The 119,093-nt window shown below is 34.2% G+C and overlaps 1 protein-coding gene across 1 annotated transcript; it reads right to left on the minus strand.

Annotated features, from left to right (window-relative positions):
* Positions 1 to 38,954: 38,954 nt before the first annotated feature.
* On the minus strand, positions 38,955 to 78,204 carry LOC138711846 (uncharacterized). The gene is made up of 4 exons (XM_069843108.1): positions 78,071 to 78,204; positions 64,743 to 64,834; positions 58,720 to 58,837; positions 38,955 to 44,941 (listed from the first exon to the last, which is right to left on the minus strand). The coding sequence occupies exons 1-4, from the start codon at positions 78,126 to 78,128 to the stop codon at positions 43,464 to 43,466; spliced, it is 1,746 nt and encodes a 581-aa protein (XP_069699209.1). The 5' UTR covers positions 78,129 to 78,204; the 3' UTR covers positions 38,955 to 43,463.
* Positions 78,205 to 119,093: the final 40,889 nt, after the last annotated feature.

A 119,093-nucleotide genomic window follows, 5' to 3' on the forward strand; every position in this document is an offset into this window, starting at 1 on the left:
GGAACTGACACGCTACTGTACTCAGAAATGACACTGCTGTCAACCTATATTTTACATCCAATACCATCATTGTCATGGGTAATACCACTATAGGTTCTGGGATTACTGAGTAGCTCCAAAATTTATGTAGGAAGCTCTGATCTTGCAGTGGCATTAGGTAGGAATATTTCCCTAATGGGACGGGAGCACTAAAATGTAAATAAAATTCATAACATGAGCTTGATAAAATTTACTTACAATTTTTAAATAGAATTAAAATTTCAATGACGTACGAACACACTCATTGAAAAATTAAAAAAAAAAGAAATGCGCTTGATAAAAATGTACTTACATTATTTTGTATAGAATTAAACTTGTAATGGTGTGTGAACAGTCTCACTGCATAGTGGATAATAGCAGTGATGATAAATTGCCTGGAAATAGTTTCGGAAACTTCTGAAAACTTGAAAAGTTAACTTTTGGATAAGGCAGTGATCTATTTGATCGTCACATAAAGTTACATAACCTGTTCGCGATCATATATTGAAAACCTAGTTTTTATAGTTCATTACATACACAATTAATTTAATGGTACAGCACTGAAACTTTATTTTGTCTAGTACAATCTCTATTTCGTTCTTTTTTTGGTGTCGATTGCATTCCTAGCACATTTAAGTTCATCTACAAAACGGAATTGAAATTTCGTTGATATTTCCTAGAATATACCAATTACGTGACATTTTCCGTCACATTCCACAGAACACTCTATTCTTCATCATCCTTTGCTCATATTAATATCCCAATTATTTAAAATGTTTGTAATCTGTTGAGTTGGTGTTTCTATTTTGACTTTATAACCACGCATTTCATAAAGCTGATGAAATTGACTCTACACAGGCACACATGTTCTTTGTCTTTTTTCTGTGTTTTGGTTTTACATTTTAAAACACTGAATCAATTTCATAATTTAACGCATGGCCGAAAGGCTTTGTAATGTCCGCCATTGTCGCTATGTTGCAGTGCATGCTGAATTAATTACACGTGTTCAATGAACAGAAAAATTAGGAGCAGATAAAGCCCAAAACGATAAAGGTTAAACAAAGGTTGAGATAATTTTCTGAAAAGTTACGGTTGTAATTTTTTCCTGAGACATTGTTTACAGTTACTGGTAGAAAGAAGGATGACGTAAGTGTAACAGTCATCATATCGTGAATTTCATTGTCACACATTTATAGAAAACTCTGAAACCGCATGTAGGAAACCGTTCACTTTATTTTCATTTTGCCAATAATTTATAGCATTAAACTGGAGTTTTTATACTATATTTTATGATGTGATCGTTATTGTTATTGCATTGTTAACGTGGTGGCAGGTAACTGTTAAAGAGAAAAGGTAAAAATCCTTTTGCTCTATGAATGAAATTTCAGTGCTACAATAATACCCAGCAAATCGCGATGAACGAAAAAAAAAAAAATTAAATGTCACTAAATTGTAGTTGGATGGAATCAACAGTTTAGTAAACTAGACCATACAGTGAAATTTTAAATTTTCAGAAGAAGGCTTGATTGACTGATGTTCGTTAATAACAAATATAGAAGCAAATTTCTGTTCATTAGCACTTATCCCTCGTCTGAAATTTGTGTATTTCTAAGAAACATTCACTATGCAGGGTTGGTTAAAAGTCCCGCACCACCTAAATAACTTTTGAAGCATGTGGTTCAGTGACATGAAACTTGGTATGTGGGGATAATCATATACTGAGAACTCAATAATGGTATTACCGAGTTTTTTCAACTTCCGGTTTAACCGGAAGTAACTCCAACTGTCTTATTTTAAATAGAACACCCAATATATATTTTTTTATTTTTGAATAAAGCTCATTAAGAACTTTTCAAAAAGTACCCACACTTGATACTTCTGTACAAATTCAGTGTTGTTAAATAAAAATGGAAGTGGTGCAAGATATTCCTAAAGCCTGGTTAAATCATTCCTTAAATGGTTTCTATAATCGAGTGACACATTGTAAAGCAGCTGAGGGCTACCAATTTGAACACATAATTTAGAAGTGAGCTAGCTTTGTTTTGTTTTTGTTAAGGAAGGACTGTTTCTGTTTCCTTGACTTAGTAACACTGAATTTGTACAGAAGTATCAAGTGTGGGTAAGTTTTGAAAAGCTCTTAATGAGTACTATTCAAAAATAAAATAATATATTGGGTGTTCCATTTAAAATAAGAGAGTTGGAGTTACTTCCGGTTAAACCGGAAGTAGAAAAAACTCGGTAATACCATTATTAAGTTCTTAGTATGTGGTTATCCTCACATACCAAGTTTCATGTCACTGAACCGTATGCTTCAAAAGTTATTTAGGTGGTGCTGTACTTTTAACTAACTCTGTATAGTAACATACATAAGTATCTTATACATTTGGACCATAATAACATAAGATTTTTGGCTATGGGTTACATTTAAATTTTATAAACATGATTTGTTTTGTTATTAATCTTGAGCCGATGAGATAATAATACTCTTGGACACGGGTATACGTAAGGAAGGGGGTTCGGGGATTGAAACCCCCCCCCTTGAACTATATAAGCTTATATATTTCATTGTTTCCATCCCAGATCACATAGATTGCTATTCCTATGTTAAAATCGGTTGCACTTTGAAGAGAACAACCGCCAGGATCGCCATCCGTCCGCCGTAAACGAACACGAGATGGCAGGACAGTCGCTAATGCAATTCAAATGGAAGTTATGACGTGACTCGTTATGTAACAACTAGATGGCAGCATAGAATAGTAAGCCTGGCAAAAGTTGTTACTTTCAAAGCCTATAACGCCGAGCAATCTGGGTATATATTATGATCTAGGTTTCCATGCAACTTTGTAAAATTCTTTTACAGAACGAAAGGTTACATTTCTTCGGATCAAATTTCTGCACATTTAAAGAACAAAACTAAAATTCTTACATTTCACTCTGTATGTAATTATTGTGTAAGTGTAATAATGACAAAAGTTTATTTTATTATACAAAATTAAACACAAATTAACATTTGTAAAAAATTGGATGACTGTAAAAAATTCCACTTAAAATATTTTATAAGAATATTCATGAATATGTTCTATTACAACATAGTAATAATAATAATAATAATAATAATAATAATGAACAAAATTTAAAATACCGATAATGTAAACTGTAAACAATTTTAATAATGACCTCCCCCTGACAAAATTCTGCGTACGTCACTGCTCTTGGATATCACATCTTGTGAAGTTTTAATGCCCTTGTTCACATATTTAAACAGTCCTATCTAGTGGTTTTAATATAACTGTAGTTTCCTACGAAGTATGTAGAGTTACTTTCATTTAGGGCTCTATGTTACGTAGATCTACGATATGAAATATTATGAGTTTAAGTATATCATTAATGGATATTGCGTAAGCTGTTGTCACTTCCACATGAGTGACTTCAAAATTTGAATTCTCTTTTATTTTGCACATTTGTTCAATATTGAGAAACTTGACGTATGACGTGCTGATGGTATTTGTTATCTTAGAGTGGGAAGTTGTTTGTGGTTTCTACTACTTGTAGGTGTTAATCATATAGCCTACATATTTGTATAATGAAAATGCGACATTAGAAAACCTTTCTAAGAACGTATAAATAACTTGTTATAAAGGTCAGTTAATGCTTACATTAAATATGTAACAAAGGATTATCTCTCCTCTGGCCAATTGCTGCGCACATAGGACAGGAAATACCATAACAACTACCGTTGTAGATCCTGGTTAAATAATTGAAATAGTGCGACTGGAAAAGATACGGAGGATAGGAGAGAATAAATTATAAGCACAATCTAGTATATACAGTCACGAAGCGCAATACGTAGTAAATATGCATCCATAGATAGTGTGCTAACCACTAGGATCGCTAATATTGCCTCATTACAGACAATGCGAAATAGTATCGGCACAGTCTATGTTCCTAGCAGCCTCACAACTCAATCTTCGGGACTGTATATACTAGACTATTTACAAGAATAAAGAGAGAAGGAGAGCGGAGCATTGGTGGGGACAAGAAGAGAGAGCGTGAGAGGAAAGAGATTGTATGAATCGATTTTTTTAAAGGGCGTAAGTCAGGAAAAGTAAATTTATGGAAATAGAAAAAAAAATATGGTAGAGGAAAACTATTTGGAAATATATAATTCCGGACAAGTGGGCTGATAGTCTAGGTCATCGTTTCCTAACCTGTAGCTCGCGAACTTCCAGGAGGTTCGCAAAATATTTCAAGGGGTTCGCCAAACTTTTCCGTAATGGCGGGTTTCGAGGTTAGGCCTATTATTGTTTGCTTCATTTCTACGGCATTGTAATAATAATAATAATAATATTATTATTATTATTATTATTATTATTATTATTATTATTATTATTATTATTATTATTATTATTATTATTATTATTATTATTATTATTGAAATTAATGAACCCTATAATGCCTCTGGTTACATATGTGTAACATCGGGAATTTATCACATTATTTCCACAGTAAATTAATATTTACCGGGAATGCCTGATTTACAGTTATGTAACAACGTTAGGAATGCATTTGATTTCGCTACAATGGAAATTTAGTCTGCCAGGTTCTTTGTGTTCTAACAATACTAACAACAGTACCGCGATCCGACTACGGTCAGGCCTTTGATTTTAGATGTTAATGTGGAATTTCAACAAACTTATATTTAATTTTGTATTTTCAACAATAGCTTACTTCTTCTTTCCTTGTGGCGAATGCAGTAAGTTGTCAGTTGTCTATCAGAATCGTTTCCGTTCACATGAAAATGGATAACTGGTTGAAGAGTGGAAGTTTGAAAGGGAAACAGGGTTTTAAAAAAATCGCAAGTTAGTGTTGTGTCAATAGGTCATTCAGCTTCTAGTCATGTGTGTCAATCCGACAAAAGTGAACCGTGTGTAAGAAGAGAAAGTACGATGATAATTACATTAGGTTTGGATTTTCATATATAGGTGACAAGGATTGTCCAAGACTACAGTGTGTTGTTTGTGGCGTCATTCTTGCTAACAGTAGTCTGAAACATTCTCTACTTAAACGCCATTTATAAACTAAACACCCCACCCTCGTAAACAAATCTGCTGATTTTTTACACGAAAAGCTAACGAGTGGAAAAATGATTTAACTACTTTTGTATCCGCTGCAGTGACAATGAGAATGCTCTTGAAGCGTCTTATCGTGTTAGCTACAGAACTGGAAAACCTCATTCAATAGCTGAGGATTTAGTGCAGCCATGCATAGATGATGTAGTACAGTATATGCTTGGAGAATCTTTCACAAAAGAAGACAATATGGTACTATTGTCCGACAATACGATCAACCGCCGGATTAAAGAAGTGGCAAATTATGTCGAAAATGAAATTTTGGAAAGAGTTCGTGCCAACCAGTCCTTCTTTTGCGATTCAACTTGAGGAATCGGCTGGTGTTGCCAATTTTGCCATTTTGTTATTTTTCGTCCGTTATATTAATGGGGAGTCTTTAGAAGAGGAGCTACTATTCTGCAAACCTTAAAAGAGAGAACTACGAGAGGAGATATATTTAAGTTAACCGACGAATGCTTTCGCAAAAATTCTATAGACTGGACTCGCTGTGTAGGCATTTGTTCAGATGGTGCGAAATCTATGGCAGGATGTTATGCTGGGTTTGTTGCCAAAGTGAAATCGGTAGCGCCGAACGCTTCTTGGACACATTGTTGCATTCATAGACAGGCTCTTGTTTCTAAACGCATGCCCGATGGACTTAAATGTGTGCTGGACGATGCCCTACAAATTCCCGCATCTTTGTAGTGCTTTGTGAAAAAGTGGGAAGCATTTATAAGTGTTTATTGCCTCACACTGAAGTTAGGTGGCTATCTCGAAATAGAACTATTTCCAGACTGTATGAGCTTAAAGACGAAGTTTACGCATTTCTCACCAACCATGCCTTTTCGCAAGCAAAGTGCATGGAAGATGAAATCTGGCTTTAGACTTTAGCTTATTTGGCAGACATTTTCTAAAAAATTAACAGTTTAAACTTATCTCTCCAAGGCTAAATATAAACGTTTATATTGTGCAAGACCGTATCGAATCATTCATTAAGAAACTTAATTTTTGGGAAACGTGTTTCAATAGCAATCAAACCGAGTTCTTTGATATCCTTCACGACTTCCTGGTGGAAAATCATCTTTCTTTGGACAAAAATGTCAAGAACATAGTTAAAGAACATTTGAAGGGACTTGGGGAAAACCTTCAGAGGATATTTCCCTGATATGTCCAATAATAACAATTGGATTCGCAATCCCTTCGAAGAGTCAACAATTTTAGAATCCACATTAAGCATAGATGAAAAAGAGCAGCTTCTTGAAATTTCCACTGATTTTCAGTTACAGAAAAGTTATAAATCTTTGTCATTAATTGGTTTTTGGTTGAGTTTAAAGGAGTTCCCAGTATTAGCGAATAAAGCCATAACGAATTTATTACCTTTTTCATCTACATATTTGTGCGAAAAGTCGTTTTCTTCATATGCCTATTTAAACATTAAATACAGAAACAGACTTTGTGCTGAAAGTGATTTGAGACTTTATTTAACTTCTGTTTCCTGACTTCAAAAGCCCTACACGTTGTGTAACTTTTAAGCAGTAACTAGAGTAACTATATATTTTAATCGTTAAGGGTGAAGTTAATTAAAGGTTATTAAATCTTTTGCTTGGAATTAAATTTTATGCTTGTCTACTGTATGTATATTTAAAAGTCAGTGGTTCACCCAACTCACATCGTTGTGGAAGGGGTTCACGTGTCGAAAAAGGTTGGAACCGCTGATCTAGGTCAACCATGGGGAAAAATGGCTCCGAAGGGCCACTGCACTCAAAGCCTCCTTACCACACTCCACCGACCATCTCCTCCACTTGTTGCTTCGTGAAGACACGCTTCGTTCAGTGGTGGGTATGGCTTCGATCTCGGGACGTCAGTTTCAGGAAGAATGGCAGAAAGAATTTTTTGTTACTTACAAAAAGAAGAAAGTCTGCTGCTTAATGTGCGGGTTTAAAATTGCGCATAGAGAACGCTTCAGTATTAAACGTCACTTTGATCGAAGCATAAAGCGGACTTTGATGATCTTACAGGCATTTATTTACAATTTTAAAAGCTATTTTCGTAATATTTGTGAAAAGATACAAACAAGATATATTCATGGTATTTTAGAAGTTTAGCTATTTAATAAAATAATACGTATCTGGAACTGAACTAGCTTATTTAAAACTTTGAGTGCATATTAGGCCTACTTGATGCGATTACATCAGTTCTGTATTATATTTTTAAATCTATTTCTCTTATGCTGGGTTGCAAGAAACCTATTTCATAAATTGCTATTGTCTCGTTAAGTAACGGACCTGTAAACTATTCCAGTCTTTAAAGTATAGGTCGTTGCAAATGTGATATTTAACGATCTGTTAGCTATTCCATCTTTAAACGACAGAGCCATCGTAGCCGGCGCAAATAATAAATAATTCCCTTATTATACATGTGTGTCGCTATGGTAATATTGTGTTTTGGAATAGTCATTGTTTTCAAACTTTGCACGTAGAACACAGGCATGAAATACTGACCCAGGTCAACATGCAACGATTCTTGCTACAGATTGATAGAGAAGTAACCCTTCCTGTTTCGGTTCATCTCATTCAAGTGTCCACTAGGGCTTTGAATTTTCATATGGCTACAGTCTGTGCACCAATAACGTTGGGAAAATTGGAAATTGAGAAGGAATCCTGTTTTACAGTTTGTACAAAATTTTCTTGAGGCATAGTAATGTATTGTGGTCTCATTCTTGCAATGCAGTCAAACATCTTATTATTCTACAAACTGTAGATTTATAAACATGAATATGATCCACTATCACATTCTGAAACGCTCCTATTGCATAATATCGCGTATTGTCTTACTGCGTGTGATTTGTTTTCCAATATGATGGTCTATGTCATGCAAGAGAGCCATGAATGTGTCTTTCGATAATCTGAATCTAACCTTAAAAATCAATATTATCATATTATTCTAGAGGATTCGATCTGTCTCTCTGTATTCTTGGTCGGGATTCTTTTACTATAGGATATCGCTTAATTTTCGTCAAGTTCGACAAACGGTGACGTCACAACATGGCGGCAATGACGTCACAACGCAGTGACGTCACAACATGGCCGACGTAAACCAAAACAAGCAATAAATAAAACTATCTAAAAACAATAAAAAAAAACAAATTGACGATATCCCATTCTGGGATATAACCCATCCGCTCCTATCCAAAATACGATATCACCAAATCAATTTCACAACATCCCATTCTGGAATATAACCCACCCGCTCTTATCCAAAATAGAATATCAGCAAAACAATTTCAAAACATATGTTCATCTCAGGTCTCTCAAATATCACCTCAACTAACCCACTAACCTTTTCACATACCTCGGCTTTCACACAAATAATACAAATACAACACAATAACATAATAAAAACATCGAATTTAAATAAACTGACCTTCAAATCATTTACAAAATACCAGTTCCTACCGCAGTGCTCTCACAATTTTGAACCCCAAATTAAATAAAATAGAAAGAAACAACGAACAGATCCACACACACTCATATATACAAAACCAACAAAAATAAAAACCTATTTCTTCAATAAATAAAATAAAAACTATCCTTAATGCTTAATTACTACCCTAGCAAATGAATACCCATCATTAGAAAACACAAATAAACGCTCTTCTTCGCGAAAAAAAATGTAACCTCTACAGAAACAATAAGGATAATAACAACAAATAATTACAACAAAAACAAAATAAAAATCACTCCAAAATAAAAAACACTCACACATCCTTATTCTCTGGAACATACAAAACACTCACATCTCTCAAAAATGCACTCACAACACAATCACCCACATTTACATTCTTCCTCCAAACATACTCATCTAAATGATCCTGTAAAGTAGAACCCAACCTGAAGTTTTACAGCAGACCACATCCCCTCTATGCTATTGGTCTATTGGTACAACATCCATTCTCATAATTCTTAAACTCAACTTTATGATTCACGGTGAAATGTCTAAAACCTTCATCATTCAAACCCCCATATCCCGCCCACTTATCAGAAAAAATAACACTACCCTCCCGAATAAGATTCTTTATTTCCTTCAGTAAAGTTACTTTATCCCTTCTACCAACTATAGTAAAAAAACAATCCCGCCCCCCAGAACTCTACCCCACCAAGCACCCATGTATTCTTCACTGGTTTCCCTCTATGATACTTAACATTCCCAAAACACGACTCATCAACCTCCACTATTCTACCTGGCCCCCCAATCTTTCCCCTCCTATCAACAAACTTACTGCATACCTCCCTACAAAAACTAAACCAATCTACAACAGTTTTCGCATTCACACGTAACTCATTCACAACAAAATCTATCCGTTGGTTCCAGGCCCACATAAATGTCAAACACATAATATTTAAAAGAGACAACTTACTCTTGCTGAACCAAGAACACTTTCTTATGGACCGCCAAACATTATCCTTTCGGCAGTACCATAAGAAACGATCCTTGATTCGGCTATCAGAAACAGAACGCTCGACCATTCTCCTGTTACACTTCGGACAAAAATATTCACTCGAAATTAAACCCCTCTCCCTCAAAAACGCAATACCCTTCCCCAAATCCTGAAATAATAAAACTAAAAATGAATACCTCAAAACATCCCCCAAATCCTCAACCTGAGGCACTACGGCAGGTGCTTCATCATACAATGATTATGAAGTATCCGATGGTGAATCAGAATTACAATGTTCGATCCTTCGCTTCACACCACTTGGCCCAGCAACACACTCCATTCCCAAACAAATCACCAGTAGCACAACTACTCACAAATTAAACAAATAATACAATGATTTACTAACAACGACTCACGAATTAAACAAATAATATGATTTACTCACCATCCAAACACATCCTTTACCGGTACGCCATTCAAACCTCATCAATACCAACCACCAACAAAATTTACATATGTACCAACCTAACCACCGCCATCCATGATGTGACGTCATGATATGACATCACTCCATTCTCCAATCTAGCCAGCATATATTCTCATAAAAACAATAACGATATCCTATAGTCATATAGACCCTCTTGGTCTTGGTAGATGTTGTACCATATCAAACATAACCTCTACGTCAGATGATTCTATAATAGTAATAAAATTTTTCTATTCACAAAACTTTTCCTATACACACATGAATCTCGGGTTCATTGTGATATGTACATTACATTTTACTTACCTGTTTCTGATGATAACATATCCACGAAATTACTTAATACTATCAGATATAAAAACAAGAAATATACGTACAATATGTCGGCTAACGATTCGTTAACAGTGTACAGCTCCGATTTTCGACCCATAGTTTACAGAGTGCTTTAACGAACCAATAGCTTTACTGCAATGCTTACTGACGCTAAATTAATAGTTATAGGACCAATAGCATTTTACGAACCTACAAATGCTTTCTTGCAACCCAGCATTAGGGTTGGAGAGAGAACGTAGACTTAATGAACTAAAATAGAAGTCAAATTCACCCCAGAATGAAACCTCCAGACAGAAAATATTACGCGCAAGTTAGCGCATATCCTGGCTTATAGCTAAAAGGAACCGCTGTTTTTCACATGAGGAATTCGTTAAAGATTGCTTAGTGACTGCTGCCGAGGAAGTTTCTCCAAATTCAATGACTACTATAAACTCAGTTGCATTGTCTCGTCTGACTGTCACCAACAGGATTACAGAAATGGCAAATGACTTACAGAAACAGTTAGAAGAAAACTGGAGCACCAATTCTTTTCTATTCTTTCGCCCTAGATGAGTGCACAGATAGAAAAGATACATAACAGCTAGCTATATTTATAAGGGGTGTGGACCAGAACTTCAATACTTTAGAAGAGCTACTGGATCTGGTTCCTTGCGTGACAGTGCTCGTGGTGAAGACATTTTTGAAGCTGTGCTGAATGTTGTTTCTAAATTTAATTTAGATTGGAGAAATTAAAATGCCTTGTTTCTAATTGATAGAGTTCTAACATCCGAAATATTTATTTCTAATTGTGCCTATAGTGTTCATCCTGTTTCTGCTCCTCGTTCTGTCACATTTATTTCCTACAATACAATAGAACAAATGACAGTGCCCATCATATCCGAATTCTTTGAAAACAAATACCTCGCCGGTTAATATTGCGATTGAGAATGCACGTGCTCCATATTCGTGCACAGTGCAAGTACATGTTATTGTAGCGGGAGATATCTGTCCGAACTCTGTTATAACTCAGCCGTAAGAGGGGATAAGTTGGACAGGTTTTCATTGTTTTCTGCTCTTCAGGAGAGGCCAACAAATCTATGATGTCATCTGGTTCTTCATAAATCCCGGAGCTATTTCGAATGTTTCTTTTATTATAACGACACTACTTGGTCTTCGATAAAATTGGATTCAACCATAAACATATAAAGGATGTTTAAAAAAGTAGCATATTTTTACAGTAGGTAGCATTGGTCGAAACTAGAAGAAAATCCTATAAACATGTGTCCGAAAACAAATATATGTTGAGATATGGACCATTCTGTATTGTGGCCTACGATACCACGTCTGTTACGTAGACACTACAGAAGGTGCTCTATGTGGTTACCACGCATTATTACACATGGTTAGCCCTTCTTCTCAGTGAATCACGAACTCTTGCGACCACACATGGCTGTTGTACTGTATTTGCTCACATTCATTGGATACACGCTCCTATAACGTTTGTACGATGTCGATGGGTGTGGAATTCACCAATGTTTTTAAATGTTCCCATAGTCAGAAATCCAAAGAATTTAGGTCGGGTAATCGGGAAGGCCATGCTAATGAAACTCCTCTACCAATCCATCGCCCATTAAATCTCCGGGTCCACACCTGTGGAGTAACGGTCAGCGCGTCTGGCCGGGAAACCAGGTGGCCCGGGTTCGAACCCCGGTCGGGGCAAGTTACCTCGTTGAGGTTTTTTCCGGGGTTTTCCCTCAACCAAATGCGAGCAAATGCTGGGTAACTTTCGGTGCTGGACCCTGGACTCATTTCACCGGCATGGCCACCTTCATTTCATTCAGACGCCAAATAACCTCAGATGTTGATACAGCGTCGTAAAATAACCCAATAAAATAAATAAATAAAAAATCTCCGGGTTAGATATTGTCACACAAGGCGTAGGGATGGTGCCCCGTCGTGCATAAACAGAAAGACAGCCTACACCAGTGAATACTATACGTACTTACTAACATAAGTAAAGTGATAACTCGTATTATCTGGACTTTTGTTTACCATTACATTCCTTGTTTACTTCTGTTAAGGGATGCTATCCACTTCGAAACATGCACCATTGTTTTGTGTTTTTAAACTAATGACGATCATAGACAACAATACAGTATGGCTCATATCTCAACAGATATTTGTTTCAGGACACATGTTTATTGGAACTTTTTTCTAATTTCGAACTATGCTATCTCCTGTAAAAATATGTGACACTTTTTTTAAACACACTTTATGTGTATACTAATGGAAATGAAGAGAAGGCGTAACTAAAAGTAAAATGTGAGGAAACCAAAATAAAAACACGTTTTCACTATCTACAAGTAAACGACTATTCAGTCATAATGAGATTGAGTAAAGCATGGTGGGTGTCTGATTATCTGCATAATTTGCATCCCTTTTAGTTCCAATTTATCAGTCCAGTATATGTTAGCGCTTTTGTTGTAACGGTCACTTCTTATCTGTGGTTCTGTTTTACTTCCTTAAACTCTGGCAGCTCAAGGTCTTGTAAGATTGTAGAAATACGTTTTTTCCTAACAGTTAACTCCAATAAATATGCAAATTTCTTTCATTTGAAACATTTTAAACCATGATAAAACAGTGTCGTCCATTTTGATTATGTCAAGATAGCTATATTAATAAGCACTAATTTCTCGTACATGTACTTAAAAGAAAGTTGCTTTCTACCAAGGACGTAGGACGTAGCAACGATTGTATATAGCGATTAATTATAATTTATATTTAATTGAAATAAGTCTTTTCTCTCATAAAGGAAGAAATGGGTTGCAAATTAAACAATAAGAAATAATTATGTTAACGAAAGTTGACACTTGAAAACTGAAATACAATAATTTGAAAGTAATTATTAATAATGGAATAATTGCCATACTATTACATAGTGTAATTTCAGAATTTTGTCATATCCTTCACAGAAACTCATACATACATCAGGGCTACATATAATTTTTTGTAAATGTATTGCATGAATTAATTTTACAATTGGAAGAATATGGAGATACTAAGGAAGAACGTATGAAATGAAAACATTAGCAAATATTATTAAATACTGCCAGATAAGTTGATTTGGTTTTCAAGAAGAAAACTCTTACATACACTACAGATATCATCATCATCATCATCATCATCATCATCATCATCATCATCATCATCATCATCATCATCATCATCATCATCATCATCATCATCATTTCTTCTTCTTGGTGAACTCAAAGATCCGTTCCGCTCACATTGGAATATAGTCATCCTCCCATCTTGTACGTGAGCGTCCTACGTCTCTGTGACCAGAAAGTCTATAGTCTTTAATTTGTCGCGTTATTCTATTTGGCTTCATTCTTTGTGTATGTGCGCACCAGTTTTGTTTCATTTCTATTATTTTATCTCCTATGTTAAATATTTCGAGTTATTCTCTAATTGCTTCATTACGTTTTTCATCTCATAGTGCATATCCAGCTGTTCTTAAAATTTAATTTCGGCTGTTTCTAGTTTTCGTTTTCTACTTCTATTCAGGACTCAATTCTCACACCCATACATCAACACAGGAACAGTCATAACAGTCTTAAATACACTATAAACATCATTATATTCATTGTGGACTCAAAAATTCGTTCCGCTGACTATAAACATGCAATTTGATATGTGTTAATAGTTACTGGTTAAAAACCATAAATTATGAAATTATCAAATAAAGAAAACGTTGAATAACAATTAACATAAGTAAAATTGAGTGTTACATAGATTAGTGATATTCATTTTTTTTTCTAGCGTACCGGTGTCCCCAAAATATATATTTTTTTTTACCTTCGTACTCCCAAATTGCATTGTAGTTATATAAGGATAATGAAGGACTATGATTAATGCATGCAAAATAAACAATAATAATAATGATAATAATAATTACTATTATTATTATTATTATTATTGTTACTGTATACTAGTTATTGATGCAATACTACTAATGAATCGTATAAAATGTCACTGAAGCAAGAAAAGACAAGAGTTGATATTGTAAAAGAAAATGTATAAATTGAAATAATTATTAACAAAAATTATAAAATAAACATGTCATCATTTTTACATAAGTAATGGGATGTGTATCACTTGAGACAACTCCAACTATCCACAGGGATACGCGTAGTATAAATTGAATACCACTGAAATTGATGATAATACTTTTTCACACGTTTTATGTGTTTCGCTACAAATTATCTATTTCATATTATGATTAACATTACTGGTAGATTATTTAATGTAACACTTATTTAAAATACATACATATACGAAATGATTGAGTAAGAATTCAAGTGGGACTATATACATTTCCAATTTCTGGGTTAAACAATAAACAATTAATTACACAGGCCAACGAAAGAAAAAAGAACTTTTTTCTGGGTGCCTTGATTTTAGACCTGTTCTTGGGGTTATTTGATGTGCTGATTCAGAAAATGGCATTGGATAGGTCGTATCAGCTCTAGTTTCTTAGATATTGTTGAATGTATATAATTATACAGGGTGTTTAAAAAATACGGGGCATAATTTCAGGTATGTATTTCCCACATGTAGACAATCAAAATAGTTCATTACAACATGTGTCCGGAAATGCTTTATTTCCGAGTTATGGCCTTCACAACATTGAAATTCACCGGAACGTTTTTCTTTTCGCAGGTCGTTGCCGTCAAAGGAGACATTAAGAGGGCACTCTGACAGTTCATTCCGAGGCGAAGGTTAAATTCAGTGTTGTGTAGGCGTTAGACTGTGCGACAAGTATTCAAATCAAGAGCTGGCAGAGATACACTTCATGTACGGTAAGGCGGACGGCAATGCTGCGCTGGCTCGTCGTTTGTACCAGGAGAGGTACCCACAGCGACAATGTCCAGATCGGAAGGCATTTGTTGTACGTCTCCATTACCGTCTGTGCGAGTATGGAAAATTTAACTCTCCTGGTTTGGGAGGGGGACGACCAAGATCTAAAACTCCAGAAGTACAGGAGGAGATTCTGGAGGCTGTGAACATGACTCTTTCTATCGGCACACGAAGGGTAGCGTTGCAAGTCAATGTTCCTCATACGACTGTCTGGAGACAGTTGAAAGAGTATCAATTCTATCCTTATTTGCAACGTGTACGGGTCCTGTCACCAGCAGATTACCCTGCACGAGTTAGGTTCTGTCAGTGGTTCTTGTAGCATTGTCGTGTAATTCCGAACTTTCCTATTATTTACAGATGAAGCACAGTTCACACGAGATGGCGGCATAACAAATTTCCACAATCAGCATGTATGGGCGTATGAAAACCCACGTGCAACTGTTCCATCTCATCACCAGGTGCGGTTCTCCCTCAATATGTGGGCCGGTATCATTGGTGATCGATTAGGTGGACCCCATGTACTTGTAAACAGACTTACGGGGCAGGCGTACACAAACTTCCTGGAAAACACCATACCTCATGTTTTAGAAGACACTTCACTGATCAATCGTCAACACATTCACTTCTTGCATGATGGCGCTCCTTCACACTTCAGTGGTACGGCTCGCCGGTACTTGGATCGAAGGTTTCCTGATCGATGGATAGGTAGAGGTGGCCCAATTGTTTGGCCTCCACGCTCACCTGATCTGAACCCTCTCGATTTCCACTTGTGGGGCCATTTAAAATCATTGGTTTATTCGTCTCCGGTGCCTGATTTGGAATCCCTTTGGAATCGAATTGTGGCATGTTCTGAGGACATGCGCAATACTCCTGGAGTTTGGGATCGTGTTCGTAGGTCAATGAGACATCGATGTGAGGTCTGTATTCAAGCAGGAGGTGGAAATTTTGAACATCTTCTGTAATGACAACGACCTGCGGAAAGAAAAACGTTCCGGTGAATTTCAATGTTGTGAAGGCCATAACTCGGAAATGAAGCATTTCCGGACACATGTTGTAATGAACTATTTTGATTGTCTACATGTGGGAAATACATACCTGAAATTATGCCCCGTATTTTAGAAACATCCTGTATAGTGTACAGAGTGTTAAGGAAAAAGTATCCAATATTTTAAGAGGGGATAGTATACATGAAAACAAGAAAATAATGTCTAATAAACATGGATCCTACAACATATTCTTTCTGAGATTTGAACATTTGTGCTCAATGTGACGTCCATTAGGCTAATGGGAATGCATTCCTCTACCCTCCAGTGTAAGGAATCACGCACTCTTTGAAATATGTTTAATACGTTAATAAGAAAATCCTGATAACAATCCCCAATTAATCTCGTGGTAGCACGTATGGCCCTATTAATCTTTCACCAAGCACGCCTGCCCAAAAGTTGATTGAGAATCGGTGCTGATGCCTTGTTTCTTCAACTGCATGGGGATTTTCATCAGCCTACACATGCTGATTACGAAAATTCACAACACCATCTCTGCTGAACCCCGCTCATATCCGCAACCAGACTTTGTTTTCAGTATTGGTTGCGACGTATCACTATTCCATGCGAGGGGCGTCAACTACGGTATGATTATCTGGTAGTCTGCTGTATTGTAGTGCAGAAAAATGCATTGCGATGAATGGACGTCACATTGATCAGCATCTATGAACAAGTGTTCAGATGTGATAAAGTATGTGTCATAGGACCCATGTTTATTACAATTTTTTTTTGTTTTGATGTATACTATCAGATCCTAAAATATTGAATACTTTTTTTTAGCACTCTGTATATCATAATTATCTTGTGTTACAAAATTATCTGTAACCTAATAACGTCTAGGCGGTTCTCATGGAACAAAAAAATCATTTTGATGGCTTATTTTTTATTGATAATATCACAGAAATCAATTGAAATAATGCCATCCTGATCTACCTTTAGCTATGAGATCTGTACCGTATTCGTATCTTAACTATTCCACACTTCCATGAGTTAGCACACTCCCAGAGGATGAATCTTATACTTGTGATATAGCACAAGGTAAAGAAAGTGGCGACAGCAACAGTGATTTTCAAACAGCTTTACATATAAACGCTATGACTAGAACGAGTTGAGTGACCTGATTAGGGACTGAATCTTTCTGAGCAGTCTTCTGAATTGCTAGCCTCCAGACTAAAGGAAAAGAATGTACTTCAACCAGGAATGAAAATTATATTTTATCGAAGGAGAGAAAGAGATTTTCTGCCTCTTTTTCTTTCTTACTGAAAACAGAAACATAATATTCTATAGCTACATCAGGGGCCCTCTGAAGAAAATGGGTGTATTAGAATATACCCCAAGTGAATGGCTCCTTTTAATCGAGAGTTAAAAACGTACTTTGAAATGTGTTCTTCTAAACAATGGCTCCATTCCAATCGGTAACTCCACCACGAAGAAAGAAGAGTACAACGCTTCTCTTTGGTGTTGGAAAAGATAAATTACCACGAGCATCTGTGCAGACTTGACGATGGCTCATTTTCTTCTTAGTCAAGAAAGTAGGCTAGTCAGAATATCCTTACTTTCTATGCCTTTAGGATAGTAGGGATAAACATGTGCATTGGACAAAAAAGGATTGGCCTCCAAGGAATTATATTGTGGTTGGAGAGTACATTATTATAAATGCACCCTTGATAGCGCGAGACAGAATCATTCTATTACAGGTAGAAAAAAGTTTTGTCGCACTAATACTTTATATCCCAGAAACGAGGGAGTGTGCATGATCAAAGGGCGAGCGACCTGCTTCATAAGAGGACGACTAGATGAGGTAGACCTAATAAAATTAGTTTTGTTTCATAAAATTACATAAAATATAAATTGAAGACTGTGAATAAAAATGATTCGTGTTTTGAATATATAGCGCATAAATTGTGTGGACTTCCCAGGGAAAAACGGAAACAGAAATTTTCTATGGTCCACGATCAGGCAGTGACCCACATTTCATACAATTCATTAATGGAATATAATTTTGTGCCTCATCTTGATTAGTTCTTCTTGTGAAAACTTCATTGGCAATAAGAAAGCATGCAATTATACTAAATTACTGGAGGATATGCTCTTTTATTTCAACAGACTTGAATGTAAAATGAATATTAAAGTCCATATTCTGCACATTCACTTAGATCGTTTTCCAGAGAACCTTGGTGACTTAAGCGTAGAACCAGGTGAAAGCTTTCACCAATACATAAAAACAATAGAAGGTAGATACCAAGGAAGACGAGATGCACGAATGATGGCAGATTACTGTTGGAATATTATGCGGGATTGTCCTGGCAGATTCAACTCTCGGAAGTCATACTACATAAAGAGCTTCTTCTGTGTCGAATGACTGGAATGTTTGTATCATAAATTCTTGCTTTTCTTTTTTAAGAAGTAGATTTAGTGTATTTCATGTTTCTTGTAATTTTTATGTGTTTTTTTTCTTGCTACAAAGAGATTAATTAAATCAGTACCATAAAATATCTTGAATTTTGACGACCAACCAGAGTGAATAGAGGTATATGCTGTATCTCAAGAACTAGAGCTGATAAGGAAACTCTGGTGCCATTTTTCGAATCAGCGAGTCGAATATATAGTCAGGAACGGGTCTAACATTGGAAGCACCAAAATGTGTGTTGGCCAGTGTTATCATTTAAAGAATAAATGTAATTATTATCGTTATTACTAAATGTAATTACAATATTTCGTTAATTTTATATAAAGATATTATTATTATTTTTTTTACTTTCCTATAATTCCTAGTATAATATTTTCATGCAATATGATATATATATATATATATATATAGTCGATAGATGAAGAAAATTGGAGGAGAAACAAATGAATGTAAAGCTAAAGAATACTTTCAAGAAAATAATCTTCAGATACAAAGCGATATTTTAAGATAAATAGATCGTAAAATAGAGATTATGATCAACTATTGGAGCTACAGGTATCATTGTATGAAATAATGGTATAAAGAAGAAGAAAACTTAAGAAATATTGGAAAACTTGAGAAGCTCAGAAGAATCATGTTTTAAATTTTAATAATTTTGGTGCAGACGGAACCGATGCAATGATATAAGACGTGAACTGTTGTTTAGTCAACTGCCCAAAGACACGTTTCAACCTCATAAGTGACACCAATAAGAAATCATTCATGAGGTAACTAAGCCGGGATACAATGAGGTAGATGGCCAGTTCCTTTCACCCTATATTGCATACATCGCTGACTAGTAACGTATTACACTAATAAAACTTCAGATGTATACAAACAAATTGTTCTTCCTCTAACACATATCGTCAAGTGAAATGTATTACATGAAAATCGTTATGCATATCAGCCTGAACCGCAATCAGAGGTAAAATTTTTAATAAAAGTAAGAATAGATTTAATCATAAATAAGCTACTATAAAGAAAATACAAGTAATATTATTTGAAGTGGATTGTAATGGAAGTCATATAATTATAAGATTTTTAGTAACATAGGAAACGTAATATGAAAATTGTAGTCTAAACAAGATTTTAAAATCTCAGTCGGTATTTGAAAGGAATAAAAAATGCTTCCAATTGTTATTAAAAAGTGTTTATTATGTGAAGAAATTGATATAAAAATTAGATTATTAAAATTAAAAAATAAAATACAGAACACAAATACATCAGCTCTAGTGCAAAATGCTATAAATAGTCTTCCGTACAAGAAAACTCCTGGTGACGATATCATAGGTAAACGTGTGTTAAAAGTTTTTCTTCCAAAGACTATTGTGCTTTTAACAGAAATATATAATGACATTCTTTGCTTAAGTTATTTTCCTTCATAATAGCAGCACACCATAGTAACTACTCGTATGATTTGAAAATCACAAAGGCCTAAATATGATCCAAAAAAAATATCGTCCTTTACCGCTTTCCTCCAAAATGCTTTAACTCTTATTCTTACCACATCTAGTTGCACATTTTAAGGATGCCTTACCAGCAACATAATTAGGTATACGCTTTTAAACAGTCTTTAGATAAAGCGTCTCCTAGACAATGAGAAAATCAAATTTTATTTCACAATTTAGTAGAGACATGACACATCTCATGTTGCAGACATGTTGTCGAAAATGGAAGACATTCACTTACCAGCTATGACTAATATTCAAGAACGCAATACCGAGCAAGAAAATGACAAAGAACTTCAAAATATCCTTTATTACTAATACATTCCTTCAGATCGGCAACTCCGAGGTGATAATTCTTTATTCTTAGTCTATTGCGATATATCATTTGAGATAGTTCCATCTTTTCCACCGCTATATTTGCGGGGACAAATTTAATATGGTTAATGGATTATCTCATCCTAATTGGAGAGGAATAAGTGTTTCTGTTAAAGAAAAATTTGTGTGACCATACATGAAAGAGACATCATAAAGTGAGCGTTGCCATCTCAGCAAGAGTAACCACCATATAAAGTATCAATATATTCATATTCAAGTACCAAGACGTTTCCAACACATTCATCTGGACCTAGTAAGATAATTATAACCATGAAGTGCTTTTCATTACTGTCTAACCATTAGACCTAATGGTCGGTGTACACGCTGGCGAAAGGCTGCTCTACTTACTGATGCTGCCCCAGCACAGGGTCTGCCGATTCGGTTGTCCAGAGACTGTCACTGACAGACTGATGAATTGTATAAGCTGTAAATTGTATAGTAGTCTATGTAGCTCAACTGATGAATTGTTTATGATTATAGATTGAATTAATCTACTTGATATTAATTGTATAAATTGTATAGCTTAATGAAAATATGCTTGTAAATTAAATTATTCTGCTTACTTTGTATTGTATATATTTGTATAGTTTTGGCCGATGAATTGTATATGCTTTAAATTGAATAGTAATCTGTATAGCTCTGTTGATAAATTGTTTGTGTTTGTAATTGCATGATATGTGTTATCAATTTCTGCATATATCAATTGGTTGAATTGTTTATGCCTTAAATTTAATTAACTTACTTGTTTTGTATTATACATATAGCTCAACTGATAAATGATCGTTTGCGTTTGTAAATTTAATAATCTGATTGGCTATGTATTGTATACTTTTAGTAGAGTCATCGATGTAGCTCAGTCGACAGACTCGCTGGGCTACTGATCCGGAGCTGTGTTCGGGTTTGGGTTGGATCCCCCTTTGGTCTTTGGTTCCTTTCGAGGTTTTCCACAGCCGTGGGACTGAAGCCGGATGGTCTATGGCGAGTCCTCGGCATCAACCCCTTTGATTTGATTACCCCCCTTTGATTTGATTACCTGGTTGGATTTTTCCGAGGTTTTCCCCAACCAAAAGGCAAATGCCGGGTAATATTTTGGCGAATACTCGGACCTCACCTCATCTCACTACATCTCGCCAAAATATTGTAAAAAATTGCACAAAATTGTAAAAATTGTAGAAAATTACTAAATTGTAAAACTGTAAAAATTGTAATTGTAATATTGTAAAGCTTCGACTTGTTCCACATCTTAAAGCTTCATTGCTCATGTAAGATCTATGGAATGAAATGAATGAATGAATGAATGAATGAATGAATGAATGAATGAATGAATGAATGAATGAATGAATGAATGAATGAATGAATGAATGAATGAATGGATCATGGTCTCCAATTTCAATCATAGATTTTGAACGCTCTCACACCCCTCATTGATCTTCATTATACATCACAAACTGCTTACCATTCTGAGAGAAAAGCCATACTCATCTATCTTTGAACTCTGCTTTAATGTGCCGTGGAAATAACTGGTCTGACATAATATCATACACTATTGTTCTTCTAGATTTGCAGAACATAGCAAAGATAGATTAAACTGCTCTACAGCTAAATTGGTCTATTGAAAAGCCCTTCATATTTCCAAGGAGTTTATGTTACAGCAATGCGGACCAACCACAAATATCTGTTGAAAAATTGAAGTTCACATTATGTCGAAACTGAGGTCCACACGAACTGGTTGTCACGAAGAGGACATAATATTCTTTTTATACAAGCATCTCTATACATGCTCTTAAATGTTCGTCACAAGTGGAAATGTGCGACGACCCCTTAAACAACCCTGTACACGTCCCTAAAAAATATATATCTCGCATTAGCGATATGATTTCCTTTGTCCAGATTGGAAATTACATTGTTGATGTATCCATTGAGAGACATAAGCCGTTCTGCATTCTTTTTGATACCGTTTCGAAAGCACAGTCAGATTCAAGTCGTCCAAGTTCGTTGAGAAAAGAACTTAATAGACAATTGGAATTATGTGCTTAACAGAAGGAAGACGAGAATATACGAAATGGGGAATTCAGTCTCTCTCGGAAGGAAGCAATGTAGCAGTAAAGATTGAGATGGCCATGATTATGTTGCCGCCCTGGTTAGGTACTTCGTTATGAATGTTTTGGAAAAAATAAATACATCTCAAATTTGGATGGAGATATGCAACAATAAACCGACCGACAATTCTAAAAAATGTAGTTATTTGCACAAATCTGTAATTTGGCTGGATTATTTAACTCAGAGAAAATCAAGATTGCGATATCTGCTCTCGCTGCCATTTATAAGCAAAATTCGTTTATTGAATAACATTTATTTATTCAATTTTCTTTGCAGTATTAACTCAACTGCTGGTCTGTTACTATAAATCGGTTAGTATTTTTAGTATTATTTGTGCTGATAAGTATTTCCATATAAAATTGACAGAACTTTGACAAGAAACCTTGCCAGAACACAAGAAGTTGATCATATTGTAACTTTTATACAAAACAAGAATGTAACTTTTATTGTTACGACAACAATCATTTTTTATAATTGAATGTAAACACTCCCATCAACAATGGGATTTCCACTCCACACAGCAACACAGTATTCGTTATTGCACTCCATAGACGACAATGACAATTTACTTGGATTATTGAGAACAACAATGTACTGCTAATCTTAACTAATGTTCACAAAGCACTATTTACAAATCAGAACTGTCAGTTCACAGTTCGTTTGCCTTGGATAGTTCTTCTAGCTCAGTCACTCGAGTTCACAGTATATCGAACCCAAGACCTTCAGAGACAGTCCACTGAACTTCGAACTCAGGTCCCCCAACTGCGGTCCACTGCACTCAAACTCAGGACTTCGGCGACAGTCCACTGGACGCTCACACAGCTGCGGACACACTCAAGTCGAACTCCGGTCTCGAAGCTGGCTTCACTGCTGACCAAAAACTGAACTGAACTTGCTGTCCAAAACTAGCAACGACGACTACTTCAACTTGCGTCTCTTATTTATTAGTTAAACCACAGTTTCGAGAAGGTACGATGCTCGAAATTTCTACTTTTACAGACTTCTGTTCTCGCTACTTCTTTCTGGACGATTCTGTTCGGGAGGTTTCGTCTCCCCTTCACCTCGCACAGCGAAGCACCGCCAGCTTTGCGTCCCTCTTTGCCTCGCGCCGCAGTGCACCTCCCCTTGCCCTCTCGGCATGCAGACGTTCCCCTTACGTCCGCCACACCGCAGCGACCAAAGTTTCGTCTCCCGCGCGCCCTGTCGGACACGCGTTCGAATCCCGACGCAGCTATCACAATATGAAATTAAGTATTCAGACTGAAGACCTTGGAGAGTCCGTGGAGGTAGGCAGTTTGCTGCCATATGGGGTAATCTTTTGATGATAACGGGAGAGAAAGTGATGTATATTTGAGAAGTTTTTATTTTCTTTCCCAAATTTTTTATGGAGTAGTTTGACATTTCAGTACAATTATCTTGGTAGTCGGACGTATTGAGGTTGATGTCCGTAGGCGGAATTTTGAAGTTAGAATATGTTATTCAATTATAAAGCGGGTGGTGTTCAGCGGCAGATATTTTGAAATTTAGAGGTTTGGATTCTTTAAGGATGAATGCGATAATTTTTCTGTATTCAGGTGCTAGCGAAAAGAAAATTTTCCAGGTTGGAGACAACTGCATAAGCTATGTCCAGATTGGAGAGCGTGAAAATGGTTTGATAAGAGTAATATTCCAACTCGTCGTCAAACAAAACAATTGGCTTCAGAAAATTGTGGCCAGAGAGGCCAATAATGGAATTTATCGGATTAATCAGAGGTTAGAACCGCTTTAAAATAAAGGCGAACCTGGCATGCGTTGAATGCCTGATTCACTAAGGGGGACGTTCAATTATTATTATTGTTATTATTATTATTATTATTATTATTATTATTATTATAACAATAATCATTATTGAAAGGAAACCGTAAAAACTTCAAATAAAATAAATAAGTAGGATTTTTTTTTTAAATGTCGATACACTTCTCGTTCTATCATAGTTGGAATGCTGCAAAAGTATACTCCTTGTGCGGGATATTTTTTTTAAGACAGTACTTGTAACGATTGTCGCACAGTATAACTAATTGCGATTACTGGCATACTGGTTTAGTAATCAGGTTTAGAATTTAATCTAGTACATTAGTTCTATTTTTCTTGGTCCGGTTTTGAGTTAAAAGTTGTAGGTAATTGAAAGGGATAATTAGTCAAATCGGCTTCTCCTCTTTACAGTAAAACCAAATGGAGTAGTAAAATAAAACGTTACGAAAGTGCTTGCATCAAAGGGAACAAAGCGAAATAAAATGCAAAGCTCTTCTAGAGTTAAAAAAATTGTCTACTTTTTCTTAAAAGAGCAGTGAAATTGAAGTTAGTGGAGAACTGAAACGCAGAGGAAAAATATTGAACCAGTACCTGGATACCAACCACATAGCTACTTCAAATTCTATTTTAAGTAAATCTCTATGGAGTAAGAGTATACGTACTTCTTTTATACTCTTACTCCAAATAGATATAGTTTAAGTGAAAGAATTTTGCTTAATGCTACAATAAACGTAAGTACAAATACTGAAAATTTAGATCCCGGACTAGCATCTGTGAGAGATAGCACCTTACAGGACTAATGTGTTGAAAATGTGATCACTCCGTATGCCAAAACTATCAGTGCAGTTCTAGACAATCTGCCCGAGCATACATAGCTAAATATGACTATATGAAAACTAGGTACTTCATAACAGTTGCATATGGGCGGCGGTTGTCAAATGAAAAAACTCAACTTCGAGTATGGCTTAGGTTCTATATTTTCTTATTTGAAAGCAACGTATCTAGTTTAGTTTGGATATTATTTTCAACTTTTCATTCGCCATGTATAACGGGGGGATTCTATCTCTAGAAATACGGAAGAAAAGCCAATTCTCATTATGAAAATGGAGTGGAACATAGGAAATATGTGTCCACACCTGTGGAGTAACGGCTAGCGCGTCTGGCCGCAAAACCAGATGGTCCAGGTTCGAATCCCGGTCCGGGCAAGTTACTTGGTTGAGGTTTTTACCGGGGTTTTCCCTCAACCCATTATGAGCAAATGCTGGTAACTATCACCTTCACTTCATTCAGACGCTAAATAACCTGAGATGTTGATACAGCGTCTAAAAGTAACCCACTAAAAAATAGGAAATGTGAGCAAACGCTGGGTGACTATCGGTGCTGGACTTATTTCACCGGCATTATAACCTTCACTTCATTCATACACTAAAGAGATATTGATACACTGCCGTAAAATAACCCACAAAAATAATTGCATGGGCAAATAGACTCACAATTTGTAATTGAATTCAGTATTGCTGTTTTACGATTTCTACCATTTAGATTCCTTTCGCTAAGAGAAAACAGACCATTGGCTGAACGTTATTTAACTATTTTGGAACTGATGCGTGAATTTGATCAACTTTCTTCCAACACATAAAGACGTGTGGTAATGGAAAAAATGGGGCCCCATCATGCCTATCAGCTCGGTTTGAGAAGAATTCATGGGACTAATAGGAGTTAAATTGTTGGAAACTGTTAGAGAAGGGAAAATTCAGTGTTGGGCAGGAAAAACCGGCCCGCATCATCCCATTGAGACACGCACAGAAGTGTTCGGATGCTGGTAGAGGACATTTACAGCATTTATTGTATAGGTTTACTGACACTTCGTTACTTTCATGAGTATATATATATATATATATATATATATATATATATATATATATCCCATAAATTAATTTAGGAAATTTTTATTGAGATCAATGTTTGATGGGACGCGCCCAACCTTGTACTATTTCATATCGGTAGATTGAACACTAGGTGTCACATGTCGACCAGCTGACATAAAATTATGTTTCTTTTGGCATTTAAAAATATATTTAGAGGAGATATTGTCGCTGTCGTAATATCTAATATTTTATAATACACCTATAATCAACTGTACATAAAGTGACTAAACTACATTATTGCTGACATAAATCTATTTTGGATCAAAATAATACACCTGTCATTAATTATAGAGTTCAGTCTTACGATAATGAAGCAAACATGTCAGGGCATTACTCAGAATTATATAATAATAATAATAATAATAATAATAATAATAATAATAATAATAATAATCGACTTAGGTATTTTCATACGTTCAATGTCCGAACTTCCATCCCTATTTATAATGTAACAAGTGTAATCCGAAGTACTGTATGGCATACAATTAAATAGAAGGAATGGTCTCAGGTAGTGATAATAGTTGAATGGGACCCGGAACATTTTTAACTCGTGTCGAAGATGTATGGGCTGGGAATACGTTGTAGTCATTCTGCAGTCGAAATGGACTACGACATGCGAATGGCTCGGTTCATTCCGACTTCTTTCCTACTGCAATTTGCAGTCCATCTTGACTTCATTTGCAGTTATGCGGCACATTGTGTTGTCCATTTCGACTGTAAATTCGTTATCGTAAATGGAGTGTGGAGAAGAAGTAGTATTGTTCCTTTCACGGAGGAGATGGCGTAGGGAAGTTATAAAATTCTGTGTCCATCCAGTTTTATAACACAGAACTCTTTATATACCTAGTAATTTCTATCGTTCATTTTCAGACCTTAAGCAACATGAAGACAGATTTCTTAATATTATGTTAGGACGTCGAGTTTTTTCCTTCGATGCATTGACAAATAAATAAAAATCAATGTCAAAACACAGTTGTGTATTCACACTAAGAAATTTATTTGTTATTTCATTATAAAAAAAATGAAATAAAAATAGTCTACCATACAACTCTTGCAATAAATATTTCTTAATTGTCATTAAAATATTGTAAGTTAATTAGGCCTGCAACTTTGTTACTAATGAAAATCAAGTTTTTGCGTGTATTGTAAATTAATTTGAGTTTATAATAATTTTGAAGTGAAAAATAAATAGCCTATACTAGTATGTAAATAATATAGAATACTTATAACAGTTTCTTACCTTATTCTAAGTTATGGAATTCAGCAAAATACGCATCATATGAAAGGGTTTCTCGAAATTATACAATGTGAGAACTGCTGGTTTAAAGGAATGTGTTTTTCTCTATGCATACTGTACCTTACACTGTTTCTGATATTAATATCACATTTAATGATATTAATATCGTGACTTTAAGGATTTTCTTCGATAGTAACTCATAAAATTCACGTTTCAGGTCCAAAATGTTATGCCGTGTTGCCGTGGATTTCAAGCGCTATTTGGCTTCCAGTTTGTCGAGTGTGACAAAGATCGAAGTCTGTTTGAAAGAAGCGGATCTGTCCAGCTCGTTCGAACTTGCCCCTTGAAGTTTGCTGTCCTTTTCCACTCTCCCCTCCCAGCCTTTAATGCTTTTAATTTCGTAAAGATTAAAAAAAAAATTGTAATATTTTTTATTTAGATGTAAGGACAGGTAATTTTTATTAAACGGGCCTACTGTATATGCAACACTCAAAGCATATTAGATCTCAGATACATTGTGCCCAACGGAAGGTTAAAAAATATGTTTAAACATCCGCAGAAATACACTTACATATAGGTGAATCACAGTATTTTAAAAAATAGATGACAGTTGTTACTATACCAAACCAACAGAAAGTAGCTATAATTCATATTTCACATAATATTACAATAAATCGCAGTTCCTCGGTAACAATATTTATGTGATTATACGGATGATAAAAGTATTATCGTCATGTAATACTGGTACTCTGTTCGATTGAATTTAGTCTAGTATGACGATGTTCGATATTCGCCGATGTTCGATCTGCAGAAGGAGAATTGTCATGTCAGTTCCACCTTGTTACAAGAATATTCGCTGTTCCCCACTCTCACCCCTTCATGCCTTAATCGCTTAAGAATTTTATCACAGGTCTTTCGATTAGTTTTTAAAACGAAATAAGACGAAGTTTGTAATGTCTCGGTTTCCTATCTCGTGTTCGAATATTGCAGGACACTATTTTAAACCGCATAAGGATTTGAACACACATCGTGCGATGAGTTTTTATATGTAATAAGACGAAATTTACAATGTCTTGGTTTCCTTTCTCATGTTCGAACATTGCAGAACACTATTTTAAACTGCTTACGGATTTGAACACATATATTGAGACTAGTTTTTCGTGTGGAATAAGACGAAGTTTGTGATGTCTTGATAACCGCATATAATTATAATAATGTTTAATGTACTCATTCATACTATATGATTAGAAATAAGTAATACGCACTATTATTTACGATATTTTACTGTTTTACTTAGTCGAAATAGTAATGATCGTATTATAGTTACACATCAATCGGTTAAGCACTAAGATAGGGCGCTTACATTGTTGATGCAAGTTACTGTGACACATTTTGATGCGTACCGTTATCAATCATTTAAGCGTCAAATAGGAAGTGTATGTGGTTGATTAATGTTATGGAGTAATATACACACTACATTGACTAATGCTCTATTACACTTTAATATTGCAATAAACGTCATACAAAGTAACTGGAACTACAATTTAGGACCATACTATAAAGAATTTTATAGGGACAATGTTTTGATATGTGAAATATTAATACGATATATTTCCACAACTTCCACACCAAATTCTAATGAAGTGTAGTCCTACACTCTATATATTTTTTTCTTTCTACTAAACAAAACAACAACATCGAAAAAGACGGTATTACTTTTAGTTTTAAATAACGCGAAATCCTACACCAATGACATTTTCAGTGACTACCAATTGGGTTATTTTATGGAGGGCGGGTGGAATTCAATCCTTTGTATGGGCATAAAATTTGTAGTTTTTCATTTTTAAATTTTTCCATGTAGGCTAATTGAATCTGAACCAATTGTTTCTTTCAGGAGAAATGTTTCGGGATTAATTTGGCGGATTTAGTATAAAATCTAAATATGCTTCTATTACCTGAAAATGTAATTCGTACACTTTGAGAGGTATGTCCTCCCAGGACACCACCTCAAATACAGGGTGTTTCAAAAATACGGGGCACAATTACAGGTATGTATTTCCCACATGTAGACAATCAAAATAGTTCATTACAACATGTGTCCGGAAATGCTTTATTTCCGAGTTATGGCCTTCACAACATTGAAATTCACCGGAACGTTTTTCTTTTCGCAGGTCGTTGCCGTCAAAGGAGACATTAAGAGGGCACTCTGACAGTTCATTCCGAGGCGAAGGTTACATTCGGTGTTGTGTAGGCGTTAGACTGTGCGACATGTATTCAAATCAAGAGCTGGCAGAGATACACTTCATGTACGGTAAGGCGGACGGCAATGCTGCGCTGGCTCGTCGTTTGTACCAGGAGAGGTACCCACAGCGACAATGTCCAGATCGGAAGGCATTTGTTGTACGTCTCCATTACCGTCTGTGCGAGTATGGAAAATTTAACTCTCCTGGTTTGGGAGGGGGACGACCAAGATCTACAACTCCAAAAGTACAGGAGGAGATTCTGGAAGCTGTGAACATGACTCCTTCTATCAGCACACGAAGGGTAGCGTTGCAAGTCAATGTTCCTCATACGACTGTCTGGAGACAGTTGAAAGAGTATCAATTCTACCCTTATCATTTGCAACGTGTACAGGCCCTGTCACCAGCAGATTACCCTGCACGAGTTAGGTTCTGTCAGTGGTTCTTGCAGCAGTGTGGTGTAAATCCGAACTTTCCTGCCTTAGTATTATTTACAGATAAAGCACAGTTCACACTAGATGGCATAACAAATTTCCACAATCAGCATGTATGGGCGTATGAAAACCCACGTGCAACTGTTCCATCTCATCACCAGGTGCGGTTCTCCCTCTACATGTGAGCCGGTATCATTGGTGATGAATTAGTTGGACCCCATGTACTTGTAAACAGACTTACGGGGCAGGCGTACATAAACTTCCTGGAAATCACCATACCTCATGTTTTAGAAGACACTTCACTGATCAATCGTCAACACATTCACTTCTTGCATGATGGCGCTCCTGCACACTTCAGTCGTACGGCTCGCCGTTACTTGGATCGAAGGTTTCCTGATCGATGGATAGATAGATGTGGTCCAATTGCTTGGCCTCCACGCTCACCTTATCTGAACCCTCTCGATTTCTACTTGTGGGGCCATTTAAAATCATTGGTTTATTCGTCTCCGGTGCCTGATTTGGAATCCCTTCGGAATCGAATTGTGGCATGTTCTGAGGACATACGCAATACTCCTGGAGTTTGGGATCGTGTTCGTAGGTCAATGAGACATCGATGTGAGGTCTGTATTCAAGCAGGAGATGGACATTTTGAACATCTTCTGTAATGACAACGACCTGCGGAAAGAAAAACGTTCCGGTGAATTTCAATGTTGTGAAGGCCATAACTCGGAAATGAAGGATTACCGGACACATGTTGTAATGAACTATTTTGATTGTCTACATGTGGGAAATACATACCTGAAATTATGTCCCGTATTTTTGAAACACCCTGTTTAAAATGACCTGATTTCTGAACTGAGAAACATATGGTTTATTAAGTTTCTAACCAAGGAATATTATGTGGGCCTATTGGTCGACAGAATCTAATAAATTCATTCATCCAGCCATGGAAATTGGTTAGTCATTTGAGAAATGGTCTCACACTGAACTAGATAGCGCTTACTACAATATGCTACATCAACTTCTTATTCCTATTTCCTTCCTAACTTTATCTTCTTACCAACTCGTATAAAAAAAAACAAAACAAGTGGACGGGTTATAACGTTGGGTGATGCCATCTTCGCTTGTCGAAGCACTGTGTACGTACGAGCTAAAACGATTATATTCGTACCATATGGAATGAGAGGAATAGTTCTTTTGCTATTTAGAATGGGAAGCATACAGTGTATGTTATGCTCGAAAGTCCTTTCGGGCAGTAATAAATTTAATAATATATATCTACATTGCGGTACTCCTTATGGCATAGAGAACATGCTGAATTAAAAGGTATGAGAAATTAAATGTTGTTTATATGTACTATTTTCGAAGAAAATGAATAAATAATACATTTGTGTGGGATACTAAACATAAATTTTGAAATTTTTTTGGAACACATATATTTATTAAGTAATATTAAGAAACGCCAGACTATTCAAGGGAATGTAGACAACATGATGAACTATTATTGTCTAGTTATGAAATTTCTTAGAAACTCGTACGTGATCCAAAACAATTCAGTGACGAGAAACAATAAAGAGATGCATGACTAAAGCTGCCAAAATTAATCTGTCGAAGTCAAATAAACAATTCTAATGTATTGCGTTATACTGGTGCGTTCCTAACAATCTATCAGTGATCGCAATAACGATTACGAAAAGGTGGCGCAAATCACAGTTCATATTTCTCATCCCACTCGGCCCTCTTAGTAAACAAAGGAGGGCCTGTTGCATAATCTGTGCCTCACGCAACAGAAAATTCTCAATTTATATGTAATAATTGCACTATTACATACTTGTAATGCGCTGAAAATTTCCTCTTCAGTTTCAGGACGATTCTTAATTGACATGTCTATAAGGTTTTGTTCTCTGTTTGTTATTAGTTTAGAAATTTGTAATTGAGTGACTAAACTTCAATAGTTTAAAAATAACAGCAGATTCACGATATTTTAGACGTCTCATCAAAGTGACAAACTCCACAATGGTAGATAATGGAAGTATGTCAGATATGCATCACAATGTAAGCGACAGGAACATTAGACGTAGCTGCTTGATGCAGATTTGCTTTTAGCATTTATGAGGATTTCGGTGCGTAGCCGTTTGATACTAAACTTAGAATCTGTGATTCGAGCAATGGCGCGTACATTTTTCTTTAATAATGAGATTACATTTAAAGGAAAGGCTCCAAAATTGTGCGTAAACTTAGTTTATTTTCTTGTATGATAGTTTTTTTGATACCAAAATCTCAATTTTTTAAAATTTGGTGTTTAGCCGGTTGTTGTAAAACGCCCTTCCGTTGCTCTCTGCCTGTTATTCATTAACATTCCTATCTTTCATTGGAGATGTAGAAAAGCTTAAACGTCATACATTGCACATTTTCGTTGTATATTGAAGTATAGATTAATATTGTGGTACGGCCACTCATCTGAAGCTAAATACATTTTGTCCTACAAAACGAAACTATATTGGTAATAACAGGTATGAATAAAAGGACACTTGTAAATATATATATATATATGTGTGTGTGTGTGTATGTGTATATATATATATATATATATATATATATATATATATATACTCGTACTTACTGGCTTTTAAGCAACCAGGAGGTTCATTGCCGTCCTCACATAAGCCTGCCATTGGTCCCTATCCTGAGCAAGATTAATCCAGTCTCTATCATCATATCCCACCTCCCTCAAATACATTTTAATATTATCTTCCCATCTACGTCTCGGCCTCCCTAAAGGTGTTTTTCCATCCGGCTTCCCAACTAACACTCTATATGCATTTCTGGATTCGCCCATACGTAGTACATGTCCTGCCCATCTCAAACGTCTGGATTTAATGTTCCTAATTATGTCAGGTGAAGAATACAATGCGTGCAGTTCTGTGTTGTTTAACTTTCTCCATTCTCCTGTAACTTCATCCCTCTTAGCCCCAAATATTTTCCTAAGCACCTTATTCTCAAACACCCTTAATCTATGTTCCTCTGTCAAAGTGAGAGCCCAAGTTTCACAACCATAAAGAACAACCGGTAATATAACTGTTTTATAAATTCTAACTTTCAGATTTTTTGACAGCAGACTGGATGATAAAAGTTTCTCAACCGAATAATAACAGGCATTTCCCACATTTATTCTGTGTTTAATTTCCTCCCGAGTTTCATTTCTATTTGTTACTGTTGCTCCCAGATATTTGAACTTCTCCACCTCTTCAAAAGATAAATTTCCAATTTTTATATATCCATTTCGTAGAATATTCTGGTCACGAGACATAATCATATACTTTGTCTTTTCGGGATTTACTTCCAAACCTATCTCTATATTTGCTTCCAGTAAAATTCCCGTGTTTTTCCTAATCGTTTGTGGATTTTCTCCTAATATATTCACGTCATCCGCATAGACAAGCAGCTGATGTAACCCGTTCAATTCCAAACCCTCTCTGTTATCCTGGACTTTCCTAATGGCATACTCTAGAGCAAAGTTAAAAAGTAAAGGTGATAGTGCATCTCCTTGCTTTAGCCCACAGTGAATTGGAAACGCACCTGTCAGAAACGGAACGTTACATACACTACTAATCAAATTACTCGTTATTTCAAGAAAACATGCAAATTGATTTCCTTCTGCATTCTGTTAGTTTCACTGGTCTTGTGCTGCGGTCTTTAATTCACTGTCTGTTGCCCAAAAAATTCGAATGACAAAGAGTAGAATTATCCCGGTTTCTGTATACTCATATCTTCTACTCAACTGATGAATAATACTATTATTGTGTAATCAAGATAAATAATATTTTGCTTGTAAGTTTATTAATCTGCTTGATATGTATTCTTCATTTTGTATCATTTTTCACTTGTTCCACGTCTTAAAACTACAATTTTTATGTATGATCTATTGAATGTAACAAATGAAATTGAAATGCATACTACACATTATTTGATATCTAAACCTACCTCACTTTCAGGGCCATAAACATGAAACAAAACCCTATAGAGAGACACACACACTTATTGAGTATCTTTTAGGTACATAATTCTTCTGCACTTTCGTATTCTTGGTTATAACTCTAACTTATAGCCAGTGCACATTTGAAGTACTTATTTCCACAGTGACGCAAATGCATAAAATATAAAACCTCAGATATTAACATTCTATTATTTCCTTATAACTAAATTCACGTGCGATTATGACTATAATGTAGTTTTATAATGTAGTTTCATTTATTACTTCTATACATACAATGACATTGTGTTAAAAAAAAACTCGTTAGAAATGGTGATATTACATCGTTTAACCTGGAGTTACAAAGTTTTGGAACTTTTATCACATTTATTATTTTTAAATGTTTAAACATAACAATTTATAGCCTCATTTGAAATATTCATTATAAATGAAGTCCACCAGTTATTACAGCACTTACATGAGCGATATACATTTTAAAATAAATCTTCAAAACATGAATTATATTACATTTTCTTCAATTAACGCCACTACTGTCATTTTCGTTAAGAATATTACCAGTTGTTAATAAAATTACAGTTTCTCAGTTATTTAAAGTTAATCCATAAGAATCATTATCTCTTTCATCTTGTCCAGTTTCACTTGATGACCTAATTGTTCATGTCGTGGCTAGAGAGATTGTTATTTTTTACTCCCTGAATATGTGCAGTTGCAGAACATATTGTTTGCACATAATCCCATTCGATTTAAACTCTGAGATATCAAAATTCATAAACACAAAATATGCCCTCAACACTAGTCCGCTACCAGCTGTAAGCAGCCAGTGTACCTGCGCCATATAACGTGACGTCTTGAGAACCAGTGAGTTGGTAGAAATGGATATAAAACACATTGAAAATTAATTCACATTTGAGTTAATCCATTTACCAAATAAACGCAGTATTCAGATATCTATTAACATGGGATATAAGATGTGTTGAAACTGAAACGACATTTTATACATATCTATTTTTTAATAAAAGCAAAAAATTAGAAATCGTTAATTTTGGGTTTGCGTTACTTTAAACATAAGCTCTTGACGGAATTATGCAATTTTCATATAGGAAAATAGTATAATTTAATAAGATCTCAAACAAATGGTAAATCTAATTTAACAAAAATACAGATACAATAACATTAATAATAATAGTATGTTCAAAATTAAGACTAAGTCACAATAACATGTGTTTACAATCAGTGCTGTGGTTAGGCCGGTACGCCGTACCGTCTAGAATGAAAACTCGCTGTAGCCGTATCGGAAAAAAAATATAAACTCGAAAATATATTAATTACGTTTAAATAAATTTTAATAGGCTTTAAAATGAAGAATGTTAGCTATTTGAAAAACATTTTGATTTTGATATATGGCATAAAAGTAGCGGCTGACATGTCATATCCTTTGCTTAAAGCTTAAACGCTTGTCCATTCGTTGTTTTAACGAAAAGCATGGTCTGTCACTTCAGGGGTAGTTGTGATTTGTTGATTTCAAGCTTGCATAATGCCGTCGTATTTCTATAAGTAATTAACTAACTTTATGGCATGGCACCTGAAGAAATCTGCTACACCGATTCACTAATTTCAAAACTTGCGTAGATGCCTTCGCATAACACTAATTTTATGATGTGGCGCCTTAAGAATTCTGCTGCACTAATTCACTAATTTTAAAACTCGTCCAGGCGTAATGTTAGCAGTTTGCAAGAGTAGAGAAATATTGTTACTTTTCGTGCGATCATGAATCTTGAGTCAGTTACATATTATAGATTCTCTTCCAATTTCAACTAAAGAATGTCGATGAGGATTACCGTAATGAACGATATCTGCACAAGAGCGCACGCGGGATCCAATCTCAGTTGTAGAAAGATGGTAAAAAAATTAGAGGAAATGGATAGACAAGGAGAGAGAAAAACGAACATTAAAAATGGCCAGTTTTCAAATATAAATTACAGTACCTTGCGCACGCATTCATTGTTTAAAGCACTCGTTTTTGTTGATTTGTTTACCGAGAGTTTGAGAAAACCTGTAGGTCTATCGAACACAAAGAGAAAAATAAAAAGACGCATAAAAAATAAAAATCCCTGTTGCGCCCTTGTATCTGCACTAATAAAAGGAATATTCTTCTAAGAAAAGAGTTCTTCGGCTTTTGTTCCTAAAAAGTGTTGGGCCACTAGTGTCAACGTTTAATTTCTGGCCTTATATGCAATTGTGGCTGCTATCTGGAAGGAGGCCTGCAAAGGAGATTGCATGACGAAGAAGTAATCTTCCAAAAGAAGTGCAGTACCAGTTCTTATGGAGTCTAGTCTGACCAAGGAGATTTCAACAGTACCCCCTAAAATTTCTTTCCAATTGCAGCACTGTTTACAATTTTATTCTCAACATTGTCTTTATGCGCACTGTTCTCATACTTAGTTAATTTGGAACATAAAGCGAACACAGTCTGGTCTCAAGAATCTTAATTTCTTTTAAGTAATTATCTGTACCTTTTTCATTATAAATATCTAGGTATATATTTGGGAGAAACAAGGCACTAATACCATAAGGAAAGCCTGGAAAGCACTACATTTCTCTGTGCGTACTCTTAAGCAATCTAACCGAAGGTCAAATGAATTAGCGTACAAAACCTTTGTTCGCCCAATTATGGAATATGGAGCAGTAGGTTGAGATCCGTACAGATAAAACTAAACGGATTCAATAAAAAAGGTCCAACGCAGGGCAGGAAAATATGTCAAAGTGGGAAAGGGATATGGCGAAGAGATAGTAAAAGACTTTGGTTGGGAATTTCTCAAATCAAGGCGACGAAAAACCAGACTGACCGCATTGTTTAAGGCACAAATGGGACACAAAGCACGGACCGACGTCAATACTGGATTAGTGATACCATCATACTTAGCAAGGGCTGATCATATTATAAAGTTTAAATGCAGAAAACAAAGAACGGACGTGGTAAAATTTTCCTTTGTTAATCGCACAATAATTGAATGGAACAGCTTACTTGCGGCAATCTTTCAGGGTGATCCTCTCAAAATCAATGCATTTAAGAAAAGGTTGCGAAGATTAGACTGAAAATTTAATTGTAGGTATAGTGTAATTATCTAAGCTATGTCATGTAATTCAGTTTGTATGTAATTAATTAAGGTGATATGTAATTAAGTTGATATGTAATTAATTAATGTGATATGTGATTACTTCAGTCTCTAATGGTTGGATTTAATAGAAGTACTTATAAGTTAGGTTTACTCTTGTTTATAGTAGGCGTTATAGCATAGTTTTTATTTACTTGTATAACTTTAGATTTATGGCATTTATTTTTTTATAGTTAGAATTAAATTTACGTTTATTTTTTATTTTATTGTTGTAATTATTGTAGATTATATTAATATAATTATTTTAATATTATTGTATATTATATATCACTGCCACCGGGCGTATACCCAATCGTAGTGTTACAGCTGGCGCCAGCGTTTTTGGCACGTGTCCTAGATATATAGTGTTCAGTTTGTGAGAATATTACTAGTGTAGCTGAGAATGGTACTACTTCGTATACACGTCACATGAGCCATTTGCCAAGCACAGTTGTCAAACTGACTGCGGCAAATGTAAAACACTCGCACTTAACGTTTCCATTACTTATTTCACACCGCAAAAACGTTGACGCGCACTGTAATACATACATACGTACATACATACATACATACATAATACACACATACATACATACATACAACCATACATACATGCATACATACATACATACATACATACATACATACATACATACATACATACATACATACATACATACATACATACATACATACATACATACATACATACATACATACATACATACATACATACATTATGTGTGTACATGTTAAAGCTTACTTATTTTAATTTATGGAAACCAAGAGATAATTTACAAAGAAAATGCTAAAATCCGTTTGAGAAATTTTGTGTATTGAAGATACTATTACAAAGATACTGCAGCTGTTATAGTGGTTGGAAATATTAATGAAAAATTCTATTATAATGTAAAATTCTAAGACGAAATTTCGGAAGACCTAGGGAACGAAGGAGTATAGGAGATAATGTTGGTATAATTCTGGAGTTCATGAATAAGTTAAAAACAATTTATTCTCCCTATTATAACAAGTAAAGCAATAAAGTTGATACATTAATACAAAATAATTATTAACTTCTCTTATCTCTAAGTTTTAAAATTATAAATATTTGTTATATCCACAAGGAACAACACTGCATAAAATATTTTCCCTTTGGAAAAAAATATTTAGAAACATTACACTTCATTAATATCTTTTGTGGTTTCTTTCTATTGTGTCTGTTAGAAATTTTACCAATTTCTGAAAACAGTTAAAGTTTCAATAAATTGCCTGTTGTTTTTATACATATATAGCCTACTTCACACATTTATTTCAATTAGTTTGTAGTATTTATTTATAAATAGTCATAATAATTTATATCAAGTAATTGTTAAAGATAAAAATCTAAGTAATTGTATGCCAGAGGAAATTAAAGCGCAGGAAAAAAGACAACTGCATAGATACAAAGCTATAAATACCAAAATATTTCAGAGACCTACATAAACATAAACCACTTTTTAATTTTTATCATCAGTACAGACTTTTATTTAAAAACAACACATCTATTACAGAAATTTAGGAAAGAAATTTATATTTTATCCTAACAATGACAAATACCGATAGGGGAAGTTAGGCAAATATGGGCACCATAAAGCATTTTATTCTATATCTTGACTTGAGTAATGATAACCACTTGAAAACCTAAAGAAGAATTAGAGTATATCTATTTTAAAAGATATAACTCATTCAAATTTTAAATTATTCTTTTATGTTACATATATATGCTTTTTACTAGAACCTTACAAGTACCCATATTATGTATATTGTAATGGTAATATGGGCATATATGTTGGTAATGTAGGCACCAAAGAAATTAAATGCATTTTAAATATTCAAGCATATCTTCAATACAAAAATATATGTATTTAATGCTTCCTACATTAAACATTCATAGAATAAAGTTATTGGTGAAGTAACAGAACAGTGAGCAAATAAATAAAAATAATATTTAAGTATTTACTGAGACTACATTAATTTTCAGTGAAGAAGAAAGACTTTGAAAATTACTCAAGTAGTGACAAACGTTATTGAAAATGCTATAAATCTCTAAGGGTGCTATGCATAGACATTTCGCTAGCCCGCTCTACGAGCGTGCTAAACTAGCCCCGGCTATCGACTGATTACTTGTACAGGATTCATATTACATCATATCGCTAATACTGGCTTATGAATACGGTCGCTGATCATCCACCGGAAGCTCACGCTAAGAATGTTTATGAATATAGCCCTTAAAGACTAAGAACAAGAGCAAAAGAAGTCAAAATAATGTTCTAAGTTTATTTCGTGAAGTCATCAGAGAAAAATGAATCACTGTCCATCTCAACATATTCTTCTTCGTACCAAAAAGCGCATAATCCTTCATACTGTACTAATTTTTCTCTAGTTTGCTAATTATAAAAATTTCCTCAACATGCAGGACAAATGCAAGAACCATTATTTTGTTGAAAAAATATGCGTTAGTATTCAAGTCCTTTCAAGTTGCTGATTTTCTAAATTTATTGACTCTTATTGTCACTCTTTTGAAAAAATTCAGACAGACAAATGAAAACAAAGAAAAATATTCTAGCTTTTGTGTAAAATAACTTTCCATTTCTATAAACTAAATTTTGTATTAGGGTATAATCAATAAAATAATAGCAATGAACATAAACAATTATTATACGACTGTCCTGGTATTGAGAGGAACTTACAAAATCATCTAATGTTATTCTCTTTAAATTGGAATGAAAAGTTAGAATAAGTAGGACTTAGTATTTGACAATAATTTAGATAATTAAGATCTTGAAAAAATTTCAATTATATAAATGACATTTACCTCTTAAAATTCCATTCTATAGAAAAATATGAATGAACGATTTATAAAATTGCATTCAATGCTTGTGCCCATAATATTCTGAATGACAGTGCCCATATTTGCCTTAGTGTATTACTTCAACAAATGACCAGTTTTTCCAGCTAGTACATGCTTCAGAACTCCTACCATATGGATTTTTGTTATGTTTAAATCTACCATTCTGGCCTGTAAAATTTTTCGGTACCACTCACACATTTGTGGCTGTCATTCCTTCAGTAAATCATGTAAAACTCAACAACAGCACTATTTTTGTTATTTCCAAAGTGTACTCACATATATAATTGTATTTGTAGCGTTCACATGTTCAGCAGCATCATCATTCGCACTATGGTTCACCACCTTAGTTCAGGTTTACCAATATACTGTCTGATGCTTCGTAGCTCATGAAAAATTAGGGTAACATGGACATTACCTTAACAGTGCCCATATTTGCCTGATTTCCCCTATTCATTAATACTCGCAAACGTTAAGAATTTATAAGATACACAATGGAAAATAAGTCCTATGAACTTTGAAGTAAATGAGGGCTGTACTCCTGTAAGTGATGATTTCCCTCTTACCCAGTAAATCTACATGTACACTAGGCCCAAATTTATAAACTGAATCACTCAAAATTTTGCCCGTAAGTTCTGCACTACTTTTCAATTGAGACTACAGGCGTTTTCCAATGCTGCTCACCATGAGTTTATTAATGTTGCTTAACTGCCCTCTGATGAGAAATAATTAGAGGCTTAAAAATTTTCTGTTGTCACTCATTGCTAGAAAATTTTCATATTTTATTTTTTATATTACGTTCCTCCATAGTTTGGAAATTTAAATGTTGTTAAGAAAAGTATTGTTGATTGTTGTTTATTCAATAAATGCAGTATTTTAGTAGGAAGGCACTAACTATACCAGGTTTTTTCTGTGTGTATGAAAAAGGTATCTAATATTGCCAGAAAACGTTTACTTGTAAAACATAAAAATGTGGCTTATTTAATAGTTCGTATGATTCTTATTGGCTTAGGAAAACATGGTAACCCATTGTTCAATAGTAGCAAAACTTAAAATATCTTCCACTTTTATAGTTTTAAAAATATGCTGTACTGGTTTATATCTGAAAGGGAAAAATGATATTATACATATTTAATTTTGGGACGCGTGAATTACGATGAGACAAATTTCTTCATGAAACTGAATCCGACTCATAATAAAGGATTTGAAGATATTGTCACTATAAAATATCCGTGCATATGTGTAAAAATGGAAAACATCAAGCGAGTGGAGAAAACTGGAAGAAAGTGGAAATTGTGCTTAATGTTCTTCGTGACAGAAACACGAGCATTTGAGAAATTTTGTTGCAGAAGACGATGATTATTCCTCTCTAGTTCCTAGCGCATAAGAAGCAGCAAAACATCAAGAATTAACAAAAATAGACATCTTTCGATCATTAATATTCTATAGAACCATGACAGAATGGTAAATAAAAATATTGACTCTTTACTAATCACTAACGAAACATGCTTCACCTCCGAGGGGAGCAAATGTATAAGAAATTCAGAACCAAAGCGATTTTTATTTTACTGTTATTACGAAAAGTCATTACCGACATAGAGTTAATATATGGACTAAAATTTTGTGGAACGAAATTATAGACTCTGCCTTCATTAGCTGATTAAACTTCAAAAATAAATTTTAACTCCCCTAATGAGCTGTACTGTGGATATGGAGAAGAATGGAACTATGGAGTGGACAGCAGAATAAGAAATGAAGTTGTATGAAAAGAGCGGGTGAAGAAATAACGATGCTGAAACTGATCAGGAAGAGGAAAAGGAATTGGCTGGGTCGCTGGCTGAGAATAAACTGCCTCCTGAAGGATGCAATGGAAGAAATGGTGAACGGAAGAAGAGTTGGGGGCAGAAGAAGATATCAGATGATAGACGGCATTAAGATGTATGGATCATATGAGAAGACAAAGAGGAGGGCAGAAAATAGAAAATACTGGAGAAAGCTGAATTTCCAGTGAAAGACATGGCCTTCAGCAGAACACTAAACGAAAATGAAATGAGTTGTAGGATTTGCTGTAATAGTTGTTAAATATTGACTCAACGAAATGTACTCGGAACATAATAGTCACATCATTTGATACCTATACGTTTTTACTTTTTACTGGACAGAATGAGGTGGCAGCATTTACTGGCCGACATGTGCTCCCGACCTGGCTTCGAATATAATTTTCTGTGCGCACATTAAAAACTGGAAGGAATTTGTTAATAAAAATGACGTCATGCAAATATTGAAGCTCTGGAAGAAAGCCAAATTGTAATTTTCCGTGAGATAAGTTGAAATCATTTCGACAATATAAAAAGAGAATTCTACGAAATGTTTCTGCCTGACTACTGAATGTGGTTTGTTTGATTACATTTTAAGTTGTTCCTTTTGCCTGTAGAAAGTTCTTTTATTTACTAATTACCCACAAGAATTACTACTTCGGTTTAGCTATTAATATTATGTTTATTATAGGCTAGCGGGGATTAAGATAAAGGAGGGAATATGGAAGTTTGAAGGGTGCTGGGTCTGCATTCAAGTACCTGCCCTTGGGCAGAAAACCATGAATGAATGAGAGTTGTTTTTTATAAAACATAAATGATGATAAAAAACTAAGCATTAAATTGATTGCATAATTTCATATAGAAAGTAGAGAAATTAAAATTAACGGAAGTGATTAAAATTTGGTGTTTTGAGAGATGATTTAGCTTACTGAATTTCTAAACGTGGCCCGTAATGTATTATTCTTTGATTTTAAATGATAATGCTGAATCTCTGCATCCTATACATTGACAGTCATCTGATGTACGATTATTTTTCTATGAGATAGAAAACAAATTAAAAAGCAAAGAAATGAATCACTTAAGGATTCGTGTTGCTAACACAGTTAGTGTCGAGTAACAGATTTTTAAATTTGTAGTGATTTTAGTTGCAAGTAACAATTGCCATGGGCGAATGAATGGCAATATCGTATTTCATGATAATGTTAATGTGGTTCCGCAGAGTGTGTCATAAGATTTTTAATAGCCCATAATTGAATATACAAGTATGCAAGCAGTTCATTATATTTTATACGCTAATACGTGTACCTGCATTTGCTAAGGGTTCAAAAACATATATGAGGTCTCTAACGATTCTAGAAGGAATGCTGAATAGACCTCCTCCTCCATTTGCTTTCTGATTAATTTTAGAAGTCAGGAAATCAATTGCACCCGTCAGAAGACCTGGTCTGGATTTTCTATTACTCGAATTAAACCTGTTAAATATACTTAGTATAAAATTGGCTGCAATTCCAAATACTCCTCCGAGATTAGCGAATAATGTCAATAGAATTTGAATGAAACCTCTCAAGATTTGTCTTAAATCGTCGCGTATTGTGATTACTAATTTATTCCGTCGTGCACGGATGTTACTAATGATGCTGGCAATGCTGAGAAGGTTTGTAGGAAGATTTCGTAGTACATTTGTGAACCACGACACGAAGGTTCTCAGAAGGTTTCCAGGCGTTGGGATAATTCTCAACAAGTTTCTTAAAGCTCCAAAAAGCATCATTATTGCACGGCGAACAATTCCAAACGGTCCACCTCTGAGGAGGTTCACAATCCCTGTCAAAAGTTTACCAAGAGAATTCTTAATTCCGTTGAAGGCATTTGATAACGCTTTAAGAGGTCTCGGTCTTATGTTATTCAAAGTTGTGACAATTGCAGATGAGATGATACTCCTTATGAAGTTTATTATTTCAGATAATATTGATTTAAAGATATCTCCTATACCTTTTCCTATGTTTCTTACCGGAGCAGTAAGGGCGGAGCCTAGATTTCTTATGTTATCTAAGATTTTTCCAAATAATCTGAAAGGTCCAAGGAAGGATAATCTAGGTATTATAATTAGCGAAAGGAATCTGACGATATTCCTCAAGATATTTCCGATTACACCCAGTGTATTACGTACTGCATTTATAGGCCCACCTACAAACAAGTTAAATAAAGCCTTCGCAATTCCCGATAAGGTTTTACCGACAGTGTTAGCTGCGTTCAGAACTCCCTCGCCTATGTTCCTTGAGTTCGCCACTGCATTACCGGTCGTTCTGAAAACTAGACTAGGCAAGCGGAGTAGATTTTGTATCAGAGCAATAAGAGGTCTGACAATGATATTCTTTAAAATAGTATAAGCTATGCTCAAGAGGCCGCCCCCGCCTCGAACGACGTTTCCAATGGCATTGCCGGTAGATTTTCCTGCATTTGTTAGTCCTTTAATAATATTGGTCACAATACTAAGAGGACCAGGAATCTTAGGTAGAAACAGTGCAAGCAAGGCAATTATTCTGGTGATAGCATTTTGCGCCGTATTTCTCCCTCTGAAAAATAGTCTTGGAATCCGTGCAATCACTTCATTGATTAATCTCAGTGCTGTGAGAAAAAGAAAACGAATATTGTCTGTTGCACTTGACAAAATTTCGGCGATTCGTCGAAGAAAATTTATAATGGAATCGTAAATCACTTCTCCGCCAGTTCTTGAGCCACTGCCAAGTCCATTAGAATTTCTAGCTGTAAAAAATGAATATGATTAAATATATAACTTAAATATAAAGGAATTATACATGTTTATATATGTGTGTTCCTTTGCAGAACGAAAAGTTAGTCTATATTTGTTAGGATCATATTTTTGTACATTTGAAGTACAAAACTAAAATTCTTCCAATAATTTATTATCATAATACACTGCTTTCTTAAATTGACTGAGCATATTCGGAATTCAATTAATGGTTTTCCCAAAATAAGCTATGAAATATTTCTTATAAAACAATTTTTATCTGAAAAAGGAAGCAAAATGTTATTACACTTTTATGTTTGAAATATCTAAAAAAAATAGCACTGAAATTAATGATATTACTTACGGTTCATACTGTATACTTTATTAAATTAAATACATGCATTATTTATAATTCCCTTTATGTGTTCGGACTTGAGAATGATTGTTTACAGGTCTATGTGAACGCTGTTGTAGCTGCCGAATGATAAATTGTTGTGTTCGCTATATTATCAATAATTTTCCCGCGGAAAGGTGTATATAAAAATGTGGTTATTATGCGTCAAAAGGGCAATAATGTTTATAACTGATAATAACAATGTAAGGAAAACCAGATACACAAACATAATACAATGTAACTTCCTAAACTCTGTGAGAACTGAAGACAATTGTAATTAGATTTGGCGAAATAAAATGAATGTCTAGTAATTCTGAAATTTAACATTCAAGCGCTGGATACTCTATAAGCTTGACGTTAGCTTGTAAATACAGAAAAAAAATTTGACAAGTTATGTGTGAGATCCATAATTCGCGGGTGCTCGTGTAAAGGGGGTTAGTTTCAAACTTTGTTTTTGCTCTCCTGAAAAGTGAGTAATATTGACTTATCTCATAAATCAGGATATAAATATTTATTTCTACACGAAAACTGTCTGTAAATGTCCAAATATATATTTACTTGGCTTATGTTACATTCATTCATCGTATTCATCAAAAGGTGCGAAGTAATTAATTAATATTATTGTGTAATCACTGACATAACCCCTTTAGCACAAAAAAAGCGTAACTTAACCCATTTGATTCAACCATTTTTTTTTAAATTATCAATAATTAATAACAAGAGATCAATGTTTGAATTATTTAAACTGACTGAATGCTACAACAATAAAATATTATGTAAAAGTGCCAATAATAACTTTAATTTGACAATCACTGAAAATATTTCAATAATTTATTTTGATGTTTTCACGAAAAATGAGTTCTTTTTCTTTGATGGAATGAATAACGATTAAGAATAATACAATAATTTAATTATAAAGTTGAACATGTCAACAATACTAACATGACAACATTTAAAACTCTTCTGTCTCATCTTCATCTGGAAGAACATCTGGTAAATCTTCTGTTTTGAGATTTTGATAAAATCCCCAAAATGTCTTGAGGATGTAACGAATATCTTGGAAATCCTCTTTCTTCTCTTTACTTATGCTCGGAGGCCCATCATGTATGGGAAATCGTATGGGTTCAGTGAATTCACGGCCTCTAAGGCAGTAGCTCACTTCTTTAAAAGGAGTCTCTTCTTTCAAATCTGTTTTTACTTCACCAGGTAGTTCCTGCCTTGTTAATAAAGAAAGCAACGTACCTCTTTCCACACAAATTTTTCACCTTCAGAATTCTTCTTTCCTGCCTGCAGCACTGTATCACGGAAGGCTGCAAAATCACAGAAATCTGATTGTTGCATCTCTGTCACTTTGAATGGTATGTTCTTTCATCACATTCTAACTAGCTGATACCAGCCATGAAGGTGGTATATTTTGAATATACTTGTCTTCTTTTTTTGCCCTCAATAACTGAGTGGCCTGAGTCACATTCCAAATGGGTGTGACCCAGAACCAGAACTTTGTGGTCAATCTGTTTTATTTTAATGTTTTCCATTGTCATGAATGCAAGAAACATAGCCACCATAACTGTTGTTATTTTGACCTCCTGCTATATCGGAATAGAGAGCGGCCTGTTCTAATCTGTTGTTTTCATTTGAAGACATATTTGTATAAACATGAGACAATTTGATTTGAACCTCCTTCTGGCTATAGCTTCGTGCCACATAAAATAGTGAGGCTGACCTATGTTACAATCATGAATAATTGTCAAATTATATGTCCATAATTGCCTTTTACTTGACGTCTCAAGATTTGGTGTTGGGAGGCATTGCTGCAGGTTGAAAACTACAGTTTCCTTGTTTTGACTCTCTCTTCTTGACTTTTCTTTGTCAGCTGCTTTGGATAGGTACGTTTTGATAGTATCTTCTTGATGTACTCTCAGAGCATCTTTGATTATGAGCTTTTTATCTTCTGAAGCTACCGCCTGCTGCATTTGAAATTTGCCATACTTGGCATGTGTATCTTTATTTGGTATTTTTATTGCGATATTCTGTGGGTGAAATATTTCTTCATACTTGGGACGACCAACACGATTGATGATTTTTGGTTGTACTTGATATTCCTCGCACAGATTCTTCAATGTACAGTAGGGAGGTTGGTATTTCTTCTCTGAATCCCTCCTTGTGTAATGGCGCTCGTATTTTGGAACAGAGTAAATATGCTGATGAACTCTCTCAATAGCGTCCTCAGACCACTTATTTGAAGGAGGGTGTAGTACTCCGTAGTTAGGAGAAGTTATTCCAGATGTTGAGGCTCCCATTTTATGAAACACGTTTTGCAGATATGCTCTAATTTACTATCTATTTGCCTAATCATAAGTCACATACATAAACTTTTGTTTATTTGGAGACAGATAGATCTTCTCTTTGCAGTGATTGGTTCTTTGAATCGTACAAGTCCACATATATATTCGACCCTTTTATCAGAGAACTGCAATCCCTGTACTCTCGGAACATTTTCTTCCTTATGTCGTCCTTAAAACGAGACGAACACTTCATTCTACATTCACCCAAAGATTTGCATTCCCTTGAAGGAACACTTTTCCATTTCTCAGTAACATATTCTACACCCGTGTTCCCTTTTCTCTTACTATCTCCTCTTGCTTTTCTAATAATTCTTTAGGAGCTTTTCGTTTCATCCGTGCAAGCTGGACTACAGTTTCCTCACTCAAATCGTCAGATTGTTTATTTCCATCCATGCTTTCATCATTACAAACTACTGGCACATGTGAAATTTTACCACGTACTGATGAAGCTTCTTCTGAGTCACAAGAAGACATGTCCATATCAGTCTTTTGGTATAAAATCAGGATCGATATTCGAATCATTACTACTAAATATATCTAGAAATTACTCGGGCACATCAGGTTGAGGGCTGCCACCTGAGTTTGGAAAGGTTAACAAATGGGAGTTGTTACTTCAAAGAGAACAATATTCATTACTTTTTAATTGGTTATTTAAAGACCGGTATCAATTACGAGATTATTTAACTTTGATGTAATTTTTTATTACGCGATGATGTTTAGCATAAAGTCCGATGAATCGCTATGGATTGTCCGATATTCACTTTACAGTAGGGGAAAACCTCTGTAATACCTAATCACATTGCACAAATATTATAGCATCTACTACAGTTTTAATTTTCTCCTGTCGCCAATCATATCTCTGTTCATTATGTGGACATGTCAATCAGTTAAAGAGGATAAGTCAACATAACATCCCAAACAAATGAATTTCCACGGTACAAACAGAGTCAAGTGAACTTAACCCATTTCACACATTAACGTCTGAGTTGCAAAAAGAGATATGTAAAGTTGTCTCATTTAGCACTGAACATAATCCCTTTGCCACAAAATATGGAGCACTGCAAATCCGTCATCGATGGAAAAATCACATAACCCCTTTAACACAAGGTAGAAGTAATCGTGGGAAGTTGAAATCTGTACTTATCTCATTTTAGCCAATTTCAGACTTAACCCCTCTACACGAGCACCCGCGAATTGTAAAACCATGATTTAAATGTTTAATATACGTTCTAAAAGCATTATACAAAGCTTCTCACTTGGCTTCCCGCGAGCACAAGGTATGCATGCATGCAGGCTTAAGTTGCACATTTATCTATCTACAGAGTACTTCAAGGTTCATGTTTAACCCTTTTTTCTAGAAAACTACATGACTTTGGGTGTTTTTTTTATCAACATCTTATCTACATCTTAGCTTATTTAGCGTCTGAATGAGATGAAAGTGATAATGCCGGTTAAATAAATCAGGGGTCCAGCACCGAAAGTTACCCAGCATTTGCTCATATTGGCTTAAGGGAAAACCCCAGAAAAAACCTCAACCAGGTAACTTGCCCCGCCCGAAAATCGAAACTGGGTCACCTGGTTTCGCTGCCAGACGCACTAACCGTTACTCCACAAGTGTGGACACTTTGAATGTTCACAAAAAGAAGCTTATTACCAAAATGTAATATGTAAACTCTATTAATAGTAAATCCATTTACCTCGACAAACCGGCAGTAGGAGTAACCTGGGACAATTTGAAATTTCAAATGAATACCAAGGTGTTGTAAGATGTCTATAGTTAGGACTTCGAAAAGGAATAACTTTTACTACAATCTTTTTTTTCTAACTTTCTTATTCATGATCAAAGAAAACAGATAAATTAACGGTAATTTTGGGAACACTAATTCTCACACATCATTCTTCAGAAGTGCTCAAAATGTCCACAATACTATACTAAACAACGATGCGATCTCTTTTTTATATCCTGGCTTTCTCGGATGACTTCAGCACTACTGATAGACCCACAGGTTGCTCTAATATTTCATTTCTTGTCCTTGTTGTTGGATACACCTGATAGACGATTTCTTTAATTTGTCTTCGCAAAATAAGTCATTTGGAGAAAAGTCAGGAGACCAGGACGGCCAAGCTAACGGTCCTTCTCTTCCACTCCACCTTGAGCAAGGTGTCCAGCTATGAGTAAAACCACATTCTTATTGCTATCCTACCAGCAAGAAGAACATCACCGAGGAGTTGGTAGAGCTTGTCGAGAATGTCTGCGAAGGTTGAACTATTCAATGTATCTCATGTGTTGAGACTCCACACATGTTGGTTATCTGCTTGACGTAACCAGCCAGTGTAGATTAATCGCAGACCAGTATTGGTCGTTACTAATGTTTACCTGCCCATTACTTTTGAAAGTGACCTCGTCATTTCACAGAATACTGAGCTGCAAAGAACCGTTTTTGTGCACGAACCAGTTGTGGAAATAACTCGATTCTTGAAGTATTTTCTCCTAAGATCTTGATGACCAAGGACAGGGTACGGGTGGAAGTGATTATCATTGAGAATTCTCTGCTCTCATTGAACGTTGGTGTAAATCTTGAGACGCAGGCAATCCTCTTTGTGGAGTCATCGGAATTATCTCTCACAGATCGTCTGATACAATCACTTCTGTTATGCTTCGTGTGAACCAGACCGGTTGTGCGCACAAGATTTAGAATTCGTTGAAAAACATTGTAAGAATGATGGATGCGCATTGGATATCTCTCAGCGCAAACATGCGCGGCATTCTCCAAGTATCATCATCTCATGCTTCTTCATTTGTAAAACCGGCCTCAGTAGTGTTGTTGGTATAGGTCTGGCCTTCTATGCTCGATCCTGGCCCAAGTCGATGGCATTTAAGTGTGTTTAAATGCGACAGGCTCATGTCAGTAGATTTACTAGCAAGTGAAAGAACTCCAGCAGGACAAAATTCCAGTACACCGGTGACGCTGATATAATCTCTGCAGTTGCAAGTGTCGTTAAATAAGCCATAATTAAAAATAATAATTTCATTTGTAAAAGGAATTTTATAAAAATGCAAAACCATAGATAGAAGGCCATTGCTGTTGAAAAAGGAACAACATTGACTCTTTCAGTGCAAGATAAAGTACTGTAGAAATTGACTTCTCGATTGGTAATCGACTTGCTTTCAAGGCCTGGATTATCTGTATTGTACTAGTTTAGAGTAGTGTATTAAAGAAATTCAGTGATGCTAAGTATTTTTTGTTGTTGTCGTAATTTTAGGCTAGGATGTTGGTAAACTCCTTCTTTCAAAAGAGAAATGTCTTGGGAATAAACTGTACACATCAAAATTGAAATAACAACGTTTTCTTCTGAGACACATAACAAAGAATTTGGGTAATGAAAAAAAGATAATTTCGGCTATTCTAGTTACTCCTTGTCATTTGTACCAAAGGAACCTGAAGGCATTGAGCATGACTGTTGCCAATATCACAATATTCTGTTTTTCTTTATTACAATATCTCTCATAAGAAAATGGAGATAACCGTTTCACAAATTATTTTTTCTATTTTCTTTGAATGTGTATAAAAATGAAAGTTAGAAAACAAAGTTGTAATAAAACATTGTTTCTTTTTAAACGTCTTATACAAAGATGCATCACACACCTAGTCTCTCATTTGAAAATTCACAGTTAACTCGTGTTACTCTTACTACCAGTTTACTCCTGAAAATGGAAATACCATCAGTTGATTCTTATACAGGTTTTGGTACCGACATTTTCTTCATGAACATCCAATCCCATGTAATTTTCGAGAAAAAATGATAATATAGATCCTTTGAAGTACTTTGTATATCTTCCAATATTTATAGCCATGTAAGAATGTTTAATAATAATAACAATAATAATAATAATACACACAGAATTATATTCTTATTGCACATTGAATAATAAGCTACGTTACGTAACACATTCAAAGTTGTGTCATTCGGCACTGACACAACCCCGATGCCTTTCGAAAATAAATTTAATTACTATAAGTAAAAGTTGTGCTCCTGAAATTCTTGTAATTATTTCTATTGTTATATTGCTTCTTTAGGTTCGTCTATAGTAGGAAGGGAGTTATTCCTGTAGACTGTAATGATTTTAGGTTCCCTCATAAATTATAATCACTCATTGTAAAGTCTGGGGATAATGCGGGCCACATATATTTAGAGAATATAGTGTCGTCAATAATATTCCTGATTAATTCCAAAGATTCCATGGCATGGTAAGTGCCTTGTTATTCTACTTGCAGTTACAGTACAGCGTAGGTCATTTTTTTCACAATGCAACGGAATTTCATGTATTAATCGATAATCATTTCCTGTGGCTCAGTATTTATTGTTCTTTGCAGCAAAATGACTACGTAAATAATAATAATAATAATAATAATAATAATAATAATAATAATAATAATAATAATAATATGATATGATATGATATGATATGATATGATATGATATGATATGATATGATATGATATGATATGATATGATATGATATGATATGATATGATATGATATGATATGATATGATATGATATGATATGATATGATATGATATGATATGATATGATATGATATGATATGATATGATATGATATGATATGATATGATATGATATGATATGATATGATATGATATTTATTGTCATTCAACTTTACAATTCACAGTTATGGTGGACCTTCACATATCTGTTTTTCGATCCACCATCCCTTTAATACATATAACTCTTTTCTATTAATGTATTCTTTGCCGAGAATTTCTTGATTACTTTCTAATGCTCTGGTGCTATATGTCCTTTCCCCTCTATCCTCTTCTATTCTCTCCCCCCTACCTAGACTGTCTCCCTTCCATTTCTCGCTCACCTATTAAATATTGCATATTCCTTCCTTAATAATTTGCGTTATTTATTTATTTTCTTCTCTACCCTCAAATCCTACCTACTCTTAATCATTGTTTTCCCGCTATTTTCTCCTACATTACTTGCTGACTTTTCCGTTTACTCTATTTTACAACACTTACATCACTTATTTTTTTTTTATCCTCTGTTTATTTACATATTTATCTCTTTCTTTTCGCTTCGCTCCTAAATTTCCTATTTTATTACCTCTTTCCATATATTTATTTCTATAATACTCCTACAGTTATAGTACTCCTGATACTACTCCCAACCCATAACATTGAAAAACATGACATATCTAAATAATAATAATAATAATAATAATAATAATAATAATAATAATTTATTACAAGAATAGAAATAAACATTGCTTTTTACATACAAAAATGACTCTAGCACACCCAGAAAGATACATACTCGTGCTCAGGGGACATTTCACAACATTTTAAGACATGTATTTATTTAATTTGGAGAATAAAAAGTAAAAACAAATTATGTTTCACTCGGCAAAATTATTATTAGTATTATGAAAAGAATGAGAATAATTTCAAAAGGAGAACTTCTACACGTATATCTGAATGAAAGTGTTATGGAACGATTTTTGGACTGTGTGAATGCAGGTGGATTGCACTTCCAACAACTCCAGTAAAAATTATGAAATAAAAATTTCATCGTTTAGACGTCATTATCAAATAGCGCAAAATAGCTGGAAAACATGCATGGTCCATGAACACGTTCCGGAACCGAAGGAATTCTGCAGTGCACTAATTTTAGAATTTTAAAATGTGGACATAAGTTTGCTTAAAGGGTTACTCTTTAATGGGTTTAACAATTTCAGTTATTGTCTTACATTTATCAAGTATTTTTGTTCGCAGACGAGAATATATTCAGCTAATGATATGAAGAGATTTATCCCTGTTGTTATTTCTTCTGTTTTATCAAATTTCATTGCGGTTGAGCTTTTACTTTTGTATACCAGGGGCGCTCGGTATCGTCATGATTAAGGCACTACACTGCAATCCCGGAAGGTCGTGAGTTCGATTTCTAATAATTCATGGACTTTCTCCCTTCATCCAATTCTTTCGGCTACGCAGTGGTCAGGGACTTACTCTGTCTCTGACAAAATTGTGTACTAGAAATGTTTCCTTAGAGGTAAAAGCGTTTAAACATCTCTACCGCCATTAATGTGGATTGTCTGTAAACGTATGATCCATAACCTCCGCCACCTTCTCGGCCTATTTGGCCTGTAATAGTGTTGGCTTTGCGTTCCTATTTTTTTTTTTTTTTTAAGTTTAGGTATATTCTATGAATGATGAATGAAGATAGTGAAAATGAAGTTCCTATTTCAATAAGCTCAATTTTATTTCTTTTAACAGATACCGAATGAAAATGCGGCTGTGCAAGTGCATTATTGATGCAATATAGTATATCTGCTAACGTGGTATGTTTTTAAGTATTCGAAGAAAACTGGCACTATCAGCCTGAGCGTGACAACCGGTTGCAACGGCCGCGTCCGTGAGAAAATATCGGACATTATGCAATAACTTTTTTTAGAAATGAATGAATGCTCGAGGATTGTCTGGTTTAGCCAGCGAATAGGGATTGTAAAGAATGGACACTGAGCGAATTTTCCTGTGTTTTGTTTCTCTGTGCGCAAGCGTATAGTTCCACTTTCAAGCGCTAGAGGTTAGTGCAGACGTCTCAATAGGGCCTTCTCAGAGCACTTCCTCCTCTTTCTCTTTTTTCAATGTAAGAGTGGAACAAGATGCAGGAGAAGTTCGTGTATCTCCGGATGACGTCATTGACCGCGACGTTTGAATAGACATCTGCAACCGCTACGATGTAACAGTCAGTCATTGTGTCCATCTCCGAGGAAAGAATGTTCTTATTACCGCAAATGTATGAAGAAATAAAAGCTTTCATAGGGAAAGCGAAATTGTGGGAGACGCAAGTTTCATTGGGTAACTGTTACCACTTTATTAATCTAAAATTGTTACCTGATTTGAATCAAGACCAGTGTAACAAATATAATGAAATACTGAAGGACTTGAGAAAAGAATTTCAGATCAGATTTAAGATTTGAATAGTTCTAATTTAAAATAATTGCTTGTGAATTTCTAAGGTGTTTAGGTTATTTTTAATTATTGAAAACATTACGAAATATATTATTTAACTATTATTGTAATTAATATATTAATATTAGCGTAACGTAAGAATACTTACTTTAACAACCAACAAGTTTTTATTGTAATTTTATTATTATTATTTAATTGAATTTTATTTTATTAAATATAGTATAAACTTAAAAAAAGAGCGATACCAAAAACCTTTATTAGAAATGAAATATTGTTATTGTTTGGTCAACTGTTCGAAGACAGGTCTGAACCTCACAAGTGATACCAACAAGGCACCACTTATGAGTCAACTAGGCCAGGAGATAATGGAGTTAGGTGGCCAGTTCCTGGTGCTTAAATAATTACGTAACATGTATGGTTCTTCATGCTTCAGATATCTTCTTTTTACTCATAGATAGTATATAATTAGAAAATAAATGTATTATTATTGTTATTATTATTATTATTATTATTATTATTATTATTATTATTATTATTATTATTATTATTATTGCAAACTACTTAAGAAATTCCTTCCGAAAACAACCGTCTATAGTGACAGTACAACTCAAAAGTGCAGCTTTGTGGCATTTCTCCCGCGACAGTTACAACTTAGCTCGCTCATGCTTGTAACATTAATCAGCGATCGGCTATCTTCGGGTACTGCGCTTATCTCTTCAGCTGACTATGTTATTTATACTTGCTCTCTATACCAACTTTTATGCGTTGGCCTTGAGACGCCTGGGTTAGTGTAATCGAGCATACGCTAAGATAATAATTGAGAATAGAGTTGAGACACGGGATCCAAACATCGCCTACCTTATTGCATAATCCAGTAACGCTTTGCTTCAAATAAATTCAAGTTAACAGCTTTTCCTTATTTCTCAGTGACAAACTAGTTGTAATAATAATATTTTATATTTCAGATATCATAAATTATATTATAAAATCATATAATACATTATAAAATTAAGTATCGAATTCGTTTAATATTTGTATATAATATAATATAGGTATATGATTTTACTTCTCGTAAGAGTTTTGTTTTTCCATTTTGAGTGCTATCAAATCATTACATATTTTAATTGTTGTTGGGTTCAACGTCTCAACTCTCATTATAAAGGAACTCTAGAGTCTAGACATTACATTTAATGACGGATTTATTATTTTATGGATCCAATTTATTTTATTTGAGTACATAATGTGCCTAGATATATTAATTATATGTGTTATATTTCTGCTGTGTCGACTGCTAGCTGGTGTGATGTCAGCGCCAACTCTAGGGAGAAAGCAGAATCCCATGCTTTAGCTGGCTTGTAGGTCATTGAAATCAGTCCGGCTACATCATAGGCACCGACGCGAAGTGACCATTCTTTATAATCCCTATTCGCTGGTTTAACCTTCTATATAACTAACTGAATGTGTCAATAATGCATTAAAGATAATATTGATGAATGAGTAGGGAACCATCAAGAGAACACTGGGCAGAAAAGAAAAAAATAAAGGAAATAAAATGTACCAGGTAATGCTATTCTTCTTATTAGGATTTTAGAAATGAAGCACGAAAGTTGAATCAAAATAGGATACCAAAATGCAGACAGTCTTCCTACTGAATGGGAAACGATGCACAAAAGCAGACAAGATTAGGAATTAAATAACAATTACTGATTAATTATTGGTGGTATGTACTTAGTATATAACGTGCAAGATAAATTAGGACTCGAAGAAATTGAAAGAACAGCTGATGCTGATGAACGATGAAAGAATGACAAATGATACTTTCACAAAACCGAGAAGGCGTGAAATAGGGTGATTCCCTAGAAGACGGATCCACTTTTAACTTAAGAATTACCCGCAAGGGACAGATAATCTGACTTGTTGTTGATGATGATGATGATGATGATGATGATGATGGTGTCTGTGATGTATGTGCGAATTAACTAGTGAAAGAACAACATTTAATTAATGTATTATTTTATATACAATAATAGCAAAATTATGGAATAAACTGAAAATAAAATTCAGATCATGAAAGTCATTAAATTATGTAAGGAACAAAAATTTACCACTTACATCTCTTTATTATTCATTGTCAAATTATAATATGCAGATGATATATAAAAAGGAAGATCAAAAGAAAAAATACATGTTATATCATTTAAAAATCCGTTTAAAAAAAATAAATTTTCCTGTGAAAATTGAATTGATGAATAGGAACTAAGATTCGCATTTGTAATTCAATGCACATATTAATTACAGTTTGTGCGTTATATATTTACAAGTGTAAATTCTATCTGTGAATGAATGAAGCAAAATGAAGTTCCCAATTTTGGATAAACAATTTACTTGCAACCAAGTGAAATATTTGCAAAATTTAAACAATTGATACAATTATGTTAATGATTGTGTGATATATATATATATATATATATATATATATATATGTTGCTGCCAAAATGAGCTACTGCAACTGTTCTTTTAGTGGAAGGGATCGTGTATAGGACCGTTTAGGGACATCTCGACACGCTAAAAAAATGTTAATTTTGAAACCAATTTATGCAAATATTATTCTAATTTTTCCCCTAATATTTATGAACATTTTTCCCGTACATTTCAAATATCTATTGCCAATGTGATCATTTTATATCACTCTGTTAAAAAAATACAAATTGGTGCCGATATTGACTTCTCTCATAATGGGGGAGATTTCGACATAGTATGGCCAACATAGGAAACACTTTAAAACATAACATTTACAACACAAATTTTGTTCTCCAACACACTGAACAGAATGTTCTCTTTCATTATATTGTAGTAATACTTGCTACACTTGGAGAAATATATATTTCTTATTGTTCAGATTGTTTGATGAACTAGCTCTCAGCCTCTACACGTCGAACAGTAGATAGCGTCCTTCTGTGGGAAAGCCTAATTCCTTTTTTCTGGTTGTTTTCTATCGTTATCAGAAATTTTTAGTCTTACAGTTTTCTTACTCTTTTGCCACCAAGTGGAAGTGTTAGCAGCTAAACTGACAACAGTTCTTCAAAGAAAGTATCAGTAGCCTAAATATCCTTGTAGGCCTACAGATAGATAGTGTCTATGGTGTTCTTGGTGAAGTGGTAATGTCTTCTTCGACGCGAATTTCACATCACTTTTTGGCTGGAACTAGATCGTACTGAAACACGTTATCCTGCAGTACGTCAGCATGTGAAATCTCTTACGTCATTAATTTTAATTCATATAACCTTTAGAATTAAGGTGAAGGATATGCCGAACTAATTTATATTTCATGTTTGCATTGACAGTTGTGCATTTTCCTATTTGTCCGATATCATTGAAAATTAAAATATGAAGTTTAATTAAGATTGGTTTAATGGAAGATGAGTACTTTTATACATGTAGGCAGACGCACAAAGAGAAAAACAGATAGATGGACAAAGTGCAGTAAAGAGCTCTATCAAGACTTGCGAACTCTCCTAAGACCAATCACACAGAAATTCTGACGGAGATAGTAAGAAGGATCCCAAGCGAAATCAGGGAGAACTCGACACATATCGAGATCTCCCCAAAACACAGTGTCGAAATCTCCCCGAATTGTTTGAGAGTAACCACTTTGAGGCTTTTACTAACCTGTAATATGTACGCATATAGAATAATTTGTGCATCTACTAATGTCACGTACATCCAGTAAATGTATAATAAACTAAAGATGGCATATTACATTTCAGGATCAAAAAGAAAAGTGTAACTCACATTTATTGTCTTTATTGCCTTCTGTGAATGCAAATCACAAGCTGAAGCCACGAGATTGACTTATGTGGAGATTACAAAAACATTCAATACAGTTCTCACGTTGTTCATACTTTTTCACTAGAAACAGTATTTGAAATTGCTACTTTTCTGAAAAGTGTTGAGATTTCCGAAAACGAACCTATATTAGTTTATTTCTAAACACAATTATATTAGAAGGTGTATTTTATAAATTAATTATTTATTAAAATGAAAGCATACTTACTGAATAGTGGAGGTCTGAACAGAAGTCCTATTGCATTCCCAAAGAGGTTGTCCGCAACTGTGTTTAATAAACTTCCTGTTCTTGACAATGGGTTATATGGATTATAAAAGAACTGACCCTGTGAGATAATAGAATAATGTATAGCATGAAATATGAAGAAATCCCTTAGTTACATAAGAATATACACAGAGGTCTAATTCATGAATTTCAATTCCTATTATATTTTATTTCTTGAATTTTAACAGTAACGTATATTTAATTACATAAAATAAATATTCTCATATCATATTATATTCTATAAACAGAGATTTAAGTCATGAATTTCAATTCCTATTATATTCAATTTCTTGAATTTTAACAGGAACGTATATTTAATTACATATTATATTAATAAAATTATCAGAGGAAAAGAATCTTTTTGTTAGTAATGAATGTTAAACGAAGAAATGTAGGAGTTTACATTTCTAGAAAACTTTGTGGTCTACAAATACATCTTAACCCATATCTGCTTCTTATCCTTTTAAATGGACAGTGGTCAATGTTTTAAAAATCCCTCTTTACAGTTAATGAATTTTCTTTTTCACAGGTTTTACTTTTACTGGTCTTAATTAGGTGTGGTAATGTGAGTTCTGGTCATTGTTGAGTTTGAAGTGTTGATCTCAGAGTGGTTTGTTTATTTTAGCTATAGCATCCGAAACGCTAATCAGATATGAAAGCTAAATATTATTACAGTTCGAAATCATTTTATAAATTGTTATAGGTCAAATGACTCTTAATAAACATAAATATTAAATCACACCATAATGCATTTGAGTATATATCTATTCGTAGAGACATTACAATGACGAAAACTTGTGTGTCCTTTTAAAAGGACAAAAGGAATAACCTCATATATTTTAAAATTACGTCTCTTTATCAATATATTTACTATTTTACCTCTGCTTGAAAAATTGCATAGGATAAATTTAAAAAGAACTGGAAAAATAAGGGAAAAGTGAACTTCCAAGTGCCCTCATAATGAAAAAGGATGGAATAAAAAAGAAACCCAGTGGGTACTTTGAATCAAAAGTTACGGAAGAAAACAAAATTATTGTTACAAAATGGAATGATAATAATATTGTTTCTGTTGCATCCAAAGCGGCTGCAGTAGAGTCTCTGTATCATGTAACAAGATTATCTGGCTGGGAGAAGAAAAGTATTTCAGTTATACAGCCTATACCATTTATACATACAACAAAAGGACTGGCGGTGTTGATTGCAGTGACCAAAATATAAGTCTTTATCGCATATAAATTATAGGGGAATATGGTACTAGCCACTGATTATACATATGATTGATGTTGCGGTACAAAATTCATGACAGATTTACAAATACAATGCAGAAAAACTTGAGGGTTACTTTGTCTCTTCTCGAATATAAGACAAGAGGTAGCAATAGAGGCCGAACATCGAACCTGAAGAACGTGGATTCAAGGTTGTACAGAATGGATCACATAATAACACAGTCTAGTATATACAGTCGCGAAGCTCAATACGTAGTAAATATGCAAACATTAGATAGTTGCTCACCACTAGGATCGCTAATATCGCCTCATTACAGGTAATGCAAAATAGTACCGTCACAGTCTATTGTTTCTAGCACCCTCAAAACTCAAGCTTCGTGACTGTATATAGTAGACAGTGATAATAATATCACAGGGAAAACAGACTCGATGTAGAGCTTGCCACAAGAAGTTGTCCACGATTTATAAGGATTGTTTCTCTAAATATCACACCAAAATGATCGCGTTGCAAGAGTATTATGTTATGATATGGAAATCCTTTCTGTTTCAAATTTTCTAGAATGCTAATTACTATGTATGTAATGTCAAGTATAAAAATGTATAAAATGGATGTAGCCACAATGGATCAATCTTCAGAATAATGTTACTCATAACAATAAAGAAACAATCATAATAATAATAATAATAATAATAATAATAATAATAATAATAATAATAAATATAACAATAATAATTGTAAATTACAACAATGACGTTGTTTCCTTTCATATAAGCACCGTATACAATTCTTCCTCAAAATGTATGCCCATTTGCCTATTGTCCTTTTAAAAGCACACCTTTTTCTAGCTCAACCTTTTACAACAACAATGTTTCGACACCATACATGAACTTCAATGATATACTGTACCAAATATAATTATTAGTGAAATACACAAAATTTGCAAAAACTATTTCAGGCATACTGGGTTAAGACATATTTTGATCCATATCTGAAAAATATTCCAGAAATGAGGACAACGGGAATGTTTTTGTCGTTTTTAAAATTACCATTAAACAAATAATGTTACCTTTACATTTATAGAGTATGATTGATCATACAGCTTCTCTCTGACAACACTATTAGGGAAAACACCGAAATTTTACTTGAATCAAGTAATGATATAAGTTTGGATAAAAATGCAGTACCATATATGATTATATCTCGTCAATAGTATATAGTAAGAAATGAAAATACGAAACTTGGAAATTTATCTTTTGAAGAGTGGAAAAATTCCAGTACTTTGTAGCAACAGTAACAAATATAATTGACACTCGAGAGAAAATTAAATAAATAAATAAATATCGGAAAAGCCTGTTATTATTCGGTTGAAAAGCTTTTATCATTCAGCCTGCTCTCGAAAAAGCTGAAAGTTAGTATTTGTAAAACAGTTACATTACCAGTTACTCTGTATGGTTGTGAAAATTATACTCTCACTTTGAGAGAGGGACAGAGGTTAAGGGTGTTCGTGAATAAGATGCTTAGAAAAATATTTGAGTCTGAGAGAGATGAAGTTATAGGGAATAGAGAAAGTTACACAACACAGAACTACACGCATTGTATTCTTCACCTAACATAATTAGGAATATTGAATCCAGACGTTTGAGATGGGCAGAGCATGTAGCGTGTATAGGTAAATATAGAAATGCATATAGAATGTTAGTTGGAAGTCCAGTGGAGAAAAGACCTCTGGGAAGCCCAAGGAGTAGATAAGAGCATAATATAAAAATGGATTTGAGGGAGGTGGGATATGGTGATAGAGAATGGATTAATATTGCTCAGGATAGGGACCGATGGCCGGTTTATGTGAGAGCAGCAATGAATCTGCGGGTTCCTTAAAAGCCATTTGTAAGTAAGTAAGTAATTTTGACAACAATTACTTTGACAAGTTCATCGATTAGTCCCAGGTCTCTTGCAAAATCATAAGAATATCACTTAACATCTACTTTTATTGTAACATTCGGAAATGCTTCTGTTGATTTCGTTTGTTTACTATTGATTAATGAATTGAAAATTCGTGAAGATAAAGAGCCCATATCAAATATAAATTGTTCGTCATAAGATGGAATATTATAGTAATGAATTTTATATTTATCAAATTTTGTGCTATATACATTCAATCGAAACCTCAAATTTTGGAATATGTGTATTTAAACAGCAAGAATAATATGTCTGAGAGCCAGTAAACAAAACTCCTGGAAGATTTTTACCAATAACAAAAGTTTTAAACTTCAGTGTAATTATCATTCATAAGTAATATCGTATTATAGTAAACGTTTCTGTGATTTTGAAGTTAATTAATCTGAATTTAAATAAATTAATATTGTGATAAACAGAATTTAAAAAATTGAAAATTGATAATATTAAACATGAAATAGTGTATTGGAAAAAAATACCAAAATCGAAAAGCTATAGTAGGGCTGTTGGCAAAGTTTTTCTCATTTTTGGCAATAATGACTTAGTCTCCTTAGTTCCAGTACTGTACGTGTTGGTTCCTTGCACCAAAACATTCTTCAATTTAGATACAAGCATCTATCCCACGAAATATTGAGATTTTCTGAATAAGAATTGGCTATTTGTGTTCCTTCATTTGTTGTCTCTGTGTGACTTGCATGAGACCCAATCATGGAATGTTGTGTTCCGGGTAACAGAAACTTTTCTCCTTAATGAATATATAATATACCGTTAAGAAATAAGAAAGAAATAAATAAGTGGAAAAAGCAGAGAAAATAAAAGAGAAGATTTATAGAGAAGAAAAAGTAAGAGAGAGATAAAGAACAAGTGAAGATTAATTATTTTGATTCGAGGAGAAATTAGGAGAGTCTCAATAAGAACAATAAAAATTAAGTAAAAGTGTATGTATGTGGGTGTATGTATGTATGTATGTATGTATGTATGTATGTATTCACACTGCAAATGGGTGTATACTCGGTGGCAGTGGTAACTAATTACACTTAATTATGACAATTAATAATAAACACAACTAATAAAAACAATTAATAATAAATTAATAATAATACTAATAAGAATTAATATTAATGATAATAATAACAACAGCAACGAGGAGCATCCTAAATTAAATGAAGCACGATCACTTAAAATAACATTTAAAGTACATCTAATGTGTATCTTAACCCTAAGTTCGAACTAAAACCCATGAGTATGATATGTTCATACCTGCACAAGTACCTTTCAGCACTACACGTATTTCGCTGTCAACTCACTCGCTGCACTGGAACTACAACACATTTCACTGATTCTATCTTGATTTCACTAACACTTCAAAAACATTTCACTGTTCAAATATTTTGCACTGCCTCTATAAACTATAAAACTTCACTGACACAAACACATTTCACTTACACTTCACACTTCACTGACACTATACACGTCACATTTCACAGATATAACACTTCAAATAACAAAATATCAATTACACTCTTTAAATAGTGTTTATAATATACTGCCGTCTATTAGTAAAGTCCTTAAATCTATTTTTAAACATATTTTAGGTTGTTGGTAAAGCCTTTAGTAAGTCTGCAGGTAAAACATTCCAGTCCCTGATAGTACGATTGAGAAAAGAAAAATGTCCTGTGTCCGTCCTCTTTCATCTTTCCCTCAATTTATATGAGTGGTTGTTCCTTGAAAAGTAATTTGGCGGCTGCAACCTATTTTTTTTCTCTCTCTCCAGTCAGGCTTACCTCTATATGTTTTGAACATTGTACATAATCGAATTCGCGTTCTCCTGTCCGTGAGTGTGTTCCATTTTAATGGTGAATTATTACGACAACGCTTGAGAGCCCATTTTTGAATCTTTTCCAGTGTCTTAATATGGTCTAATATGTAAGGATCCCAATATGCACACCATATTCCATTACTGGACGAACTAATCACTTATATGCAATGTCTTTGGATTTATCAGAGCCTTTTCTTAGTACCCTCAACACAAAGTGTAACGCACTCTATGCTTTTCCCGCTGTGTCAGTAACGTGTTCCTCCCAGCCGAGATCGCTGCTATATGTTATTCCTAGGTATTTACATTTGTTAACTTCCGGAATGGTTTCACCCCCTAACGTATACGATGCGATACTTTTATTTCTTTTTCTTGTAAAACTGACGGCTTTGCTCTTTAGAGAATTTATTTTCATTTTGTTGGCCATTGCCCAATAGTTTATTCTATTGAGTAGGAAGTGTAGTAAAAAGGAGAATAATATATGAAAAATGAGGGCGGTGGGGGGAATTATATTCAATTAATATTAACAAGTACATATAGCAATAACAAACAAGTGAAAGGAAAAAGAAAAAAATAAGATATAAGTTTCAGACGAAAGAAAGGAAGAAAACAAAGAAAAGAAAGGGAGAAAGAAAAAAGGAAAATAGAAAGAACTAAGGAAAGGAAGAAAGAAGGAGAGGCACAAAGGAAGAAAGAAACAAACAAAGAAAGGAATATGAAGGATAGCAGAGAAACAAAATGATAAGAAAAAAAAATTGAAGGGGGAAAGAAGGAAATAGTACATAAAAAAGAAAGGGTAATAAAAGGAAGAAGAATGAAAAGAAAGGAAAAATGGAAATGGAAGACTAAATATAAAAGAGGAAATGAAAAGAAAATGACTAGAAGGAAGAGAACATAAGAAGGGTACAATAGAGAAGCAAGAACGCAAGAAGAAATTTAAGATTTAAAAAATATGAATATAATATTTTACCGTTGCAGGTGTTGGTGCAATCATAAAAAACATAGAACTAAGCAACAAAGGCGCTCCATAGAAAGCGAGAGGAGTGAGTATTCCATTTACACCTGGAATGAAAAGAGAACAAACATGTATTATTGGATAGCTCTGTTTATCTAATAATAAACGTTAGAAATAAGAAAACAATTACTTAATTTTATTGTATTGGTCCTCACGACATGTCTTCTTTCAAGATTGAGTTAAGGCACCAGACAAGCAAAACTACATACGCAGCTAGCTCCCTAAAGAGCATTCCACGTTAAGAAAAACACATTGGTTTTATAGGCCTTGCCTACAACATTGTAGAAGGTATGTGGTATGTAGGCGTTTCTATGGCAACTGGTCATTTGATGGAATATCCCCATATGCTCAATGCTTTTTTCGTAACGTGGAATCCTGTATACCGTAGTCACGTGATTATCATGATGGAGCTCACCGCTTCGTTACACAGGATAAACATAAAGAAACTTTTCGTGTAGGAGGTGAAATACACTTCTACTTCCCTTCCCTGAACCGATCCAGGACTGTGTATAAGACCAGGAAAGTTAACAGCTTCTGCTATAGCCAGTGAAAGTCTATGAGACGATCACTGGTGCTGAACTTAATAACTTCATAATAATAAGTCGTTATAGGAAATTGACATTTGGCTTTTAGTAAGATAAAAAATTGCAAGAAATACTTGTTTACAAATAATAAAGAAAGAACTAATGAAAGAGAAAAATAAAATAGTAGTCGTGAAATATTCGGGAAACAGACTATATTAAAGAACAAATAATATTAGCAAAGGTAAAATACAAGAAAGGGAAATAGTACAGAAAATATGAGAGAAAAGGTAAAAACGCATAATTAAAAAGGTAAGGAAAGTGTAATATTAATAATGAAAAAAAAAAGTAGGGAATGGAAAAGTAGGACGACCGGAAAATCAAAAAAGGAAATGAAACAAATTTGCGCTGGGAAGTAATTGTCAGAAGAAACATACAAACAAAACAAACATATACGAGGATTGGGGCATAAGTCATGGCAACTATTTTTTTTTTTTTTGAAACGTAAGGGTTGATATCACAAAATGTCATATGTCGCACGGAAACCATGCAGTCATAGTGTGTGTCTACAACACAAGAAGGCTCTGTAATAGAACAGAATAATTTTAAATCTGTTGTCAGTATAGCGCCGCACAGTGGTTGATTTTCCCGAATTCCTGGCCAAAACCCCAAAACTGAAACATATAGGAGAGGATTGTTTGTTGTCTTAAGTTGAAGAGGATGGACAGGGAATGTAGACATCGTATATCTTATCTCCCATCTCCAGTCCTGTGCTTGTAAATACATGGCTGAAAATGCGTCTCTCTTAGACAATGCAGTTGCTGAGTTTGCGTGGTGAAAGAAAGGTCGTTTTTGAAGTGTTATAAATAAGTGGTATATGTGTCAAAATAAAAGCTGAAGCATGGATTCGATTCCTGGAGGAGTGTAGAATATTTGAACATAGTTTTAATTTATTACTTAATTAACTAACGGTATTTAGATATTTAATAATATAGTCACGTTGATTGTGGTTGAAAATGTGAAAGCGGCAGATTCACGGAGGTTAAAAGTTATCTGTCCTGCGAGGTCCTGTCAAGTTACTCATTACAAATCATACCTATGTGGATGCTTTTCATGTACCAATAAAGAAAGTCTGCCCCCAACTGCCACTGGGCCCACTAGCTCGAATTTAGTTTTGAAGTGCGCCCTGCGTCTTTGCGTTGTAATACAAGGAAGGACTGGGAAATAACACACAACAATTATTTAACGGAATACTATTTTGGTTAGGACGTTCAAATTTGGGAGGTATTTAGTTTGAATTTTGCACTACATATAGCAATGATTCGATTGGGTGTCACCCTGGCTAAACAAGCTGTAACTACTGAGTAAAAATTACGCGTTTTCTACCATCATTCACTTGTGAAGAGCAGCGAAAAACAAAAAAATCGAGTGAAATCCACAGGGAAATGTTGGAGGTGTATGGCGCTTGGTTGTCTGGACCATAGCAACATTTCCAGGTGGTGCAAGTTCTTCGAAGAAGTCCGCCGACGAAGCACGTTCCGGCCGACCAGTGACTGCTGCAACACCACCCAATGTCAGAGGCATCATTAAGGCGGCAATCACCCACACTACAGTCCAGACCTTGCACCGTCTGACTTTCACCACCTCTTCGGACCAATGAAGAAATTGCTAGGAAGACAACGCTTCGGTTCGGATGAAGAAGTGAAATCGGTCGAGCGCAGGTAGCTATACGCCCAAAAAATAGTTTTATGAACGAGGTGTACTGAAACGTGTTACGATAGGAGAAATATGTCGAGAGACTTGGTTCCAATGTCGAAGAATAGGTGAAACCTCTAGCTTTCTTGTGCATTATTTCATTTTGCTTACCTATAAAATACGTTGCCACAAAAAATTGTTGTGTCGTATATTAATCCTTCATCAATTTATTAAAATTTGAATTATTTCTGTAATTCCTTTCAGGATATGAAAGTCATCACATAAACCTCACTAGACGTGAATTGTTTACTATACTACAGGAACGTTCATCATCTAATTTTGAAGAAAAGTATGATTATTTAAGAGAACGCATTAGAATCATAACCGATTCACCTGCAACATCATCCGATGAACTAAAGAATGTGTTAAAACATTTAATATATAATTTTAGAACCAGATGGCAATGGTCAAATAGGACAGTTGAAAGATTCCTACCACAGAATAAGAAATGGCTTGAAAATCTACGAGTTTTCCAATATGCGTTGCTGAAACGCAATAGAGATTCGAAGGTCCATTACTAGAATTTAGTAAAATGGTAAACGTTATAAAATACGAAAAACACAGGGATTAAGACAAAACATAGGTCCTTCAGAAGTCGCATATGCCACACAAATGAGTCTTCGTGAAGCAGGAGAGATTGTTACTACTGCTGCTGCAATAAAAGACGTACAATTTTCAACACCAATCAGTACGTCAACATGCAGAAAAGCTTATAAATTAAGTTCAGAGCATTGTCCATCCTAGTTGAAGTTAAATTAACATAATTCCATTATAACCTGATTAGGTCCGAGACTAAAAATCCATCGCCTACATTTTCCAGCAATACAGAACAGTGCTAGAAGCACAAAAGACATGCTATTCCGATACCAATGCCATTCAAATAACAGAAAAGTCTGCTGAAACTGATCTGCAGGCATTGTTGGACCATACTTCATAAAGAATATTGAAAGTCCCAAGGATGGAACTCAAGCATTTGTCTGCAGATGTAATGTCACTTCTGTCAGCTCCAGATGCATCTACACATTTAGATGTGTCCACTCAGGCTTCTGATAAAGATGACTCCTTTATCTCCGCAGACTAGGATGCTAGCGAATGAAATAATTACTGTACTATACATACATTATATATATATATATATATATATATATATATATATATATATATATATAAAATAGACTATAACTTTGAATATCCTAAGAAGCAATGAAATGATCATCCACTCAAAAAAAGCATATACTATAGCTATTTATGTGAATTTACTCGATATTTAATTCTTAATTATGTAACTTTTACCATTTGTTTCAACTTTGTTACGTTCAAATTAATTCAAACATCTCTAGAGGTTTTGGCCAAGAAATTGGGAAAATGAACCACTGTGCGCCGTACAGGATAGATGTAACCCGTATAGAGCAACTTTCGTGTATGAAAATAGCCATTCTTCGTGGGAGGAATGCCAGAGGATGCCACAGTGAGTTGGTAGAAACTGTCGGAAATAATGCCCTTCCATACCAGAGAGTCGCGAGGTGGGTAGCTACTTTGAGGTCCTTTAGAACGGGTATATTTGCTGTAATGATTCTGGCACAGAACTCTGTGATGTTATGGCAACGACCGTAATAAACATGAGGGGCAAAATGTTGGCTTGCTCTTAAATGTCCCTACATTTTGTCCATTCCTTTCTCGTATAATATGAGGAAAGAAAGAGATAAGCCTACAGGAGGGAAGAGGTGGGAAAAGAAAAGAAGAGAAATAGAGATATAAAAAGGAAAAATAGAGACATTTTTAATGAAAACAGAAAGAAATTTAGTAAAATTAACAGATAATAGAGCAAGGAACGAAATAAAGAAGAAAGAAAAGAAAAGAAATGCAATAGATAATAACAAGGAAGATAAATAATGTGTGTTACAGAATTGAAGCCTTATACATTACATATTTTGCAGTGACTGGGAAACTTAGAAGTGGTTTCTTATTGAATGTTATGACCAACGATATTGCAACATTCATCCATAGTAATTCATCATAACGCATTGATTATTACCTTTTCTTCCAAAAAACTTACATGAGTAAAATGACACAAGCTTTAGAAAATTTGTTTATTGCGTTATTAAATACAGAGTGCTTTATATAGAACTGACACATTTCTTTCTTTAATTATTCCGTTGGAAATTCATTCAATGACCCAATTTTAGCACCAAATTAAGCAGAATTCCTTGCCACTAGATGCGCAGATGTTTATGTTTTATTCCTATTGTTGGCAGCACTGACCCAATTTTAGCACCAAATTAAGCAGAATGTTCTGGAGTTTCGATTCCTTGTCACTAGATGAGCAGATGTTTATGTTTTATTCCTATTGTTGGCAGCACTAGATGCGCAGATGTTTATGTTTTATTCCTATTGTTGGCAGCTGTTTTCGACATTTTGTGTCAACGTGAAAATGCAGTACACATTAAATCAGCGACTGTTCCTTGTGAAGCAATACTGGATTACGAATTCAATTACAGCTACTCAAAGGGCATACCAGAGAGAATTTGGTGTTCGCAATCCTCCCAAAAGAAACACAATACTGGGACTGGTAAACAAATTGGAAACAACTGGATCTCTGGTGAGTGAAAAGGGCAAGCATCGTTCATCTAGGCTTCCCACGGTTGTTGTTGACGTAAGAGCACGACTGGAGCAGTCACCCAAAAATTCATTAAGACGTTTGTCTTTGAGTTTGTTGAGCAACTGGACGATGTAGAGCTGAGTCAATGATATTTTCAGCAAGATGGCGTTACATGCCATACATCAAATGAATCCATGGAACTAATTGCAAGTTTCTTTGACGACCGAATAATTTCCAGGAACCTGTGGCCACCGAGATCTCCGGATTTGACAACGCCGGACTTCTTTCTATGGGGTTACTTAAAAGACAGGGTTTACGCCACACGTCCCCAGACATTGGACGATCTGAAGCACAACATCACACAGGAGATTCAAGCTATTGACAACGGAGTCCTCCAACGAGTGGCCAGTAACATGGAACGACGTGTTGAGTTGTGCCTTATGCAGGATGGAGGACATTTTCAACATTTGCTATAGAGGTAAATAATCTCCCAAAATTCCTCTACATTTTAGGTATAATAAGTTGTCGCTAGCACAATTCGTTTTGAAACAATTAATGAAGGAAATGTGTCAGTTCTATATAAATCACTCTGTATAAGTTTGCAAAACAATTTTTAGAAATTTATAGAAAACTATAAGATTTTGAAATACATGACATATCTTTTTATTACTTCCAGCAGAATTCATACACGAGGCTAGAAACTCATTAACTAATCAAATTTATAAGCTTGTGCATGTTATTTGGAAAAAGGAAGTTGTACCGGAACAATGGAAGAACTTCATAATTGTACCTATCTATAAGAAGGGAAAAAGTCTAACTTTAGTAACTTTCGACGAATATCACTTGTATTGACGTCGTATAAAATTTTGACAATATTACTTTGAGATGATTAACTCCTTATGTAGGCCTAGATGAAATTATTGGCGATCATCACTGTGGTTTTAGGCGTAATAGAATGATTATTGATTAGATTTCTTGTATTCGACAGATATTTGAGAAAAAATGTGAATGTGAGGGAAGAGTACAACAGTTATTCATCGATTACAAAAAGGCATATGACTCGGTTAAGAGATAAGTTTTATATAATATTCTTATTGAATGGTTGAGCCATGTATGCAGAATGAACGATACACGTTTGCCCAAAATGATATTAAATGCTTAGATGGCAAGAGGACAGTCGGCAGACCCAGGTTACGATGGCTAGATGATGTACAGACAGACTTACGAAAGATAGTTATAAAGAATTGGAAAGCAAAGGCCATAAACAGAAGTGAATGGATGGCTGTTGAGAGGGAGGCGAAGGTCGTACTAAAAGGACCATCATGCATGTGGGTGCTCTCAAAGTGTCAACACAATCTCAGTGCAGGTAGAACGGACTCTGTACTAGCTGTACTGTCTGCGTGCGGTTCTTTCAAGACACAAGTTCGATCGCGTCCGCAGTAAGTGGCGGCTCGTTTTAAGTGAAAAACAATATAATTCCCAGATCATTTCCCTTTAGTTACAAGTAAAAAGAGAATTTTTTTATTAAGAAGAGAGGTAAAGCTTGTATTCTATTACACTTTCTTACGCATGACATTTTATGTTACAAATAAACAGTGAAGGTTTTAGTAAAGAAATACTGTCTGCATCTGCTGTAGAACAGCTAAAGGTAAAAATGAGATATCATCAAGGTGAGACTGAAATAAAATATCATTAGCACGTTGTGCGTGCGAGTTGCAGAATTGCACGACATATAATCGACTAGCTAAGAACATTTATGGATAAATTTGAAATGTGGTAGTATCATGTAGAACATAGACAACTTTACTTTCTTTGATTATAAACTATCTTGAAGAGTGATAAGAAACTCTTCTTACGAAATATAAGACCCTACTTCAAGACCTACAGCAGAATTCACTGCTAAGTTTGGAGAAACAGTGACAATTGACAAGGAATCGAAATTTTTCTGAAATGTTTTTGGCTTACACCGATAGAAAATCCTAAAAATTTATAGCTTGAATTAATAAATCTACAGAACAGCACGCCACTCTGATTCCAGCAAAATCAGGAATCGAACTGTTCATAATGTTGCCTAAGTCAGAATTTTCAAACATACTCTTTCTTTCCATATGCTTGAGGCAGAGTTTAATACAAGAAAGAAGTGTAAAAGGTCTCAAAGTAAAGAAAGAGCTCAGAAGTAAGCTTATTTCATCTGCCGTTACATGTAAAAAATACTTCCTTGAATTTGTTATTGTTTGCGAATACAGACTGTTTGCGAATACAGACTATTACCTTTCTGAGAACAGAGCAATACTCTTTAATGTATAAAGACTTGTAAATTCTAGCGTTCTACGTTTCAAATAAGACATATAATAAGAAATACTAACAAATAATGTAATAATAAATAAGTGTTGCAGCTAAATTTGTTGCATCTTGAAAAGGTTGTATTCAGTTTGTGTTTCCAGTACGGTACTAAACTAATTTACAGAGCTAGAAAATAATATAATTTTGTTATGTATTCAGGTATAGTCTGTCTAGAATTACTATAATTATTGTACCATGCGTCATTCTGAAATGCAAATCATGGAATAGATATCACGATCACCTACATGAGCTGCCAGAGCGCACCGTGGCTTTTGCAGCGAAACTACAAACAACTTGTAACTGCTGCGGCTGGCTCCGTCTGCCTTTCTCTCTTTCAAGGTCTTTTAGCACTTTGGGAGCACGAGTTGCCCATCCATGGTCATGCCAATAATGATGATTATGACTTAGTTAATTTGACCATTTTCATTATTTATACCTGTATTATATGTGAATATTTTAGATTTCTATCATATTTTAAGCTTATTTTATTCCAAAACAACGCCAATACTTGTGTTACTATGTATATAACTTGAAAATAAGCTCAATCAGTAGACCGATGGATAAAAAACTATTAGCCCAGTCCTTTCACAAAAATGAACTGAACGCGTTTTGAATAATAGTTTGCAAGCTCAAGATGTTAACATTATAAGAGCCAGGTATAAAATTTACGGGTTTACAAAGAAACTTGATTTCTGGTCAATATCATTTGACAAAAGGGTATTTGATTCATTCCATTGTATTAAAGAACTCATGAAAAAAATCGCTAAACAAGATAGGCTAATACTGTGTTTTTGCAGACATGCAACTAAGTTTCCACAATTTTAATCAACAACTTTTGAATACATTCCGGAAGAACTCAAAACAATTACGACTAGCACAAAGATTGTGAATCCGTTTTCAGACAGTTGCGTTCAACTGGTTAAAATCCCAGAAACTACGGAGGAAAATCTCATTTAAATATGTATCTAAAAATTAATGTTAAAATTATACTTCTTTTACAGATCGTAGACTGTAGACGAATTTTGGACCGAAAGAATGCAAGAATACCTCGAGCTTGCAAAAATACGCAATTATTTAATTTTTAAATATTTGCAACCTTGTATTTTTGCAAAATGAGTTTCTCGTTAATGTTCACCATGAAAACAAAAGTGAACTATAAAATGATATCTCTTTGTGTGTATGGAAAATGATATCTCTTTGTGTGTATGGAATGTGAGTCCAGGTTTGAGAAGCTACTTTCTGAAAAACAGGCACGTTAATCGCATTAAATATTTTTTACTTTATAACTACTGAAACATCTTTATTCTTATATTCAGTATTGTTTATGTTTGTGTTTCTAAATACAGAATAAATGTTAATAAGACACTTTTTGACTTATTTTATAAATCATATCACGACCTCTCTCAACCACTTACACGATCCCCCTGGGGATCGCGACCCACACTTTGAGAAACGATGGTTTACATAATTAACTTAATGATACAAAATTTATGTCTGAGCACCATTATCATGAAGTAATTAATAATTTTCGAAAATGCTAGTATGATAATGCTACAAGTTTTATGGGTTTATCCTGGCACTGGGGCTAATTCGCTCACGGTCCTCACAGCCTGCATAGATAACTGTTTGGAAGGTCAGCGGTACAAGTTTCAAACACACTTGAAATTTCAAGCTAGGGGCTAGTTTTGACATGCCTGAAATAAAAAAGAACAATGCATTCGATGCTATATCGAAGATCGGCGGGTGACGATGTTATTGTAAACTCTAACCTCATGTAACATGTCTTTTTATTTTACGATGCTTTATCAACTACAATGGTTATTTAGTGTCTGCGTGAGGTGAAGGTGATAATGCTGGCGAGATGTATCCAGGGTCCAGCGCCGAAAATTACTCAGCATTTGCTCTTAATGGGTCGAGGGAAAATCCCGGAAAAAACCTCTACTAAGCAACTTATTTCAACCAGGATTTGAACCCGGGCCCGCTCGTTTCACGATCAGGCATGGGAACTGTTACTCCACAGCGGTGGACATGTAACATATTGTGGTAACCATTTACAGAGTAAAGCTTTTCACACGTTTAGAATTCCACTTGTCATTTAATTTTAGCAGCTGTGGAAAGAATAAATTCTGGCTAGCGCTTATTAATTTAGTAATTACTTAAACCGTGCGTAATTTTTGAAATAGTGATATTAGTACGTAGTGTTAAAAATATAGATAATATTGGTGCATAGAGAAAATATGCATAAATATTATGAACAGGACACGTGCTCTTCTGATATCCCAGTTCTCTACATTCAGTTTAGGTGATACATTAGGAATAAAAGGACATGACGCACAACAACCTAGAGATTTTAAGCTTCACTAGTATTGAAAGACTCAGAAGTGAATATGTTTGTCATTTTAATTGTTTTAAAAATGAGATAACTTAAAAAAAATTGTTTCTACGTATTTGCATCAATTAGAATCAAACATTCTTAGTTGTACTGATACGGAGAATAAAGACGTAATGGCAGTGTTTAACATGCGAGTATACAGAGTCCGTATACACTCTTTAAAGAACGGAAACTGTTTATTATATGTTTGTTTTACATTTAAATACTAATCACACATGTAGTACTGTCTTCAGTTAAACACATGGTTACTTTAGATGTTCAGAATGTTCACCGTTGGCGGCCTGACACATAACGCAACGAAGAGCGGTCGCGTCAGTTATGTCGGTCAATGTTTCAATGGAGATCGCTGCACTTGCCGCTGTAATCTCCTGGCGAATGTCCTCCAGCGTCCGCGGCTTACGTCGATAGACTTGATCTTTCACAGTTCCCCACAAGTAAAAATCAATACGGATTAGATCTGGCGACCGTGGGGGAAACTCAATAGGGCCTCTTCGTCCAATCCATTTCCCTGCAGATTGTCATCCAGGAAAGCTCGTACGGCTAGATGGGGCGTCCCGTCCTGTTGGTAGAAGACCTCATCATCAGTTCCATAAAGCCCACGTACACCTGGTAAAATTGATGTGAGTAACATTTCGAGGTACACTTCTCCAGTGACAGTACCACCAAAGAAAAAGAGTCCTACTAACCCTCTAGATGATAGTCCACACCACACATGAACCTCTGGTAGATTGGCCGCCTTATCCATATGAATATGCGGATTTTCTGGTGCCCAGTAGACGCAGTTATGCCGATTCACTGTTAAATTAAGTTTAAGCTGGGCCATATTAGACCACACTATCGCCGTCACAAATTGTTCGTCTCCAGTTACCATTCGCAAAATTGCATTCGACGATCAGGATCATCATCATTAATCGCGTGCAGCAATCGTGGGATGTAAACTTTACACTTAGCAGCTTTCAGAATTCGTCGAATACTTTTACTGCTAATACCCACTTCACCTGCACGTTGCGTAGCAGACTTCTGTGGAGAAGTAACAAACTTTTCAACACGAGAGCCGACGAAGCTGTACGCGGTCTTCCCGATCTTCCTTTGTGAATATCATAAATCGTTCCATGCGCCTCAAATTTGTCAATAATGCGTTTAATTGTTAGGCAGGTAGGGGATTCTGTTTCGTGCTCCCGCCCCACTGACGCTGCACTTCACGGCATTATCAAACCTCATAAACCACTTCAGAACGCATTTTCGCTGCTCGAGCGTTAAGCGTGCTCCAGCCATTTCGTTTTCTTACTATCATGATGAAAGTACCGACACCTGTTGAGCGAAAGACAATACTACAACATACTCGTAATTGAAATCAATTGACTCTATCTCCAGAAACATTGAAGGAGGTGTTCCTCATGGATCTGTTCTTGCACCTGTTCTTTATGCCATTTATGTCTAGGATATGTTTACAATGCCTTACTTCCTACATAGTCTCTATGCTGATGACACTGCCGTATTTACTGGACATTTTAATATTCATGCAGCATGCGTCAACATGCAAAATGCTCTAAATATATTAACACAATGCTCAACCAAATGGAGGTTAAAAGTCAACGGCGAAAAGTCTCAATTGATGGTCTTTACTAAACGTTTTCCCAGGATTATAGACCAACTGAGTATTCAAAACCAAATAATACCTTTTACCAAATCAGTTAAGTATCTTGGAATACTTCTAGACAAACGTTTATCTTACAGGCATTACATTCAAAATATAAGAGACAAGCATTTCAAAGATACATGGCACTTTATCCATATTTCAAAAGTCTGACTTCAAGGAAAGCAAAAGTCCTGCTGAATACATCAGTCACCCGATCATACATTCACTACTGCTGTGAGCTATGGGGCCAAGCTCATCCTCGTCACCTGAAGAGTCTGGAAGGAATTCAAAGAACTGTCTGCAGAACAATCACTGGTGCACACTATCTCACAAACAATGTCAAACTCTACAATGAACTTCATATACTCTTCCTGTTTGCTCACTTTCAAGATCTACAGACTACATATAGGAATAAGCTACTTCTTCATGCCAATCCTTTACTAAGAGACATAACATAAATTCAAACTAATACCTCCGTTTTTAATATAACTTATTTTATAGCTATTTCAATTTGTATAATAATATTTTTGTAAAAGGCAAGAGTCCAAGAGATCTGGTACTTTTAATAAAGACATCTTTAAAAAGAATCAAATCAATTCACAATATCAATATCTCGATACAGTTTGACAAAGTGTGTATACACTTTTTGGCGGACTTAGTATATACTATTGTACTAACATGAATATAAAGACAATAATAATAATAATAATAATAATAATAATAATAATAATAATAATAATAATAATAATAGCAACATTAGTACCACTTTCAGCTTGAAGCACGAGCCGCTACTGAATAAGACATATTATAAATGTTAATTGAAGCAGTTATGTGTTATCTTTGAATGCATAATATAGACGTGGAGTAAACCGAAACAGTGAGACTTTATTTTAAAGGTACTGGTAAGAGTATTTTCGCGTATAACTATGAATATTTAAATTATTTTTTTCTCTGTTTCTATCAACACAGACTAATATCCTTTGCACCGTGTGATAAATAAATGTTCGTGAGTTGTAAGCTGGCAACAAAAAAATAATATTTCATTGTATTAATACAGAAATGGCAAATATAAAGAGTAATAAAAATTAATTCTAAATTCAGGAACCATTTACTCAAAATCTACTTGAATTAAATGGCCGAAATTTTGTGTGCTAATGTAAACTATATAGCTATTCAAAATGAATGGATTACTATTTTAAAATATTTAGTTGAAGTAATGGTAATGTGGAAAGACGTCATATTTTTATGTGATAAATTAAACGGATAGACATTTATCATTTTGTGCTTGCGTAATTGAATAGTACTATTTTCATTCCACTTATTTTCACAAATAACATGTTTTTGGCATGGGGGGGAAAGGTGAGATTAGAACTTCTTGTAATAGGTGTTCCTAACTGTTGGCAATCACAAATTCAATAGACTTTTTTCTGCCATGCTTATATTAAAGCAATGAAAGATAATTTGGCCCTTTGGCCACCTGACAACTAATGAATATTTTATCACACTTTGCTAAGGACATTAGTGAAAATCTCCAAGCCACAGAGATGACATTCCTAAGAATACATTAAGAGTTGATATTCAACCAATAATAGACATATGTTTTGGTTCATTTAAATGTAAAGAAAAGAGTGAAAATGAAAAATGTATACGACAATAATGGATATTCGAAAGTGATATCTCAATTTCGACTAAATGATAGAAGATGTAGGCCTTCTACACAATGCAGAGAGCGTGTGGAGTTTGATAAAAATGATTACAATGTTTGTGATGAGGATGGTGATGAATTATGAATACATTGGAGTTCGAATCTGACCTTTGGCAGGAAGCCATTGCATAACTGAGTTAAGATTGAGTACGATTCCGTTAGAAACCATTTCGTCGATATTTTGCTATTGGATTTAATTTCTAAATAATGTAAGTAAATGTATTAGTCGGATACGATTTATTCGGAATGTATAAGAACAATTTTAGTTATTTACATTAAAATATAGAAGTAAAGCTTAAAAATTTGTGTCATGAAATCAGAAGACTTACTGTTGTTCAAAATACATAAACACAAAATACACACGAAGGGCTTCTTCCAATTAATCATGGCGTCAGGAAGTTGTATTCTGCACCCGGTACTAAAATGTAGTCTTCTCCATGAGTCAAACAGCACAGTTTAGCCGCCACGTTTTGTAAATAAAAGAACCGTTTACACCATTTCTGTATCGTAACGGTAAACTGAACGACGTCATATTATCAGCTTTATATAACCTCCCACATTAAAGTGAAATACTTCAGCTTTATCTACGCAGACATACTTGACCACTGGAAAGGTTACTCTAATAAATGCATGTAACACAAATTTTAACTTAAGCATTTATCTGTCTCTCCTTTCTTAACCTAGTGGCAGTTAACTGTAACGCTTCAGAAGATTAGCTGTTAAAACTGATAACAACCCATCGACACTTTACTACAAATGAGTACTTCTATATTCAAACAGTTTTCATTTGAGTGAAATTTATCACTTTACATATACTTAAAATAAGCCTATTATAATTACATTATTCTACATAACATCCATTTACTTCGGTGTCCAATACTGATAACTTAGGGACAAGAATAAAACGAGAAAACTGAAAAATCTCTTAAGGCTTAAGGGAACTGGCTAGTGATTAGGGTTCAAAAAGACGATTTTTTATTTTGTCTTCCAAAACAAGTACAAATCTTGCTCTTTGAAACTATATATATATATATATATATATATATATATATATATATATATATATATATATATAAGACTTTTAAATGGCCTCTTTAAATTCGGCGACGCATGTAATTCATACATCCTTTCCTTTAATGCAATTTTCCGTAAGTTCATAGTTTTAAAACTTATGTGGATTTTCCTCTGAAACTGCTTAATCTATTTTCATGAAAATTTTGCAGTGTTTTCTGCAGCCTTTTTTCTACAAGGTAGACAACGAGGTTATGAATATCACACATATAACATAAGGATATACAGTATATAGACACATTGAAAAAAAAATGACAAAAATTGACAATAAAAAGTTCACACTTTTTCTGATTGACTAAGAATTAAATATTTAAGTAAATTTTGCTTTAGACTTTACAATATGCATTACTTGATAATTGAAAAAAATACAATGCATATGAGTGAAGATTGTAGCAAGTAACGTGCACCTGAAGTTTCAGGTAGATTTAGCAAAGTGGGAAAACAGGTTATCAGTTTTTTCTCTCTTTTTTTCTATTTTTTTCTGTTTCTCTGTTTTCCCGTTTTCTTAAACTAATACGTACACAACACCCATGCCCGAGGCGGAACTCGAACCCACAATCCTTCGGATCAAGCGATAGAGACATACCGTGCCCCTACCGCTTGAGCCATCCAGGCCGGCAAGTTAAGACCATTCTTTCGCACTTGAATAAAAAATTACTTAGTTGTATTTTATACCACTCAATTCAGAATGATCTATGTATAGCCATGGAAAATTTTATTCCACTCTGGACACTAAAGTATAGAACTATTGAACTAAACTTTTTTAATGAAATTCTTTAATCGCACAGGCATCACTACCCATTCCCCTCAACAATATTGGTGCTGGTGTATACTCTAAATCACAGATATGCATAAAACACAAACATCCAAAAAGATCATATATTTTTCAATAACAGTAAATTATAACAGTATAAAACCATAATTATTCCATTCTCATTATCTGAAAAATGTAACAAACTTCCCACATCTATATTAAGTATTAAATTACATAATTCTGATTGTTGTCTTATACAGTGTAAATGTCAGATTATTAAAGAGTCCTCTGAAGTTAAGTATTTTGGCATAATTTTCGATAATCGTTTAAAATGGAATCAACATTTTATTTTATTTATTTATTTAATAATAACATATACATAAAAACGTTACATTAAAATACCCCGAAAGAGCAAAACTCGTGTTCGGGGACAGTTCCGTTACATAGATACACATACTTTGTAGACAAAATACTTAAGAAAAAAGCTCACATAAAGATTGTAATAAAATTAGTAAATAATAATACTAATAATAACTGAGTGAAAAAAGAGACGATGTTTAGATTGATGGATTAATATTAAATTATTATTAGTAGTATAATTAGTGCAGGTCATGTTGATATAGTAACCAAGATAAAATAGAAAAATACACTTAGGATAGAAATAAACTTGTTTTACAATACATGGTACATAATATATATACAGGGAAGTCCGTCATATAAATTTTTTAATTCTGGATCTTAAAATTTCATTGCTTAAAGTAGTCAATTCTGGATGAAATTTTATTATCGAATTATATAGCCGTGGACCATAATTTGTACTGTGTAGTAAAGCAGCAGATGTGAAATATTTAGGTTCAACTAATTTAAGAATTTCATTTCGTCTTGTATTATGAGCATGTGGCTGAGCTACAAATTTCGTTCTATTTTTATGATAGAATTTCATTAAAGAGTATTTATAAATTTGGTCAATTCTAAAAACATTCAATTCAGAATGGATCAAATTTGTTGGATAATCCAGTCCCCTTTTCAAACAAATTTTGATTATACGTTTTTGCAACATAATTAGAGGAAAAAGAGCAGTTTTTGTAATGCCTCCCCATCCAATTATACCATATTGGATAACAGATTCAACTAGAGCCAAATAAACCAAACGTAATACATGAGTAGGCAAGCAATGGCGAAGGTTTACAAATTTGTAAATTGTTTTACGTATCCTGTTACATAAAAAGGTGATTTGTCTATCCCATTTCAAGTGCTGATCAACAATAATTCCCAGGTATTTCACATCTACAGATTCTTTCAGGCAAGGGCATTTACAGGTTGTAGAGAGTTTACAAAATGAGTTGTGGATTATTAATTTTAAATGAGAAAGTGATTTCAATTTGTTCAATCCAGAGACTGTTAAAGAAAATGGCACCAAAGTAGTTTTAGTTATATTTAGAGATAGCAAATTTGCATCAAGCCAGTTTTTGATCAAATTTATACCTACATTGGCATGTTTATAAGTGTCCTCCCAAGTTAAACCACTGAAAATCACCACCGTATCATCAGCGTAAGAATAACAGGAGCCATTATGTACTTTCAAATCAATGTTTAATAAATCATTAATATATATTAAAAATAGAATAGGACCTAAAATTGTTCCCTGAGGGACAGCTATATCAATATTTACATTTTCACTGATATTATCATCAATTTTGGTTACCTGAGTTCTTTTGTTTAAGTATGATTGAAATAACTTATGCGCAATACCCCTGACTCCTATATCAAATAATTTGTCCAGAAGTAAACGATGGTTCACCGTGTCAAAAGCTTTCCTTAAATCTAAGAAAATCCCTAAACATTTAGAACCGTTATCCAACTCCTGCACAATTTTACCAGTGACTTCAATAATTGCGTCATCCGTAGATAATTTATTTCTGAAGCCATACTGATGTTTGGAGAGAATTTCATTTTTCTCTAAGTAATTTACTAATCTGGTTTTTAAACATTTTTCTGATATCTTTGAGAAGCTAGAGAGCAAGGATATAGGTCTATAGTTATTCAGACTTTTTCTTTCCCCTGACTTATGGACCGGTACAACTACAGCATTTTTCAGAGATTCTGGGAAAACTCCTTGGGTGAGACATAGATTGAATACATAAACAAGCGGTTTTAATATATGTTTAATGATAATCTTTAATGTGTTATTTGTAATTTTGTCGATTCCCGGTGAGACATTATTTTTTAAGGATTTAACAATATTATAAATTTCTTCTTCGGTTACTGGTGATAAAAACATGGAGGAAGATGAGTGCTTATTATGGCCACTGCAATAATTTTTCGTGTTAAATGCCGATTTGTTGATGTTCGATGCAATGCTATGTAACATATTAATTACCTTTGTAATAAATTACGTAAAATAGTATATTATTTTGTTTTATTGAGGAATTACTTGTCAATAAGTTTATTACGTACAATATATTTAACTTTATTTCAATCGGTAATTATGTATGGAATTATAGGATGGGGTAGCTCATTTAAATCCAATTTTAATCCACTTTATTTATTACAGAAGAAAATAATTAAAATATATCTTCATAAACCGATTGATTTTCCATCCCAAAATTTGTTTCTATACTTTAATTTACTTAACGTAAGACAAATTTATTACATTGTATTAATAAAATTCATACATAAAAATCGAAATAATTTTGAATTTTATTCTCATAGTTATGAAACAAAAGGTATGAATTCTTTAAGATTGTTTGAACCAAAATGCAACACTGTTACATTATTTAATCATAATAGTAATTTAAGCCCAAGAATATATAACAAATTTATATTTAAATATTCTAATCTTGTCAATTCTAATAGTTCTAGCATTAAATTAAAAAAGTTATGTATGGGTTTTATAAAAATTGAAAAATTGTAAATTTAAAATTTTTATACTATAATTGCACAGTAGATATAAGACAAATTGTATTGTATAATTATTAATTTCAATTCAGAATCCGCCACTGAGCACGAGTTCTACTCTTTCAGGGGCGAGCTAAAGTTTTTCTGTATATATTATATTTTATGTTACAATTATTAGCAAAATAATAAATAAATAAATAAATAAATAAATAAATAAATAAATAAATAAATAAATAAATAAATAAATAAATAAATATACAGGGCGAGCAAAAACGTATGGAACAATGCTTGTAAATTTCTTATTTCTATTTTCTTAGGCATATTTCCTTTATTTAATGCGTTGTGATACTTTTGTCGCGAGATGATTAGTTGCATCAGTCATAATGTATGTTCCTCTATATAACAGTGTTACTTATTTTAAAGACTAAACAGTTACTCTCAAAGTCAATGTTTGTAGATGAAGGCCATCAATTTTTATATAAAATTCTAATTTGTACAGATTGATAATAGGTGCGAACGTAATCGTAAAAAACTAGTGGTAGTGACGATAAGGTGAAAATATAACACTGTGAGCCATTTAATACCGTTATCTTCTTCGACAACAGCTACACACAGTGTGTTTTCCCTCCCATTAGTGTTATTCATATCAGGATTTTAATTAGTCTCTTTATCATCCTAATTATTTCACTTTTCTACCACCAATGAAAATATTATCTGAGTGGTGACAAAAAGTATTTAAAACTTCACTCAAATATTAATTGTATTAATACAGGACAGTAGAATTACTTTATTAATCTGTGAATTAATTTTAGACAAAGGTCTAGAAAATTAAAATTATTCTTCCTTATCAGAGACAGAGAGAATGAGATAATCAATATTAAAGTTATAATGTAATGAAGAAATAAGTTCAAATTTGTTGATTTTGATCCCTGTCCTTACATCGTTGAAAAACGTACTACAAAAGGAAAATATTAATTTTTACTACTGTAGAAAAAAATAAAATTTAATTCAGACTAGGAAATAACAATGAGAATAAAAGTTACACATCAGAAGCAAGGTATAATATATGAGAATTCAGGAAGGAAATTATTTTATTTGTCAGCAGAGTTATATTAATTTGATTTGATTACTTCCTTTCGAAGTGAAGTAACATTTCCAAAACAGTAATGCAATAATAGTTCTCTCTACTTTAGATGTTCATGCTTCAACTACCATTTTAGAAGACAATGTGCAGAAAAAATAATTGTATAAAACACGTTAATATTTCGATTTTGAATCCAAAAATATATATAAGTATACTCGTACTTTTATCTCCTCGACCAGCCTCAGTGGGCTAGTGGTCAGAACTTCTGACTACAGTTCGATTGCCAGTTAGAACACGGGTATTTTTCCTTAAATGGAGGTCGACCTGGTTGGCGAGTTGGTATAGCGCTGGCCTTCTATGCCCAAGGTTGCGGGTTCGATCCCGGGCCAGGTCTATGGCATTTAAGTGGGCTTAAATGCGACAGGCTCATGTCAGTAGATTTACTGGCGTGTAAAAGAACTCCTGCGGGACAAAATTCCGGCACATCCGGCGACGCTGATATAACCTCTGCAGTTGCGAGCGTCGTTAAATAAAACATAACATTTAACATAACATTTAACATTCCTTAAATGGGATGCTCCTGCGAATACATTCAAACATTGAGTCACTTCAGCTACCTAGATGTTATAATTGATAGTCGATAATCTGGTCGAGAAAGCCAGTAAATTTCATTCGTCTCTTGTTAGGGCTGCCGAACCAATTTGGGGACTAAATTATAGTATTTTACTCGTTATTTATAATGGAGAGTTTGAACCTTTGACACTCTACTGTGCTTCGGTCATTCGAAGTATTTTAGATAAAAAATGGGCTCAGAAAAAATTAATGCAGATTCAACTTTATGTATCACATTGGCCTACCGCACAATCTCAACAGGTGCAGCTTTGATTATAGCAGGGATAACAAGACTCTATTTGACTGCTATTGCCAGAACTGAGCTCCTTAGTTATAAACAGGTTAAACTATTTCTAGACCATAGTGTTAACCACAAAATTAAACAAAGAGTTAATTTCCTATCATTTGGTTATCCAAGGAATTATCTTCATCTTGTTAATTCAAGATGCCTTTTCGAATACGAAGTTTATATATACATAGATGGTTCTCGAATCCAGGGAAAAGATGGCAAGAGTCTTGTAGGTTGTGCTTTTGCAGTTTTTAATAATAATACAGAAATAATTTGTTCGAAATATTGACTAATACCAGTATGAAGTGTATACCAAGCTGAACTATTTGCCATATTTAAAGCAATAAGATGGAGTACTATCAACAAAACGAATTCCTGCTTACAATCTGATTCACAAGCAGCACTGCAGTCAGAAACAATAGATGTTTCACGCTATTGCTGTGGAAATGAGGTTTGAATTTCAAAATTACGAAAAACACTTTAGTCTGTCCTGGAGAACACAACCATTTCAAGTAATGAACGAGGAGATGAACTGGCGAAAGAGCTGCTTTTGCTCTCACATAGCCTGTTAAATTTAAAATGAAAGAATATGTTACTTCTACTTGAAATTCACACTGGACTGCAAGTGATAAAGGGTCAGTCGCCAAAAACTTATTTTTTCTTGAAGTGTGAGATCGAGTGAAATACAAATTATACACCCCCAGTTTTATTAGTGTGCAATTTATATCGGGTCAGTTTCTTGTAATGAATTAGGTTGATAATTTACAATAAATGTATAGAATAAAATTTAGAGACTGCTAGTAACAACATTCTTTTACGAAATAACTATGTAACGACTCCAGAAATTTCGATCCACGGCAATTGAAATTACATTCTAGTATATATCTTGATCTTCCAAACATAGGGTATTGCAGTGGAGGATGTGCTCCTGGTTACAGGATTCCACAATAGCAAAAGATGTGATTTTCTGAAGTTTATGTTAGCAGTAGATGCCATTGTATAACAGTGGTGAAACTTTCTAATTTTAGTGGTTCTGTACATATGGAGTGAAGTAACATTGACAAAGGACACCCTTGTCAGATTCTACTTGGCAATCTGATGGGTTTTGTAAAAACTCCATTAACTTGTTCTCGGAAGTTTGTATCTGGCTACATAAAACAAATGACATTTATTATCTTCTCCGGAATGTTCATCCTACTCATTGTATTAAATAGATATTGGTGACTAACATTGGCAAAATATTTGTGAAAATCTGTGAAAGTAGTCTAGCTGCTTCATTCTATTGTTATCAAAATAAAGTATTGCGTCTCGGAGTGCTTCCAAATTGTCACTTATTCTCTTCTTCCCCTGTGAGATTCTCTAAGTGAAATCGGATTCTATTTGCTATAAATTTGGCAAATAGCTTGCAATCTGCGTTATAGGTCTGTAGTCATGCATTTTCTGTGCTTGTGAGATTTTATGCATTAAAATAATGATACCTTCATTGAATCTCATCAGATGTCCTTTCGAGAGCAAGAGTCCATTGAAAAGTTTGATTAGCAGTTCTTCAATAATGACGCAATATAATAATTTATAAAAGTTATATCCAATAGCGTCAGGTATTTGTGTTGATTTTGAACTGGCAGTCTTAATTGCTAATAGTATTTCAATTCTATAAATTCAAAGTCCCCTATATCCACTTTAACAAATTGGATGATTTTGACAGTAATTGATTCCAAATAGGGAGAATTTTCAACATAGCAGTGACTCTTAACAAACCTTTTGCTTTAAATTTAGTGGCTTTTTGAATTCAAACTATATAAATCATCATAATTCATTCTGAGCAAGCAATATGTGGGCATAACTCAATTATGAACAGAATGGTCTTTAGGGAGTTTTAATCTAGAGGATTCATTTCTCTTTTCTTCAGAGGTTATTCGTTGTGTAAGGAATGATGCTTCCTCATCAGAGAGGGAGAATATTACATAATTCAGTACTTTATTTTGCTCGTCAATGTTAACCTATTTATTATCAAACAACTGCGTGAAATGTATTTCTGTCTCGTGCATTATACCTTTGGTCGAAGTAATTAACCTACCATCTGCAGTTGTTAGTATTTTATAAAATTTTTGAAACATTATTACATGCACAAGTGTCCAGTTATTTTGAAACAAATTCATTATTTTCAGAAAAACAGTTTGGATTCAGACCAAAAAGAAGTACATGTGATGCTGTGTATGACTTAGTTTATAATGTTATTATGATTTAGAGGAGGGTTTACTTCTTTGATTTCGATCATATGATACCGTTTTATGTCAAAATTTTTTATACTAATAATCACCCGATATTATGTGACAAACTTACATTTTATAGATTTGAGGATGTTTCTGTAAATCTTCTAGAATCCTATTTACAAAGTAGAGAACAGTTTTGTTTAATTAAGTGGATCTTTTTCATAAGGTAAATTAATTAAATTTGGAGTGTTCCAAGGCTCTATATTGGTGCCAATTCTTTTTAATATTTATATAAATGATGTATCATGTGACATTTATAATATTAGAAGTCACAGTTATTTATTTATTGATGACTTTGGATTAAAGTTTACTTGTAACATTTTAATAAATTTAAAACAAGAGTTGTATAATTGTAGTACAGTATTGCAGGACTGGCGTCTCTCTAATAACCTATCATGATATAAGGATAATACTTGTGAAATTTTGTTTACTGTTCTAGAGAAAAGATTGATGTTAATACTTATTAAAAGTTTATTTGTATTTGTATTGACTTCAGATTAAGTTGGGACGTCCATATACAATATAAAGCTAAGAAAATGACTAAAGGATTATTTATGTTACGTAGACTAAGTGGTGTTGTGCAGCAAAATATTTTACTTCAAGTATGCTATGCACATTTACACAGTTTAATTTTTGTTGTACCCCATTGTGGGGCAATAGTTCATATTGTGTTGAAGTATTTAAATTACAAGAAAAACACTTAGAATAATCTGCCAGGCATCTTGTCTAGCTCATTGCAAGTCACTGTCTTTAAAATTAGGGATAATGACTGTCCCAAGTCCTTACACATTTTATTTACTTTTCATTGTAAGGAAAGGCGAAGATAAATTTTTAATAAATAATGCTCATCATAGTCATTATATCAGGAAAAATGAAGATATAATAAATATTTCTTTTTTCATTTTAGTATGTCTCAAAAGAATTGATATTTTATGTCCGTTAAATTATATAATAATTTGCCTCTTAATATGAGATGTTTGTCTGATAAGGTGTTTAAAAGTAAAATTAACTCTGTTTTACAAAGAATGTTTGTATAATATTAATGATTTTTAAATATAAATTTTAATATACAGTATATGTTCGACTGTGGCTGTATAATTTGTGTATTACGGAAATTAAGTAATATCAATATCAATATATTTGTTTAAGCCTTTCGACTTTTCAGATGTTAAGTGATACAATGAACTAAGTTCATCATTAGCATCGAATTTTATTGCTGTCCACAATATATTCTTGTATTTGCACAATTAGTTTTTTTTTATTTTCGCAGCCACTTCCTGAACAGCACGTTTTTGTAAGTAGTTCTTACAATAATCGATAATACAATTTACTCATATTTTTTTGTTCATGAGCCTTAACTTTACAAACATATTTAAACTAGGACCTAATGGTAGATTTATATAATGTAAGTCCTTGTTATGTGTATTTGCTAGTGCGCTGTTGTTCGCTTGTTTATATGCTCTTTACCCTCGTCTTTGATTTTACCATCATGTAGGAAAGACTCATTCAACTTCCAGTATTCTCTTCCATAATGTGGAATGGTATTGTCGACCTCCATTTTCACTAGTAGAGCATGGTGATCATTGAAGACTGCTGGTTGTACTTGTGCATTATGTATGTTATCTTTTAGCTGTTTCTTCACATAAATTGTGTCAAGACGAGAAACAGACTGAAATCTATGAAATGTAAATTGTACACAATTTCCATAAACAACTTCCCAAGCATCTAAAATATGTATTTTATTACATACTCTTTGTAAATATGGAGACGGATGATAGTCACCTTACAGATCCTTTGCATCTAACAGTTATTAAATTCACCACCAAAATTAAGGTATTATACTTATGTCGTAGATAGAATGGTAAGTCTTGTGCAATCATGTGTTCGCGAAAAAAATCTGTAGATGGTAAATACAGATTTACCAGTGTTAAGCAATACTGACTTTATTCCACCATTTTGATATTGTTCATAAAGATTTATTGATATTCCACTGCGATAAATTATATATGTTCATTTCTTTCCACTATATGGGTAGAATCATACTGCGGACCTATAAAATGGAAATTCTCGATATTTACTTCATGCAACAATAAGATATTAATATCATCGTTATAAAGGAACTGCTTTAACAACTGTTGTTTTTGTTGTCTTCTTACGCAGTTTATATTTAACGTGGCGTAAATACTTACAAATTTAATAACAATCAGGTAGAGAGCACAACTAATTCGTCTTCACATGATTATTCTGATGCAGATATTTTAATCTTATGTAAAATAAATATATTTGCTTAATAATGGAAAAACCCAGTTTGTTTCCTTCGCGATTCGATATGGGTGTTGTATTTTGGTGAATGCTGAAATGTTTTATTTTATCTTCATCGTGTTCAGTTAAATCTTCAGTTTCTTCTTCCATCACATCGTCGCTACACGACTGAGTCGAGAGATCTTGTTTATTTACGTTATCAGTAACAGTGGTATCAGTATCTGGGGTTTGCCGTTTCTGTTACTAGTGTTACTACTGTTAAGGCTGGTTCACAATAAACCGGAAACGAGAATCGGAACGAAAACGGTAAAATTATTAAAATGTGTACCTTTAAATGTGAGCATTCACAATTAATGAAAAGCTTGCCGGAGCCCGGGATGGGGAACGGAGAGCTGACCAAGTTTCAACTTTGGTCTTCTTGCTAGAAAATATACGACGACAAAATAGCTTTTAGATGGCATATACGATCAACTGCATCTCCGCATAAAATCCCTTAAAAATTCAACGATTTTCTCCTCAGAAATCACCGGAACTACCTCAGCGTTAGTTTCGCCAAAATATTCTTAAAAGGTTCATGCTAGATTCAGATCACTAAAACTGATATTCGGAGTTTATCTGCACTTTTCAAGTTAGGGCGAAATGTTGATAGGCTTAATAGTTTCCGTCTTAATTTGCAATATTGGGAACCATCGCGAAAAAAAACAATAATATTTAAAATGAATAGGAATACTAACCTTCGTGTTGGTTCTTGAGCAATATAAGTGCAGAGCAATAACAGCAGAAAACCATATGCAAACATAATTTCTTCTTCATCCATCGTCTCTAGCAACCCAGAAATTCAGTAGAATCAGTTTCTATAATGTAACATGTAGGTTACATGTGACCTGACTGATGCACGTGAGCTGACGTGTTATAAATTTCGAAGTTGGTTAACCTGCGTTTATGTTGGCTGCCTTGTACTCATGAGAGAACGCCATTGGTCAATTATACACAAATAACATCAAAATGCGTAATATCGACTTTACATATCGTTATTGACATGCATATCGATATACATAGTCGTTTACGTTCTCGGTTTATTGTGAATCAAAAATTTTCATATTCACGTCTACTGCTTCTCGTTTTCATTCTGGTTCTCGTTCCCGGTTTATTTTGAACCAGCATTTACTGTTACTACTGTCCTGTTTACTATTGTCTAAAAATCCTTTTAGACTCCCTGCATGAACCACTATTAACCTATTGCCTGAATTCACGTTAGCTTGTACTCCAAATTCTTCCTCACTTTGCCAGCACTTCCCGAAAGTTATATTACTATCTATCCACGTTTCATCTAGATCAGCGGTCGTCAGCGCAGAGCACCCTGGGGCTAGCATCATTTACCCGCGGAGAACACAGTGCACCATGGTGCACTAGTAGCTGCTAGCGGGTATGATCTCTATCTCTTCATGCTGCACGACGGGGCTCACGGGACGGCTCCACTCACCCTTTGCACATTCAGCGAGTGCTGACAACCACTGATCTAGATAGGAAATTTGTCGTCCACTTTGTCTCAGATGTTTGATGCGAACTAGATAGTCGTGACGCCAAGTTACAATGTGAGGCCTTTCAATCAGTATCTTCCTCCGAGTCGCCCTCGGTAGCGTAGTTGTTACAGCGGTGGCCTTCTATGCTCGAGGTTGCGGTTTCGTTCCCGGCTGAGGTCGATGGCATTTAAGTGTGTTTAAATGCGACAGGCTCATGTCAGAAGATTTACTGGCATGTAAAAGAACTCGTGCGGGACAAAATTCCGGCACACCGGGGACGCTGATATAACCTCTGAAGTTTCGAGCGTCGTTAAATAAACTATGATTTAAAATCCTTTCTCCGATTTAAAGCTTTCCATTTGAAACCGAGTAATGTAGTGTGTGACCGAGGAAAATTTATTTTGTCTTTTATCACAGCCAATAATTTGCGAATGGTAGGAACACGTTTGTCATTAACATAAAAATCGTGAATTACGCATTTGTCAAAGTCATCGATATTCACGACATTGTGTTTTGGCCCAGTTTTTCGTTTCTTACCCGGAATGCGCAAGATACTGCCCTGACCACTTTCAGAAAGTTCCTTCTTTTGCTTTCATATATTTTTAATTAACGACTCTGATACTTCTGCGTAGTACGCGGTTCTTTGTGTCGCCTGGCTTACCGTGAACGCGAAACTTTTATTTTTAGCTTTTTCATCGCACTCTTCAATTAACTTATATTACTTATAATTCCACGACCCTCAGAATGAACTAATTTTTCTTTCCGCACTGACATAACAATAGTCCACTCAAGAGCTAATATTTGTACTACGGAGGAAACATTCATGCACACTTCCTTGCTGGCCTGGCTGAGTCTCATGCCTCCGTTCCCCACTTCCTCATACCGCACGGTTTAAGAGCTGGAGTGCACACAGTACTTGTATCTGTGTAGTTCAGTCTTGCGCTGGTGATTAATAATTGCGAGCGAGAGCTCTTTTATGCCCGCTGCGCGCGCGCGGAGCTCTTTTACCTGTAAACATTGCTAAAGGATGTACAGATCTTAGAACACAGCGCATCATGACGGAACGGAAGCGCTTAAAGCTTTCAAGGAAGAGTGGAAGATACAGTATTTATGCTTCGAACATGGTGATGAAGTCCATTGTTTGTTGTGTAAAAAAAATATAATTTGCAAAAAAAAAAAAAAAAAAAAAAAAGGCAACATAAAACCGCATTATGAGACGCAATATGAAAAAAGAAATATAGGCATTATTCAGGAGAAGAGGGAAATAAATTAATTTCGGAATTGACATCGAAGGTAAATTAATTTACATTTGGGTCAGTAGATTGTATCTATATTCCTTTTATTTCTTTATTTTAAATGTATTGTTGATGTTTTATTTGTTGCTTGTTTCTGGATATTTACCTTTATTTGACTACGTGTTTCTTTAATTTAGAAATAATATTTTATCTTTGATTGCACTTTAACTTAGGGAAGAGTCGGGTAGTATCGGACATCGGGTAATATCGGACAGTGAGTTTCTTTCATCTACCACACGATAATAGTACCTAATTGACATGGTTACGTTTCTGTGATGTCGCATAGAGAAACGTAACCATGTCATTCAGGTACTACCATATGGTGGTAGATGAAAGAAACGCACTGTCCGATATTACCCGATGTCCGATACTACCCGACTCTCCCCTATACTATTACTAAACTCAAAATGCTAAGTCACTTTTATTCCAATAACTATTTTCAGGATTTTGAGCAAATATGAACTAAACATTTTGAAAACCTTGATGCAAGAAGCTTTTTTAGTAACGTCAATATAAAATACACTTAAAATTATAATTTCAAAACTATTAGGCCTAGACCTAATTGCACCAAATTTTGTACAGATGATATTATTATAGATTATTTATGTAGTTTAAATTTCACAAATTTTGGCCGAAATTGTGGAAGTTTTAAGTCATAAATGATTGACCCCAAAAATTACGATGGCTCTCAATATCTTAATTTAATCAATTTGTTTTTTCGTGTTACGTGCATCTCACAAATTACTCTAAGAAAACTCATTACATAACCACGACTGGAGAGTAAGGACTACATTTTCACAATCACACAATCAATATTGTATTTCAATCAATATTGCTATTATTATTTTTTCAACAAATACTCAAAAGTACTTAGAGATCACACATGTCGAGCAGGTAGACCCTATTAGTTTCTCCTAACCAATTAAGTGAAATATTTACATAATAAATAATTGCTTTTAACAATAAAATTATTTACATACAATCAACTTTTCCTATTTCTCTTTTTGTTCCTAAAAACGCCCTTCCCTTTGCGATTTGTTTATATATGTACATGTATATTAAATAACTTAGTAATTAGCCCTATTACATAGCCAGAAATTTAATAACGCAAGTTATTGTAATAATTGCTGCCTTTATTCGCTGCATGTGCATGTATTGTACATCCCTGTTGTCTACGTTACGACGCTACGTAGTGGATGCGCTATGCGCTCGTGATCAAGGTCGAGCTCTTCTACCATGATTGGGAGCTAATATCATCTCATCCCTGGCGTATTTACTGGAGCAGGGGACTCTGCTACAATGTTTGAAGCTGTTCTTCGTAATCGCGGGTCATGCGAATGTTTTATCTGTGTACCTTCTGATGTCTTATTCGGCTGTTTTTATGTTTCATGAACACTAAATTCATTCCCCTGTCGTAATTGTCTGTTACTAGGCCCTCCATATTCCTTACGTTGGTCAGCATTACTGTTAATATCAGTGGGCATTACGTGAACATTTATGATAATATTTTCTTGTTTGGAAGAGTATGTTTACAAGTATCACCTACCTCTGTACTGCGTTGAAAACCATCATCCGAAGGATTATCCATCTGCCTCAGAAGCTGATATATCTTGCATTGGAGAGGTTTGATTAGCTTCGAGTAGAAAGTTATCACAATTTGTAACAGTATGCTGTTGAACAATTTCATTTAATAATCTATTCCTTTTATGGGGTCGGATGAGTGACGTAGTAAATTGTTTACAATCATGTTTGAAATGTCCTAGCTCACGACACCGAAAACAAACTTGTGTTTGGCCTGAGTGACTTCTCCTTTCTCATCATCCTTATCCATTCCCTACACTACACTTACGCGAATACTTACACATACAATCACCCTAGTACACGACATAACTCTCACAGTTACACATCATGTACAGCGTGGCCCGCCGAAGTGGTGTACAAATTTAAAATGGGTCGCAGCCCTGCTATCTATCTGCAATATGCGGAACACGAATCACGCAAGTGAAGTGGGTAGTCATTAGACACACATTTAATAATGCTGTGTACTTGCCGATTTTCAGTAATGAGGGTATCGAAATGTTAATGTCCATCTTTAAAGTTTTCACTCTATTGATGACAGGTAGGGGATACTGATCCTTCTATTTCGCAGATCTGATATCGTGAATCTGTCCATACTTACTGAAAATATTACTAATAATAAATTATTGTGTTGGGTATTTCAATTGGAAGATTGAAAATTCGCATTGTCGTACTTACAACGATCTGGATATCGTGTCCCTATTCATATTTAAATTTATCTCATTTGTGTTCAGTCAACAATTTAGTAGGTATATAAAGTAACGGAAACTAATTTAAGATAATTACAATGTCTCGGTTATGTAACTATGGTATTAATTTGATCTTTATTAACCCAATAAACATAATAATTTATCTAAAGAAATATGTATTAGTTACATGATATTTGGTTATAAATGCCTTGATTTCGTTCATGTATATATAATATATGTTACATAGATACTAATAGAAATAACTAAAACCAACAATTAGTAGAACTTTATTAAAATATTTTTGTTATCTTTTATTTCATCAGTTATTTCCATTCGCAAACATCAATAATAATGCAATAGCTACTTGGTAATATTTAGTATTTCTTTATTACCTCCTTGATTATGTATCGTACAAATACTATAGCAAAACAATTTTAATGAAGTGCCTATCAATTTTTATATGATTAAGGAAATTCAATTTTATATAAACAAAACCGGGGCATCTATAAATATTGGCAAAGGAAGAGAATGAATAACATTTTATAATATATATCGAGTATCGTATAGTCAGTGATCACAAATCTGTGAAATTGACAGAGTCAAATAATGCATGTAAAACAAACAACAGGTACATAAAAACAATTAAAGTATCAGAAACACTCAACAACATTAACATTAAAACACTCATTAATATCATAAAAAGGTTTCTTGATCAACCAACCAGAGACAAGTCTGTTAAGAGACTTCCAAATTGAAAACATGTGTCGAAAATTTATTTGCAATTTTCAAAGAGACAATAAAATAATTATTCATTGGTTTGGTTAGCCTACAATTAAGGTATATCAAGAAGATCACGGTTTTTGGGATTGTATAGGTGAACATAATTCTTATGTGTTAACATTTGTGAATTGTCTTTGACAAAATGTAGGGCTTGATAAACATACAGTGACGTTACAGTCATTATTTTTTCATTCACAAATAACGGTCTGCAGTGTGCCTTCATTGATGAATTTGTTATAATTCTAATAGCTTTCTTTTGTAACATAAGAACTTTACTAATATAAGAACCTTAACTTATTAATATATACATTAAGGAACAAGTTATATTATTAACTAAAAGCAAATGGTTCAACCTATGAAAGTAATTATTGTAGGTGGGCATTTTTATTGTAGTGGTGAAATAAGGTCGAAGTGTTTTTATTTTTTTACCATAAAAAATATCATACTGCATTTTAAACCTCTATGTATGTGATTCAAATTTTTGTTAAAAGTACGTGCTTAGCGATTGTGTGTTACGAAACAAAAAAGAAACTGTAACTTCTCCAGGAAATTAGGAATGTCTAGGATTCTTTTAAAATAACTATTTCTATAGCAAAGTAGCTATTTTGCCTTGTTTTGATAGCGACAAGATATCGTCAGGTTCATCAAAGTGGCTTAACTCCGTCCAATGGTATTAACATGTGTGTATCTACTCTGGTCTTCTGTACTCGTTGTTTGTGACGTCTTCATCCTTCGTTCCCATGTAACAGTATCCCAAGCCTATAACTTCGGTCATTGTTTCGTTGTCGGCAATGGCAATTTGGGATCGTGTGTTGCTGCAAAGTCACTGTATTGACAGTTCTGGTAAATGGAGAGCGCTCGCCAGCTGAACGAAGTCGAGTGAAACTGATTGTGAAAGTCGACTAAATAAGTGCTGAGCCTGAAAATTGAATGTAAAATAAGCGCAAGATGATGAAAAACTGTGGCGATTTGCAACAATGCTCTCCACGAAACATGCGGAACAAAATGTTGAGTAAAGGACAAGACAGCATGCAGCTTTGAATATTTTATTTTCTTTTACGTCACAGAAATTTAAATTACACTTTTGACCGCTCAAAGTCTATCTTCTATGGAGAGTATGAAGGGTCGGATACCAAACATTTAGTTAAAAAAACACAACTCTAGACACCATGAAAAGGAAGAAAATCATTAAATAAATGCAAACTACTAGGGTTAGTGGAGTGTTTTTATGGTATTATGCAATTTTTTTTATAATCGATGTTTAGATGTAGACTAATTTTCTATTTTTGCCTGAAATACATTTCGTGTAGACATTTCTGTTTGTTATATGAATGTATGTTCATTTAGTATATTTATAATGGAGCTAAATTCAATTCTGGATATTGAACAAGGGATAAAATGAAACAACGTGCTAAGTCAGGTTTTAATAAGCCTTAATTATTATGCACTCAGCAAGCATACAAATATTAAAACTTGATGCAATCATATGGTTTGACTATGTAAAACTACCCCGTATTCCCCTAAAGATTATTAATAAAATGAAACCCAAAAATGAACAATTCAAATAAAATATTCTCCTAAAGTTGGTTATCTAAACTTTGGCTGTTTTATTTGAGACCTCATGTTTCTACTCGTAAGTTCTGGTTGAGTGGAAGAGATGCCTTGCAGGCCATAATTCCACCAGATGAATAAATGAATTTTCGAATAAGTGAAATAATGAATGAATTAACGAATGGATGTGTGAATGGATGGATGGATGGATGGATGGATGGATGGATGGATGGATGGATGGATGGATGAACGGACGGATGGATAGATGGATGGATAGGTGGATGAATATAAACGGAAAAATCCTGAAGGTAAAATTCTTTACTCGGAAGCCAGTACGAGACAGAGTTGCAAAACAAAAGATGTAGTAATTATCCTGCTAGCCTTTAGTTAAGAAATTCTCGGGCTAAAGTGTTCATTTAATACTAAAACAATGCAATATCCATTATGGTTTCATTCGGAAAAAAGTGAAGCTGTGACTTCCGTGCAGTACACTTGCAATACGAGTACAAGAAGGAATAATGTATCTAGACTTGCATGATTCAACTATCCTATAAAAATGGACTATTTCTCGCGATATTGACTTTATACGCTAAATAATCTTCTGCAATTGAAAACTTCGTCAAATTAACTATGCCAATTACTATTATTAGCACTATAACTATGTACATTAGGCCTAAATATTATTATTGTTACTAAACGAGTTTTGAATTGGTACAGATCTGCGAAATGAATTCCTACCTGTGCAATTAATAATATTAAATTTGTTACTAGTGTAAATCGAAAAATTTCTGTCAGTAATATGTGTGATGGGTGTATGAAAATATAGGCCACTATTTCTATAGTAAACAAGAAAATTTATTTGATTGAAAAAACTATTCCATGATCATAACGAATGTTAGGATAAGATCGGGAAGCAATGTTAACTTATTGATACCGTTTTTAATTCAAAATTTTATAAGAAGAGAATGAGTTACGAATTTTATAGATTGAATTCCCACAGAATCATACCTTTAGACTTGTTAACTCACCTTAGATAAGTAAGTAATGTTCAGATGTCACTACAGAGCTTTAAGAAAGTTGTAAGACAACATTTCATCATTTCATTTATTGTATTCCATAGATCTTACATTGGTATTGAAGCTTTAAGAAGTGGAACAAGTCAAGATTACAATTTCGGCGAGATGAAGTGAGGTGAGGCCGAGGACTCGCTATAAACCAACCGGCATCCATCTCACGGAGGGGGGAAAACTTCAGAAAAACCATGAAATCAGACCAAATAGGGATCCAACCGAGGCTCGAGCGCAGCTCCGGATCAACAGACCAGCGAGTCTGTCGACTGATATATGTTGGTGGCTCTACAAAAAATATACAGTTCATAGCAATCAGATTATTAAATTTACAAAGCTAAACAATTAATGATCAGTAGAGATGGGAACGATATATCGGTTTTTACGAAATACCGATATTTTCGTTTCGATATAGCAATATATGGATATCGAAATTTTTATTCAATATATCATAAAATATATCGATTTTCTCATAAATTTGTGGACTTTTTTTTGTGGAATCATTATCATTATCAACAACAACAAAACCGACACTAGACAACTCCGATAATTCCGGAGAGATGGCGCTACTGAAGGTGGACAGTTACATAATTGTGCAACCTCACTCAATTGGCTGGATTGGAATGCGAATTCAGACTGTTTAATATGGAGCACCAAATTCGAAATGCAGCGTGTGCGAACGTGAGATAGACGGGAGGTTTATCTACTACTGTTTTTATATTGTTATTAATGTTCTCCAAGGCAGGAACAACTCCCACCCTGAAAGGGTGACCTCAGAACGGGTATCAAAACTTTTATTCCTATATTCTGAAATGGAAAGCGAAACAAGGATTTAATACCGTTGTAACATTTATTTACGTCTATGATTTCTATGCACAACCTAGTGCTGACATCCTGTTTTCTTATATATTTTAGTGCATAAAAATTCTATCCTTATAATCATCACCATTGTTGTTTGGAATTTTGGAGTGTAACAATAACTTGCAATGGGAACTTACTATAGAAGGATTGTATCAAATCAACTGTAAAGTTCGTTAAAACTTGTAACATTCTAAGTACGGTTTACTTACATTTAAAAATAATTACAAGTTCTGTTTACTTACATTTAAAATGATTACGTTGTATTACGTTTTTAGGTGGAAAAAAGCATTATATCTGTGTCCTGGATTGAATCCTACTCGTATATAACATTAGAATAATGAATCGTGTTCCAATATCAAATACTCAACCATATAGAGTTCACTTAACTCTTTCCCACTATATCATTTAAGCTCCCTTTCCTCCATCATAATTTTTATTTAGGTTATGGTATTCAAAATGTATTGTGTATTGTTACAATTTTACATTTATGCTTTTAACTGTTATGATGTTAATTTCAATGGTAAAAAGGAATATTAAAATATAAGTAATTTTATTGTAATACAGTAAGTAAATGTACGCCTGAAAATGCAATTTGGTTACGGAATAGCGATATATCGATAATCGTTCGATATATCGGTATATTTTCTGCGATATATATCGTTTATCGAAATTAGGTTTGCAATATATTGCAATATCAATATATCGGTATTTAATTTATTTCCTCCATCACTAGTCATCAGTTGAACTATAAAATATAATACATAGAAAGTAAGTTAATTCAATTTAAGACTATAAACAATTCAATTAGTTGAGATATGCGAAAATTGATAATACGTATCATGCAAATTGCTTCAAATTACAAGAAAAAACAATAATTCATCAGTTGCGTTATATAGATTACTATTGAAGTTAAAGCATGTAAAATTCATCAGTCAAGCTATACAAAAATATGCAATACATTTTAAGCAGATTAATTCAATTTACAAGCATACTTTCGTTAAGCTTTACAAAATTGTACAATTCATATTTTTCTACTTTTACCCACTACCAGACAATAATGTGACTTTTATTCTTATTTTGCCACCACACACCCGACAACAATGGGTATTCCACTCACACAACAAAACAGTAGTGGTTATTGCACTCGACACAGTCGCTGTGTTGCAATGACAAGACACGTGTATTATTAAGAAGAACAACAGCGTACTCCTATTTAAATTAATGTTGACAAAGCTCTATGTGCAGAAAAAAACTGTCAGTCCTCGGTTCACAGTCCGCTTGCCTTGGCTAGTTCTAGCTCACTCTTCAAGTTCACTGCACATCGATTAATCACGATGCCTTGTATGCGAGGAAAGAAAGTAGGCATGACAGAAACACAACATATACCCTTTCAAGCAGTTTTAATTAAAAATTAAATTTGACAATGCAATGCAATGATGTTATTTTCTACACACAAACATGTTATTATAAGCATTTGACATTGCAACATTATTAGGTGCCCATCACATGTGACAGCTACAATATCTACTCCGTACTCACTAAAATTTTCAATAGCATGTGTAACAATATTGGCTTGTTCATTACCAAATAGACATTGAATAAAAAAATATCCACATGGAATTTTCCGTACATATTAACAAAAGTACACAAAACAACACATGCCATTTTTTCTGTTAGCAAACTGTCATCTTCAATTTCTGTTCCTATATCAACATATCCAGTTACTTTTACCTCTATATGTTCACTTAAGACTCATATCACAAACACAAGGAACAATGCCTCTTAATTTTCATTTCAATAGCACAAAAACACTGTTGACTGAAACATGGTTCACAGTGAACTTTCATGTACCACACTCGTGTTGTCCGTGGAATTGGTAAAGTACTGTTGAAGGTAGACCTAACATACTCATAAGATTTATGCGAGTAATAATGTAAAGTTAATGCAAATGAACGCAATTCAACAGCATACACATTACTTGCATTATTTTCATTTCCATGTTCGTGAACTGCTCTCTTCACAAGACTGTACGCACCAGGTGGAAAAGTTTTTTCTAAGATGTCTATTGCATTTTCTGTTGGAAGTTTTCACTAGCTAATCAATAATTATTTCACTATTACTTTTAATTGTATTATTCTGCCTCCCCACTTTCTGTTGCAACACCTTAATTTTGTTCTTAGCACTAATTAAACTTTCATTACATTCGTTTAATTTACGTTCCTGCATTCTTTTACGAGGTGTGAAGTCAGTGTTATTCAACATATCATTGTCACAATTATCTGACAAATGCACTGTTTGCAAAATATGTATTGTGTTCTAATGACTCATTAGAATCATTCCTATTTGTACTAGGTGTTTCTTCCATTGTATTGATTGTATGTGCACACTAATTTGTAGGTTTTCGAGAACGTTTTGGACCAGTTTGCAAGTATTTAGGAAATGACAGACACACTGAGGAAATTACTCCATCTCACAGTCTTCGAGTTTGTCCTGTGTAGTCCATATCTTCAGGACGAAAATGCTGGGAGCAGACTGCTGAATATTTCGTTGGCTGCCATCCTTCTCTTCTTACTGCCTTAATCCATACTTCCCTTAAATCTCTTTTTGAGGTTTCATTTGGAAATCTGGAAATTAAATTGGGAATAAACAACTTAAATTACATTCAATATATTTATATATTTTCTCTTAGGCCACCAGTTTCGAAGAGGTTAAGTAGGCCTAATGTTATTTCATTTTTAAGCGCAGAATATAATTGCATTAACCCTAACAGTTTCGGAATTTATCCTAGAATACACATAATTTTAAAATATTAGCAACTAAAGCAAATTTAAAGAAAAAATCTGACAATGGGTTGTGATATTCGTTACAATTTACAGTAGTGTTATTTTACTTACCTATGTAAAGATACGTTTTGCGCCTCTTGAGTTTTTTGTCGTGTAGTGTATTTGAAATGATATCCCCAAACAACACAGTGGTTCACCATTTTACTTTTTTTCACTACAAAATATGGCAAAATGTCGAATACATCACAACTTTCTGAAATCACGGATATGTAAGCTCAGCTCAACTGTAGTTGTTGGGTGATCACAATATGGCGTTGGCACTGCTTCTCTTGCCGCACTACCCCCCTGACGAGGCTTCAGTGCCTCCTATGGTTAAAGATACGGCATTACCGATCTATTTACTATATATCTGTGAACGCCACGCTTCATCACGAATAATAACGAACATCCAGCTTCCGAGCACGTGAATTCTTTCACGTAAGCGCGTTACTTTCGAGCTGTACTGCGTTGCATGTGGTTCTGTGCATTCTCGTGTTTTTTGGTTTTTCATCCATTTCCAGCTTTATTAGACCTATCATTTCATCAATTCCCATTGTTTATCCTTGTACCCATTTCCATCGTTTACTATCCTTTTATCCATTTTCATAGTTTATTACCCTTTTATTCATTTCCATCGTTCATTATTCTTCAATTTATTTTCATCGTTTATTATACTTTTATCCATTTCCGTCGATTATTCTTTCATTCATTATCACAGTTTATTATCCTTTCACATATCTTGTTTTAATTCCTATCTTATTATGTTTTATTCCCGTTATTATATCAATTCCTTTAATCCTATTATTGTATTAATTCCTTTATTCTTGTTATTGTTTTATTTCCTTTATTTCTGTTATTTTCTTGGACCATGTCCCAGCCTAAAAAACAGGAAGAATGCTGCAAGAGCGTTTGAAAATAGTGGAGGAAATGGAAATGAATCCTCGAGAAAAAAAACGTCGACGTCGCCAAACGGCTTAGATTAACTGCAAGCACTTTGAACTCTATATACGCAAAGAAGGAGGAAATACGTGAGCAGATAAAAAAAATTGACAACGCTAGCAAAAAAATGAAAACGTGTAGGGAATTTACTTTTTCCGAATTGGAAAAGTGTACTTTTCACGTGGTATCAGCAAACACGTACGTCTAATATTCTGGTTGATGGAACTATTCTTCGCGAAAAGGCGAAGAACATTGTCGCGTAGCTGAACGTTGAAAATTTCAATGCCTCTAATGGCTGGATAACTAGGTTCAAGGAGCCCCATAGCCTAGCTTATAAGAAGTTATCCCGAGAAAGTGCTGCAGTCGACATGGAGAGCATGGAGGCATGGCTTGAAACATTGCCGTCGTCGTTGGAGAGATGCAAACCGTGCGACGTTTTCAATGCAGATGAGGCGGGGCTCTTCTTCAATATGCTACCAGATAGGACCTTGGCTTTGAAAGGAGAGCCTTGTCATGGCGGAAAGAAATCCAAAGATAGGCTTACTATTCTGCTGTGTGGCTACAATGATGGTAGTGATAAACGAGTGCCAGTTGTTATTGGGAAGTGTCCTAAACTGCGATGTTTCAACATTAAAAAAACTGCCTGCGAGATATTATGCAAATAAGAAGGCATGGATGACTACAGAGATTTTTACTTCGTTTCTGCACTCCTTAGATGCGAGTATGGGTGTGCTAAATAGAAACATTCTCCTCTTCGTCAACAATTGTGCGGCACATCCGAAAGACACGGCATTTTTTCGGAATGTGAAAGTCGTGAGATTCTCGGCAAATTGTACAAGTGTGCTCCAGCCACTTGGTTTAGGAATAATAAATTGTTTGAAACTCCTGTACAGGAGACGTCTTGTGCAAACGTCAATTTGCCTAATGTATGGTGGAAAAGACAAGAAGAAAATAAACGTACTGGAAGCCGTGCACTACATTGCTGCAGCCTGGCAGGAAGTAACCCAGCTGACAATCTCAAATTGTTTTCGAAAAGCTTGATACGTGCAGGGACAGTCCTCATCCATCACGACCGACACTGATGACGATGACGGCGACGACCATCATTTCAGCCAAGACTGGGAGATGTTCAGTACTAGTTCGAAAGTAACATTTCAGGACTATGTCTCTGTGGAATGTCAGGTGGCATCACTGTATTATGCAGTATCAGACTTACGTGGTTTTCATTCATTAATAGTCATGTTCTTACGAGCTTTTCACACTTATTTTATAATCTTTATTTTAATAGATAATCCATTGTCATTTTTAAACCTTGAACCTTTTTTTGTAATAATATTATTATTGAATGTTTTTAGTATTCTTAATGTTCCACTGTAATATTTTACACACGAGGAAAATGCAATTATTCACTATTATGCATGAGGCAAGTCATCATAGAAAATGAACGTCTTTTGGTATTACCACTTTCAAATCCTGAAGATTATTCACTATGAGGCAAGTTATCATAGAAATTATGAACGTCTCTTGGTATCACCATGTTCAGCTCCTGAAGATGCTTGTACTTGGTTGTCTTAATTGGAATCCTTCTGTCATATAGACGCTGAACATCATCTGTGTCTGAAAGCTTCTTAATTCTCCTTGGAAATTGTTTGAAGTCATCGGAGAATATCAATTTGTACTGTATCGAGCCATCCGGCTCATATTTCAGGCATCGTATATCCACCACAACTGGATCTCCTAATTTGGTGCACGGACGAATTGATGTAATGTAGCTCAAGGAACTCTATTTCTTGAAGAATGAATGTTCAAGATTTTCTACATGGTATGGCTTAGGTTTAATGCGAGCTGTGCGGCATGCTTCAACGTAGCCTGATGGAGAATAAATTTCTCTGTTCTTCAATCTCGTCTCTATAGTAGCGTGCATAGAGTCGCACATCATTTGTGTGTGGCCCTTTTGTAATTAATTTTGTTGAATAGTAACACCAGTTTGAACGGCAGTGAGAAGAAGTGCGTTTGCCATAACAGCATTACGATTTTGAAAGGTACAGCCATCACTGAAAATTATTTTCTTTATGGTGGGCATATCTAATTTAATCTTATTGATAAATTCACAAATTGCTGTGGCAAACTCATCTGCTGTAACTCCACCTTCGGACTCGTCCCACAGAAAGCAGTGGCCTTCAGCTGTATTGATATCGAAAATTGTGAAGTTATGTACTTTCAGTTTCGTCTTGTAGTATAAGGCAGAAGCTTTAAGAGATAGAGCAAGGAGTACTGCTTGCATGTCCATAGTCAGGACTACTGTAGACACATCATCATTATCTTTGTCTTCCTTTTTCTCCGCTCTTGGTTCCTCTTTTTTATGAAGATGATTTGTGTATTCCTCTTCTGTGATATTCTTTGTTTTGAATGAACAGCACACGTCACATTGGTCCTTTTTAGGCGAAAATATCCCAAGATTATGGGCATCAAATTGATCGTTAAAAGTTGTGATAGACACAATTCTGTTGCCATTTCCTTCTTCCTCCATTTTCGTTTTGTATTCTCTGTATAGAGCCACTTTTGATTTTCAGATTGGTTCTAGATACAATTTATGCGTTCGTTTACGGCAGTAGTGAGATTCTATCATTATTAGTGCATCAAGAAAATCTTTTAAATGATTCCTGTTTACAGAATCGATATTATCTGTACTCGTATTCTCATTTTTCTTCCTTTTTCTTGTTTCTTGTAACTCGTCTTCATTTTCAGAAACCGATTCTTCTACAGCATCTGTTGCCTTTTGATTTAGCACCCAGTTTCTTACTGTCCATTCGCCCAAGCACAAAGTTTGCAGAAACATCGACTTACATACTTGTATTTGTTCACCAGTTTCCTCCCATTGTAGATGGTAGTACAATGAACTAGATCGGCGAGAATCCTTAGCGGTTATCTTCCTTTCTTTAACATATTCGTTATGCACGAGAAGCTGTACCATGATTCTCTTTTCGGACCATGATTTCTTCCAAAAGTCTACAAATATTTTCTGTCTTCTCTCTTCAGAAAACTTTCGACATTTTACACTTAAATTTCTTTCGCTTGCATTACAAGAACAGGATGGTCCCAATTTTCTTTCTTTCTTTCGTACATGAAAAGTTGATGCCTGATCATCATTTTTCTTCCTTCCTAAGCAATTTTCACCTTTCATCCGTTTATTTTGATTAATCTGCACAGTCCATAAATCTCTCTTAGCTCTCCCTTTATGGCAACGTTTACGCTTTTGATTTTCATTATTCTGAGGCTGTCTCTCTTCGATTTCACATTCATCCTCTGTTTTTTCTTGATTGTTTTCAGCTTCGCTCTTGGTCGTCTTCACTGTCAATTTGGTTCTGTTCTTCGTTACTTCCATTACGAATTTCTAAATCGTTGCACTTCTCAATGGAATTGATTTTATCAACTGTGTTCAACGTGTTAGAAACCCTATCATTGTTATTGAAGGAATTAATTTTTGAATTAGTTTCTTCCAATTTCATTTTTTCAAATTCATAGTTATTTTGTAAGGTAATAGTGGACAGTTCACTTTAATTGACTGTTTGTAATACTGTAACATCTGGACTGGACTTTTCTGCGCAGTTTTTTTCATTAGGATAGTCTCCCAACAAGTCTTCTGTAGACTTTCTTTGAAGCAAAGCAGAGTCAAAACAAACCGTGGATTTTTCTGCAAAGAAAGTTAATTATTACAGTAATTGAAATGATCAGTATTAATTCATGAATATGTTATTCGATTAACAATTTAACGTGAACATTAGTAAATGAAGACAATGAAGATTAATATTATTAATATCAAATAAAATGAGAAATATTTTTTAATTATCCGGAATGTACTATGTCATGTTTATGGAGACACTTATTGTATTTATTTCAGCTTTAGTAATATCACAGTAATTTTTAATTAATGTTGTTCCGTCAACTGTCCGAAGAAATGTCTGAACTTCACAAGTGATGCCAAAAAGACACCAATTACGAGGAAACTAGGCCAGGAGATAATGAGTTAGGGTGGCCAGTTCCTTTCCCCGTCCATTGCATACATCGTCCACTAGCTACATATTACACTAGTCAGACTTTAGATGCATTGTGGTTCTTAAAGTAGAACAGAATTAACGTGGTTATTATTACCGGTAGGTCACTGTTCGCAAACATTTGCTATAGTAAAATAAATAATCTGAATAGGCCTAATGAAAAAATACACTGATGATACACACCTTTTACTTTGGACATAGAGGATGTGTTGTCTAAACCCAGAGCCAATTGAACCATACGCTGACTTTTAGACATTTTGATGTAAAAATCTGGAAAGTTCCGATGCGTTGTAAGCGTTAAAACAGAAAGTCGTCCTTAAATAAATTTTAGAATGATAAAATCAGCACGATAAGGCTAATAAAAATAAGAACACAGCAATATTAATAATAATGTTCTGGACATTGTTCGTACTTACCTAAACACTGCTGAACTACTTTATTATAAAATTACGAGGACAGGATTCTCGTATTTGAGAACAGGACGTCAAGCCATTCTTCAGCCATGTGGAAAACTACAACTGCTGTTACAGTGAACGTTAATTAATTTATTTTTCAGACTGCCGACACAGCACCACTTTGAAGCTGGAAGGAAAGGAGCGAAGTGTTTAACTGAATGATTTTCCTTATTATTACTGTATTGTTAACATCAATTCGGTATTGAATTACATTGCGTCTAGATGACAAGGTTGGTTTTGTAGAGTATGCAAAATCGACATACAAGGTTTTCACATTTAAATAGATGGCTTGTAAGTCGAAAAATCTATATGATTTCGACATACAAGGTTTTCACATTCAAATAGATGGCTCGTAAGTCGGATTTTCTATAATGAACAGAGATACGAGCTTTTCATTTTAAAATTACAGCATAAAGAGATACGTGGTTTTCAATTTTTCTCTTTTTTCATGAAAAGATTAAAAATGAAAATTTTGCAATTGTAGGCCATAAGAGCACGGGCTTTCCTATAAATTTGAGTGAAAATCGCATTTTCGAGAAAAAGTCGAATTAATAGGTTTTCACTCTTAAGTGTCGTTATGCGGCACTAGGCCAGGAGATAATGGGATAGGGTGGCCAGTTCCAAAAATTAGATGTGTTTATTATTTATCGCTGTAATTAGTAACCACAACTCTCAGTTACGTTTCCAGTATCGTCAACAATACTGTCTAATCACTTTTCAGCATGTGCACTATATAATTCGATATAAAAGGTTTATTCCGCAAAGAGTTGGAGTACATTTTTCAATTTACAATATAATTCCTATAGAAGTAAGGAATACTCAAATGATAATTCGATGCTTGAGAACCAGACTGTCCCAAGTTCGTTTCACAATTTTTAGGAGACCTATTTTAAGTTCCTGACTTTCAAAATTGGACATGGAACACTTTGAAATAGTTTCGTGGCAAAGTTATGGGTGTAATTTTTACAAATTTGTTCAATTCATAAATGAAGATAGGGACATTGAACACAATGGAACAGAACTTTTCTTGTTTTAAAAAGTTGGACTTATAACAGTCTGGTTTTGAGTCATCGAATTATTCCACCAACAAAGCAATCCTTAAAAGTAACCACAGCCTGCCTTTTACAAATCAAGTTTGTTTCAACAATCAATAAGTTCAAATATGTTTCTTTGCATTGAGTCTGATGTGCTTCGTCAGATTAACTTTGATGATATCATTAATGCTTTCTCTGTGAAGAAAGCGTGAAGAATATCTTTATAAATTCACAAGTAAGATGTAGGCCTATGTATTTTGATTCCAGTAATTTGTTTTCTGAACTGTAATATTTCATTTGAAAACTAAACCTGACCTGAAGAATAGCTGCTTGTAAATTGTTTGTGGAAATTGGGGGGGGGGGACACTGCCTAGGGAGGCACTATACTTAAATCCGGCCCTGACAATACAATCTTTTTGTAATGCTGGAGTAGAAAAAATATTTTTTCATCGCCAATTAAGAACGCCGAAGAAAGAGTTTCTGTATCTGCAAACGATATTGCATGACAAAGCGAAAAGACGTGCGTCACCATCGACCTTAAACAGGTATTCTTATTTCTAGTTGCATTAGGTAGATTCTGATATGGGGTATCACTGCTACCTTCCTGCATTAAGCAGGTTTTGCAGCGGAGCTTTACTTTTATACGCCTTTTTATATGGGAATATGGTAAAATTTGAAACTCACAGTTTCTACATTTAGTGAGAATTTCCCAGAATACCTGATTTGGTATACAAGGTGTATGGTAACCTTTACACCAAAATATAAGAGATTCTACATTTTAAATACAACAACTCCTTTATTACACTTTTCCTTGGATGAAGCACCGTTAAGCAGGAAAAAATAGCCATTTCCCAATGTTTGCAGCGCTCTATTGCGGTATGGCCCGAGAGAAAATGCTGATTGCTATATAAGCAGGTAGGTAAAAAATAATCTGAACAGTTAATGTCTTGAATCTTTTTATGGAAATTTAACCGTTTAGGCATGAATTTAAATTGAATAATAACGAAAATCGTTGATAGCGCACGCCGCGTGTTACCGACTGGGTACAGCAAAGGGGGAGGGAATGGTAAGGAGTGTAGGCAGCGCTTGCTTGGAGTTATTGCAGCAGCCGTGATGTTGCCAAATGCTTCATAGAAACATAACAATTTCCACTAAAACGATGAATGTTAAAGAAAAAATTATTTAGATTTTTAAAATATCTTCTCATTATCTATGACCACTTTCGTTTTGGTGCAGGGGCTACCATTCACTCTGTATAATTCAATTTCATCAAAAAGTGCATTAAACACATTTTAAACCGGACCTCCTCAATTACTGATATATCATTATGTCAGAATGTTGCGTTGAACATGTGAAAATGTAGCATGTAAATCACCAACTTTATAAAATTCTGTATGATATTTAGAGTTTGCTGCAATATTTAATTCGTTGTAAAGAAAAATGCAATGCAATATTATAGTATGCAAATTTTAAAGTTTAGGAATATTAATTTTTAAATATTAGAACAATGTAGGCTGATTCCCTGGCCTATTTCGCTTTTCCCCCATTACAAAAACCATTGCATTGGATGTGCAATTATACTGATTGGTATTTTTATTTATTCACCTACCTACATTCAGGATAAAATAATTGTAGGGTTGCGTTGTTTATTTTTGACTTTCAGTGCCATAAAAACACTGATTTTGTATTACTGTGGAAGTCCTTTTATGTCCTGTGTTTTTATGTGCTTTAATTTATATTAATATATCAGTATTAAGTTAATATTAGAAGATTCAATATTCCGAAAGTAAAGGACGAGGAAACTAAGCAACATTATCTGGTCGAAATTTCAAATAGGTTTGCCGTATTCGCAAGTTCCGACGAAGTTAAGGAAGAGCTAGATGTTAATAGCATGTGGGAAAATATCCGAGATAATATCAAAATTGCAGCTGAACAGACCGTAGGTTATTATGAAACTAAGAAAAAGAAACCGTGGTTTGATGAAGATTGTTGCACTGTAGTAGAGAGAAGGAAACAGGCAAAATTGAAATTCATACAGGATCCAGTTGAGGCGAATAGAGATAATTATTTCAATAAAAGACGGGAAGCAAATCGTACGCTTAGGAATAAAAAGAGAGATTACTTGAAGGAAAAACTGAATGAGGTAGAAACAAATAGTAAACATATAAAAACATTAGAGAATTATATAAGGGCATAAAGGAATTCAAGAATGGATATCAGGCAAGGATAAACGTGATCAAGGATGAGAATTGTGACTTGCTTGCAGACGCTCATTCAATCCTGAACAGATGGAAAAACTATTTTGGACAATTACTAAATATACATAGGCCAAATGAGGACCGTTTTAACAAAACTCAACAAATGCCATTTTTTTCGAATTGCGGGTTTTGACGGATTCTGGTCAATTGTAATGAGAGGAAAATGATGCAATGCTCATAATATCACAAAACTCAACATTTTCCGGTGAAAATTGTGCCTCAATGTAGAGAGTTTTCACAAAACTCAACATATCCATTTCTTAAATTTTCACAAAACTCAACATATCCTCTAACTCAACATTTCACACTTTTATCCTGTTTCACAAGCTACAATATTTTACAACAATGTAATACGTTTGCATTTTGACAACAGTAACACATTTCAGATCTCAAACATTATATAATATTTTGTTGTTTCCGCATTAATTAAGTATAAATTTGGCCGCTGTTGTAGCCTAAGTGCATGTATTCTGTGAGTAGTGATGAAAAATGGATAAGAACCCTGAGTATTCAAATCCGTTCAAGCTACTGGAAGGGGCACGAAGATTAGGAGCAGAGTACGTTAATCTAAGAGGAAGAAACATACGGTTGGGCCTAAAAATAACGACATTCATCCAAAATTAACTGTAATAATTGAGAACAGGGTGAAAAAATCTTGCTGCAGGTTTTTGTGCTTAAATGATCTAAATTATTTTCGAGACAATTTATACAGAAATAGTACAAATGTTGAACAGGACAATTTTTTACTAAGACTTACGAAATTTGATCTACCTAAACGGCGTAGAGTAAAGGAGGACGTCAAAAAGCTAGAAAGATCTGTATGTTTCATATTTCATAAGAGGTGAAAATGGAGAAGATTTCTCAGTATGTGCTGCTAAGTTTAGACATTGTTATTATGACATTAAAGGATTACATAGGTAATTTAGAAAAAAATATTTACTCACAGAAAAATCCAGAAATTTGATTCCTAGATCGTTTTCAGATTCCTATGGATCTCAGAATAAAAATTGCATAATGATGGCTAATGCCTGTTGGTTATCTGGAAAGCTCTGAAGTTTTTAAAGAAAGTAAACATTTCTTTCCTATCTGTGGAAAGCTATATGCCTCCGGACCGTGTGTTTCGATTGATAAAGAGCTGAGAACACATGAATACATCACATTGCAATCAGAATAGTATGAAATTATGGCAATGTTTGGGGACGTAAAAGTTTTGGGCAAAGACTGGCATACTTATGACCAGGGAAAGGATTTATATGTAAATACATATTTACTTATAAAGCTAATATAATTTATATTTTGCATTATCTTTATGTTTCACAATGTGTAGGGTTGAAAAATCCTACTTTTATTTTCCATATTTTTCCATATTTTAGAGTTTAGTACATATTTTCGTTAATTTCCATATATTTTCCATATTTCATATAAAACAGTCCATATTATATTAGGTTTAACAATAAAACAAAACAAAATTCCATTAACTTTTAAAAATACATTTCAACAATAGAGATTTAAACACATGTTCAGTAATCCCTTTAACATCAGAGTTATTTGAAAATTAGCAGTCCTATCAACAATGGGAAAGTAAGTTACAAAACTGTATTAATTTAATTTAAAATTTTTAACAGACTTCAGTTGTGCAGCTCAACAGTTAAATGCCAGTCAGAGTACACATAGGTTCAGTTTTGTAAATCATACTATAAAGACGGTAAATATGCCAAAAGTACGTCATTCAGTCAATTTAAAATCAAAACTAACAAGTTACATTTCAGAATTTAAAGAAGATGGTTTATCAACTGACAATAAAATATTATTTTGTAATTTGTGTCAGTGTGCAGTATCATCTACACAAAAGTTCCTGGTGCAACAACACATTACAACTAGTAAACATCAGGCCAACAAACAACTAAATTCCAAGCAGAGACAATTGTTTTTAACACAACCAACAACATCGAATGTAAGATCTGAGTTTAACATCGACCTGTGCCGTTCTCTCATCTCTGCTGATATTCCTCTCTACAAACTAAAGAATAAGGTCTTCAGGGAATTCCTTGAAAAATATACTCAACATACAATCCCGGATGAGTCAACACTTAGGAAGACGTATGCTCCATCCATCTACGATGAGACAATACAGAAGATAAGAGATGAAATTAAAGATAGTTCAATTTGGGTTTCCATTGATGAGACTCCCGACAAAGAAGGTAGACTTGTTGGTAATGTAGTTATCGGTTTGTTAAGTGAACAATATTCTGAACGAATTCTTTTACATTGTGATGTTCTAGAAAAGTGCAATAACAAAACTATAGTTAAACTGTTCAACGAAGCTATGGGTATCCTGTGGCCAAAGGGTATTATGTACGATAATGTGTTATTCTTTATTAGCGATGCTGCCCCTTATATGGTCAAAGCTGGACAAGCATTATCTGTTGTATATCCTAAATTGACTCATTTTACTTGTGTGGCGCATGCATTTCATCGTGTGGCAGAAGTGGTCAGAGACAATTTCCCTAAAGTAGATTTGTTGATTTCATCAGTGAAAAAAGTATTTCTCAAAGCTCCCAGTAGAGTTAACGTGTTGAAAGAAATGTACCCTGAAATTCCATTGCCACCAAAGCCAATTTTAACTAGATGGGGTACATGGCTAGAAGCAGTTGAATATTATGCCGAACATATAGACTCTATTAACAATGTTCTCCTTGCATTGGACTCTGAAGATGCAGTCTCAATTGATACTGCGAAAACAGTTACCTGTGACATAAGTGTGAAGAATGACTTAGCTCACATTCAGCATACATTTTCATGCATCATAAAAACGCTCAAAAGTCTCCAAAATAGGCACCTTTCACTATCTGAAAGTTTTGAAATTATAAATAGTACTGTGGAACAACTGAATCGTGGTAGAGGTAAAGTTGCAGATGCAGTAAGAGCTAAGGTGGACACTGTACTTTCAAAAAACCCTGGATATGAAGAACTACAAAAGGTTGTTGCTGTGATGAGTGGTGAATCAACAGTGAAGATTAACTTGGACTTATCCCCAGCAGACATTGTGAAATTAAATTATGTACCAGTTACTTCTTGTGACGTCGAACGCTCTTTTAGTCAGTATAAATCTATCCTCAGAGACAATAGAAGAAGATTCACTTTTCAGCACTTGAAAGAAATGTTTGTAACCTATTGTTATGGTAACAGACAATAAAAATTGTGTTTTGTTGAAACTACATTGGAAGATAAGGTACGTCCATTATATTTTTTGTTTAGTTTGATTAAAATGTACCAATATTTAACGTACATAGTCATTTTTTTATAATTTTAAGTCCATATTTAATTCCATATTTTGGTAAAAATCCATATTTAATTCCATATTTTGGTAAAAATAACTACATATATATTTACATATTTCATATATTTTTAGTCCATATAAATCCGTTCCCTGCTTATGACTTAAAATCGATTGAAAAAATATTGTAGAACCAAATTACCATTTAAAATGTCAGAGATGAGGATACTTAGGCCTACATACCGAAGACCTTGTAAGAATCGTGTAAAGTGTTATGCACAAAACATATTTTTCTGCACCAATAGAAGTTCAAGTGTTTAAACCAAGAAAGACAAGTCCTCTGTAATGTTTAAAGCACCTGACCTTCCATTGGTGAACCATGTCAGCAAAAACAAAGCTAATGATGTGAGGAAGTTAATGAGTTAGTTCCATAATGATATTTCGGTAGAGGAGAAAGTATTTTATCACAAAGATTTAAAGAGATGTGCCAAAGATTCTGACAATAGAATGGAATATGATGAACCATTGCACTGAGATTATTCTGCACGATTTTGATTTTCAGTGATTTGGGTAATGTATTGCACAAATAAAAATATTTCAATAATGCAAATAAAAGAGTTCTTGTAAGTCAATACCAAATTAAAAAAAAAAGAAAAGGGCTTGAAATTAGATTTCAGTGTGTTCAATTAACTATTTTTTAATTCAGCAGTACTCAAGCATTATTTTAAAATACGCAGTAACAATTTTGATGAGGATTTTACCACCTGCAAATGAAAAATAATTGACAATTTTAAGGTATGTGCATTTAAAAAAGTGGATATGTTGAGTTTTGTAAAATTCTTAACTTTTGTCATATTTTTTTTCCAAATAAATAAGAAAAAATAATAGCTGCACTTTATATCAATTAATACATCTCTGAAGGAGAAACAATATATATTTTTTTTCAGAATTATTATATCAAAGATCTGAGAGTAAACTAAAAAAAACGTTTCCTGTATAATTTTTTAAATGGCGTTTGTTGAGTTTTGTGAAAACGGTCCTCAAATAGAAATGATCGGGACGAAATTGAAATACAAACTGCTGAGCCATTTATACCCGAACCCACACTTTCTGAAGTCGAAATTGTGATAGAAAATCTGAAAAATTATAAGTCTCGAGGTATCGATCAAATTCCAGCAGAATTAATACAAGAGGGTGGAAGCGTATTATCTAACGAAATTTATAAGCTTGTACTTGCTATTTGGGAAAAGGAAATTGTACCTGAACAATGGAAGGAGTCCATAATCGTACCTATCTTTAAGAAGGGGGACAAGACTAGCTGTAGTAACTTTCGAGGAATATCACTTTTGTTGACGTCGTACAAAATTTTCTCCAATATTCTTTTGAGAAGATTAACTCCATATATAGATGAAATTATTGGGGATCATTAGTGTGGTTTTAGGCGTAATAGATCAACTATTGACCAGAAATTTTGTATTCGACAGATAATGGAGAAAAAATGGGAGTATAAGGGTACAGTGCATTAGTCATTCATAGATTTCAAAAGGGCATATGACTCGATTAAGAGAGAAGTTTTATATGATATTCTTATTGAATTTGGTATTCCCAAGAAACTAGTTCCATTAATTAAAATGTGTCTCAGTGAAACATACAGCAGAGTTCGTATAGGTCAGTTTCTGTCAGATGCGTTTCCAATTCACTGTGGACTAAAGCAAGGAGATGCACTATCACCTTTACTTTTTAACTTTGCTCTAGAGTATGCCATTAGGAAAGTCCAGGATAACAGAGAGGGTTTGGAATTGAACGGGTTACATCAGCTGCTTGTCTATGCAGATGATGTGAATATGTTAGGAGAAAATCCACAAACGATTAGGGAAAACACGGGAATTTTACTGGAAGCAAGTAAAGAGATAAGTTTGGAGGTAAATTCCGAAAAGACTAAGTACATGATTATGTCCCGTGACGAGAATATTGTACGAAATGGAAATATAAAAATTAGAAATTTATCTTTTGAAGAGGTGGAGAAGTTCAAATATCTTGGAGCAACAGTAACAAATATAAATGATACTCGGGAGGAAATTAAACACAGAATAAATATGGGAAATGCGTATTATTATTCGGTTGAGAAGCTTTTATCATCTAGTCTGCTGTCAAAAAATATGAAAGTTAGAATTTATAAAACAGTTATATTACCGGTTGTTCTTTGTGGTTGTGAAACTTGGACTCTCACTTTGAGAGAGGAACATAGGTTAAGAGTGTTTGAGAATAAGGTGCTTAGGAAAGTATTTGGGGCTAAGAGGGATGAAATTACAGGAGAATGGAGAAAGTTACACAACAAAGAACTGCACGCATTGTATTCTTCACCGGATATAATTAGGAACATTAAATCCAGACGTTTGAGATGGACAGTGCATGTAGCAGGTATGGGCGAATCCAGAAATGCATATAGAGTGTTAGTTGGGAGGCCGGAGGGAAGAAGGCCTTTAGGGAGGCCGAGACGTAGATGGGAGTATAATATTAAAATGGATTTGAGGGAGGTGGGATATGATGATAGAGAATGGATTAATCTTGGTCAGGATAGGGACCAATGGCGGGCTTATTTGAGGGCGGCAATGAACCCCGGGTTCCTTAAAAGCCAGTAAGTAAGTAAGTAAGAAAGTAAGTAATTAATGTTTTTATACAAAGTTCTCAAAGTTTCTGAAGACTGTCTTTTTCTTATTTCCACCACTTGGTACAAAATCCTGCCAGCAACCGTTTTTATACAAGGTTTTCAAAATTTCTGAAGACTGTCTTTTTCTTATTTCCACCACTTGCTACAAAATCCTGCCAGCAACCGGAAACCATGATACTTTAGGTTTGTTGATGTCATCCGAACCACCGTTAGATTTCATGCTTCTTGTTACTTTCTGTTCTTCCGGAGTGTACGCATGTCGTATGAATTTTATTTTTCTTTCACCTAGGCAATTCCGAATCCATCAATTTTCATTGTCCTTGCTATGTTTTCGAAAACCTCTATTCTGACATTCCTATTTTTTTTTATGAAGATTAGAGTTCAGATCCCACAAACATTGGTGTTTTTCATATATACGTAAAGAAACTTTGTGACTATGTCAGAATTCCACTTACTCATTCTTATAAATCAAATTTATTAAACTTGATGCAAAGACATAAGCGAACTACATACCGTACAATACTGGCGTGCCGATGAGAAACTTCTTGTTTACACGTGCAAAAGAAATGTTCTCTTGCGCATGCGTCGCCACTGGCGCCTTGAAAAGTTAGAATGCCACTAACTTTTCGAAACATTGCATAGCATGCAGTGTCTAAACTTGCACGCCAGTAAAGGTTTACAAGTGAAAGTTGATTTTACTTGCGCGCCAATAGCTATTGGCGCCAATGAATCCATGCACGTGTAAACCCACCAGAAGTTTCTCATCGGCACGCCAGTATTGCATAGTACATACACTGGTGGCCATAATTCTCGAAACTTTTTGTTTTTGTACTGAATTATTATAACATCTGCATTGATTCACAGATTTATACAATTGAAAATGTTACTCGTGACTGATTCGTTAATTATGGGGTTATAATAAAGATATTATATTAAATCCTGAATATTTTAACAATAAATAAACCATTACTATGTGGGAAATTATGTTCTTGTCGTTTAAGATCTAAATATTAATTTCAGATTTCAATATAATTTCCCAATATTTACTCTAATAAAAACTAGTCCATTGTTGATTTTAAGATTATTGTTGATCAGTAGAAGCATTGTTGAGCACTGGTAGCATAAAATATGGACATTATTAATTTGTTTCTATCACTAGTCTGACTTAAGATTTCGTTAGGTGAACACCTGATTGCTTTACAACAAACTTTATTGATCATTTTATCACAATGGATCCACGAAAGGACTGAACACCTTCTAGGGCAGTCACACTTCGAGAAGAACCTACAAAATCAAGGAAATTGCAAGAAAACTTGGTAATGGTGCTACATTGTCTGGCGTCCAGAAGGTATGACAGAAGTACAAATCCACAAAATCTTGTAAAATAACACTTAGGACTGGTAGAAAACCTGAAGTAAGTCCAAGAGATGTGAGGCAGATTTGTCGATTAGCATTGAAAGATCGAAGGAAATCTTCTAAAGAGATATAGGAAGTTCTACACAGCAATTGACTTAGTATTTTATGCTATCAGTGCTCAATAATTCTACTGATCAACAATAATCTTAAACTCAACAATGGACCAGTTTTTATTACAGTAAATAATGGAAAATTATAATGAAATCTGAAATTAATATTTAGATCTTAAACAACAAGAACGTAATTTCCCACATAGTAATGATCTTTTATTGTTAAAATATTTAATATAATACCTTTATTACAACCTCATAAGTACATAACGGGTCAGTCACGCATAACATTTTCAATTATATAAATCTGTGAATTGATACAAATGTTATAGGCCTAATAATTCAGTACAAAAACAAAAAGTTTCCAGAATCATGGCCACCAGTGTAGTACGCTGATGTCTTTGTATCAAATTTTATAAATTTAATTTATAAGAATGAGTAAGTGGAATTCTGAGATAGTCACAAAGTTTCTTTATGTATATGAAAAAGACCAGTTTTTGTGGGATCTGAACTCTTATCTTTATAAAAAAAATAGACATGACAGAATAGAGGCTTACGAAAACATGGCCAGGACAATGAAAATTGATGGATTCGGAATTGCCGAGGTGAAAGCAAAAATAACATTCATACGAGATAGATACACTCTGGAGGTAAGGAAAGTAACAAGAAGCATGAAATCTGACGGAGGTTCAGATGACATAACAAACCTAAAGTAACATGGTTTCCAGTTACTGGTAGGATTTTGTACCAAGCGGTGCAAATAAGAGAAAGACAGTCTTCAGAAATTTTGAGAACTTTGTATGAAAACATTAAAATCTTAATTTATAAACAATTTAAGATGGAAATTCAAAACTGGCTAAGTGCCATCTACTAAAAATTAGATTTTGATGTGTGTGCGTGCTATTTACCTATGCGAATTCTATACTCATTCATTTATTCATAGTTTCCTAAGGGTAGGTCTTTCACTGCAAACCCAGCAATCTTCAATCTTCCCTACTTTTCGCCTTCCTCTTAATCTCCGCATATGATCCATACATCTTAATGATGTCTATCACGTGATATCTTCTTCTGCCTCGAACTCTTCTCCCGTTCACTATTCCTTCCAGTGCATCTTTCAGTACGCAGTTCCTTCTTAGCCAGTGACAAAGCCAAATTCGTTTTCTCTTCCTCATCAGTTTCAGGATTATTCTTTCGTCGCACGCTCCATTCTTCTTCATATACACATTTCAAATATTTTCAGTCTTCACTTCGTCGTAATGTCCATGTTTCTACCCTATATAATGCCACACTCCACACAAGGCACTTCACTAGTGTCTTCCCCAATTATTATTTTTTTTTTTCAGATCAGCAGAAGATGCTCAATTTCCTGTCAAAAGCTTCCTTTGTCTTTTAACTTCTTGGCAGCAGCTCATGTTACTATTCATAGTACACCCCAAATATTTTAAGCTGTCCGCTTGTTCTACTTAGTGCAGTGTAGAAGATATGTGAACTTTTGGCTAGAACTTTGATATTGTAACTTACACTTTGTAACAGGATACAAATAATAATAATAATATTAATAATAATAACAATGATAATGATAATGATAATAATACTAATAATAGTAATAATAGTTATAAAAATAATGATTATTATTTTTGTTATAATTATTATTATTTATTTAACCAAGCAGAGCTAAGGGCAGTGAGCCTTGTCTTCCGCCCAACCAGAATAAAGTGCATAGGATATCTAACGATATGGCGTTGTTAGCAGAAGAAGAGACGATACTAAGGAATAGAGTAAACTAGG

Source organism: Periplaneta americana, chromosome 13, assembly GCF_040183065.1.
Source record: "Periplaneta americana isolate PAMFEO1 chromosome 13, P.americana_PAMFEO1_priV1, whole genome shotgun sequence".
Taxonomy (NCBI): Eukaryota; Metazoa; Arthropoda; class Insecta; order Blattodea; family Blattidae; genus Periplaneta; species Periplaneta americana.

Bases quoted from the DNA above. Each gene is read 5' to 3' on its own strand.
- LOC138711846 (XM_069843108.1), bottom strand. From the start codon at position 78,128: ATGATTAATTGGAAGAAGCCCTTCGTGTGTATTTTGTGTTTATGTATT. The intron at 64,835-78,070 runs GTAAGTCTTCTG...TTTTCATTCCAG, and splicing joins TTTATGTATTTTGAACAACA to GTGTAAATGGAATACTCACT. The intron at 58,838-64,742 runs GTAAAATATTAT...ATTATCTCACAG, and splicing joins TTGCACCAACACCTGCAACG to GGTCAGTTCTTTTATAATCC.